Raw genomic sequence first — 132,566 nt, 5'->3', positions numbered from 1 at the left:
GCCTAAACCTTAATTTGAAGGCAGAACTTTACTTATCAGAGAAGAGAAATATTTATTTGTAAAATCGGAGAAACTGCAGACACTTTGCTTGGTGGAGAGTGTCTGCAGAAGACAGGGCACTCATTAGAACCTGACTTATGGTTATGTTATTCACTTTTCATCAGCAGAGGTGTTCTCAATATGAAATCCCGAGACTATAGATCTCCGATTATGTATGGGCGAAACAATCTGATTTACAGTCGGAGGATGATTCCCTCGGTATGGAGACTTGTTGCCTCTCTGCTGCATGCAGCAGTCTCAAAATTATTTTTCAGACTTTTTGCACACAATTATGCACACAAAGAATGTGATTCATAGTTCAGGTCACCCCGTCCTCATCTCAGTCTTAATAAAATAGCGCTAAACATGCCGGATGGTTATCTGCTGAAATGAGAAACCACGATATGATTCTTGCACTTTTACTTTCCACGCATCACAAAGCATTGCTTAGGTGCACACATTTCAGGTCATTTTATGAAAAGAAGAAGTCTGTGTTGCAAAAATGGAACTATAATCCACGTTTACAAACTTTCCAACAAAATAGTGACGCTTTTTAAAAACACCCGTTTTTTTTGGTTAAAATAACTGTCCAAAATAATCCCATATTGTTCTTCACTGATGTATCATAAAAGGTTGTGATTATATAAATTCAGTTCATAAATGTAACATAAGATTGTCTTAAGCAAAGTGAAACATGCCTCATTCAAAGAGAGTTTATTTTACAATTCAAGCATAAGTAATGTTTTATTATTACGCACTAAACGGCGCTGTTACAGTTTGATGCATAAAAACAAGTTTGGTCTGTTTTATTATTAAGCACGAAACGGCACTGTTACAGTTTGGTGAACTAAGAACTAAGTTTGGTACGTTTTATTATTATCCACCAAACTTAAACTGTGCAGGCTCAATGTCGAACTCTCTGCAACATCACTGCCGTCACGTGGTAATGCATCATTATTAGTTGAGGCAACACTTTGATACTGTTTTCATGTAACCAATTGGAGTGTTTCAAATTACACCAATGCATCTGACAATTGACCATAATTTACTATATCTCCAAAGCTTATTTTTTTCAAACAATGCGTCACCTTCAAAAGCCTCAGGATTAACGGTTGAACGTCCTCTTCAACAGACAGGCCAGAATCTACGCGCGCTGCTGCATGCAGGCCCAAATTAATACTGCGCATGGTTCCCCAAAAGTCGAAACCTGTTTGGAAAATTGAAAATGTGCGTCTTCTCTTTACTTATGAAGAGCAGTCTGCAAACTCCGGTGCCTTCATTTTACTCCACATTGTTTACAGCAACATAGGGCAACGGGACTATAAATCTTCCTCTTGCCCCACCAAGACAGCGTCATTTGTATGCACCGTTTTAACCGACAGCATCCTCTGCCCATTAACATCTCCTCCACAGCTCCCAGCCTCCTCTGATTTGCGCATCTCTTTCCCCTGGACATGCATTAACTGATCCGTGCTATCTATCCCTGAGCTCTAAAAAACAATCATGTTTGAACGGCGTAATGTATACTTTATGGAAGAGGAAAATAAAACCAAAGCGTGTTGTTTTCACCACATTTCCCCAGATACTTCCCCATTCCCTATAGCACCCTCTCTCTTGATTATTTGCGTGAAAAATAAAGGTTTATCGACAATTTCCTCTGCTGTTTGTGTCAGCAGACGAGAGAGCGCAGAAGGTAAGGAGGAATTGTAAAAGGGTTGACACCCAGAGCGACCGGCGCGCTTTTGTGTGAGAAAGAAAAATGATGTATTGCTACAGAGACGGTTCAAACAGAGTTCACGGAGAATTGTGGTGGAGGCGCGTAGGAGCTAAATTATGGTCTTGCTGAGCTAGTATATCATATGTTCTATCTCCGATTCAGAGAGTGTGTTCAAGAGTGTGAGGGAAGGAAAACAAAAATTAATTTAATAACTTTCCCACAATTTCAGCCATTGCCCCCTCAGAGCTTCCATTATTATTCCCAACGACAATGAAAATTAGACGGGGTGCTGTAACTTCACATTTTGCTGAACATATAGCAGAAACATGTAGTCGATCCGTTTAAAAAAATTAAAATAAAAACGTTTACACCACCAATTAAAGTCGTTTAACCAGTATAATAAAAGTCCATTTACTAACCACTTGAAAGAAGACGTGTGTTCCATGAAACAAACTGTGAGGGTTTCAAATGGCTGCATAGATATAAAAGTAATGCATTTAAAGAAAACTGCAGTGACATGACGATGTACCCCCCCCCCCCCAGGGTTCAGGCAAAACCTCGGAGATGGTTTGTAGAGGGGGGCTGAAACGGAAAAGGAACCCTGAGTGCATAATCCATCACCTGTGAGACATCTAAAGAGGGTTTCTAGACAGCTTTGTTGCAGCAAAACACCAAAAGGAACCGATTTCTGAAGCGTATACTGCAACCAAGATTGATACTAGCCCAGAAAATACAAAAATTATTTTGGAAAAAAGTGCACTTACAAAAATAAAAGTTTGAGATTTATTGTTATACTTATTTGCGCATTTTGCATAAATTTATGCTTTCTTGAAATTAAACAACTTTATGAGTTTTTTTTCCTTCCACGGTTTAACTCATTTAGGCCAGAGTTGATGGAGCCCTTTGTAAAATAATTTCTCTCCCCCAAATATTTATTATGGACTTCTTCAAAATTAAGTTGAAAATTCCATGTTTTATTTAAATATATTGCTTTTCCAAAGCAAAGCTGTTTTTTCTCCTCCCAAGTCCCTGGTGGTGTGTTGTGCGCTCAGCATTGGAGCTGCAAACAAGCGCTCCTTTTGTCCATTCAGCCACGCTGCAAGTGAGGTTCGGCCACAAAGAAAATGTCCAAAAGCTGCCAAACGATTCTGTACTGTCTGACTAATGCAGGTCATCCTATAGGAAAAAAATCTGTAATGATTGCCCTCCTTTGTCTTTGTGTAGCAATGACTGTCAAGCCTTTGTTTGACCACTCCCATTGAATCCTAAGCTCCACTTCCCCTACGACGATTCTAACCATATGGTTGGCACTAAAGGAAAGCCCGCCGATTTATTATGATCAAATAAGTTTGCTTTTGAAAATCTCGTTATCTTAAATAAACTCGCAGGTTCCGTTCGGAGAGCTAAAGTACACGTTATTGGAGAGTGAGCATCCAGCAATATGAAAAACGCTACCCAATTTGTTCTCATCCGTGTCCACTAAAAACGGTGCAGGGCGAAATTTGTTTTTAATCACTTTAAAATGTGTTGCAAAATCACGATCCGTGCGCAGTCGGAGGACAGAGACGAATTTGACGCAGATGGAACTCTTGGAGTTGTTTTTGGACGAAGAACCTACCACCAAAGAGTTTAGGGCGCGCGGCTGCAGGCGGTGCGTCTTTCAGTTCTTGTCAAAAGATTAAACAGATTTAACAAGGAATCAGCTTCTCATCACACGTGTGATCTTTGTCTGTCTTGCACCCCCCCTCCCCCCCACGCGCAAACACTGACTACTGGTCCCTTCTCTGTGTCTCCCCCACTCTGGTCACACACTTCTCGGCATCTATTCACATTTCGTTTAATGGTTTCTCTTTAAATCCCCAGACAGAGAAAGGCAGCGTGCTCGTAGAAATGTCTGAAGAAATATGGCAGGAGCTTCTTCTGGCGTCCCAAGTTGCCTGCAACTGCGGAGCTCGGCCATTGGCGGAGGAGCACACGTGACTACGGCACCCTTCTGGTAAATATTATTCAATTGATCCACATGGTTTACTTCAAGTCATCTGTCTTACGTGTCTTTATTCGCTCAGGTTAATTGTGATCTCATATTAGACTGAGAAAAGTGACGTCTTTACTACTGTAGAGGGACTCCTTGTTTTATTTGAGACAGTTTGATTGCTGGGTTCATGGACCCCCAACAGCCTGCTGCCCTCCCGCTGCAGTTGCATGGCAACAGATTTGCAACGAGCTCTGGACAACTGCCAAAACTAAGCGCGGGACCCAGGGAAAGAGGAGGAGGAGGAGGAGGAGGAAGAGGGCAACATTGGGAGCAACAAAAAATGACTTCCCTCGCACCTGTCAGTTCCAGGTTGAACCCACATGGACAGTCTGAGTGCCTGCAGGAGCCTGGGGTTCACTGCCATGCCAAGGGTAAACTGGACAGTAAGAGGGTCCTCGCCATTTGGCACTCAGGGGTCATTTTTCCCTGGATGACCCTTCGGACAACTTACTCCAAAGCATCTGGTAAACCTGAGCTTTATGTTTATTTAAAATACAAATGGAGTGCATGAACTAGGCCTAACTTAGGTTTCTCAACTTGTTGTTTTGGACAAGAACAATGCATTATATGAAAATAAAGCTGGCTGCAGATGATACCTGTTTACTCACAGTCTGTGACCAAGTTTCATTTTTGCTGCACAGTTAAACAAATGTAGCGTCATGCACTGTTTGCTCTACATCTCCAGTAGGCAAAGCCATGTCAAAGCATGGATATTTGCAGCACAAAAGCTGCAAATTTGCATCTGCAGACTTGGTTTGTTTTTGTGAAACATGTTTATTTTTCAAATAATCCCAACTCACAACAAGATCCACAGATATCAACTTCCAAGTATGACAGCTTCATTCTTACAATCACACAAGATTTCAGTCTTGCTGTTCTGACATTATTTTTGGGGAAAAATATAGATGTTATTCTTAATTTACTTTTAACATCAACAATATCCTTTTTATAAAATTCCCAATATCAAAAGATAGTTTTTAAAAGAAAAGACTCTGACTTATTAGGAGATCTGCTTTCTCTCTGAGGTACTCACTATAGACCTTATTAAACGTCAATTAACCCCTCTGTGTCATGTTTTTATCAACAGGGCCCTGATATTGCTCATATACATGTCAAATTGAATCCCTAATGGTGGTTATTTTCAGTGGTGCTCCCCAGGTACCTTTTAAGAAAGCGAGATGGGGATCTGACAGGTCTGCTTCTCTGTGTGGCTCTGATTAATGCGGCCTGTCAGGCAGTCGTAGTGGCGTCAGATGTTTCCCCCAGTCTGCTTCCTTGGGAGGGAACTTTCCCCGAACACATGACACACCAGACAGCCAGTCTTGTATACTGTCTCAAGCCTGACTGAATCAGGGGTGAGGGCTCCACTAAGTCTCAGGTTGATTAGCTGAGAATTAACACAGGCCTCTGTTGGCACCTGAAGGCTTCCTTGTAGAGGTTGTCTGTTGGGTTATTGGAAGTGTGGCACTTCTTTTTAACACTTTCCCTTTATTTGCTTTCCTCCATCATTAGTCAGTGTGGAGCCGAGCAGTTCAGGAGCGGCAGTGAAGAGGGAAAGAACGGCGTTCACCAACTCCCAGCTGCTGGAGTTAGAGAAGGAGTTCCACTTCAGCCCTTACCTTTGTCGACGCCGGAGGCTGGAGATGGCTGCTGGACTGCAGCTCACCGATCAACAGGTGAAGATTTGGTTTCAGAACCGCAGGATGAGACACAAGAACAAGAACAAGGAAAGAAAGAATTTTTCACAAGGCACTTCCTGTAACCTAAACTCTAACTCAGACCCTCATGCATTCGCGTTTACTGTCTCTCCTTTGTTTGGCGACAACAGCGCGGCTGGTTGTATTCACCCTGGAGACATGTCCCATCGAAACTGCATGTTTCCATCTCTTGCAAATGGTTCTCAACTCTCCTCCATGAGTGTAGGTGGTCATCATTATCCCGGCGTTTCCAGCTGGTCCTGAGGCCCAGTAATGATCATCCATTTAAAATACTCATTAAAAGCTCAATCATACATTCACAAACACTTACTTTTTAGGCACCAAAAGATGTTTGATCAGCATTGGAAAGCTTGATTTATTCTTTCATCATCACCAAACAATACGGCTAAATACAATTTTTCATCTTTATTACTTTGGACTAATATGTTTTCATATCTCCAGAAGACTGTTGGTCTCTATACTTGCTGTTCTTATTTTTATAGCATGTGAGACATTTTCTTGAAATGCCTGTGCTGTATTTTTGGGACTTCAATAATATTACATTGCATGAATAAGGATACGAGTAACTTTTTGAGTTCTATCTTGTTGGAAACTTAGTCTGTTTTTTGAATGGCAAATAACTGTTTTGTTTGTGTAGGTGCATTTGTGTAAAATATTTTAACTGTCCCAAGTTGAATTATGTTACAATTCTGTTTGACACTAAATCATCCAGCAAGTTTTTCATATCATTGTTGATTAATTGGGGTGTCATAAATTGTACATACTTAATAAATTCGTTTGGGAAAAGTGTACCTCTGAATTGTTTACCCTCTTCCCTGCTGATAAGAACTGCATTTTTTCCTGTGGCGTTTTATGATTAAAGGTTCCTGGATTTGATCCCAAAAGGAAAAAAAAGAAGGATTCTTTGATCAAATTAAAGCATGTTTTAGATTCTCTGAAAACTTCTGCACCGTTGTGTATTCAGGTTGCACAATCCTGCCTCTCCCTTTCCTCTGCCTCAGAGTTCCCGACCATTAATCACAGAGACAAGGCAGCCTTTCCAGCTCTCCAACCACAAGCTCTGAACCTACTGGGCACCATGACAAAATCTTTTGCCTCCTCCTTCACATGCCTTTTAAAAAACCAAGTTGTAGAGCTGCAAGTCAGGGCTGGCCTTCTACCCAGGGGCATGAGGAGGGGGTATGTTAGTCCTTGGAAGAAGCCCTTCCAGTGTGCAACTTGATGGCAGCTTATTCACTGGTGACAGTAGTTAATCTCAAAGAAAGACATGATGTTGTTTACAGTCATCTGCTGTGCCAGCATGGAGTAGAATTCTCCACCCAAAACAGGGTTTAGAAAATGTCGTGCTTTTCAGAAAGTGTTAAAAACCACAGAGGAAAAGGGAAACATTTGACAGATTTGGGTCAACTAGTGCTGGAATTTAATCATCTGAGAATAACAACTACATAAAATGAATGATTGAACCTTCTTTTAAGCTTGATATTTTTAGTCTTGGTATCAATATTCCAATCAGCATTATACATATGGTTTGAGAACGCTGACAGATTTTTATTGACCTTTCTGCAAATGAGCTGTACCGAAAAGCCACAAAACAATGTATAGCAGCTATATGAGAGTCTTGCATGTGCTTTCTGATTTATGATTCTGGAGATGCTTAGGGTTAGAAGGACCTTTACCTCAAATTCTTCAACAGGTTTTCCATCCAGACACTAAGAGCCATGGGACTCCACACACTGGAGTGTGGTAATTCTGTGGATGGGGTCAAGGGGGATCTCCAGAGGTCAAGGGAAGCCTCCTCTCAAGGGCCCCTCCGCACTCTATGTCCATCCCAACATTAAGTTAGACAGCTGTTCTCACATTCCCAGCTATCAACTAAAGTCATTATGTCCAATTTAGTCACTTGACTCCCTGGACTTCTTGATTTGACAAGTGTCAGACAAGACTAAAGATCTGCAATAGCAAAAAAAAAATTAACACAACAACATTGCCAGAAAATGTTTCATAAAATGCCTGCTTTGATCACGGATAACCAATAATTTAAGACCATACTGATCTTTTCTATTTGTTCTTCAATTTTTTTGACCCTTTGATATTTGAATTTATTTTCAGCTACGGAGAAAAAAAGCATTCACTTATTTTTTATGGAGTCCTATACTGTTCATAATTAAATGAAATATATTGAATAATATAATGGATAATTTAAAATCTGTGTGCAGGTTTTTCACAATTTAATGATCTTTTTATATATTTATGAGAGATTTAATGGTTTATTGTGTATTTGCATGAGTTCATATTTATTTATTGAATTAAATATTTATTTATTTAATTATGAACAGTATAGGACTCCATAATGTTTGGGCATTTAGTTTTAATTCCGAAATATACAAAAGAAACTTTGCGGAATAAAAAAAACCCTCAGTTGGCTAAAAATTGAAAATTTGTGTGATCACAACAGAGAAGGAAGTTCAAAAACAACCCGAAAAAACCTAACAAACTTAATGTGACTGAAACAACCTAAAGAAACAAGAAAACCACTGCTGGTTAGATAAAACCCCATGACACTTACACTTTTTTATTGAATTAGTTCACTGAAGGACAAAGGTTCTTGAAAAGAGCATCTTTTATTTATCAAGCCATCTTGTGGACAAAAGTATCAAACAGGTCAAGCAGTTACCTTTGGTAATTGTGACTTAAACCAACCTAAATCTACTTTCACAATGTCATTGAAAACCCGTTGCTTCTGAAAAAAAAACCTCCCACAATGCATGGGACTTCCATTTATTTCATTTCACAGAGCTGCATCCTCGACAAACATCAGAGAACTGCAAGACTCCCTTTAGTGCAAATTGCACAGACAGATGTTTAGTTTTTAGGCAGTTGTGAAACAGATGTCTTGCCAAAAAAGAAAAATACACAAAGCACCAAAACTGCTGCAAAGATGGCTGGAAACATCAGTTAAAGTTTGCTGCAAAATCTGTTCTGCACTGGCTGATCACATTACAAGGTTTAGTAGAGATCCATGTGGGGAAATAAATATGTATCACACCAGGCAAATTGGCTGAAACAAAGCTTTTATATACAGGATGATGTCCAAAAACCACTGCTCCTTTTCACTAGAGGCTTTAAACTTATTTACTAATCAACACCAAAGAACCATCCACAGTAAAGCTTAGCTGCGATACACTGCTATCGTTGAAAGACTAGTCAAATTGTGGCCCCTGTTTTCTCTACATATTTAACCTTTTTCATTAAGGTGTTGTTTTAAGTAAACAAGTCTGTATCGTAGGACATGAGGAGGTGTATCTTCCTCATTAATGAGTGATTAGGAATCCACCTACAGAGGAAATAACAACACAAGTTTTGCGTTTGTATTCCCCAAAGTTTGTTTTCAAAGTTGTTGTTATTTTTAATTAAAGTTGAATATTTTACATAAGGATTTTATCCATGAAAATTGATAGAAAAAAAACAAGCAGGTTAAGTTTGTTTGTGTGTTTATTTTAATGAACTCAAGTGTAAAACAGGGGGATGGACTGGTGATCTTTCCTGGGTTGCTTGACAGTAGCTGAGGATCCCTATGACCCCGAAAACGAATAAGCGAGTATAGTAAATGGACATATGGATGGATGAAGGTGTAAAACAGAGGACGGAAAAAAAAAAAACATCTAACTACTCCCCAGTGGTTAGAGTTTGTAACAAAATATGTCACAATGCAATTTTAAGAGGATGTTGCAGAAACTATTCCTGACTGTTTTGTTCATGTGTTTGTCCACTTTGTGTGTGTGTGTTTTTTTTACAGTTTTTATCATACTGTGATCTTGGGAGTCAACAATTATCTCTCTCTCTATGTATAGATATGGTCCAATATAATATACATTTAACATCTATAGTCATACAATTATTAAGAACATGTTTTGTGTCATTGTCTGTGATCCACAACATGTTCATTGTGGGTTAACTGCGGGAACAAATGCTCATACAAAAACAAAATGACAACTGGCACACAATATTAAAGGACAGGCAAAATTCAACTCTACTTTTGAACAGAAACATCTTTTTAAGTGTCACTAATTATAGAATACCTCATTCATTTACATGTTCAGAAGCATTAAATGCAGGAGCATTCCCGAATTGCAGGACATTTGGGCTTCAATTTTCATAAAAAAGTAAACCCGCACTTTTCTGATTTTCTGCTACAATAATAAGTATTAAACTGTCAAATGTTTGATCAGCTCAGTTAATGTACAATTACATTATAAATTTGATGATTACAATTTTGTAGGTAACAGCATTGAAAATCTGTAGTAAACAGATTTCCCTCAGGAGTAAAGCTAGTTGTTTAGATTGCTGCCACTGATGACCAAGAGGACAAACTTACTTATGTAAATACATTTAAAAAAAAGCAATTTTAAAATAATAACAGGTCTTATTCTGATTATATGTGTAACAGGGTTGCATGGAGTAGAGTGAGAAATTCAATCTTGGCTAACTTTGCTATAAAAATATAAAAAATAAAGGATACTCTATCAATTATTTTAGAAAACTGTTTGATGATGTCAAGTTCCACATATCTTGTGATTCTCTGCCAGATTACTATTCTATCGTGCCAAAAAGGTTATGCTAACTGAGTTGCGTAAATTTTGGCTTGCAAGACACAAGTTCCATTGATGATAATTATTAATAGAAAAATCTTGTTTATCAGAACAAATGTTTCTACAGTTACAAGAGACACCAATGAAACAAACAATGCAACAAAACAAAGATATTTAATTCTAATTGTAACTGTTTTATTTAAGATTTATTTGGACATTGGGAAACTTTCATTTTAAGGGGTACTCCAAACTTATTTGGTATTTAAAAACTTTTTTCAAGTCATTTTTTCCTAACATGCTTAATAGGTCAATTGGCAACTCTAAATTGTCCCTAGGTGTGAGTGTGAGAGTGAATGGGTGTGCGATTGTGGCCCTGCGACAGACTGGCGAACAGTCCAGGGTGTCCCCTGCCTTCGCCCACAAGTGGCCGGGATAGGCTCCGGCAGCCCCGAAAGGGACAAAACGGTAGAAAATAAATGAAAAAAAGGATGAACGAATTTTTTTCTCTTAGTTTTTATAGAATTGGTCTCAGGACAGGTACATTTGAAAGTTTTGAGTATTTTGTAAGTGGAACATTTAAAATGTGATGGTTGAGACATAAAATGTCCTCCAATTGTGGAATGACCCTTCAATTCAGTTGAATATGACTATTATGTGTGGATCACAACATTCTATTTTGACCCTGTTGTAAATAAATGACAAAGCTCTTACACGGTGCATTCACCACAAATTAAAATGATGGATTTTCATGTTTCATCAATAAACTCATAATAGTACAGGCAAAACAGGAATTTCAAAAATGGTTTTATGAAGTTTTATGTAAAATGTATTTTTATTGCACGTGTGGTAAATACTTATACATTATCTACCTTCCACTGACGGCAACCTCAACTACCAGGAACAATGTTAAAGTGCCCAAGGACACTTTAACTTATGGATGGACAAGGCAGGATCCAGGTCTACAATCCTCTGATCAGAGGTCATCTGCTCTACCTCTGCACCATGGCCCCCCCAGCTTGGTTATTTAAATTAATGTGCATTTTTGATGTGCAAATGAGAAAATGTAAAAACTGAAATACTGAGATTCAATAGTAATGTGTGTTCACACTTTTTCATTGTGTTGAGTTTCTGTAAATATGAGGACATGTTTGAAGTCGAGGTAACAGAAAAAGACAAGTGTGTCAAACTATCTGAGAAGAACAGCTGCGACTACTATACAGTGAAGTGTAGGCTAATTTATAGCCCAAAATTAAAGAAACAATAATATTTTACCAAAAAAACCCCATAGAAAAATGCTGTGATTAAAATATCCTATTTCCTTTTAAAACATTTAAATTATAGAAATTTTGACAGCTAAAGCTTCCCGGAAATGACAAAACTTTAGTATCTATAAAGTAAAAGACGGAAGTTTTATAACAGGCCTTCACACTCAAAAAACGTTCACTTTGAATGAACATAAAAAAATTATGGAAAGGATTTCCACATGATTAGATTGCGTTACTTGAACAAAAATGAATCATGTTGGTCCTACTTAATTTATTTAGGTTGGCTCAACTTAATGAATTTAGGTTCAAACTAATACATTTAAGTTGATTCAATTTAAATAGAGCAGTTGCACCCAACTTTAAATTGATATTGTTGCTCACTCTAAAAAGAAAAAAAGTTGATCCAATTTAATTGAATCACTTCAATTGGTCACCTAAGTAAATTAAGTTTATTTAACTTGAATAACTATTTATTTCTTTAATTTTATTTATTCATCTGTAATTGATATGTTGTTCCAAAGTTACAACCAATGGGTCTTTTAATTTTCACATCAAAGACATGAATTACCCAGCAAAGTCTCACATACAAGACAGGAGCTCAATTACCGCGAACTCTGTGTTAAGTATTGGAACATTAACAGTTTGCCACACAAGGGGGTTGGTCATCATCCTCTACCAAACTTTAACTCATGGTGCAAAAAAAAAAATAAACATAACAGTTTAAATCACTAGTTAAAACAGAGTAAAACAGCTAGACAATAAAACCCATGGACAAAAACTCACACTTAGACACCAATCTGCCCAGATAGACAAAGAAAATGGTATCCCACAATTCCTTGCGATTACTAATGCATCCAATTTAATGGTATCATGTTGGATCAACGTGATTGAAATTAGTAACTTTTAAATGGATTATTTTTATGTACAATCGACATGATTCATTCACGTAAGATTTACAAACATAAAATTTTCTGGTTGAAATGACAAGTTACTTTTTCGTTAACTTAATTGGCTGCTAATTTCCTTTTTTTGAGTGCAGGAGGCTTTGTTCTTTCAATGACCCAACAACCTTCTCATCCTTTCCTCCCTCTGCAGTAACTGCTGCCCTGCAGTTTCTGCCGGTGCTTGTTGCTCAAGATGATTGTTAAGTATCAATTTCCTATGTCACCTTTATGGGTTTTATTTATTTGTCTGGTCCTTCGTGCGGAACAGAGCTCGAGCATCACTCAGATAGATGGATTATAACTCAACTGCTACGACTCATCAGTCTTGAAAATTTGACTTCCTGAATCTCACACAACTGTTACTGTCATATTATGGCGCAGCATTATCAAGATCAATGACATTTTAAATGCTTCCCAGTTAAGAATGATCAGTGACAATAAAAAGGTAAGTTGGTGATGAAAATGTCTTGGCTGTGGTGAGCCGAGCCAAGCTCAGCGAAGGAGTTACCTGAAGCGGCTGGCTTCCCCTCTCTGAACAGCTCTGGTCAAATGAATGAACTTGTAAACACAACAGTCAGCCAGCGAAATGTCACATGTTGACTGGTATCGAACGCTCACGAGTTATACTCCCAATGACTTCATCACATGAGATACGATCAATATACACTTTTTCCTGAAAAAGGAAAACATTTTAACAAAATGTAATACAAATGGTATTCACATATACTTTTTTCAAACAGTCATTAAAGGGTTTTTTATAGCTATGAGATGTTCAAACTAAAAGTTTCCACAGAGATTGTTTGGATACTCACTGTTTTCTTTATACCTCAAAAAATAATTTCCTCCCTAACTGAAGGTTGAAGTTTTTTTCCGTAGCTTCTTAAGTAGAAGATATTGCTTTATTACACCTTAATAAGAGTGAACATCCCCACTTTTTTTTCCAACAAAAGGTTTAGTTTGCACTGTGCTGCAAGTATATTAGGATTTAGATGGAGCTGGCACTGAAAAAAGCTTGTGAAATTGTTTTGTTTTTCCTTTATGCTCCTAAAGTTAATTTGTCTTTTGGGCTTTATTAAGGAAAATACAATGAAAATTCAAATTATAAAACATCAAGGAAAGCTGTGAAAAAACTGAAAAAGTTTAGTTAAACATTGCTCTGCAGCATTTTAAGCAAAGCAAGCCCTCATCAAGGTAGGATTAATGGTGCTGTTTTATTAGAGTGCATTACTTTGGTCTTTTAAATCAAATAAACGGAGTAAATAAGATTACATAGCATATAAAACATGAAATGTTTACTTTTTCAGTTGCAGTAATTTGGCTTTGTGTGGTCCTGCAAATATGTTATCGCTTTCATCAACAACATCAACTTGGTTTGAAGCACTGGGGAGATTAATCAAGCAATTTCCACATGCTGAATTTAATTTTACATGTATTTAGGGGTAAATAAAATGATAACGTATGTCTATTTTTAAGTTAAAAAAATGGTTTCATGAACACAGGAAATCCCAAAGGCAGTTAAAAAAAGACAAAAACTGATGTTTGTTTTACTGCCTTCACTGAATGTCTGGGTTAAAACCAAAAAATGTAAAAGATGAAATTCTAAGAATTTCCCACCTTTTCCTCTTAAAAGTTTGATCACATACTTCAACTGTAATAAAGAAAACAGTTTTTTAAATAACCAAATATAATTCTTTTGAATTTATTTCAAATGCCACTCAACATAAAATGCTCAAAAATGCTACAAACAATATGTTTTAGTTTCAATTGTTTTTCTTGTAAACATTTAGCTTTCAGTGTCTCAAGCTGACACAGACAAAGAATTAGTGTCAAAGAAAGACTCAAAGCAATTTCAACTGCTTTAAAATGACTCAATGGTATCCTTGAAAAAGTAAGAGGCTAAACCAATATGTTCATATTATGAATTCAATTTTTTTTCCTAATTCCGGGTGGAATCCTTCTTAACCTTTAGCATAAGATTAATGGCCTATTAATAGGGTTTCATTTGTCTATCAAGCATTTATTATTAACAGTGATTAGTATGCATAGCAAACTGCTGATCTGCGTTGTGAACAAGCAGGGGATATTTGAGCAAGAAAAAAAATATATTATAAACCGCTTCTTCTCTTTCCCTGCAGCTAAAACAGAGCTGCATAAGGGAGAATATTACAGAGTGAGCTGCAGTTGTGATGAGCATTTCCTCCTGTTTCATGTTTAACCTCGCTCATTTCCCACAGTAAGAACTCCGGAAACACACAAGTGTGCGTAGCAGCTTGGGGGAAAGATGAATGATGACTTGTCATGATGTTTGGGATTCTGCCGACTCGAAGCCTCTCGGCTCACTGGAGCTGTGAAGCTGCTCACATACTATAGGCTATTGTTGAAGAGTCCTGGTATTAGCGAGATATTGCTTCATTGTCACACTGTTGAGCCTGTGCAAAGTGCAGCTATCTGTATTGTCCTTGGCTATTTGCACAGTTGTTGTATTGGAATAATGATGATGATCTATGAACTGTGACAGGTTTAATATTATTCAGAAAGGATGCAAAGGCAATTATTAGCATTCCATGTTGCAAATAGATATTTTTCTGTTTAATTATTTTGCTTTGTTCTTTTTTTACTTTTAAATATTGGTTTGGTATACATTATTCTGTTTGGTTATGTTTGTTTTGGTGCTGCAGTGGTATTCCCTAGACTGTGGGTGGGATAAGTGCACACAAAGGTAAACCTCACATCTGACATCACAATTTTTCAAAAATGTCAATATTTTGAAAAAAAGTAGACATAGCTCATTAATCACAAAGGTAGCTATCATTCAGCTGCTCATTGTGTTTTATTGGTCGCCACTTCCTCTCCGACTCTTTCTTCTCACTACGTATTTTTCTTCACACTGTGTTTCTTTGTCCATCTGCCATATTACAGCTCCAGCACAATGTCTGATGAGGCTTCACACCATAAACCAGGCATCGATGGCCTTCATCTTGTTCTGGAACTGCATTATCTGCAGTGACCTGTCTGGCTGGTGAAAGTCGTCTGTCAGTGCTGGGTAGTTCCTAGTCTTGTGAGACTCAAGTTCTGATCCATAATGAGGCCTGACAGTGCTGCGGGGCTAGACAAGGGTCCAGTGTCAACAGCAGAGGCAGTATCCTGTCAAATGAGGGCTCAGGGTCCTGAGTTCAGCCAAACTGATCACAGAGACTTGATATTGACACACATGACAGCATCCAAAACAAATTAGTGCAGTCAATATCCTCCTGTTCTCATCTTGCTGCCTATGGCAACAGAAGAACTGCCATGTTTTTCCACATCTGGGTATTAAGAGGAAAAGGTGAGGACATGATATTCTCCAATACAATTTGCAGTTAAGGGATACAAGCTGTTGAGGGGATGTTTTCCCAGGCTAAATATCTCTTTCCTGTTTGCATTAAATTTGTAACTGTGGCACTGGGCAGTGATGTGGAACAGCATCTCATATGCTAATCACACATATGGTGCTTTCAGGAACCACAACACAGATGACTGCTCTTCTTCTTTTAAACAAAGAGTTTGAATCTGATTTATTTATAAATTTGTGTATTTAAAATAAAAATAGAAATTCTAAGCAAAGACTGGATGACATTGCTCACACCTGTTTTTATTTTCCCCTCTCTGCAGCCCCCACACGCACCCTCCTCCCGGAGCTGAAAGCCATTACAGAAATACAATTTCTAATACCTCCGCACGGATCTTCGATCGACTGCAAACAAATTTATATTCAGGCGGTAAACAGAAAGCTGCAGAGATTTATTTATTGAGTGTGGAGGAGAGAAACAAGCTAGCGCGTGAACCCTGAGTAACCTCCGAGCTGACATGAAGATGGATCAGTGCACCATGCAAATGCATGGGGAGAAGGGATTTATTGCACTCAGTCATTCAGCACATTGCTGCCTTTAGAATCCTATTAACTCCCACAGCTGGGACCATACTTGTGCGTTGTAAGAATGAGGTTAGAAGTTGTTCATTACGCTGAATTATTTTGTAATTACAACAAACTTAAAAGACATATAAACAATATAAAAATATATTGACATATAAAGAATAGGAATAGTTTCCGGATTTTTTAAGGAATTAATATAAACTGAACTTTGGTGAGCTCTTAAAATGAATATTTGCATATTTGATCATTGTGTTACTAAAATTGTGTTTTTTTCAACTTTTTCAGTTAACTTTATTTTTTGCTATTAATATTTTGCCAATGTAGAGAGTGAAGGGAAAATAAACAGCTATAACCCTATTTTAATTAAATTATAGTGAAAAAAGAGAAAACATTAAAAGAAAATCTAAGAGGAAAACTGAGTGCAAAATATGTTTTGATTGGTCATGATGTAAAAAACTGAAACGACATTTAAAAGTATTAAGACATTTTTTGTGAATTTCCAGTTTTTTGTCAGAAGTAATGATATTATGGACATCGTGCCTCCTGTTATTTTCAATATGATTTGTGTAATACATTCACGTTTGTGTTTCTGGACTGCAAAATGTAAGTCTCTCCCACTATTTCTGCAAATTACTTACTCTGCATTTTTTTTTCTCAGCATTTGGCTATCCTTGGGGACAACATTTACAAAAAGAAAACATAGATATATTCATTTTAGATTGCAAGTTTTTATATCATGGATAGTTTCTTTTTTCCTTTTATTTAATTTTTTAATATTATTATAATAATTTTAGTGGAAATTATTTATTTGTTTCAATATAATACGTCACAACTTTAAAACGCATTTAACTGGCATTTAGGGTAAATGATAATAATATCTTTTTTTTTTCTTTGAGAGAAAACGTTTTGAAATATCCTAGTTTTACTAACTAGTTTTAATGTGCAAATGTGCGTGTTGCTATTACATTTTTCCTCACGATCTCATAGTTTCGGCTGAAACTATGTTGATGGTTCCATAAGGACTAGTGTTTTGTTTATTTATTTAATTTATTTTTAACATGGCCTCCTTGTTGTTCTTGGACGACATTAAACTATTGACCTAAAGTGAGTTTCACAACTTGCTCGAGCGGTTTAATCGGTCTTGTCCTCCCTGATGACAGAGAAGTCCAGTTATTGGTCGAGACCAAGAGGGCACGTCATCTCCATCAATCAGGGATCTCCTCTGAGGAATGCCCCATGCGCTCTCGTCCAGCCGCCTGACCACGCGTTGCTGGATGCATGAGAGGCCGGGCATGAAGAGCAATCCCGCCCAATGATTATGCAGGGGGAAAGGTGATAATGACATCCTATCAAGAGTTAACGGCCAAAAGCAAGTGCAGCCCGCCGTTAAAAGAGGTCATAAACCTGGACCCGGGCGGCAGGTCTCATCCTGAAGTCTGCAGTCTCCATGATAGTTGGAGGCAGGAGGTGGAAGATGGATTTTATTCTCCGTATTTTAGTATGTGCACCCTTTCGGACAGTCCTCCTCCGCGGCGGGAGTGTGAGGGCTTGCTGACATCGGCCTCCCTCCACTCATCCGGAGTCCCCTGGCGGCGCAGGGCGCAGACGCAGAGCTCTGCAGGACGCGGATATTCAAAGAGCAACGAGGCACGACACTGGTGTTTTGGCCCACATGCAGAGCCACTTGAAAAGCCACTGTGAGATCCCCACAGTGGGATTCTAGGCCAGAACGGACAACTTTGGTCTTTCAGAGAGGAAGAAAACTTTTGAGCAGATGGCAGGAACATGTGCATCAAGGAGTAAACAGCTGAGGGGTACGTTATTTGTTTCTCCGTCGATACTGACCAGTTCAGAAATTGAACTAATAACTAAAGTGGCGCAACTTTTCTGTAAACTTTTTATAACTCACGAGGAAAGAAGTTTATGCAAACTTTTTTTCTCAAAAAAAACAAAAACAAAAAAAAGAACGAGTGGGTGACGCGCTTTGTGCGTCACGCGGAGCACTTTTCGCTTTCACCACTGAAACAAATGCCAGATCAGAATACATACAAATCCGATCAAAACGTTTGAATGGCAGCAGTAACTGTTTCCAACATGGCATATTTGGATATGCACATGAGGGGTCGGTTAGTATTTCCTTAACGGTTCCATGTTGTTCGGCAGTTTCGCTCCACCTCCTGCTGAACTGTACAGAGAGGGAGGGAGAAGTACAGCCAGATGCCTGCATCCAACCCAGAAGGCGATCAATTATTTACCCTTGCCCTTACTAACCAGTACATTTTGAATAATGCAACAGACCAGTGCCTGTCGACGCTCACAGGAAGTTGAGTAAAACTTACTCTTGTGAGCTGGAGTGCTCCCCGACTATTGATTAGTTGTCTGTTTGTAATGAAAGCCCCAAGTGCATTGATTTCAGTTTGCAGCACCTTTACATGTGTCCACCTTTTTAACATAATTGCTGTCACAGATCATCATTCCACTGACGGATGAGTTCTGGGAAGAGAGCCCACAGAAGAACTCATATCCCAGCCTTAAAAATACCTACTGGGAGAAATTCCTACCAATCCTAAATTTTGTGTGATTTCTGGGAGCTTTTATAGATCTTTCTTTTGATTAATGATGTCAATTCACTGACTGGTCACTGTGCATAGATTGGTTTTCATGAATTTGAAGTATGAATTACAAAGTCTTGATGCTTATCCAAAATATGTTTTATTTGACTTCTTTTCACTCTTCCCTGGGATGAAATACTCAAAAATATTAAATCTAAATCTCCAAATGAGTAATCAAAACTAAATGAAAATCTAATTGTTTGATGCATTTACTCACAACTTCGTGAAAAAAGGAAAAAACAAAAACAAACTCAAAACACATTCGAGCTTTTTAAAGTTAAAATGTAGCAAATAATTGTATTTTGGGGATAATCCCTGACTGTTTTATGGTCAGGAAGTTGAAAATGGCAAACGCAGTTGAGGCTGCACTCAGAATTTAACATGCAAGCTGCTCATTTGATCCACATCCATGCACTTGAAAAGGGCATTGACTCCCACCCAACCATGCCGAAATCTACTTCTTCACAGTTTTGTTATGAGATCATCTGCAGAAGTAACTAATCAGTGCTAGCATGTAGCATTTAAAAGAATCATTAGTGAAAGTGGTCTTTCCTCCCCAGATTGGATTGTTTTTGGCACAGAAAAAGCTCTTGCACAGCCTATTCCTCCATGCTGAAAGACCTCCACAGACCTCCTGTAACGTGATCTCCTGGCTGAGTGTACACGCTCCCTGTGCGTCATTCTTCAATTATGCTTTGACAGCACCTGAATTACTGTGGGCTGGATGCCCAGATGACTGCAGCAATGTGTATTGATCTATCCCTTTTCTTCTTCGCTCTCCTTGGCTTGGAAGGCCTTTCCATTGCCTTTGCTGGCTGGCTATTTTTAAGCGTGCAAGTCATTCCTCAAATATTTAGTTTGATTCCTTTATGCCTGCTGGCCAGCATCAATTCTATTATCTTTGCACTCATTAATCAGAACGTGAATGTGATTTGCACTCCTGAAAGTCGGCCCTCTTAATTGCAATGTGTATTGCTCCCTCATATTTGCTGCTTTCTAATTCTCAGGCTTAGTTACCTTCTCATTCGTTTTCTTAAAACACAGATGTTGACATTTATCCTATAACTGACCTTTCCATCTGACGTGCTTTCCCAACTGGCTGGAGGCCCGTTAACCTTCCTCTCAATGAATTGTGGTGGGAAGCAGTGCTCTACACCTGGCTCCATTACCCAACAGCAGCAGCAGGAGCACATTTTCTCAGAGGCAAAGAAACACTGACAACAGCCCACAAAGTCAGAAATAAAAAATAAAGATATAGCTGCGATTCCTGTCATTCATTGCACATAAGTAGCTTGGATGATTCTTTAATGTGTAACCCAGAAACCTCAGAGGACAAAAATGGGGACGTTTGTCATTATGCACTGTTTGAAAAGATTTGTAAACCGTTAAAGTGTCATTGAGACAGAGAGGCCCACAGGCAAATAATTAATGATTCTGATGAATACAGTTAATGGACTGTAAATGCTACAAAGTTGCCAAACATTTTGATGGCTACTTTCAATGTGCAGCACTGTTTGAGTTACAAAAAACAGAGTTAAGATGAACATAAATGTAAGATTGTAAGTTAGATGTATTTTAAGGTGCGGCCAATTTTTTAAAAGTTATTTGTAATGCGTTAAACTTTGCTTTTTTTTTAACTTACATTTTTTTTAACTATTCTAAATAATTCTTTAGTGTGAGAATATGCTAAACTATTTTTTAAAAGACGACGGTAAGTTTGAGTAAAAACAAACTGACTGGGCCAGTACCTCACAATATGCTTCAATTAAGGCCTGTTTAAAAAATTTTTTTTAAAACAATTAAAAAGAAAGTTTGTTATTCTGTGTAATTTCTAGTACATCAAATTGTCAGAAAAGTAACAAAAGCTCAAAATGTTTAGTTTTTTTCTTTTTTAAATTTCACATGTTTTTTCCCGTTTTTTTCCTTTTTTTTTCTTTTTCTTATTTTGCAAATTGAAGTTTTATCTGAGCAATAAATGAACGTCCTTTCCAGTGAGTCATTTAAAGCTCTTGCGCCTCCTTTGTTAACAGCTTCATTTATCTCTATGTCCTCGTTTCTGTTCCCAGCTAAGACAGACGCGGCCGTGGGTTCAGTGATGCTGGTCAGTGCAGACGAGGGGTTGCATCTCTGCGCAGACGGTCACTGCAACGTGAACGTGGCCCCAAGATCCTGCAAGCAGCGGACGGCGCGAGAAAAGAGTCCAACAAGTACTTGAGGGCCAGGCGCATGGAGACCAGCGCCCTCCGACCCACCCAGACGCAGGTGAAAATTTGGTTTCAGAACACATGCATGAAACTGAAGAAGCTGCAGTGGGACGGCTGCGCTTCGGCCGACGGGCCGTGGCTGCGCGCACACGAGGATCCACTGGACAGCTGCCCCTCTGCCGGAGCGACCTCGCCAGTGCACCTGCCCTCCAACTCCTACACGTTAGACAGCAAGGGCGCCAGACTGCAGATGTTTTGATTCGCCTTTGCATCACTCTCACTCAGGCTTTACTTTATTTGTTTACCTCCATGGACGCTGCTCGCGAGAAGCGCAATGGCAGTTTTCTCCATGCAAGAACGGGCGATATCCATTTGTCATCGTCCCCAGCTTCAGGCTGGCGCTCTGATTTGAATATTAAAATCCAAGTCATTCCATTGCGCTCCTATCTACACAATGTAAACGAAGATACAAACTAATTTAATTGACCGTATAAGCTGAAGAAAGCTATCTGTTTATTTTACATGTTTTTCTTTGCTATTTTTTATTAACTGCCTTTGCTTGAATATTTATTCGAAGAAGCACCTCCATTTGCTTAAAAATCTAAAAGTTATTGTTAATTCAGATTTATTTATTATTGCACCACAAACTTATTTGACTATTTTTTAATTATCCTTCATAAGCAGATGCAAATTGCTGCAAGTTCTGATTTCAAGTTTAATTACCCCTCCATCAGCTTAAAAGAAAAAAGATTAAAATATTGTAATTGACTGATAGATTTATTGACAACGTATTGGGAGCAGGATTGATCCGTTGTGGTCCATCTATTTGAGGCACAATCCTGGGAGCTTTTGTCATGATATGTAAGTGCGCGTTAATGGCACGCAAAAACGTCACAATCGGGAATTGCTGCGTCCTTTATTACACGCACAAGAAAATGATTATTTGGCTTGAACACCCATGCGGGAGAAAAGAAAATGAAAGGATGTCTGAGCCGTTTTGCAGATCAACCAATAAAGAATGTGGCCCCAGCAGCTCCAGCAGCTAAACACTGCTCCCCGGTTCACATTTCATATAAAGTAAATGATTGTGAACACGCTCCTTAAACACTTTTCTGTAACTGTGTGTTTCTATCATGTTAATGTCTATTATAACGCCAGGCATATGGCCCATCAGCCACATTAATTCTCTGCAAGGGAACATTTGTGTTTGGCTTTCAATTAGCATATTTTCCATGCATATGATTGTTTCTTTAAAATCATAAAAAGTGGAATGAATAAAGCTGAAAAAAATAGTTTGTTTATTGCTATATATGAACTTTAGGCAAAAATCTGAAATGTTTCTGATGTATCTGCATAGGACAAAAGAGTGGGCTGGAGGGCTGCAAGGCCAAACTAATATATGCAGTTACACCAGAGTTCAACTCTCACCTCCTGACCCTTGTCTTGCCTCGGGACAGCAATGACCCGGTCAGTGGCTCACACAGAGTAAGATATACCATTAATTTGGGTGACCTCCAAGTCTGAACTTTTTCTTTCATTCCTTTTTTTTTTCTGTCGAAGAAAGCGCTCCCATGGCTTTTGTGTGAATCACTGTGTCTAAACAACAATATTTCACCAAGCTGAATAGTAAAGCAACAGGCAATATAAGGCAATATAATCTTTCATATTATAATTTCCAACCATAATGCTCTTCTTTTAAAAAATGTTTTCTAAACTTGTAGCTCTCTTGTGTGTGCTCCTATTTTAATAAGGCAAATATTCCACTTTATAAGCTGGATGAAAAAAATCTTCTCACCAAATGTGTTTTTTAATATGAACAAGAAGGACATTTTTAATCATAACGTTAAAAAAATTAAAATAGCTTGAGCATTAAATGTGATCGCTGTAACAATATTTGCAGCAGCCATTCATTAGTCTGCCCTCAAATTTCACACATATTTTGCTTGATAATTTTTGAAACATGCATTAATTCTGTTCAAGAAAAACGCTTGGTGTTTTTTTTTCTCATTAATATTTTTAAAAGTCTGAGGCGTGAACATTTAGAAGTGAAAGAGAGCAGCCGGCAGCTTACGATTTTTAATGCTTTTTTAAATAAGCGATTAGAGACATTTTACACGAAAGCACGATCGGAGAAGTGCCACACTCAATTTATTCTTTGCATTTACATTTAAGCAAAACACACAGTCAGGCCTGCATTTCTCTAAGCAAAATAGCACAAAGTGAAATGTTTAACAAAACAGACAAATGTGTGTCTCTTTAATGCAAAGTGTCGTGTCAACGAACAGGGAGGAGAACGCAGAAGGCAATGATTTTGAAACACAATGATTGTAAAACCTTCGATTTTAAATCGTTCCTACTGAGAAGTGTGTTAGGTTGACCTTATTAGAAACTCTTTTATCATCTTAAATATGTTCCCTTTGCCACAGGGCTTCAGGTTATAATTCATTTCCGGCTGCCGGCAGTGTTAAAGTATTTACAGTACGCGCTGGCTTCTTTATTCTCTCACCTACATCATCATACAGTTAATACCTAAACTTAAAGAGCAAACATATAATAAGAGAATAAGTAACTGTATAGCATAAAGCTGCGTTTAAGGACAGAAAAACAGCTTCATTCATTTAGGCTGAGCTGTCACTCTAATTTCATTCTGTGACAGCTTCAGCATTTCCTTCTCAATTGATGAAAGCAAAACCGCATTGTTTGTTCAGACCTGACATTTACTTTGAAAGCATTTAAGTGTGAACCCTTGTCTGACACATTCCAGCTCTTCTCTATTTCCTCCCAGTGACACACAGTTTGTTAATGAGACTGAAAGCTGTACGTACACTTCCTCAGACAACGTTCTGGAAAAACTTGGAGGAAGCTAAGTAAAAACCAAAATAACTCATGTTAGAATACAAAGCCATCACAGAAAAAAGGCGGTGTTGACAGTGACCGAGTAACCATTTCCGCTTTTTTATTTTTTATTTAACTCCTCCCTTTCTTTAAAAAAACGATTTCTCATGATAAAATCCTGGAAATCTATTCATTCGACTCATCCATTTTCATCAGCAAGAAACACTTGAATAATTAAATGGTAATCACTGTTTATAGACAGAAGCTTCCTGTTACACTTTGTTTTGATAGAATACCCCTGAACCCACAACTGAGACATCAAACTATATCCAGTGATGCATTGGTGCATGATGAATGAACCTATTGACAGTCTCTATTTTCTTCTGTGATTTTTTTTGCAAGTTAACTAATGTGGGTAGCTGTTGTAATTCTTCAGAAGAGTACCAGAGGCAGGGAAAATAAGGGAACATATGTAAGATACACAATACCTCAGATTAGATGAGGAAATATACATTTGTGAGTATGTTCTGATTCATTGCTAAATTGTTGTTTGTGAAATACTCCAACCAGAGAACACAGATCGTTTGATTGCAACTACATTTACCGGTCTAGCCTTGGCTTTGATTGCAATCAGGTTATTTGACTGCTCTTCTCCTCTGAACTTTTTCACTCATCTGATTTTACTGTCTTTCTTCATTTGCAAAGACTTTCATGCACGATTTGTCTTTTTGATCGGTCTCCTTCACATATTTGACTACCAAACAATTTCTCCATCAAGAAAGATGAAATGAAGTGCACCTGTCTGTGACTTTGTACTCAGATGCCCTGTGTACAATTACACAAATATGTGTTTTGTTTCCTAGGTGCTACTAATAAAGAAAACACAAGGATACAAAGCCCTTATTTGAATAATTGTCCCTTTGCACGTGCGTGCACTCCCATACAAATCCACGTATGAAGCATTCTGACGGAGCCCCGCTCGACAACATGCACGCACGTCCAGCCCTTGCCTCTCCTCTCATGCTCCACTCCAGGGAGCAGATGTTTGGGGACAGCTTACAGCCTCAGCGAATTTCTTTGTACACAGCAAACAGCAGCACTCAGCACTTCTGGCTGCAGTGGGAAATTTGCTCTCGGCGGTGATGGGGTTGAGGTGGGGGGATTTGAGTTAGTGGAAGGTATCAGGAAGAGTGAAAAGGAGGGTGCACACAGAGGTGAAACACTCACAAGGTTGTGTGCTGCACTGGAGAAAAACCTCCAGAGAATGTGTGTTGGAATGCTGCAGGAGAGATGTTCAGGTACAGGATGTCTCTGCCACATCATGCAGCTTGAGAAAACTCAAGGTGGCTTTGCAGCATATCTATGTCATTTGTGACCTCTCTTAAGTGCCTCTGCCTTCTGAATGCTTTAGAATGCCCTTTCAAAAGTTGCAGACAAGCACAAATTAAAAGAAAAAAAATGCAGAAACACAAATTAAATAAGCCCTCAGAGAAATTGCTGATATAGCATCTGAGACACCAGCTGTAATAAGGTCCATTGCTAATGATTGTACGGTGTAAATAATAGTGGAATGAAGTGAAATGTTGCCTCCTTCTACTTTAACTAGCATAAGGTTTAACAAATTAAGTGTCGAATAAAATGCCATTTTGTTTTTCTGTAGTGTTTACCATGCATCTTTAGCATAAATATTTGGCCAAACGTTGCAAAAACGTCTTACATAAATAGGCTCAATATTGTATAGGAAGGAGAAGTCATTCCCACCCCTTGTCAGCGGATTAAAATCCCTAAACAAACCGTCATAAATGAGCCCTGCAATGTCTATTTGTCTGAACGAAAGCAACACCCTACTTCTCTGCCCCCAGGGTTGGGTTGCCATGGTGACAATTTTGTAGACATATGGAGAGAGAGGAGAAGAAGAGTCAGGTTAAAAGAGTGGAGGGAGTACAGAGGAAAGGGGAAAGGCGTTCTGGTATAACGCACACAATCTTTATTTTTTGTGTTTCACAGATTTCCTTTTCACCTGTCAGTCAGCGATGTGTGACACTCCATCATCACTGAGGGACCGTCAATGAACTTTATTCAGTCAGACATATATTTATATATAGATTTTTTTTTTCCCGGTTCCGGGTTACAGCACGGACGCGTGTGGCTCACGGCGGCTACACAACTATCTTCAAGTGACTTAAAAGTTGATTTTCTCCACAAAAAAAAGATCACCATGGATTGATATTCCAGGATTCTTAATTCTGTCTGATACAGTTATGAACCGCATAATGATAAATCATGTAATAAAATGGTTACGGTAGAACAGTGGTGGGATTACATATGCTCGCTTCCTTCCACTCCCTTTCAAGCAATATTTATTAATATGTCTAATTATCCTAAGTTTGATTCATCAAATGTATGAATGTATAACTGATGATTGTATTGTTTTTGTGTATTATTGCTATTTGATTGCTTGAAAGAAACCATTTTAAATCCAATCAAATATAGCACATTCATGCTCAAGAGAAAGAGGCCACATTTTTTTGTCTCTATTGTAAAGCCAAAAACAACATAGATTGTTTAATATTTACACATTTTTTAGTTTCTGCATTCTTGAGCTGTTTTTTTTACACTAAAATGCCATGATACTCATGAGAACAATTACATGGTTGTTTTTGTTCCTTGCCAAACAGGTTCAAAAAATGTGATCAACTTTGTAGCAGACCTGATGTCAGCTTGGCACAGCACAAGGGGGAAAAAGGAAAGATCAGGGGTGAAAAAAAAAGTTAAGGTTTAAATATTTAAACAAATCCAGGTGCTTAAGAAAATTTCTTACCAAAGCCATTTAAATTAAAAGCAAAGATTGGTTGCTTCACATAACCTTGTTCCCACTGTTGTATTTAATCTTTTCTGTGCTTCTCTGCACGGAGGGTCTGTCTGCCTTCCCTCCACCCTTGCACTATCCTTTTCTTCTGCTCCACTCTCTGTGGGTCATTCGTCTTCTCTGCCTCTGCTGCCTGCTCTCCAACTGATATGAGAGGGTGACCCCTTGGGCCCTCAGAGGTCAAGTGATACAAGGTCATTGGCAGGTCATCTCTGCTGACTGGCTGACCTCTAAAAGGATGTCTGGAAGTGGCCAATCAGATCCTTCGCCCTTCCCCTTAAGGCGGATCCTCCTCTCCAACTCATCAGCAGCCTGTGCCACATGACCAGGGTGAGGCGTCAGAGAGAGGATGATTAATGATGCTTTTAGTACCTGTTTAGAATGAAGCTGTCCACACCACACTGTAATTACCCACTCCCAGGCGGCAGCTGCCCAACGTAATTGCTTTTTGTTTGTTGACCTGGTTTATTGAGGAAAGAAATGGCTTTGGCTGACTAAGATGGTGCTTCATACAGTATACAGAGGTGAAGATATATGTGTGTCAAAAATTTTGGTGGCAGGGCACGGGGGAGATTTATGGAAGCCACAAAAGAGATTTACACCTCAGCTATGTATGCACACGGAGGAGATATAAATGACAGAGAACACAACTGTGCTTTAAGCTTTACGTTACAAAGTAAAATCAAAGTAGGCTTATGGCCGTGCGCACAAAATGTCAGCACAACGCTCCAGAAAAGGTCAAAGACAGCTGCAGACCTCTCATGCAAGGCTATTGCATAATCCTAAACACACAACATGCACAGGCTGTCAGGAGTAATTTATGACAACGTCAGGAAAACACAAGCTCTGTGTTATCATGAAAATTTAAAAAGAAGTTCAGAGGGCTACTGCACCCAGAGATTCCACCTCCCCTTTCTTGTTTGACTGCACGCCTAAGGCAAACATGAAAATTTCAGTACCTGCAGCACAGCGCCACGAGAGCAATGACAATGAAACTCAGATAAACAGTCCCTCATTTGACCTGTGAAGAACATAAATTTGCCGCTCATAAATTCCTGAGCATTTGGCACGTTTGCAGTGCCTTATACCCAGACAGAGAGAAGCAAGTGTCGGATATCAATGCTTCTGTATGAGCAGCTTTCATCTTGCTGCTGGTTCTCACATAACTCAGTGTTGCAACCTTTATCACCAGCTCATAAATAACTACGCTATCGCCTGATAATGTCCACTTAATGCTTAGTCAATAAAGCTCACAGTAAGAGGGCCCTTTTTAGCCCCTCTCCTGTACATAAATATAAACAGTGCAGTAGATTGATGTGATGGGCAGGCTCCATCCTCACTGGAATAAAAGGAAGCAACGTGTGGGCTCAGGATCTGAAGGTGGGTTGTGGGTTGCAGGTGTTTAGAGGAGATAGTGGGCTGTAATGAGGGGGCTGTGAAAGAAAGGCTGAGTGGATAGCCTTGACTGATCACCTGTGAAAGGCACATGCACACATATACACGCAAATGACAGCACGCAGACACAAACGCACACTGGCACATTTGCACGCAGGTGCCGTCATTCACACACCAACACACACACTAATGCCATCATTAGTTAACTCATTGGTGGAGATGCCTGATGCACAAAAGCTCATCCTCCCCATTTGAAGGGCATAAAGCCACTTGATAAAGAGAGGATGAACTACTTTTGGATCTTGTTAGCATCTTTTCTTTATCTTGTCACGTGCCATTACAACAAAATTACATACGGAGTTGTAAGTTTTTACTGACTTGTGCACGTTGCTTAGACAGCTATTGGCCATTTGTGCTGGCCATCAGATTGTCTCATTTCAGTGAGGAGCCAGGGGCAGCTGTAGCCTGTGTGATGACTGGAATGGGATCAGCTTAAGCCTGGGAAGAGAGGAGAGAATGACAAGGATGTTCTTGTGTGGAACGAGGGGGTTGATTGTGATCCATGAGTTTGTCGCTGTAGCAGCACCTGGACTTGAAGATGCAGCTGGGGGAGATGGGCAGGAACACCAAGGGTGCTGAAACGAAGAGGGATGATATAATCTGGTCTAGCTGACACACTTTTTGTGCTACTGTTGATGGTTTGGTTGAAATCTATGTTAAATCTTTTCAGTCTGAAGGAGAATCTTCAGAGATGCAACAAGCTGTAAATTTGCCTTGTACTTTCACAATTTTTGTGAACTAGTTTTCTCCAATGTTTTTAAATGTTCTTTGTTTCCATAAACAAATTAAAACCCTTCCATACATGGTAGTTAAAGTAGAAAAACCCTCATTGATATAGCAAGAGCCATAGAATCACCTTAAAAAATATTCAGTCTCCATTCATGATCACAACACTGGTAACTCAAGATGACAGAAGTAATGTCAGCATCAACTGACGTGGGAAATTACTTTATTTAAAATATTGAACTCTCTATTTGTCTATGTTTAAAAATATAGTGTTAAAGACCAACTCCAATGAAAATGTTCTCGTAGCATTTTTTATGATGGAGGACAAACCGTACATTAAGGACATGTGGATTTGAAAAAATATGATTTTACTACTGTTGTTGCCGTTGTTCTGTGCTCATGTAAAAGGAACTGATCGTTTAAGAATAATTTTTCTGCTCTCTGCTCCACTCCATTCTGATGTATCCACTTGCAGATAAATAGATCCATGTCTTCCGAGCTGGTATCTGGCTCAAAACTGTACAGCTAGATAGCTCCCATATTGCTTGGCATTTTTTTTGCACCGGTAATGTTAGGTTGGAGATGTGGGGGGTTGTCTATGTCCCATAGAATGACACAGCTTTTTAGATTGTTCCTAAAAACGGCATAATCATAATTTATAGCAGCGCCAAGCCAGACATTTTCTTCATGCTGCAGTTCTTCGTTGTTTTACAGGGTTCTACTGGGAGAACTGGGTGGGTGGAGGGAGGAATCTGGTGAGGGAGGGGTCCCATCTGTGTGTGATTGTCCTGTGTTTTCTGTTTTAAATAATTTTCGTATTTTATGACTATTTTATCTGCTTTTATGTTAAGCGCTGTGTATTTTTAACCAAAATGAAAGGCGCTATACAAATCAATAAAGTTTGAAGTTTGAAGTTTGAAAAGACCACTAGGAATGCTCTTACAATAGATCAAAAGATGATCAGACTGGGATTTTAATGAGTAAACAGTTTTTGTTTTGTCTTTTTTCTGATTTTCATGAATTGTAAGTGGTTTAATTAAATGCAGAAAATTTAATTTCCTTGTTTCTGACTGAGTAATTAGTGGTGTGGTGGGGTTGGTTGCAGTTTAAAAAGGACACCTCAAACTGCAAGAACGCTGTCTTGTGTTTGTGGTTAGCCCACCATTCTGTTGATAATAACGCATAACTTCTGAAGAACCAAATGTAATGTTTATTAACCACTCCATTATTTGGAGTTAAGAGAGGCAAGGATGATTAAATAACAGTTATTACTTTTCAAACTATTAACTCTGAATATAGTATGTTTTTGTATAATCAGCTGTTTTGGTTCACTTGCACCTTCTCCCCAGAATTGTATTCACAACACAACCCCATATTCAAACACACAGGTATATTTCTGTGTGCGAACATAAAATATTTAAACTTTTATTTATATTTTCTACATCTTCATTTATGATTACTAAGAAAAAACAAAATTGAGTTTGTTCAAAAACATTGTCTTCACAAAATATGAAAAATTTTGTGGACCTGTTTAAGCTTTGACATTAATAATAATGTGGTGTCAGCATGTCTGCAGCAGTTTACTAAGGGACCAGATGTTGTGACACTTCAAGTGGACTGCATTCCAATTTTACTGGTTATTTTTTCTAAAAACTTTATATACCCTACACACAAAAACCTGCCATGGGAAATTATATGATAAAAACAAAACCTATTTGAAACAGCGCCCCTTAAAGTGCATAGACTGATTAGTGACATTCAAAACAAATGTTAAAAAAATTCACTTTTTAATCCTTGTAAAGGCTGGTTTGTTTACTGATTTATATATTTTTTAAAAGTAAGACACTATCATGACATTTCATCTCATTAAAACTTACAAGGTATAGTAAAAGAGTATTTTAGATGAGTGGCTACATAGAAAACGTTCCACATTACCACGCAGATTCAGTTCCTATTGTAGAAGGGCCCATGAAGGTATGCGCATGAGAAAACAAGGGGAAAAAAATAAATGCTTATCTTCAGATTTGTTTAATGTTAATCAGACAAAGGCGAAAATGTCAACAGTGAGAGTGAATTTTAAGCAACTGATGTTGTTATTTATAAATAAAATATATAACGTATTAAAACATACTGAAATACAAGTACATTATTAAACCACATGCCAAAAAATAACAATTAAACAATCTTTTATTTTATATACAATGTCCAAGGTGGTGCATTTGAAATTATGACAGACCATCCCACCTTGATGTCGCGGGAAAGATCATTTCCTCAGTATGGAGATGCTGGATGCTCTTAGTGTAGCTCCCCTCTTAATATGCTCTGCAGTTATCGCCAGTGCAGCAGCTATTTTTCAACAGAATGCAAGAAGAAGGGATTATTATAGATGAGTTTCCCTGACTCCGGGTAAGTAATACAATAAACTTATTTGATAAAATGTTGGCTGTACTTAAATGCATTACACTTAGTGTGTCTGCAAAAGCATCACTGTCATCTTCTCCTCATACTGGGCCTCATTTATCAATATTTGCTGTGCTGCACAGTGCTGAAAATTCTAGTAAATAGCGGCGTAAAACAATGAATGTGATGTATACCATTTCTGGCTTTAAAAAAGTCGATTTTGGTTTTGTTTTTCAGGACAAAATGTATGCTAAAATTTAGGAAAAAATCTTAAAGGTGGTAGGTGTTGAAGCAGAAATCTAATTACCTATTCATCTAAACATTTTAATTTGTTGTGTGGTGTCCTGAGGAAAGCCCCAAAACTGGTCAAAGTATTGCTCCAAACACTGCCGTAAATTGTTCTCTCGGGTAATGCAGACAGACCTATTGCAAAATCAGGAGAGACATTAACTGGGGTATCAATAAATAAACTTCTAATTAGGAAAAAAGATCTGGAGCGAAGCAGCAGCAGGAGCACAGGGGGAGCATATCAATGGCATGCTCACATCTGTATGCAGTCACAGCTCTCTGCTGAGGGACTGTGCCTCAAAGGGTCTTTAACGATGGCACTGCTCACCCACCCACCCCTGACTCACCCTGGTGGAGAGTGTGCCCGCTCCTTGACTGTGCAGTGAACCCATCCCACCCTCCCCTCCCTTCAAGCCTCCGTCTAAACAGCTCTAGGTTTTCCACCTTCTCTTTTCTATCCAGCTTATCCTCGCAGTGCCCTGAGTGTTCCTCTGTGCACTGTGACTTCACCATGATTGATTGCAGTGGGGGTCCTGCACTCCCTCGGTGAGACAGAAAATGGAGTAGGGAAAACAAGGGAGGGTAAGGGAATAATAGGCAATGCAGAGAAGCCTGTAATTCTGTGATTGGTAAAACGTAACATGTCTTGCATGTGGATTCACTCGTTCTTCATTTAAGATTTGCTCCACGTTCATGAAATGCGCTCGTGTGAAAGACAATGAAGATTTTTTACATCAAAATGCAGGTAAGTAAGCAGGCGTGTTGGATAAAAGCTAATTTGGCTGGCAGAAAGCTTTGACTTAGGTGCTGCAGGCAGCTGAGGGCTGAGGGTTGCATGGCACTGACCGCTCCCTGTCTTTCCCCCTCTGTTCCCTGGAGGGTAATAAAGACTGATGACACTGATGCTGTGCCATCCGGCTCCACAGTCTCCACTGCACAACCATTTGCGCCATCATTTATTCCCCCCACTCCCTCTTCTCGCTCTAATTCTGCTTTAATAACCACCAGCTCCATTCATCAGTGTATTGACGGGCATGACAGGCGGTGCGGCACACACTAACTCCCTGCCCTTTACTCGCTCACGGCTGGGGTCAGCATGAGGTCACACAGTCAATAATCACAACACTGCTCACTGTCACCTTGGAGCGACTGCATGCCCTGCATATCTATCGTCACACATGCAGAAGCTCCTCATTTGCAGCTTCGTGAACATTTGCTGTTGTATTAGATGGGCAGTATCAGGGTGCCAAACATTCATGGCCCAAGGATTGTTGCTCCGCATTTGTTCTGAGCATGTGACTGGTGCACAATCAAGAAGATTTACCAGATTATCCCCAAGTTATGAACAAAAGTCTAAAATCATAGAACATCCCAGTTTACTTCTGTATTTCAGAGGATGGGCTTGTTTGGGAGGATCTTTGAATGGGCAGGCATTTTTGTCCAGGTGCAGAGCCTTCTCCTCCTTTAGCATTCACATCTTCATATTCAAAACATGTCCTGTCCTCCTCCAACTCTAGCACAGTTTGCTGCTGTGGCACATTTTTTCTTCATTTCAGCTTGACAGTGACATTTATGTTCATTTGCTCCGTGCAATTGTGAAGCATCTGGAGAGGCCGTTTGCCTTCTCCTCCCTCACCTCTTTCCCTTTTTTTCTCATCCTGTAATGACAAAAATATCAATTCACATTTGCATGCCACAGTGACTAAGCTTTTCACAAAGAAAGGAATTTTTAAAAACACAAATGGGGGGAAAAAAAACACCCCTGCAATTAAACAGAAGTGGAAGATGTGGGAAATTAGATCTACTGATTACAGCACACATGCTAACGAAGGACATGTGCAAAATCATAGGCAGGTTTACTGGAAATGATATTTAGAAACAGTCTGTGATTCTTCTGACTCTTGTAAATGTGCTTTATGGGATGGACTTACACAAAAAAACTCAATGCGGGTATTCCAAGCTTGTGTGGTACCATGATTTATTCCAGTGCTTTGGCACAATTTATAGTCTTATTCAATGGCTCTTTTTACTCACACATACCACCAAAGACAAACACTATAGAAGAAACAAAAGAAACCCGATGAGGCACACTCACAAAGATAAAAAGAACAACCTACATCAGAAAATGGTTATATTCAACTTGCAACACATACATATCTCCACTTGTGGCCCTTGGCGGGCTGAGGCGGCAAGTCAGGGGTGTGGGTGCTCTGTGCTCTAATCTGCAGTGCAGGTCCCATTGGCAAGGATCATTGAGCTAATTAATAATGTGGCACAGAGAGGAATGGCAGTCATTATGGAGCCACGGTTGTGTGTTCTAAGATGCTGTGGGTTTTTGTGTGGCTGTGTGTGAGATTGTGCATGGACTTGTGTGTTACGACGGCATGCACAATAACAGAATCTGCCACACAATCATTTAATTCCTAACTTGTTTCACTGAGAGGGTTAGCAAACATGAAAACATATCAGAGGCACACACTCAAATGCATAGGTGCATGAACACAGAGCACACACACACACAGGATTTTCTGAAGCGATCCTTCAGGTAGACAGGAATTTCTCTCTGTGTCAGCCAAGGTGCAGCAGGATTTCCTTTTCCCCCCACAGCCAAGCCAACTCGAGCAAATAACTATGTGACTTGTAACACTATAACAACACTAAAGTAGACACAGCCGAAGCAGAACATTGCACTGTGGGGCTCTGTATAAAACAGTACTGCACCAGCAGAGCCTATCATTTCCAGTCTGCTGCCATATGTTAGGAGGCACTGTACACATTGCCAATATTTACTATAAGCAAGGGGACCAGAAGGCTAAGAGCACTTAGTTGAGTGAGGCAACCCAATAGCTCAGGCTGGGCTAATGAAAGGAAACAACAGGAGCAATTAGCAATGTAAACAAACAGCTCGCTGAGGCCCCGGTCTCTGGCTTCCCCCCTGACAGCAAAGGGACTGGCAGCCTGGAGTAAGAGATAATTGGGGGAGCTAGGAGCCAAGACAAAATCAATGGCAACGCATGCACGAACCCATGTGATTACTCACCACCGCACATCTGAACTCGTGGGACACTATCATGACGTATCACAGCAGGTCTGATCCTGAAAAGTTCTTTATGAGACTAGAATTTCTGCTTGACCAGCCAGCTGAACTTACAAGTGCAATGGTTAAAACAGGCAGAGTCAAAGAAACACATGGGCACATGCTGACAGCTGATACAACACAGCATATAAGCATTGCACTTTGACCACCAGCCATCCAAGGGCCTAACGACCTTTCTCTCAGTCTAATTGATTTCATCTTGGTGCCATTTATGTGTCTGCCTGTACACTAATGTCTCCTGCCCACTCACTCATTGGGAAGCATCAGCGTCTACAGTGCGACCGTGTGGCTGCAGCCAGCAGACACTCGCACAAAAGCAGCAGGCTTCTATGTCTCCTCCTTTTTCCCGAGTGGAGCCACTGGGCATAGGAGCATCACTAATGCAGTTGGCTGACTGCAACTTGTACTCTGCAGGGCAAATTCTGTTGCAGGCATGAGGCTTCTGGTGTCTAAGTGCTGGCCAAGACCTCAATCAGCACGGTAGACTTTCCTGCAGAGTGTTACAAAAGTCTGCCACACATCCATGACAGGATAAAAATACAAGTTTTGTCATCTGCTTGCACTTTTGTAAAGTTTGAAAATACACTGGCAAAAACAGCAATGTGAGCAGGATGTATAATTAGTTTGCAGACTTCTCTGAGTACGCCACTAAGAAAACAAAGTATATGTCAATGTTCATTTAGCTTTTAGTTTGCATTGTCATGACTGTGGAAATTGTAGGTTATTTAAAGTAACAAGACACAATTATCAATCCATTCAGTGGTTTATAAAAAAGTATGTTTCTCTATCAGGTGATTTTTGGCCTGTAAGCACACTACTGCATCTTTTACTTTATGAAAAACAACTGAGACAAACACTGCTCACCTGCATTATGGGAACTACGGTGGCCCTGAAGTGTAAATCACATCAACAAATCATTCGACACAAAAACATTTTGAAGATCACAATGACAAACAAAATAGCTAAAAAAATATTTGACATCTTCTAAATTTGCTTTTTAGAAAAGAAAACCAAATTCCAGAAACCAAAGCATAGAAAAAAACAAAAAAGATTTCAGGGAACAAAGGTAATTTCCAGAAAACAAATTGAAACGTTAAAAAATGAAACACAATGTCAGAATTCCCACCCTAAGGTCTAACTACTAAAAAACTATATAGTGTGGGACTATCCAGTGCCCTGGATTTTAAAAGCAATACAGACACCATGCACCACTGGCACTTTTATTTAATGACGTCATCGATTTCACAAAATTTAAATCCAATTGAGATGAGCATTTTGCGATGACCATTTATGAAGATAAATGTCTTCTGAAGATAAAAAATTTGTCCAGACGCAATGCATTGTGGTCTATATTTGCCAATCTAGTGAGGATCGATGCACACTGGTTTTTTGCAGAGACTTCTGGATATTTCTAGTGCACTCGATTTTGGAATTGTAGATTTGGACAGCACTACAAAATGGCGAACGCTCTATATAGTGCACTATGTAGTAAGTAGTGAAGGAATTCGGACATAGAGAAATGAGAAACCAGAAAAGTTGGGTATTATGAGACACTGCTGATTGGATTATGAGATCTGGTATGGCTACATGCCAAATAACTTTCAGTTGAAATGTTGCACAAACGTCATCATCCAAAAAACATGTATTTGGGAGACGAAGCAAGAGAAAACCCATGTAGACAAAGGTACAGCAAACTCTAAACAGAAGGAACAAAGCTAGGATGTGCGCCTTAATGCTGTAAGATGAGAATGATAGCCACTACTCCACCATAAAGCCCAATTTCCATTTTGGTCCAAATTTATTCAAATGAGACCACTATGTCATATGTTTTATTAATGATATAACAATTTAAATCCACCTAGTGTCTGTAGAATCCCCTGAACTGATTGTGCCTTTGAACAACTATGAAGAGAGAACCCCCTTCACCTTCAGAACAAGACTTAGTATAGGGGTGTAACGATTCATTTTAACAATGATTCGATTCATATAATAAATTCTGGTCACTGATACGATTCATAGTTGATATTAGTTCAATTTGAACGATCCGTTTCACTGACCTAAAATCCATCCTGGACATCTTTAGCCTAGAATTCAATCAGAGATACCCGAGTACTGAACAGTGCAGGGGAAGTTTTCCAGATTCCTTGTATTTCTTACAAGATAATCTAGTGTTAATTAAACATGTGTACAAACAAACACGTAAACAAGAATGAATGCCATATCCATTCACATTTTAGATTCCTAACGTTCAGCCCACTGGTGTTTTTCCACATAGAAATAATCCAAAGGGAACATTGTTAGAATATCTTACCACACTGCATGGTCACATGTCTTTGTAAAATTCAGTGTTTCCACACATTGGATTGTAATGATGGACTGATCATTTTTTGATGCCATCACATGTGTGTTGTCCACTGTGATGGCTCTTTGTCATTTCTACGTTACAGTAAAATTAATCTACCACGCCTACTAATCTACCACGTCTAAATTGTATTTTCCAGAAGTGATATAATCAAGTTCTTTCATTTTGAAACGATTTTATAATGGTATAGGACAATTTCATTCAATTAACAACTTGCCTCAGACAGACTGATCTGGTTGTACAGTTACAGTCCTACTCGGTAAGGATGTCACTGGGTCAATTCTAGAGAAAGATAGTTAGGAACTGGAGAAATTATATGTATGAAAGTAAAATTAGACTCCACAAAACATAATAATGTAAATGGTAAAGAAGGATATGCCTTCTAGAACAGTAGTTTGACTGAACTTGTGCTTTGGACAATCTTGATCACCCTAAACTAGGCAAGGCAAGGCAAGTTTATTTGTATAGCACAATTCATACACAAAGTAATTCAAGGTGCTTCACAAAACAGAAAAATGCATTAAAATCACAATACATCATAGAAATAATCAACATAAAATTTACTTTAAAAGAAAAGAAAAATAAATAAATTGAAAACTGATTTAAAAATAAAGGAAGGAAAGGAAAGAAAAGTGCAGATAGGACCTTTCAGTCATATACACGGCTAAACAGAAATGTTTTAAGTCTAGATTTGAACATGAACACAGAAGAGGCCTGTCTTACGACTTCAGGGAGGCTGTTCCAGATTTTAGCTGCAGAATATTGAAACGCTGATTCCCCTTGTTTAGTTCTGACTCTGGGAATCAACAGGAGGCCGGCCCCTGAGGTCCTCAGAGTACGAGATGGTTCATATGGCACTAACATGTCAGAGATGTACTTTGGTGCTCGGCCATGGAGAGACTTGTACACAAGCAGAGCTGCTTTGAAGTCTATTCTTTGAGGTACAGGGAGCCAGTGCAGAGACCTGAGCACAGGACTAATGTGATCATACTTCCTGGTTCTGGTCAGGACTCGAGCAGCAGCATTCTGGATGTACTGAAGCTGTTTTACGGCTCGTTTTGAGAGGCCGGTGAGCAGGGCGTTACAGTAGTCTAACCTGCTGGAGACAAATGCATTATTAATGAACTATGTTTGATTAACAGGGTATCAGGGTTGTGCTTTTACATGCATTGCAATTAAAGACACAAGCATAATGCGACAAACTTAAATAATCTTTTCTCTATCTGTGCACTATAAATGTTTTATTCAATTAGTTTAGTAAAATTCTAGTTGCAGTAAAGTTTATTAAAATCAACATCAGGGCCAGTGAATTGTTTTTCCTAATATCTCCAAACCCCCTCTATGTCACAATATGAGCATGTGTTTCATCCTATAATTAAAATCTAAAAATCTCCTATATTAGCAAAACTCAAACACTAAAGGCAGTAACTCAAAAAAAGATTTTACACTGTCATTATTGTTGAGCTCATGCGGAAGCTTAATCTGGATCCAAGAGACTTATTTAATCTTTTATGACTCTGAAAATTGGAGGGAAACATTACATCCATCACTTTCATCAGCTGCATTTTTGATTTAGTGGTCAAATGGATTGATATTGGCTCTATTAGTCCTCATTATTTCTGTAAATTCGGCAGTACCGCCAAGTTGGCTTGGTAGGGATTATGGACCATTATTATTTGAGTGGAGGCAGGAAAGAAGAATGTGTTCAGACTCCAGATAATGTTAATACAGGAGACAGAGCCATGACTGGTGTGCAAAACACTCCCATTCAGTTATACTTAACAACATCCTGTATAAGAGCATCCGTTGGATTGGACAGCCAAATGTCTGGATGCAAGATGATACACACACACAAAAGCAAAACGCATCCCTCCTAAATACCAGTGCATTACTGCCATGGCGCTCATTGACAGAGCTGCCACTCACCACAAAGATAGATGCTCCTTCTGGGACCATTCCAAACCTTGTTCATTATCCCATTTGTATTGCTGATCTAACTACCTTTGAAATCAACTCTGAGGTAGCTACTCTCTAAAAAAGGCAACCATCAGAAACATATTCATATTTTTCCTTTAGCTTATGACCACAGGTTTTTCTCATATTAACATTGGCCAAAACACCATCACTAACCCTGAATCGAAACAACTCCGATTGTTTTTTTTTTCCTACCACGTATCTGCATTATATTTAATCCCCCTACCCCCATCGTTGACATGCCACAAAGATAATTCTTGTTGCTCATTTATGCATATTTCCTTGATTAAAAACATGTAAATGACTGATTTTATACCCCACTTTCTCCCAGCTTTATATTTATCTAAAATAGAATTTCCAATTTGCATTTTCATTTGATTTAAAAAAAAAAAAAACTACAATTTTTCAGCACCCAGACTGTGTGCAACTTTGCATGGCTATAAAAACCCCTCATTCGACTTTGTTTCCACCACAGACAAAACGCACTTCACAGACTCGGCTGCATTTATCACACACTCGCAGCCACGTCGATAGTCGCCTGGCTGAGCAGGCTCATAATGAATTTGAACAGTTGCGCGCCTATAGCAAGATCATTTACTTTATCGGCCCAATAAAAGGAAGTGATAAGATAGTGGATTGCCACTGTAAGAGTATCATCCTGTTATTTATCTCAGCCAGATCTGCAAATGGCAAAGTTCATTCTTCAGCCACAACAGCTTTTATCTAATATCAAAAACAAACATGGCTTATTATCTCATAGGTTTGTGACTCTATGAAGGCCACCGTATTTATATCATGATCATCAACCTGTGCATCTTATTTTTGTGCTAAAAGGTTGGCCTGGCCTCTCTGCATGTTTTCTGCTTCAGGTTCAGGAACGGCTCAGAGAATCCAGGTGCTAATATGATTTAGGCCTGTTCCTCTTATGAAGTTGACCCCTTGTAATTGACACAGACACACTGGCAATTTGATTAGCTCTTCCTATTGCTTGAGGGCATTTGACCGTGGCGTCTTCATTGTCTGATTCATGCATGTAGCTCCACCTATTGGTGATGTCAGGGAATAACGTATAATACAACCTTTTTCCATCTTATACTTTGTGATTTTTAATACTGGAAAAAAATCAAACAGGTAAAATAGCAGACACCCATCTCAGAATGTTTGTAGCATAAAATCATCTATATTGTCAGACACTCTCCTAACATGTATATGAAATCATACATATAATTATATTTTTGTTTCATCATTAAGACTTTATTTTAAAGTCATTGTCTATGTGCTCATAATTTTCAAAGCATATCCACATTTGCAAGCAAGAGCCTCCAGTGAGACTGTGTGTGTGTGTGTGTGTTTGTGTCTGCAACTATCGTCTGTGTTAGCAAGGTCACGTGTCCGATAGAGGAGATCTCCTAATTATTACAAAGAAAACTGATAAGAACCTCTTGAAGCACTTGAAAAAGTTTGCTGGCTTCAAGTACGCTGACATTGGCATCAAACAGGCAGAGATAAGAAATGCAAGCCAAGATGAATGAGAAAACCACACACATATTCACTTGCTGGCAATTCAATGGAACATTCATTCACAACACTGAGTAAGTACAAGCTCAATAGTAAAACAGAGTGTCACATGAAGTGAAAATTACTGTAGATCAATTCATCAAGAGGCGCCATTAAAGCTGCCAAACATCAAAAGCTCTCTGATCACAGCTCATTCTTGAGAGCGACACCAATAGCCTCGTTTATCATATTTGTTTGAGCAAGGAGAGGTGGAGTAAAGGAGAGAGAAAGAGACCAGAGAAAGCACAGAGAGTCAAAGAACGGAAAGTTAACATGAGGGAAACTGAAAAGTGATAAGAGTGTGTGCAGGAAAACCTAATGCAAAAAGTTTTTGAATATATGAAAATTGTTTGGAAAAAAGAAGCAACAGAGATTCTAACACCTCTGTTTTGTGATGGGACACCACCTGGACTGATTCCTGGCCCCAAAGGGCCTGCAAACCAAGCATGCTGGCTCAGAGCTTCACACCTGCACACCAAAAAATGTGCAGAAAGTGCAGTCTCCTCCTCCATCATACTTTTTTCATTACTCCATATCTTACCCTCACCTTTACATGACCTCAAGAGATGTCATTCAGTTCAGTGCAGATTTACTATCGTTTCTCATTTTATTAACATGGGAAATATTTTGGGGGTAGATTTGATTGCTAATTTCTATCCAAATACTCCTTGTAAGAAGACATCTTTAAAGTTTATTCAGCTCGTGATCAAATGGTTTTTATATATCCCCAGGCTCTTGTATTCTCCAAATTGCTTCAATAAATAACTTGTAAGTCTAATTATGCAGCAATTAATTGCAACCAACACGTAATGGCCATCAATCTTGGATCGTGAAAAAAGTATTTTCCAGCACAAGCTGGCAGCCCAAATAAGAAATTTGATTAAATTTTTCAAGCACGTATGGAATTGAGTATGTGCGCCAGTTTGTCATTACTCTGTGCATGCCAGTGTGACTGTGGACATGTGCAAGTGTGCATTTGCCAGTGGAGGTTACAGCCAGATCACAGAAGAGACAGCTCCATCCCAACGACTTGGCTCAGTCTGCTCTCTCCGTCGTCTTGTCCAGTTGCTATGGCAGCAGCAGTGAAGGCTGTATCCATGGCCAAAGGAGGAAGCTGGCATCTCCCAATAACAGACCTCCTGTCCCCTCTCCCCCCGCCAGGCTCATGACCTGCTGGTGAACCTGCCTGGAGGTCGGAGGTCAATGGCTTAGAGCTGCAGAGTGACAGTGAGGGATGATGAGGGAAAGAATGAGAAAGAAACGAGTTACACCACACAGATGGAGAGGAGAGATGAGAAAATGAAAAGATGAGACCAAATTTGATTATTATCAAGAGGTGGGGGTGTGGGTGATTTTGCATTTCAGAAAATGGCTGCTGTTTTGCTCAGTGCATGTAAAATGGAGATGGATTTTCCGGCGTCTCTTCCTCCGTGTGTGTTTTCTGTTGACTGTGCGGGTGTGGGCTGAGGTGAAGGGTGCAAGGGTCTAAGACAAGACGACAGCAAGAAACATGAAGGGGTGAAGGGGCAAGGTAAGATAAACTCACCCACTCTCACTTTTTGTTTATTCTTTCAGTGAATGTGTTTATCTCTGTGTTACACCTGTCCTAGCAAAGTGAAGGTAAAGAGTCTTCAATGTAGAGTTAAAGAAGCTAATATAAATTGGGAAGAGGGCAAGTGAGTTGACCCTTTCCTTCTTCACCTATAAGAGCTCAGACAGTAACAGGTTTGCACGAAGGACAACTTCCTCACCTTTGTGAGTGTGGTTCCTTTTTTCTAGCTGTTAATACGATCTGATGAAGATATTTGTCCAGTCATAAACATGTTCTATCTATTTCAGGTTCACTTACTTTTTTGGGGGGGTCTCTTAATGGAATGATTAATACCATTATTAATAAACATTTTATGCTCATTAAAAAATTAACAAAAATTAACAAAAAAGGCAGCAATACCTTTTATTCAGAGATTGAAGTGTGCTGTATAATCAATCAGATATTTTTTGAAACATTGTTTTTGCTTCAACTTGCTTCAACTATCTTTTCTTAATTTTTGTGTTTGTGTATTTTTTGATTTTGAAACACTTTCTTATATTATTATAAAAAATACTGAAAAGATTTAAAAGAAAAAACATGTGAACTACTGGGTCTTTAGACATTTCGTCATTTGAGTATTTTCATGCAAATGTTGGTTTTAAAAATGTTTTGTGGTTTTCTTTACCTAAATGTGTCTTTTTTGTTTTTTTTTGTTCAATTTTTACATTTGCCTCTGTATTTATATTTTACTCTGCTCCTTTTTTTAAATGTTGCATTTTTATTATATAGTTAGATTTTATATGTGCCATTTCTGATTAGCATGAATTTTCCTTTTTTTTTGGCTTATTTTTTGCTTGTTTTTTGTTAATTTTTGTCTTATTCTTTTTTTTCACCCTGTGTGTTGTGTGTGCATCCCAATGAAAAATGTTTTTTTTTTTCAAACAAGCACCAGCAAGATTCACCCAGTGCTGTGGCTGTGGAACATTATCATCAACCCTGCAGCCATATGGAGCTGGAAGTCACCACTGCTGTCTGACATTGAGGTAAGCCCTGCAGTTTCATTCACTAACACAGTGGCTCCTTTTAATTCTGTGAGAGTAACATTACCCCCCAGTGGCTGATACCAGGTACTGCTCAGAGCTGGGATGCATTACATCAGCCAGGTGCTTTATCAATCTCCATTTTCAACACTTTGAGGCAAAAAAAAAGGTATCAATAATTCCGGTAATTACTTTTGAAGCACAAAAATGTCAATGCAATCGGACACAAGTGTGTAATTTTCATAAGCAAATTTCAAGACCCAGTGGGTTTTGACTGTCTGCCAAGAACCTGCACAGTAGCCGAGGGCAGGGCAAAGGGTGCATGTTTGCTTTCCGCACACTCACTTTAGGCTCTGTGCAGACACTTTACGCAGTCCAGCTCTCTGCTGCATTCTTTTTCTCATGCGTGTACTCCAGATGTTGTGTCCTCTTTGTCACCCCGTTCCTTCGCTTCGCTCTGCTCGGTTCTCCGCCTGGAGACTTGTCATAGTCCCTAACCGCATCAGTAGCACTGCTAGATTGGATATACATGATCTGTTCATCCATCAATGGGGAGAAGGAGGGAAAGAGTAAAAGCAGTCTATTTGTGAAGAGTGAGATAGAGACAGAAGGAATGGTAAGCAAAGAGGCCAAAAAAAAGAAAAGAAAGACAAACTCAAATGATGAAAACAGTCTAACTTATTTTATGTCCGTATCTTTGACGTGGAATAAAACCGCAACATCCTGTTTGTTCTCTATATTGTTATATGACTGGTCACTATTTTAGTCTGTGCAGAACTGAATAGCACACAGTTACACATCTGTGTTGAAAAATTGGCAAAAGTCCTCCTAAAGAGTGCATCTTAGTCTTGAGCAACCTTGCATTTGTTAAAAATTTGGACGATGATGCTGAATCACCCTTCCCTGCACCAATTTTTTTGTTTTTGTGCAAATTATCTATGAATATATCCTCAGGGAGCTTAGCAAACATCTGTGTCCGCACTTTTGTATCTGCAGGTGTTTTAGCATGATTCCAAGTTGAAGATCTTGTTCATCATAGAACGATAAGCCGGTTTGTGAAATACAAGTTATGTTGTCATGGCATCCAGAACTCTTTACACTACATGCTGTGATTTCCTTAGATATTTTTGATTATGAATGAACAGACTGAGGTATTGTTATTTAAAAGTGTAGTCTGAGAGTAAAGATTTTTTTCTATAATTATTTTGAAACAAATGATTAAAGACAAAACAAAATTAAATCAGAGGAGCTCCTGTCATTTCCAGTTGGGATGTTTCCTCCGCTGCTTCAGAAAAAGTATTGCCATGATTTACTTGATAATAAATATTGTGCATAAGGAGGGTTCAGTCTGAGGTTGCCTCTCCATCCCTCTGTAATATTCGCTCCATATCTCTGCAACCCGGTTCTAAATTTCCAGATCTCCCTCTTTACCTTTCTACCTGTATCCCTTTCTCTCCTTACTCTATACTCATTCCCTCTCCTTTCGTGTTTTTCCCAATACCTTTACTTCTGTCTTTTCTTATCTTTCTTTCCATTTTCATCACCCCCTCCACACAGACAAGCACACATACACACATAATCCTGCATCCTTCCATACCTTTCTCTCTGTCCCCACTCCTTTCTTTCTCTCCCTGTGTTCTGATGAATTACCTTCCCCTCCCGGTGAACTCAACCGATAATCCTGGGGAAGCAGTAAAAGACCATCGATCAGCCCTGCAGACAGGCCCACAAGCCACAGCACAGGAACAACACGCTAACAACAAGCCTCTGCACTTGGCTTCCAGTTCACATGTGCTTGTATGTTATAGCATGGTTTTGCATGAATTCAAGACTCTTCATACATATATGAAAATTCCTTCTATAGAATAACTGTCCTGTATTTATTATAATCAAAGAGGCAACTGTCATAATATTCTCCTTGTCTCTTCACACATCTCACTCATTTGTAGCAAAGAGCTAAAGAAAAATCTCTATCATTGCTTATTGTATTTGGCGTGCTAAGTTTAGCCCGATGTGTCATTACCATAATCACCACACAACGGAAGACTTTCTTGTGTGCATCCTCACGTGATCCTTCTGTGATTCATCCTTCATGGAATGTGTGCGGGTGTGCTGCATGCAAGATTGTGTGTGTCTGTGTGTGTGTGTGTGTGTGGCTCCATCAATTTCTGTGTGTTTGCCCTCCAAGCGCTCATGTTTGTCAGCATGTGTGTATAGTCTTTATATATGTATGCAGCATACACAGAGGCCATAAATCATTTGGTATTCTCCAGGCTCATCTTGAAGGGGAAGGCAGAGAATGCACATGATCCTGAGCAAAGCCTGATAGCTTTGAAATTGACCAATTGACTGACTGAAACAATTAATTTTGCAGCATGCATTTATGGCTCGGAAGTCAAGCAATCATTTGTATGCACCAAGCAAGTGAAGACAGCTGGATTGTTTTATAATTTCCACTAATACATGTGGAGCAGAGAGCCAGCTCCTGCTCCAGATTTAGGATAATGCCAAGCTATTGCCCTAACTTAAGATGATATAAAACTCCGGACTGCACAAAGTCACGTATGAAGTTCATTCATCTTCATCCTCCATTTTGCACCGAAAAATAAGCCAACCTGAGTGATTCAGGCCCAATGAAGTCAATGGTCATTATTCTATCTGCTTAAACATGAAAAATGGAGGACTGCTTCAAGTGAATCCCATTCTTTACATGCCATATTACAACACTCTGCTGTTTGCCAGTATGGAGGAACTTGATCATAAAAAGGCAGTTGCTTGGGAAATAAATCTCCCACTTTGACACCCCCCGAACTGCTTTTTACTGAGGAGATCTGCCATTCATATTTTATCTCCCCTTTTGTTTTGGAACTGTTTGCAAACTCTCCTTCACTGCCTTTCTCTTTGCTGCTTTTGTTCCTAATGTACTGGCAAGACTGACTTCATTAAGCCCTGTATGCGGCAAACACATTTATGTACTATATATTCATTTTTTCCTATTTCGTTTTGCTGTGATACACCACAGCACTGCCACCACAGCGGAAAATAGAGCCCCTGCCAAGCTGAAAGCCTTGAGCTCTTTATGGATAAAGTGACACCTTGTGGTAAGAGCTCAGAGCTGCAGTAGCAAAGGAAAAGAACACAAATGCAAAACAAAGGCAGCTGACACGCAGTGCAAGCAGCTGGTTCCCGCCAAAGAACTAGCCTGCAGTTATCAGCAGTTCTGAACTAACAAAAAGAGCTGAATGCAGATGAAAAACAGGGCACGCACAGACACCTACAGCAGTTATCTGAAGCATTTCACAAGCACCAGAAGGCGGTTCTTCCCCTGATTCTCATGATACTTTTGAAATGACTTAATGTGAGGGTGTGTGTGAAAGAGCGGGTGTCCTTGCATGTTTTCCTCAGAGAAACGCCACCACAGACGTTGACAGATCACAGGGGAATGTTCAATTGCAGGTTGTTTCGTCCTGCTGTCATTGGGCTCATCTGTCACAGGGCAGACCTCGCTGGGAGGCAGGGGGAGGCAGTGAAGGGCGTCACTCTACCCAGAGATGATGATCACACCAGAGCGCCTGCCAAGCAGGCTTCTGGCCCTGTCTTGCTCCTGTGGTCCCTTGGAATTTTTTTCCCTCACAGTTGGTTGCAGAGCAATAATATAACAGCTCTAACTGAAAACAGTGTGGACAGCAGGACTGGCGCTAAGAGGGATTTTCCCACTTGAATGCAGTACATTTCTGTGACTCTATTTGTCTAACTTTGCCCATAGTGAAGTGTTGACTGCTCCCAAACTTTGTTGAGATACATTTGGCAACTTGGAGTGTTGTTTTGGCTCAAAGTTGGGAACTCTCCAGCTACAAATGCCACACACAGATGCTGTTCTTCTGAGTCAGCACAGGGCCCTGCAGCAACACAACTGATCAGACTTGCAGCGGAAAGTCAGAGGCAGAACACACTCCAGTAACCTCTGGTGTGTCTCTCCTCTATAAACATTATTGTCCCATTCCTCACTTCTTTCTTGTGTTGAAAAAATGAAAAAGAAAACTCTTAAGTCATTCTTCATTCACTGTTCACACGTGCACCCTCTACAGTCAATGCCAGAAAGTGACTTTGTTGTTACACGAGAAAAGATACACAAACAGGATGGCCAATTACAGCCTAACAGTCATCTATCTGTCAAGCAATTGACAGGAACATAGCAAAGCCAAATATATGACTCCCTCATAAATCAAAGCATCTCACTCTAACTAGCCTGTCTTGTGTGAGTAATTAGCAGTATCATGAAGAAGCATTTTGGCATCCCAAAATCCCATTAGACCATTTTACTTTTGATTTTCCATCACTTTCCTACAAAATCCACACACTCAAATAGCCAAATGTTCCTGAATATTTTAAGCATAAAACTGATTTAGGAGGCACTCACAGAATCGATCATGAAACAGAATCGTTTAATGTTCAAGGAAGGGCCGTGTGATTTGTGGATGTTGAAACAGAGTTCATATTCTACATTTAGAGATTAAAAATAAGGCCCTGTATTTTCATAGTGAGCCCTAACAACCGTGTTCCCCTTGCAGCAGTCCCTTGCAGAGAACTCCATTGCTATTGCAGATGCTTTATGACGGGCAATTTAGCTTCAGCTGCTATCTGAGCCATCTCAGGAACAGCTCAGAATCAAGTGTAATAAAGCAGAGAGGAGAAGTGAGAAAAGAAACTGGGGGTGGGAAGAGAGACACAAGACAATCTTGTCTGCACATCCCCTCTGGTCAAAAGCTTTGGAGGCAGGGTTGTCTTTGGTCACACACAAACACCAGTTCCCCTGCTACTTGGCTTGTGGACTAGGTGTCAATTCCACTATGTTTTCACAGGAGTTCCCAAACAAAGCATAGCGTGGAGGAGAATGCTAATTCAGTATTCTTCAAATGGTCCCGGGTTTCTGTATCTGAAGAACAATTTGAGATTGCAACCTCAAGTGAGCTTTTTGCGAGATAGGCTGCTTTGAGAGTTCAGGTTGAGCATTAGAGCTCAGATTAGGATTGCAGAGCAAGAACATTGTGATAAACACACATTGCGTGCGTGCGTGCTTGCGTGTGTGCGCGCGCAACATTTGGTCCGCCATATTGGTCTGCCTTTGTTGAGTTTGCTGAGCCCCAGGAAATCTCCTGAGACGGGGAGACAGATTTACGCCCTTTTCCCCAAGAGGGCTTTAAAGTCTGGGACATTGGAGCAATGGAAGGGCCAAGAGCACCAAGAGAAGAACAGCTTGATGAGACAGACAGGGAGAGGAGAGGAAAGAAGGGAAGGATGAAACGAAAGAGGACAGATGAAATATGGCGGAGACCGGGGTTGTGATATCGATGGAATGCAACATGGCTGCTATTTTCCTTGCTGCCCTTCACCTTTACTCGCATACCCTCTCTGTCTTGTACCTTATGTCTCTTGCTCTCAACTCATCCCGGCTGCATAGAGGCACACATTTAAGCAGAGGCCATAAATCTGCCAAAGACTGCTGCTGGGATAGAGACACCTAAGACAGGGCCTATGCTGTGTTTGGAGAGAACGCAGATGTACCTGCCTCCAGCGCATCATCTTCGTCCCTCGCCTTAATTTTCTTCCACTCTGTCATTTTATCCTTTCAATCTCTCTTCAGAGTTTTCTGTCTCGTGCTCTTAACCCCTTTCAACCTTAACTCAGGTCACATCTGATCCACTTTGTTTCTAGCCACCCTTTTCTTTGCTCTCCCTTTAAGAATAGGTGTTCCCCAACTTAGGAGGAACAAATCAAATTCCAAGGCTTTGTGAAGCGAGTCAAAGGACTGACAATACTGCAAAAAATGAAGGGGAACACAGCTTTCTCTGTAAAAAAAAGAAGTGCCTTGTGGGGAAATAAAGGAAACATATACAGGGTCTGTGCAACCTGTTAGCAGCAGTTCCTCTGTCTGAAAGCCACCATCCATCATCCTGTGACAGGTCTAACTATGTGCAGAATGACAGTGATAGCTGTATTCACAGTCATTCACCTATACGTTATACGTCTGGCATAAAGACAAACAGGGACATCAGAAAAGAGACAGGAAAAGCTTTGAATACTTTTCATGGTGGCTCATAATGTAAAATGGTGACAGCAGGTGGACGTATTGAGGGGATCCATAAAAGGCATGTTTGTTAGTCCGACAGCATAATGCTGCTGTTTAATTCCGTCTGTACCAGACGTGACAGCCTCCAAACAAACTGCGACTGCAAACACATGCAGCACAAAGCATTAACACTTTTTCCATGACATTATCACAACCAAGACTCTCACAGTCTCTGAGCAAAAAATAACAGGCCATGAACAGGCACACATGCATAAACAGACACTGCCCAAACAGATGTGGCCAGTATGACCTGATTTACAACGAAGTAAACAGTTTTAGTCTCCCATCTCACTCCAACACCTAAACACCTGACAGGGCTCTCATAAATAAGGCTGGCCAGAGACTCCCTGATAATTTACACCGTTTTTATCTGCTAAGCTAACATGTAACAGGTCTCAACTCTATATTTCATCACCTACAGCTTTGCACTAAAAGGAAAAGCTAGACGTGCAAAAGTCTGTCTGTGGGAAGGGGTGAGGGAACTTCAAAAGCTTAAGAGAAAGAATTCGATTTTGAGATGTGGTGTGGATCTGGAGTAATGGGTGCGCATATTGGGTGTGTTTACATGAATGACCCTGGCCCAGGGCAAATCCTAGACTAGCTTAACCACGACCCAGCTTAGATAAAGTCTCATAGACAGGAGTTTGACTTTGGCGTCCATCATCAATCGTCCTTCTGTTGTCTGTTCTCTCTTTCTCTGGCTGAAACTTATCCTTTTCCATTAAGACTGATGGATCAGCAGCTCTCAGATCTCTAAAGCCTCTAAGGTTATAGGTCTTTGCAAACCTTGTACTTTTCTGAAGATAGGAACAAATAGAGAATTTTACACTCATATCTTCCAAGATTTTCCCTAAGCAGGTTGGTCAGGATTGTGGAAATACGTGTATTTGTAATAGATCCGAGTGGAGAAACATTTAAAGTTCAGTTGTTTCGTCAAAATAACAGTTTATTATTTTAAAAAATTTTTTAACTGCTATTCAGTTTTTTCCTACGTTCTATGTAACAGATTGTGTGCTCCCTCTGGTGGATCATTGCTGCAATGACCACTTAATACATTTACCAACTTAACCGTCATTAGAAATTGTATATAAATTGTATACAAATATTTATATTAAGAATGCCCCAATTCTTGGTTTAAAACTGAACCAAATCCTAGGGACAGTCAATCGTTGCATTCCTACTGCACATCAGTGTACCTTTAAAGTTTCAAACCTGTATTTTGCTAAATTCAAGGAGGATTTACTGTTTTATTACATGGCACCAGGCTTTGTATAAAGCAAATGAAAGGTTTTCTTCACTGTTACTTGCTTATTAGAAAATGTAATATATATATACTTAAATATATATATCTTCATTTTTGTTTTTTGTTTTACAATACACAAATCATAAATTGAACCAAAATAAAATCATGACCCAGGTTTAAACCGATTCCTGGGTAAAGTTAACCGTTGCATTCCAAATTCTCCTTTATATATTTATAAATCTAAAAAAGACAACAGTTTATAAAGAGGTGATGTTGTTTTTAACCCAGCTCTGAGGTTAAAAAGGGACACATTTTTCTGTGGTTTTATTTTAACTCAGGAAAAAAGAAAAAATTGGATAAAATTAAACCATTGTAACCCATAAAATTGATATTGCCCAAGAAAGTAACCCAAAAACGTATTTATGTTTTCTTCGAAGCACAAGGTAGTTGCTTTTGCGTGAGATCTTCCAAACATGTCACAACAGCAACATGCCTTCATCAGCTGCATGTGCAGAGGTTCTACGAGTGGGTCCAATGCTTTTAACAGCTGTGTTGCAATAACGCCCATTTTCTGTGATTTTGCATTTTGGTTGTTGAAGCAAAGGTTCATGAGAATACTTAAGGTTTTGATACAAAAATAAAATATAATAATGTCAAAGCCAATTATTTAAATTACCTATCTGCTTTTAATGTATAAAAGCAAAAAAAAGGTAATTAAAACAGTCGAAATCAATTTTAAATACTTACATTGGCAACGTACAGCACATACGAAATAAATGCATCACAAAATACATAAAAAATATTAAATACATTTCCGCTCTATGATACAGCAGCTGTGAGACAGGTGAGTGACGTTGCCTCCTGGTGGAGAAAGTACAACACTGCGGCAGAAACACCACACTTCAAAATCCCTTCTTTGACCTGGTTTCTTGTTGAGCACAGTATTTGTACTAAAAAATATTGCGTTTTATTTCACTAATTTAATGCGTAAAATCTGTGTGTCAAGTCTGTGTGTAGCGCACGTGTTGTTTTTGAAGGAAAGGCGGCTTTTTACTTTGGAATGTCAGTCTAATGCGCATGCGCGTGCCTTTACCGGACAGCGGAGTCACATAAAGCCTGGTAAATTGCACTAGGGCTGTAAAACGGCAATAAAATGACAACAACAGTGCATTAATCCATCACCAGGGAGCGCTGGAGGTACTGTAAAGCGCTCTGGTTGGACTCAGAAATGATTTCTTGGTTTATCAGATCAGGAGTGCAGTCCTGTTCAGTTTGCCAGGGGGCAGTGAGGAGCAGCAAAGCTGCTTCCCTGTGGATCAGCCTCAAATTAATAACTGGTAAGTAGAAAAAAAGCAATAAAATGATGCAGCAATTTTATATTGAATGGTTCATTTCTTTTAATTAAAATTCTGAAATAATGAAGTTGTGCTTTGAGCCATCAGGGGGCAGATAGACACTCCCACCTCTCTGCCCATCTCAAGCCGCTCTCAGCAGCATTTTTCTGTCATGGGCCCTCACGCAGAAGGCAGGCTGCTGGGTTTTGGTGCAGCTCTTTCAGCATACAGCCTCCCCTTTGATTCCCTGTGGTTTGTGCGAAAAAAGAGCTTTATTTAGGAGCACCTGATTTATGTGGGGGAACCAGAAACAGCAGGTGATGAAAATTGCTGGCGCAGTAGGTTGGCTGTGGCCAGGGGGTTCTGGCATGGTTGTAAGTGGGCCCAGTGGGTCACACAGTCATTTCCTGTTTCTTTCCCTCTTAGCTGTCTTTTACCATCTTTCTATCCCAGCCTGCCTTCATCTGCTGCTGCCTTCCTGCCAGCATCACTTCCTCCAATAGGAAACAGATGAGGAGATCAGAGTCGGAGGTGGCCGTGATTTGCCCTTACCATTATCAAGGCAACACATCTGACATACATTTTCACATAGTCTGGGATAAAGTATGCCTTTAAAATGTCATTTTAGACCAGAGCAGTCCTTGTAAAAAAAAAAAAAAAAAAAAAAAAAGACAGGTACTTATTTGACCAGGAAATATTCATTCAGACTTCCCTGTTATGCAGCCAGTGTGCAGGTAATGTTCTGGAGTCTCACGCACAGGTTACTTGTCTGTTATTTTATACATCAGCATTACTTTAGTATTTTATTACTGACATGACAATGCAGTTAAATGATAAGATATCCGTTTTTTTTAAACATGTGTAAAGAAATTCCTTGAACTTCCACTTCCAGATAAAACCGCAAGCCAGCAGCTTTTCCACAAACAACATTCTAAACTGAACCAGGTGTGTGCATACCAGAGGAGAAAGGTCTAAAGTGGAAACACATGACTGGCTCTTTCATTTTCCTCCAACTCTTCTTCTTTAGTTAACCTATGCTTGTTAAAATAATGCATATTGTTGTTAAAAATTCTTTACAAAGTAGTAAAACGAATGTAGGTTGATGCCTGGTGAACACATTTCTACCCAGGCTGCATTTGTGTGGTGTGATCCCAGCGTAAGGGAGGGATGGTAGGGTGGAGTGCACGAGTGATGGAAAGAAAGAGAAACTTGGGGAGTTGGTGGCGGACAGGCTGAAGAGGACAGAGGGGGTTACACTTAGGAGGTGTCTGTGTTGCTGAAAGACGTCTGTTTGGTCTGCTCTGCTTCCCACATCCCACCACCCCCTCCTCCGCCCGCTGAATCACACCGCCTTGCCTGGATTTATTTCTGACCTGCAGTTGAAATGAAGGACTCCGTGTTTAGATGTGAACTGTTTTGACGAATGGGGCTGCACATGTCCTGTAAGTAAAGGCTTGTGTCACTGCTCCTTCAGAAGGCAGACATCTAAGAGCCTTTGTACTTCATCAAGATCCAGTTATGAATCAGCGTGCTGATTCATAACTGCCTCTATCTGCCTCTATTTCACTAAGTTTTATGACAAAAGTGTTTACTGCTAATCAGTGTAATGGACTAGACTAATAGCACTTGAATATGTGTTTAACTTATATATTTCGTGAACCTTTGGAGATGACAGGACCCTTGCAAGCATGGTGGTTGTAATATTGAATTATTAAACCCATTCAAGAACCTGTCAGGAGCCCCTTTATCCTGGTTGGAGTAGCAAATGCGCCTTCCTTTATGTGTTGGATTTGTTATGCAGTGTGGCTTTATTAAGTATTTATCAAGGCTTTATAAGATACTAAAATCCTAATCAGTTCACGCCACCTTCAGTCACTCAGCAGCCCACACTGTAAGCCTGTTTTATTCTGAAGTCTGAGTAAGTCCTGGAATATTGTAGATCCTGGCAAAATGATTCCTTACGGATTTGTTTATGCTGATCTTCCCATCTGCTTTTGAAAGACATTCCATTAGAGAGGATCTGAGGGATTTCTTGGCCTCTATGAACCCTAATCCTTGGAAAAAAAACAGAAGACCTAATTTCCTTTTGCATTCTAAAATGTACATTTTCACAAGTGTTGAGTTTTGCAGATGTGTATTTTTCCTCTCCTCAGTAGAAAATGAGTCGGCCACAGCTGGACCATTACTCCTAACTTGGATTTAAACCCTTTATAGTGTACCTCAAGCGTCTAAAACTGCATTAATATACAGGGTAACATTAGATAGTTTATGTCTCTGCATTATGTCAAGGCTGGCTGTGGCTGGGAGCACAGGCAGGAGAATGTCGTGGTCAGTGGTGGGTCAAAAAGACCATCAGAGCTCAGTCTGGCAGGAAGCCAGCCTCTGTACGTGTCTGCTTTGAATGTAAATGGATTAACTCTCAATGCACATACAGCCAGACTCGGGAAACTCAAGACGACTTTTAACGTGAAAGGCCGCCAATAAGTCGCCATCGTAAATTCAGGGACCCATGCTGTCTGTACTTGCAAGACTCAGTGGCAAGTCTCCCCTGTGAGGGTGGTGCTAAGCGACTGTGATGGGGGAGCAGGTGGGCTCTGCATTGGCTGAGCTCGTCTCTCAAACCCCACAAGATCTTAACGAAGAAGGCTGGAAACTTTGACCTTGCTAATCAACACCTGAAGTATCGTGTAGTGCAGGTAGATTAATGCAGTTTTTCACCCCAAAGCATACTTTGTGGTCTCCCTAAATATGTCTGTTTGCTGTTTTTAAAGTCTCACTCTGATCCATCCAAAAAGCATTTCCAGTGGTCTTTTAAATAGGATTAGGCCCACCCTGATTTCCCATCCTCCCTTTATTTGCACTCTCTCCCATCATCTTACAGCCCCACACAACCCCAGGTTACATTATCAGTGCAACAAAAATGGCGAGCAACATTGGAGCTATTCAGCTATACAGTTTTGAGCCAGATTCCGGCTCAGATGAGGAAAATGAAGACGTACATGGATTTATTTGTCTGTGAGTGGATGTATCTGAATAGAATGGAGCAAATTGTTAACACCTATGAAACAGCTACAGAACACACTTTGTCAAACAGCATTTTTTAATCTACTTCTGATTCACCATGATTTGAATAAAGAAATACTTAGAAACGTTATTTACATTTTTTTTTAATAATTTTCTTTATATACGTCCTTCATCATGGGGAAACGCCACAAGACCATGTTAAAAACACTAAAAACACCATTTTCATTGGAGTAGATTTTTAAACGCAGAATGGGTTGATTTAGAACTTTCCGTCACAAGGGAGGCCCATGTGGTAACATCCATTTTCTGTAAATTGCTTTTAAGTGAGCAACTTAGGCTTGTCTAATGCAAATTCTCTCGTGGCAAAGAGCTGTAGAGTGGTGCTCAAACAGCGTGCATCGAAAGTCTCAATCACAAAGCGTCATTTAACAGCAGGGGACAACAAACTAATCTTGCAGGAGATCTTATACTACCAATTTAAAATCAATAAAGACACATTACGTTTTTTAGAACCAATACTAGAGCTTTGCTGTAAATAAGGGCTCGGTTTTGAAGCACACACAGTTGTCGCCTGCCTGCCTCTGTGGGGGATCATTTCAAAACCACTGATGGATTTGGAGCCAATTCCATTGCTACATTTCACCAAACATTTTGACACTAATATACACAATTTTTTCAAATTATTTTGTTGTTGGGCTGCAAGCAGTTGGGTATAATTATGCCAATGGGTAATTTTTAGTCATGTATTGATGAAGCGACATAAAAGATCATTAGCTGCATGGTTTTAAATAGTTCAAAGGAAGTTAAGTGGCATCTTTTTAAGAAAAAAGGTCATTTGTAATCCTGTTATCCTCTCCTGCTAAATGAAACGCTGTGTTGTGGTATTCTATGATTTTCTGTCTCTGATCATTGCAGACTCAGTTAATGCCTTCGGTTGTATTTTTTTAAACTCTCCCTCGCTCTGCAAATTAATTTATGGTCTAATTACAAGACAAGCCTCCACATATGAAAGAACACAAATCATTGGTCCTCACTAAATGGCAGAAACATGGTGCAGGATAATTGAAAATGTAGAGGTGGATCAATATTTAGATGCCCAAGGTTACGTGAAGTGTGACACCAAAATTAACATGGAAATATGATGCATTACATCTGTGGGCAAATTGGTTTATGTGAGGGTGAATGAGTAGGGACTTTGAAAACGAGCAGCTCTGATTTCTGGCCACACCCACGCAGTCCAAATGTTGCAGACGTGTACTGCTGCAGTTGCACGTGCTCTCTCTCATGCACTATGTTTCACTGTTAGTGGAGTGTTGTGTCGGTCCTGAAGTCTCTTTTTATGACACGGTGTACCAGGAAAACTCAAATCCCGACTGTGTCCCGGTGCATCAGTGGCCCAACCCCTCACCTTTCTAGCATTTACATCTGGCCTGTTAAAAAATGAAATCAGCTTGTGGAGGGCAAGCATTTGCATTTGCATTTTATTGGAAGAACAGAGATTTAGAGCAGAGGATATATCAGCTCTGAGCAGACAGAATTAGTTAACAATGCATTACCTGCCTTTTATGGCAGCTATAACTCTTCCCCCCCTGGTGGGGAGAGGAGATGAAGGAAGGAGTGTGGAGGTGGTGGGGGGTATCGAAGGGGAAACACAGCCAGCAGAAGGTTGGTGGTGGGAGCTGCAGCACATAAGTAGGGGGGGGGGGGGGGTATTGGAACCCAGAAGGTTTGTCTGTGGAGCTTTACTGCTCATTTAGTGTGATAGCTGCACAAATTAGAGCTTCACGCTGCAATCACCTTCACACAGATCAGTGCTCTGTGCTGGGAGATGACAGGCCGAACGTCACTGCAGACATTTTTATCCGATTGCAACAAGAAAAAAGAGAGATGCAGCTGTCGGGCAGCTGTGCTCACATGATCACAGCAAAGAATGCAACACCAGATTCCACCTCACTGTGATACTCAAGACTTCCAAAAAGACTCTGAACAAAATTAACGGGTGTAAGAGTTTGCATAACCCGTTGCACATATTTGTTGTTTTTGTGGTATCCTTGAACAAGCTATATTTTTTAGTAGACCCTCTGCGGCAGTCCCTTTCTCACCCAAGCTGCACAGTGGCTCCCCCAACGCTCATTAGGTGTAATGTGCAGCATAAAGACCCACCTCTGCTGTGCGTAATACCCCAAGGAACTAATTTGTACAAGAAGGTACAGGTAAAGGGGAATTTTCTTTTCTGACTTTTGATTGTTGCAAATAACTAAATACATTTACAGCAACACATAATCACCACTGAGACAACTATTTCCAACACAAGTGTCTAAGAAAATAACCAGTGAAACCGCAATGCAATGAATCGACTCTGTTCTGAAAAGCCAACACCTCCCAGGTAAACGTGCCACCAACTGCTCCCAGTTGATTCTTCCCAGGTACAGCACATTCCTCTCTATCTGCACAAACCACATTTTCTTCAGAGCTTTAACCCCAGTGATGCTTCGCTCTGTATTCCCACAGATAACATACCAGGAATGAGTCTACATCTGTGCTTGCCACACATGGCTTTGGCTGAGCTCCAATGAGCACCGCAGTGGTTTCCCATCCAAACCCACTGGCCTGCGTTTGTCAGTGGAGAGCTCCAGGCTGGATACAACAGCTCGCTGCTCCCCTCCTTTCACCCAGCTTAATGGTCCCAGGGGCTGGATATTTACTACTGACCTTTGCATTCCATTTGCAGAGTAAAAGCTCTTTTGTGAGGAAAATTCCATCATTTTCAACGTAACCCAGCAGCACTTTGCAGATGTGTGTGTGTATGTGTGTCAAGCAGAGGGTCTAAAAGGCACCACCAAAGCGAAAAAAATCAAAGACAAAAAAAGACTCAAAACATATTATTTTAAGAGCATTTTTATTATTATTTTAAACATGACTGGAATTCACTTTACGGGGAAGTTAGTCATTAAGGATTGCCATTTTCTAATTTTAAAAATCTAAAGTGGATTTTGTACTATTTCTATAATGTGCATTAAATCAATGGCAAAACCTTAGCTGTCCAATTTGACATGTTTCCTCACTGATTCCTTTGCCGCCTTAGAAGAAAGGCTGCCTTTCAGTGTTAAGTTGTACATGTTTTACAGGGTGTGCGCCGTGTTTGCATGCAACATGTGAATGTCAGAACACAAAATGTGCCCATAAAAAGTTTCACAGAAAAATTGTACACATTTTGCACACAATGATTCTACTGGAACCTGAAGAAAAAAAAAAACACTTTTGCGTTGGAATTGGTTAATACTGCCCTCTGCTGACAAACGGCAGTAAATAGGTTTTTGATGTGTGATTCTAAAATTGCATTAAATCTATAAAGTATATATATATATTTTTGTCAGTTTGCAGGGTAATGTTATGAAAAATGTAATTTATACTGTAAAACGAAGTGAACACATGAAGACCTTGAAACACTCAAAATGTTTATTAAAGGATGCTACTATACATGTATACTTGGAACATTTCTCTCACACAATAAACTACTGACTTTAAAAAATGTATATTGTCAAAAGGTAAATAAAACCCATATTTACATTAAAAAATGTGCTGGCAAGGAAATGTATGGGTAGTATCAAAAGGAAGATGACAGCATTTCTTATCAGTTAAAAACAAGCAGTCTGTGAATCTGCAGACATTTGGTCCAATGCTTCTCTGCAGGCTGCAAAACCAGTTTCAATCTTCAACAACAAACCATGTATTTATCAGGGTTAGTCACCTTAAAATTCAAACTAATGAACAGGTGATAAGGAGCTATTCAAACAATATTTTTTGTAATTCATTAAAACTACTGAAGCTTTTTAGCAGGGGGAGCATGGAAAAAGAAATGCAAATAAATAAATCTAGTCTTTATTGTTGACCACAGTATTAATTTCAGTTATCAAAGTGGCAGCTAAGTTTCTCCTTTGAATGCTAGCTGAATTTTATTTTGAAAGGGCGCAAGATCACACAATTCATGCAAATTAAAAGTAAAAAAAAAAAAAATCATTCAAACAATGATTGGGATATGATTAAAAGTACAGAATGGAGAAAAAAATGTCTTTATTGTATTTTTTCTTCTTCTGGCAACACTGTCAAAAAAAACAGAAAGAAAAAAACCGCAAAACAATCATTTGACGAAACAGCACAAATTAAAACCAATATACATCACTACACAGACGTGCACCTACATGACTAAACAGGTGCACCAGTCTTCTCAACTGCAGGCCAATCCAGCTGCCATGTCATTAATTCAGCTTTCACAATTATCATAGTTTTTACATTTAAATTTCATGAAGGTGATCATGTCCCTTTTGAAGCATGTTATGGTGATGGATGTCAAAACATGAAACAGATGAATGCTTCAGGAAGATGAATGATCAATGGAATCCTGAACATCAGATCAACATCTACTCATTGGGACAAATATTTAGGATTTTTTTCTTACCTTAATCTGAAACAAAAATATTAAACTACAACAAAGAGAATTGATGGCAGAGTAGACGTCATGATCAAATGATCGCACATGTTTGAGCGTTTGGTGAGAGTGGCCCTGTTAAAAATTACCGGTTACAAATATTAAAAAAAAAAAAAAAAATAGAAACAGTGGGGAAAACGATTATTAAACACGTTTAAAAATGAATCAGGTGTGATATCTGCTGCCTAAAGGGGTAAAAAAAGAAAGATAAGTGAATAGCTTCAACATTTTCCTGTCAAAGAAAAGATGTGCACTGTTTACAACACAATGATGGGGATCGGGAATTCCCCCCTAAACCGTCAAATCTGGTACTTGGGTCTGGATTTGCAACTTTAACAGATGGCCACCAGTAATAGTTTCTCCAGATTTCTTCCTAGTAACATTTTTATGCAAGCACTTTAAAAAACAGGGAAAAGATAAAGACAAAAATGTTAAGATATTACAAAAAAAAAAAAAATCAATACAAAAACAGTAGAAACATTGCCCAGTAGCATATCACCCAGGTCCACTAACAAACAGCTTTCTATTTGATGGATCCTTTACAGAGTCTGGGCCCTTGTGCTCAATGAGGCATGAGTGGAGAAAACAACAAAAGGGATGCACTGTTTTTGTTTCACTGTTGGACAAAGTGAGGGATGGAAGTTTGGGAGAAGGAAAACAAAAAGTCCAACAGAATGTTTTCCCTGCAGTGGAGGTTTCCTCCAGAGGTGTTGCACTCAAGCACTGACAGCATCCTTCTCCTTCTTGTCACCGTCTTCGTGCCAGGTGAGGCGCTCCTCGTAGAAGGCTATGACGATTTGTGGACACTTATGATTGGCCTCCTTGGCAAGAACAAGATCCGCCTCGTCTGAATCTTTCCTAAAAGAGGGTAAAGCTTGAAATATTTTTGCACCACACTTCACTAACTTAAGTCCAAATAAGGCATTGTGGGATTTCATAAACAAGCTGTAGGCGGTTGCACTCTATCCTAGTCTCTGTGAAATGGCATTTCACTGTTATATTTCTAAGAGGTTCATTTACACTGCAATTTAACCATGTATTGAGACAGCATCAAGTGTTCTATCATAAAACCAAATAAAATGGGTAAGTTGGCAAGACAAACTTTTCATCTGGTGCAACAAAGGTATAGTCAGACTTCATCACAGGTGTTTTTATTTGTTCTTTCGCTCTAGGATTAAAACTGATCACAGAGAATTTTCTATAAATCATAGCAAATGAGAACAATTCTAAATTCATGATTATTTTTATGGATTTGTAAATTTATTCAAAGTAAAAGTATCAAGTCTGCAACTCAAATATGAGTCCAGAACCAGGCATGAGTGATGGTGCACTGCGTATATCCATCTAGGTAATAAGAGATAACATTAATTTTATGGTTTGGCTTCCTGTTCATCTATGGACAGACAGCCCGGTTACTGAAGTTTCTAATGGGTGATTTGCCCAGTTAACCGACACAGTCAAAAGCCTTTTTTTTTTAAGAGTCATTCCCTTCCATGTTGCAGTCAACAGTAAAACAGTCTGTGGTGATTGCACCTAGCGGAGCAGCAATTTCACACCAGATCATCATAATCATCATCATCCCAACAACAAAACTTACCATTTCATGAGGAACATTAAGTCTCCGCATGAATCAGTGGCTCCAATGATTTTCTCTGGCTCAAGTCCTCTTTCAAAGCCACGGGCTACTAGAATTTCCTCCTGTAAGAAACAAAGAAAAAAAGTTCAAACCTGAGGAAATGTTTAAAACTGTTTGTTTTTGTCTTTTGATTCTGTGCTTTAACCTCATATTTACACTTTACTGCTCTACTGGACAAATGCCGTCAGATATTTTATTGAAATTCCTTCTGTGTATAAACAGATTAATACTTTGCTTGTTTTTGCGGTAATCATTTTCAATATGTCTTATTGGTTTATGTATTATAAACAATTTTTTAATCCATGTCTAATTGATTTTAGTTTCTTTTAGCCCCCCAAATATTACTTTTATTGGATTGTATGTAGAATTGTGCTGAAAAGGCTGATTATTTGTACAAGGTGCAAAATGACAGAAGTAAAGCACTGAACACATACAGACAGATTGAGCATGTTGACATGCACATCAACTAGTTGATCGCCTGACTTATTGACCTTTTGTAATTTTCAGGACGCCACAAAAACAGGATGCGAGATCAAGACATGTGGATTTCTCAATGGTGAAGTGTACTGGCACATATCAACAATTGTATCTTCTAAAAATAAATAATTATATGTCTAAAACGTGTGTTTCAAACTTAAAGGCCACGGGCCGCATGCAGCCCGGCATGCAATTATATTCGGTTAGCATGATCGTTTTATATTATTGGTAATTACGGCATGGCGATATGAAGCGCTGGTAAAATTCAACTACAGATCCCACAATGCAGCGCTTCAGCTGCCTTGCCGAACACTTCCCACGTCAATGAAGTCTAGTTTATGATGCTGCAAGTGATAGTGAAGCTGGCCCTCTGTCGGTGCAAAAGTGAAAAGTTAATCCTGGAAATGGGCTTTTCAAACTGATGGGAGGCAGAATATGTTTACTGACATTGTTGATAAATTTATGCGTCTCATTTGTGGAGCTAATGTGGCTGTATTCAAGGAATTTAATCTTTAGACAGCACTATGAGGCAAAACATCAAATCCGTACTTTGCTGATAAACTGAGCGCATCAAGTTCGACCGGCCCTTTGGTGATTATGAATAACAAAAATGAATTTTTGAGTTGCTTCACAAACCATTTGCCGTCTATGTTGAAACTGCCCCTGTACAGATTCAGATGGAGCAGAGTGAGCTGCAGAGTGAAAGCACACTGAAGGCAAAGTACGACACTGCAGGACCTGCACAGGTTATGAACGCCATTCCTGCAGAAAAGCAGTTTCACCCTTGTGCGTGTTTGGTAGCACCTTTCTGTGTGAGAAGCTCTTCTCAGTGATGAAGACTAATAAAACAGCACGCAGATGATGTCTCACAGATGAGCAAAATGTAAGTTTTTTATAAAGTCATTCAATAGTAAAGAAAACTGAATGTTTTTTTTTCTTTTAACATTTACTGTTAAAAGAAATATATTTGTCATATTTATGTTGAAAAGAAGTTTTAAAAGTTTATAAAGTACAGTGTTATTGTCAGCGACCTAAAGTGGGTTTTGGATTTTTGCCCATCCTGTGCCATCAAGTTTGACATCCCTGGTCTAAAAGAAACTAGGGAAACGAAAGATAAAGAATTGACATGTACTGTTGTAAATATCTCTCCCTTGCTTATTAACATTTCGTTATTTAAATGTAGATCTGGAAAAAATAAAATAGATAAATTCTAAGAACCTTGCATAAAGTACAGTAACATCCTAACAAACAAACTAAACTTTATTATAAAGGGGAAAAACAACAAAAACTCATTTTTCCTCATTTATCTTGACAGCCTAGAAAACAGTGAATCCAAACATTGCATATACATAAATCTCACCTCTTTCTTCTTTTTAGGTTTACTTCCACCCTCTTCGTCTTCCTCCTCCTCATCATCTGAACCTTTTTTCTTTAAGCTCCCGGATTCTTTGGAGCGACCCGATGATCCTGTGTTGACTTTGCTGGAACCAGTGCTAGGTGTGGCACTCCCACTGCCTGGTTTTTTGTAGGTTTTCATGAATTCTGCAATAAGCTCAGGGCAATCCAAGTTCTTCTCCGGCTCCCAGGTGTTGTGCTTCCTGTAAAGGAAAACCATCCAAGTAACTCAAGACAGTTGCATAATCACAATAGTAACAAACAAAGAGAAAACACACCCAAAATAAAAACATTAAAACCGCGGTGCACACAGCTACATAACCCTTAACATTACATTGCACGTCTTTATGCGGTTTAAGTAATATTGTATTATTGCAATTACAATAGAATTGCTAACAGATTGGCGTTTTTTGTTTTTTACTTACTCTGAGTATCCTTTCCACTTTAGGAAGAATTCAACTCTGCCTTTCACGACTCTCCTGTCCAGCACCTTTTCCACGACATATTCTTCTTCGTCAGACGATGAGGATTTCTCTTCGCGAGACTTCTTGCCCATTGCAAAGTTTGGTATTTATAGCACGCTGTCACACACACAGGCCGTTAGCACTTCCTTGATCCAAAAGAAGAGAAGCCAAAGTTTAAATAACAACCGATCATCTTGGCACAGTATTTCCAGATGCGTTAATACGCACAGATCAGACGTAAATAGATAATTAAAAAAAGGATATACTTTGAATCAGAAAAGAAGATATGATAATATACGCGTTAGCATTTGATCGACGCTAACACAGAAATTGTCGTGCATAACACACTCGAGCATAACAGCAACTAAATTATTATACGAATAAAAATCACATCTGCAAGTATTTCACATAACACTTGTTCTTTTAACGAAGATAGCCCTAAGATTACAACAGGTAAGAAAACAAAACAAGCATGGGGCACGACGAACTGAGCTCTGCTAACGGTACTAGAAGCTAGACAAGATAGCATGTAAGCGAACCCCAAGCTAACTTGCCACTTTTACAGTTCAAATCACGAATCGTTATTTAAAGTAAAAACACAATATCGATAAATTAACAGTGCGATTACTTTAGGATGATCGGGCCGTCAGTTTTAGTGCGTTTTTTGCAGCGTTATCTTGCGTCTTTTGTGCAGCAGCTATCAGTCTACCAGTCTACCGGAGCTACGTTAGCATGTAGCTTAAATCACATAAAGGTGCTGAGCGGAAAAAGCGCGCGTTAAAAGCACACAATGAATGAACCCGCCTCCCGGTCAGCTGATAACCAAGAAACCAGGCAGGTTAGCAGCAAGGGTCTCAATCCATGGTATTTACTTACTGTAATAGTAATGTGTAAAATTATATGTTTTGTTATTAGACGTTTAATGTACGCTGACAAAGAAACATAATGCCTTACATATAAACAAAGCTCCAAACTATTAATTAAATAGCTAAAAATGTAATAACAAAAGTGTGTGTTGTGTCCTTTAAAATTTGTGTAATTCTTTCTTTATACTTTTTATTTTGTTTAGATAAAAAAAGTAGCTGTACGACCATTCAAAACTAATCTAGTTTAATGTTATGATGGTGATCCAAATTGATGCGGTTTATTGGCCCCAATCTATCATTTCATTTTTATTCAGATAAAATGTCACTATGTCTGCGAAAGCATCCTGTTTTCTCCCATTCCTCCTCCGTTTTTACACACTGCATTATCCTGCTCGGGGATTGGATTAATTGAATGATTGATAGGACGTAAGCCAATCAAAACTCACCTTTCTCTGAGGAAATACTACAGCGGGAACAACTGACCAATGACTGTGTAAAAAGGGGGCGTTCCTTTCCCCATTTTATCCTAGCGTTTGACTGCTGCCTGATCTTGTCTGGCGCAGATCGCTGCGTGGTTGTTGTGTCACTAGGAGTTTCCGACAAAATACAGCAAGATGTCGAAAGATGTAAGTCTTTGTATTCTGAACGATTCAAATTATTTAGCTGGTCCAGTTTCGTCAAATGGCTTCAATGGTTTAGATTTGGGCACGTTGTCTCGGTCGAAACAGCCCGTCTTCGCTGCAGAAGCTTTCTTTTCCTTATGCCGCCATTTTGTAACAACTGGGCCTCGTGGCCTATTGTTGGTTACAGGTAAACGAAATGAATCGAATGATATTAATATGAGTCACTGGTTATCGTTATTTCGATTAACCGCAATATTAACAACCTTAGGCGAACATATTTTTGCAAAAAGTCGAACAATCTGCAATCGTTGATCGCTAATGGCGGCGATGTCTGCACCACCCAACCCTCCTGCTGTTGTTGTTTTTGACGCTGGATATGTTCTGGAAATAGAGACGAAAGTCAATGAGTGGACTTTCGTTTTCAAAAATGTGTTTTTAACTCATAGTGTTTGAACTTGCGGCAACCTCTTGTTGACGTCTTCATCTATTGTTTAGGTCCCACGTGAGCCAGAGCAGCTTCGCAAGCTCTTCATTGGAGGCCTGAGCTTTGAGACAACAGACGAGAGCCTCAGAGCTCACTTTGAGCAATGGGGTACCCTGACAGACTGTGTTGTGAGTCATTTTCACAAGATGTGATTGCTATCATCCAAATTGAATTGGCTTTAAAGTATTTCATTTTTAGGTGATGAGGGATCCAAACAGCAAGAGATCCCGGGGTTTTGGCTTTGTGACCTACTCCTCTGTCCAAGAAGTTGATGCAGCCATGTCCGCCCGTCCACACAAGGTTGACGGACGGGTGGTGGAACCCAAACGAGCAGTTTCTAGAGAGGTATATTATATGACTAGACGTAAATCTGATTTCTTGTTCAAAGTATAACAAATGTTTTGGTGTGCAGGATTCAAATCGTCCAGGCGCTCATATTACAGTGAAAAAGATCTTTGTTGGAGGGATCAAAGAAGACACAGAAGAGTCCCACCTGAGGGATTACTTCCAACAGTTTGGCAAAATTGAAGTCATTGATATCATGACTGATCGGAACACTGGAAAGAAGAGGGGCTTTGCCTTTGTCACCTTCGACGATCACGATTCTGTTGACAGGATTGTCAGTGAGTACTAGTGGTATCTGATCTAGAATGGGAAAGCCCTGTAAGATTTTCATAAAAATTGAAACATGCCTTTTTATTCATAGTCCAGAAATACCACACAATCAATTCCCACAACTGTGAGGTGAGGAAAGCCCTGACCAAACAGGAAATGCAGACTGCTGGAATGGGAATGAGAGGTGGCCGCAGCAGTGGGAGTGGAAGACCCTATGACTACGACAGAGGCTTTAACCAAGGTAATGTGGGTTGTAGTATTTTTTTTTTAAATCATTGGGTCTGTAAGACAGCCATAACAAGTTTTGGGTTTTCTTCTTATTTTAAGGTGGACGGGGCAGATATGGAGATGGTCCTTACAACGGCAACGGAGGCGATGGCGGTAAGTGCAGCATACTAGATAAATTGTTTTTTTATTTTTAATTTACGAACATCTGAAGACTTAAGGTTGTTTGATGCAGGTTATGGAGGTGGGCCCGGTGGTCCTGGGGGCTATAACAGTGGCAACCGTGGGTACAACCAGGGCTACAACCAAGGTGGTGGAGGATATGGTGGAAATGGTTATGATAGCAATGGTTATGGTGAGCAACAACAACCCCGTCCCTCCACCCCCCCCTTTTTTAGGATGAGGTTGTCACTAATCATTTTTATCTACCATTTTCAAGGAAACTGTGGCAGTGGCAATAACTACAACAACATGGGTCACTATGACCCGCAGGCTTCCAACTTTGGTCCAATGAAGAACAACTTTGGTGGTGGTGGTGGAGGAGGAGGCAGAAACTTCGGTGGGTATTTGGATTTGGTGAAAACACACCAACACAGAAGTATTTTAACCCTCACCTTGTGTGTTGATTGTTTTTCTGTCTTCCAGGTGGATATGGCGGTGGATCAAACAATGGCGGTGGCTATGGCCGTCCTGGACGATTTTAAGTTTCTAAGGGGTAAGCTTCTGTAGACATAAACTTGCTGTTACATGTCGTAAAACCAGAGTTTATCATTTTAGGGAATGATTAAGTGTAGCTAACTTTAAACGAATTCACTCTGGATGTCAGGACTTATGAAGACAGTGCACAGTTAACAATGTTGTTCCATATTGTTCAACAGGACTGAGTACTTAGGAGAGGAGAGCAAGGAGAGGAGAGCAAGCGAAGTGACAGGGCAGCTGCAGGTTTACCTCCTAAATCTGCTCAGCCAAACAGTTGTGGCAGGTTACAGCTGCTACAAGAAGAGATGTACAGTAGATAAATCATGGAGGGCCTTCATTTAAAATTTGTCTTCTGTTTTTCTTTCATCATATGTGTTTTTTTTGGAAAGCAAGCATTCCAATGAGGGTTTTATGTTTATCTTTAAGTCTGGTTTTTATTTGTAACTGCATCAACTCAATCTGAAATAAACCACCTTTCAGTTTTTTATAAAGTCTCGTTAGCCTCTTTAGTGGTCTGGGTGAAGGGAGGGTTGACACTTAAACGGGGAAAAGGGCCACTTTTTGTCAAGCTCTGGAAAAGGCAATTTCCCAGTGGTGCGCAAATGTTATCTTCAAAAAGGCCGTGACTTGGCTCAGACAACTTCGAATTCTGCAAAGATCATCTCGAGGAGGCTAGCTTACATGCAAAGTCTATGAGGCTAGCCATGGAAGCAAGCTAAGGGAGAGAAGTAGCAAAGCCATCGCCAGGATCATTGAAGCAGGGGAGAGTGAGAGCAGAAGCCTGAGGCTAGCAGGCAGCAGCTACCAAAAGGCTTAAATGCTGTCTGTAGGTAAGACCAGACTTTCAACTACTGATGGTGTTTTCTCTTTTTGCCTTTTAAGCTGGTAGTGAGTTTTGTAGCCCAGTAATGACATGGCTAAAAAAAATACCACTTGATCAAAAATTGATCTCTTGCAGTGCAAAGAGGTCCACTGTAATTTGCATGCAGTCAATACAGGTTACCTTTGAGCAATGCCTTATACTTTTATTTTGTTTTGCATTTCAGGTGATTTCCAGCGGTATCCAGCACTACAAAAACATCATTTCTGTGAGAATGGCCCAGGTACAAGAAAGTGAATCTGCTGGTTGGTTTGTGGCAATATTTATTGAACAAAGATTATTTTCTTCCACAGGTTAGCTGAACTGTCGTGCTAACGCTGAAGTATTCTTTTTAAATTTTTTTTTACAGTGCTTAAAACTGCTGTGCAGTTTGATTTTTACTTTTTTATTCTTTTTTTAAATAAAATATTTTATCAACACTTTGTGTGTTTTTTATTATAAACATTGGTCTTGTGTGTCACCGTAAACTTAGTTTAACCACAAACTGAGATTGGCACGAAAAGTAAAAACACTTCCAAAGCACAGACGAGTCCTTATATTCAGCACTGATCTCTTGCTTCCATCGTATGAGGTACCAAATAAATTTTCCCATCGGGTGTTTGCTGGAGAGAATACTCATCTATTGAGTAAGGTTGTCCATCTTCGTCTCGCAAGTGAGAAAACACTTCTGCATAAAGGTCTCTCAGACGGCACTTGACAAAGCCCAGGCTGCGCTGGAACTCTAGCCTTTCCTGTGTGAGGTGTTCTCTTTGCACCTGCAGCTGGTTCAGTTCTCTTTCCAGATGAATGATGCTCTCCAGCTTCCTCTTCCTGCAGTTCTGAGCTGCCACCTTGTTCTTTCCCCTCCGTCTGATGTCTCTGACCAGTGCAAGTTGAGTGTCGGTCAGAGTATACTGAGTCAGCAGCTCGTTGAAATCATCCACTTGTAGATTGATAATTTTATCCAAAGGGAAGGGAATTTTCAAAGCCATGGCCCTCCGCTCATCCCTGCTAAGTGGAGCAGAACTGGAAAGGCCCGTGTGTGGCTTTGAGTACTTATGCTGAGAGCTCCCCCTGCTGGTTAATTCATTATACCGTTCACATGAAGCAACTGTGTTGTGCTGCTGTCTCGCTGAATGAGTTGTGGCACATGGCTGGGAGTGAGAGGAATTTTGAGAAGAAAAATACGGATTTACACCTGAGTCAAAATATGAGTGATTTGGACCTTGGTAGTCCATTGAATAACTGATATGTGCTCTCCTGGTATGATCATTAATGTTGCCTGAGTTAACATCACTGTAAGGCACATTTATTTCTACATTATGGTAACCTTGTGCAGCACCCACTGGATTTAGTGGAGATGTCAAAGGTGGACTTGATCCCAAAGAAAGACCAGCCTCTGACTCCAGACCATCAGCCATGCGGCCATGCATGTTTTGGCCATGTGCTGTCCAAAGCATGTGTCGACTTGAACCCGGAGAAAGACGGGCATTAGTTCTCCTGTGTCCATGACTTGTCCCCAACATGTTTCCAGGAGACGGCAGAGTTTGAGCGGGCATGGAGATCATTCGCTGACTAGTCTGAGAGTTTTCATATGTTGCCCTGCCGCCCAGAGGATGGCAGTGAGACACTTCTTCAGAGTAACATCCAGCATACGTCCTGGCAGTGCTCAGCTCACAAGTTGCAGGAGGGGGTTCAGAGTGAGACTGAGCCATGCCATATTCTCCTGTGGGGTCAGTAGTCTGGTACTGAGTTGCTTCATAGGAGGCATCAGTTGGTACTTCGAACTCCTGCAACAAACACATCCAGGTAAGAATAATGGAGAAAAACCACAGTGCGGACAATTAAAATAGCTATTGATTTTATTGATATATGTTAAAAGCAGAAGATATTATATTCTCTCCCCACACGTCATTTGGTTTATCACTAAGCAGAATTTGCCCTTCTTTTAGTCTGCCACCCACAGCTTACAGAGGTTTTCCAAAGACGTGATCTGGTTTCACTTTTTAACAGATGGCTATTGTGCAGCGCAGGGGGCCAGAAGCAACTTCCAGTATGTCCCTTCTCACATTTTCTTCATCCTGCCATCACTCAAATACACTATTGTGACTTGCTTTACTCTAGTGTAGCTTAGAAGAAGCCATTAAAATAGACAGAGTACAACAACGTAAAAACAAGGCAGTTTTTATTTGCTACCATAAATATTTGAGTGTCAATTTCTCTTTCAACCAACGCGTCTTTTCATTTTTTGCCTCAGCTCTGCGGTTTGTGCTCATTGACACATGTTTTGCCTCATATTAACAAGGGAACATCTAGTTTTGTGCTAAATCAGCAGTTTGTAACCATCTCTGAAGTGGAATACAACTTAATCACTAAAAAGATTCCATAAGCAATTCACTGTTCAAAGTTCTCTGTCTTGTTTTATTATCCCTTCAGAAGTTTTTTATGTCATCAATTTTATCGTAAACACACAAAAAAGGATTGAAACAAAAAGTACAGCCTTGCCTTTACAGCTCTAAATATGTGAACAGAATTATGCATCTTTTCAATAGGATTTAACTTGTGACTTTTTGTTGTTGCATGTGATCTGAACAACATAGAAATCCTTTTAAAATCTTATGCAGTCTAATGTTTTATGATGAAAAATTAAATAGTTTTACATTTTATCAAAACAGAGGTCTCCCAGTCTATCTATCATTGTTACCTGCAGCTCTGTTATTGCCATCAACTCCTGCCAAGCAACATCCATTTCGGCGTCCTGCGGCTGTCCATTGGGCCTATCTCCAGGGAAATTAGCTGAAATGGACAACCCCCCACATAGCCTGCCAGAAGTAGCCACTACCTGTGTGAATGTAAAAATAGAAAACAACTGTTATTATATTTTTTGACTGGATTCTGTTGAGCATCTTTTTTTTCCGTTTTCAAAGCAGACTCACGTCACAGTTTCTCCTCAGAGGGAGAATATAATTGACCGTTGAACACATTCAGAGAAGTCTGCAGCAAACAATCAACCTGGAGAAACAGAACAACTTGTAACTATAACTCACTATTCTGCATAAAGTACACAAATCTAACAAACAATTTCAATGTCTGTCAGTCTGTAACTCACAGCTTTTCTCCACATATACAAATCTCTTTCATAGCTCTTGATTTTCCGGTGCTACATTAGTGACTTTTTGGGTGTTTGGGAGTTCTTTTGGAACTCATAAAAGGATCAGTTCAGTTAAGATGACTCCTCCCATCAGCTGTTCCAGGCTGCAGTTATGCCAAGCCCTGATAAGACAATCTGGGGGAAAACAGAGTCCTCTGAAAGAACAGAGTGGGGACTTATGACCGCTTTGGGAAATTTTGGTTCATTAGTTGTCCGTAAGTTTTAGGTTCTTTGGAAAAAGTCAGACACAAAACGTTAAATTGTGCACTTCTTGTTGAAATTTTATTTTATTTTTGAGTCTCAAAACCCATTTATCGGCAAATAATGTAATTATGTGTGAGTGTGCACTCACACTAGTATACTGACTATTATGCATGCCGTCTGCTGCCTATTTATAACCTTGGCAATATAAAAGATGTTTGTTTCAAAACTAAATTAAAGTGCCATGCAAGGCTGCAGTTGTGCATCAGAACACGCATACACCTGCTTCACTGACCCTGAATACATTTTTTTTAATATTTGTAGACAATTAAATATTTTTTCAAAAAACCTCAAATTTTGTATGCTCTAGAATTGCTTAAGGCAATTTTTAAAACTTTCTGTTAAACATATGTTTAAAAAAGAATTGTTTAATCAGCACAATTTGCAATAAAATTGTGTTGAAATTAATTGTTAAAACTATTAAAAAAGATTTTTTGTACAGGCAAAACGAAGTACATACTTTTACAAAATACTTGAAATGTACTTTGAAGAGTACGCCTTTTAAACTGGGTGAGTATGTTGTTATAAGTTATATTTATTTCATATCAAATGTATTCAAAACCATGCTTTTTTATGTATTTATTCATGTGTTATTAGGGTTTAATTCTAGCTTAACATTTCTGAAACTCTGTGTGTTTTTTGTGCTGGAACTTATTAAAAGCATCATCAGTCACCAGTCTTCCGAAGAAGTATGCAATGTCAACACAAAAGTACTAATAGAGAAGAACGTACCTGAGCAAGAATCTCCGCATCTTCAACAGTTGATAGGTAAAAATTAAAAATAAAATCAGGTGTTCAGCAGGATCCTTTTGGTTTGAAAAAATACAAGGTAAAAATGTTAGAGCCGTTCAAACATAGTACAGGAGGGTACAAGGCTCAGGGCCTCTTGCTCTGAGTCCTATTCAACTCTGTCTCTCCCTGTTAGGCTTCTCTGCAGCCACCAGCATAAATGGGATGGCTCTGTGCAGACAAACGCAACCTTCCTGTAAAGCACCCACACCATCTTTTTTTCTTTTTTTTTTTTACACTATTGTATCCTTAAGCTTGCACTCCAACCTCCAAATTTCCCCTTTGCCCACATTACAAACCACAAACCAACAGTCTGGCACACACCACAAAAAATGTCTTTCCTCTGAGAAAAAGGTAGCTGCTTACAAATTCCCCCAAAACACTGTAAATTATTTGGATTCCAGTTTTCTAAAAACAAAACAGGTAAAAAAGAGATTTAACGCTGAAACGTAAAGAACGTAAAGAGAAGCGAGCCAAATGGTTGTCTTAGAACCGGCCAGAACAATGTCCTTCCAAAAGAGTGTGATGTGGAGCACCTGGAGTCAGAGCAAGCATGGCAGTGAGGGCCCTGCTCAAGCAGAAGTGGCTTTGAGGCAGGATTGAGTCTTGGTTTAGCAGGGATGGAATGTACACCCTCCGACAGGTAAGAAAGACCACATTGTTCTTCTATTTGGCAGAGCAACTGCAAGGGAAGAGAAGGAAGGGGGAGAATGAAGGGGAGCGTGTCTTACATAGCAAGTGATCATTAAGATCCATCACCAGGAAAAAAGAAAAAATTTGATTTGTCCAGATCTGGAACTCCAAACAGGGAATCTGCATGTGTTCAAATGTTTTAGTAAATGTATTTAATAAAATATTTATTCATTATTTTCAGCACAATAGCATCACAAATAACAGTTGCAACTTTCAACAGGGATAAATTAAGACCACAATGGATTAGATGAGATTTTCTAAGTGTCTTGCTAGTCAACCAGTTGGTACCCGATTTAAACGGTTTACTAATAAAGTACAGTCAATTTTTTGTAATAAATTAATTTTAAGTTTCTATTCTTTTTAACCATCTGTTTATTGAATATTTCTAAAAAAATAAAGCTTATTTAAAGTATATTTTACTAAAAGAGTTTTAAATGTACTCAAATAGGCACGGAACCAAACCGAATTTTTCACAACCTCTTCTTCCTCTTGTTAATTTACATGTCAAAAATTTGATTTTGACATGAATGCAAACCAATGTCTTCTATAAGGGATTCTGTTTAACTCGATGTTTTGTATATCCTTATATCATCATATATTTACACAGGTGCAAACGTCTGTTCTTTTTTTTAAATTTGGTAAAGTCATAACTATTTCCGGAAACATGACAACGTGATAACGTCTTATTTATCCAAATGTTTTCTCTGGCATTTTCTACACATGGAAAAGTAGCTGACAAAGTCAAGAAAGGTGAACGTCTAACAGGAATAAGAAGAAGGGACTTCCCAAACCAAGTTCCTAGCACCCAGCCCCTGACTCAACCCCTGCCACAGCGAGCCAAAGACACCCTGTTATTACTGCAACCACAGTGGTTTTAACTCTGGACACAGTTCCCAGATCAACGCCCACATTCCCACCATGTGTTCGCTTGCTTCAATTAGTCTTTGACATCTCTGCTTTATGGCTTCTCTGAATCTCCCCGGTCTGTCATAGTTCAAATCTTAAGCACCTCAGCCACTTAACCAACTTTACTTTAGAAGCAGAGGTTAGTCACTGCCCTGCAACAGCCGACAGCTGAGTCCCGTAGGCTTAATGACCCCAGCTCACATAAGACCATGTCATAATACAAGCTGACCTGCATTGTTGAAAACGTGGTTACTTTTTCTTGATTTTTGCCACACATATGAGCGATGACATATGTCCCCAGCTGCTGATGTGTCTACTCAGGAGTTTTGGCCTGTTTGTTTTTTCTTCAGAAAGCTTTTTTTCTCAATATAGGAGGAAATACCCACTCCCTGCCACACTAAACCAGTGTTTTCAGTGAGCTGTGGTATTAGAAAGGGAATGTTTTGAAGTTTGCTTCTGGGAAGTGAAAAAATACTGGATTCCAAATGCTGGTTAACTGACCTTTTGTCATATAGTGAGTTTTGGAGTGGAGATATTAACCTGGAAGATATCTCATTTGTTATTTTAATCATTCTGGAGTGCTAATTTTTATCTAGACAACACATGTTATGAGGGTAAAGAAAACCTACTGATTATGTTGTTTTTGTTTCTGTATTATTGTTAAGAAAAATTATTTCTCTGGAACACGGACCTCGCCAAAAGATCAGATCCAGAAGCAGACAGAAATGAGGCCTTTGCTCTGTCGACTGTTTTTCGTGATGGTAACTCATTAAAATGCAACCACAACCTGGAGACAAAATGAGGAACCTGAAGATGCAGCATCATTCTTCAGAGTGTCCCAATAAGGCCCGCTCTTATCTTGAGATGTTCAGATTATGAAGATGTCTTGCAACACCAGTGTTACATGTCTGGGTTACTTTCAGATAACTTAAACTGTGGTCTACTTTTTTTTTGACATTGACATCAACCTTTACTTAGTATTCCTACCAATGGTGTAGCAGGAAAAACTGTTTAAAAAGTTGTAATAGCAATATGAAATGTTTGGAGTATATCCACACTGAAATGTGTTAAGTGTGTGACAGTAATTATGGGTGTGAAGAATGTTCATTGCACTAAAAGTGAAGGTGGCTTAGTGGTTCAGACAGAAAAGGAAGGCATGGAAAGGAGGATGTTTGGTTGGCGGAAGCTCTGCTGAATGCTGATAAAAGAAGTACTTGATTCTTAGGAAGGGAACTGCTAACTGCTGTGGTTGCTGGCATAAGCTGGGAAGAGGGTAGCAGCCCATGCTTTCAAAATATTGAACATACATATTAAAATGATATTTTCATCTTTTTATGACATGTCCTATTGTAGGGAGGATTTCTCATCCTTTTCATTCCCATATCGACTTTGAATTCACTCACTGAGTCTTAAATTAACGCATCTGCAATTATTTTGCAGGAGTTATAAGGGATAGGTAGGTTATTATTAATATTATTATTTTGGAAAAACTTAAATATATTTTGCCACAGAGCAAAGTTTTTGGAGTTTTGTATTTTGCATTAGTTTAATTTTTTTTTAGCAAATCTGTTGTCAACATTGTCACTCTACTCTCTTTCAAAAACATGCTAGAGAAAAGCATAAAGCCATGTACAATTTTGTGTGATTCCTTATATCAAATGTCTTGATAATGGTGCCGAAAAGTGTTTTAATATTTAGATATGAGTGAGTTCACAGCAGCATATAGTTTCCTCTGAGCTTAAAACAATTTCAAAATCTTGGTGGCTGAATTGTGCAAACATAGTGTGCTATTGCAACATTTCATGGCTTCCCACAGTCCTAGAATGGGTGTGCTTCAAACAAATGTGTGTTTCTATACTCAACGTTTGCTGCAGAAGGCAAATAACAAACGCTGCAAACCCTTTTTCCCAGCTTCACTTGAAACTCAAAACTAAAAATATAAAACACTTACGCCAAGTGATGTCATTTATGGAATACGATAGAGGGAAATCCCCATCAGCCATGGATTTTAAAACACTTCCCAGAAGAATGAACTAAGATAATTGGAGTTGGTTAAATGTGGGAGGATCCTGGAAGAAATAGAAAAAGAATAGATGCTGATGGTGTTGACTATAAACTAATTTAAACTACAACAAAAATAGAATTCTAATCTCGGCACAGTGTTCTATGGAGAGGTGGTAATATTTACTCTGATACATTTTTTGAGTACTTTAAAAAAATACACATCTTAAAATGATTTAACTGGATTGTGGGTTTTACTTTTACTTGAGTAAATGTCCATCCATCAGTCCACTTTATAAACTGGCTAAATTCATTTCAGGGTTTAAGAGCTGCTGTGTATATATATATATAAAAAAAAACAATGCCCCTCTCACCCTATGCGGGTGGTTTCTCCTCCAAGCTCGGGTCCTCTACCAGAGGCCTGGGAGCTTGAGGGTCCTGCGCAGTATCTTAGCTGTTCCTAGCTCTGCGCTTTTCTGGACTGAGAGGTCTGAGGTCTTTCCAGGTATCTGTTGTAGCCACTCCTCCAGCTTGGGGGTTACTGCCCCGAGTGCTCCAATTACCACAGGCACCACTGTCACCTTCACTTTCCAGGCTTTCTCCAATTCTTCCCTGAGTCCCTGGTATTTCTCTAGTTTCTCATGGTCTTTCTTCCTGATGTTCCCATCGCTTGGCACTGCCACATCCATCACAACGGCTTTCCTCTGTTCTTTATCCACCACTACAATGTCTGGTTGGTTTGCCATTATCATCCTGTCAGTCTGTATCTGGAAGTCCCACAGGATCTTTGTTCTCTCATTCTCTACCCCTTTCAGAGGTGTTTCCTATTTTGACTTTGGGGTTTCCAGGTTATATTTTGCACACGAGTTTCTGTATATTCTTCCAGCCACTTGATTGTGGCGCTCCATGTATGCTTTCCCTGCCAGCATCTTACACCCTGCAGTTATGTGCTGGGTTGTTTCAGGCTTCTCTTTGAACAGCCTACACCTTGGGTCTTGTCTGGTGTGGTAGATCGGAGCCTCTATGGCTCTGGTGCTCAGTGCTTGTTCCTGAGCTGCCAGGATGAGTGCTTCAGTGCTGTCCTGTAGGCCAGCCCTTTCTAGCCATTGGTAGGACTTCTTCATATCAGCCACTTCAGTTATGGTCTGGTGGTACATCCCATGCAGGGGCTTGTCCTCCCATGAGGATCTGTCCTCCAGCACTGTATCCTCTGCTCTCCATTGCCTGAGACATTCACTGAGCACACTGTCATTTGGGGCCTTGAGCTTGATGTACTCATGCATCTTGGATGTTTCATCCTGGATAGTGGCTTCTACGCTCACTAGTCCTCGGCCTCCTTCCTTGCGGTTAGCATACAGTCTCCGGGTGCTGGATTTGGGATGGAACCCTCCACGCATGGTGAGAAGCTTTCGTGTTTTCACACCCTTGGTCTGTATTATTATTCCTGCAGGGCATCTGATAACTGGCAGTGCGTAGTTGTTTGTTGCCCAGGTCTTGTTCTTGCCATTGAGCTGGCTTCTCAGGACTTGCCTTACTCGTTGGAGGTATTTAGCTGTTGCAGCTTTCCTTGTTGCCTGCACCAGGTTGCCATTTGCCTGCGGAATTCCAAGGTACTTGTAGCTGTCCTCAATGTCTGCCATTGTTCCTTCTGGGAGTGAGACCCCTATGTGTGGACTACCTTGCCTCTCTTTGTCACCATCCGGCTGCATTTTTTCAAGCCCGAATGACATCCCAATGTCAGTACTGTACATCCTGGTGGTGTAGATCAGGGAGTCAATGTCACACTCACTCTTAGTATATGGCTTTAAGTCATCCATGAGGAGGTGACTGATGTTGGCCCCATTTCTGAGTCAGTATCCATAGCCAGTCTTGTTGATTATTTGGCTGAGGGGTTCAGCCAAATAATCAACGTCTATCTCTATCTACTCTCTCGAAATGGACTAGATATATATGGACAAGCAGTAGTGGTGCATAGGGGTAAAGATAAACAACATTTATGAGAGAACAAACTATTTTATACTTTAAAATACAATAAAACTAGTATAATATCTTTGTAATGGCAAGGTACATTTTTAATATCAGTTATCATGATAGCCCGACCCAATAGGAAAATAACAGCATACACATAATGCATGCTTTTTTAAAAGAAATTCTAGACACTATTTGAGGTCTTGTGTTGCTAGAAAAAAAAATCAAGCAAGGTAAACTGTCCCCTTCATTTTTTTTTAACTTAAATGTTTCAAGATCTGAAAATTCCAGAATTAGCATATTAGGTATTATACCCCCCCCCATTCCATAAATCTAAAAGTCAATGTAAATAATGAATGAATGAATGAATGCTATTACTACTTTAGTACAGTGCTTTTAGGCTTTTTGTCTAGAGTTCAATTTACTTTTATAAATTGCCAACCAATGGCTTTCTAGTCTCATAAAAGTGTGTTAAAAAAGGAGAAGAAAAAAACGAAAGGCAACCCCCCCCCCCCCCCCAAAAAAAAAATAAGCTTTAGGAAATAGTTTGAAAGATTTTGACATCATTAGTTGCTCATCTTTTATTTGCCATTTGAAAGTGGCTATTTTCTTTGCTAATATAGATTTAAATTTAAGGTTTGCTGGATAATGGTAAACAAATCACTCGGATAACAAAACAAAAAACATTGTGGTTCAGATGTGATCGAACCTGTGCTATTAATTTTATGTACTTAAAATAACAAATCATAATTGATCAATTGCTGGCTTAAGGAAAATGCAAAGTCAATGTTGTAAATAATTTCTGTAAAGACCCCGAGTGGAATTGAACTTTGCGTTTGCGCGTGACGTAAAATTCCTCAACTCTACGTATTACGTAAGTTAGAGCTGTGCTAGCCTGCTGTTAGCTGGTGAAGATGGATTCTCCCATACTGGTACGACTGTGTTTAAGTTTCCTCTTCAAATATAGTGTCGTTTAAAAAAATGAAAGACTATTATCCACAGAGAACTATTTATTGAAAGGCGGGTAAGGGTGTGGTTTACTGTACAGCGTTATCCGGTCGTCTAACTACCGTAAGAGTTGGCTAACGAGCTAGCTAGACCCTGCAAAGTTAGCCTTATGTGCCACTTTCTTTTCTGATGATGTGGAAGTGTCCCGTCTTCCTGGTCACACTGGCTAAAAATGAAGCACTACTTCGAATATTGTTTTCCACTATTTTGTGATCGTTACAGTTAGTCCCATTTGTCACAATGTTTGTTCTGCCATTCTGTTAGACATTTTTCGTCGTTCGCGTCCCGATTCGATTGTAGCATATGTTAACTTAATGTTTATATAAATTGAATGAACATAAAACGTAGGTGATTCTTGTTGTCATTCCAGGAACCATCCTTGTATACAGTCAAAGCGGTTCTCATTCTGGATAATGACGGAGAAAGACTTTATGCCAAGGTGTGTGTTTATTTATTTATCTGTTAAATAAAAGATTATGTCATATAATACATGACATAAAAACAAAGATAGTTTGTGTTTGTAGGTCAGTTATCCAAATGCTAGATCAATGAAAAACAAGAGATGAAGTGTGGGTAGTTGGAAACATGATGCTGGAAACACTGAATAAACCTTAGACCACCTGAAGAGGCATCTTAATTAGTCAGAATTCACTCAAATGTCCTTTATTATGTGAGGTATTTATATTAAAAGTTGTTTTTCCTTGAAAAAATATGTTTCATTGTCAATTTTAATAAACCGTGTAATTGTCAATTAGTAACATTCAAAGTGCATTTCCTATAAAGTTGTCTTCAAATAATCAGGAAAACATATGCCTTCCTAAATACTAAATATATTTAAGCTGTACTATAAGTTGTTTAATGCATTTGCAAGTTCAAGTCAATCCAAATTGCTAAATTAGTAGCTTAGCTTAGTGGGGAAACGGCATTTTCTGATCAGGTTTTACCATTGCCCACGTCTTTTAATTATTTTACTTATATATGTAGAAATTTATTGATTACTATCTAGTCATTAATATGGTTTGATCGGATACAATAAATTGTGTATTTATTAAAAACCTACATTTTGTTTACTGATGTAGAGATAGTTTTTTTTCAGAATCTTTTGTAATGCGATTGTATTTTCAGTATTACGATGACACGTATCCAACGGTGAAGGAACAGAAAGCGTTTGAGAAAAACATATTCAACAAGACGCACAGGACGGACAGTACGTGATGTTTTACAATCAGTAAATAAAGACTTAGCATGATGCTGTTTAAACACAAAAAGTTTATTTTGTTTTTCTTTTCTGTCCACTCAGGTGAAATAGCTTTGCTGGAGGGCCTGACTGTTGTGTACAAGAGCAATATAGACCTCTTCTTTTATGTGATCGGGAGTTCACATGAAAATGAGGTAATTGTTTTAGTTGACATTAAAACATAAAATTGACATTTAATGATTTTTAAATATTATAATAATACAGCTTCATATTCAAATACGTTTTAAGAAACCAACCTAAGTGTGAATACATATTTCATTTACACTGGTAAATGTGTTTTCTACTGTGATCAATACTGCTGATTTTTTGTTATTTCAAGCTTTTGTTTTTAAAATATTATTTTGGGTAGATTTTAATATGACACATTTTTAGAACGTGGATTTCTGCCGTTTCTTAAGCTCGTCTACTTGGAACTAAACTAGTTCTCCAAATTCACAAGTTCAAACTTAGTTTATGTTTTTAATGTTTACTTTTCATACGTTGTCTTTGTTTCAGCTTTTTATCTTGAACGTTTTAAATATGTCTTTGTGTTTCATTTCAACAGCTGATGCTTATGGCTGTTTTAAATTGCCTCTTCGATTCCTTGAGTCAGATGTTGAGGTATGCATTTGTCTGCAAATATTTATAGCACCTTAAATGGTTTAAAAACGTTTCTAATATTCAAAGAGTTTCAGCTCTAAGTTTATTTCTTCATAACTTTTTAGGAAAAATGTTGAAAAGAGAGCCTTGCTGGAGAATATGGAAGGACTCTTCTTGGCTGTGGATGAGATCGTAGACGGAGGGTAAGAAATGAGAAGCATAAAGCGTCTTGAAATGTGTTCTTTAGGGGAAAAAAAAATCATACGTTACTGTGTCTTCATTTTGTTTCGTAATCGTTACTATGACTCCTCACTTTCAGAGTAATCTTGGAGAGTGACCCACAGCAGGTTGTGCATCGTGTAGCCCTCAGAGTAAGCTCCGCTCCGCTCCTCTTCTCTAAAATATCTCCATTTGATTGGACAGTAAATGTGCGAGCTGTAAATACAATGCATTTGTTCTTGCAGGGAGATGATGTACCTTTGACAGAGCAGACAGTCACCCAGGTGAGGACAACATCCCTACTTTACCCCTCACTCTGCTGTGGAGTTTAAAGATCTATTGAGTGTTTAAAGTCATTACTTTGAAGTTTGAATATACAAGGGTACTGTTATTGTCATTTTCTTTTTCTGTATGATTACTTGCCTCCAGGCTGACATATTTTGTATCGTCACATATGCATAAGTGTGCAAATGATCACTGATTATTCAGTGGTAAGGTGGTAGCTAGCCAATAATGGCTTCTGCCATTTAGTGTCTAGATGAGTCTGTGTGTGTGTGGGTGTGTGTGTGTGTGTGTGTGTGCGCGCATATGTATATACATATATGTGTGTGTGTGTGTGTGTGTCAGGGCTCCACTTGATTAATGTTGTCATTTAAAAGGTCTGGTACTAGCTTCTACCATTCCTCCTCTGGCTATGATTAATGTCTGTGTCCAGCCATCATACTTTATGGTTATGATTTGGCCTTCATTCAAGAAATTAAGATGATTAATTAGACCGTGCGTATTTCAAACACCCTTTTTTTCGGTTCAGTATTTAAGCAGCAATTTTCAACTTTCTTATGTTTTAAATCTTATCTTATTTCACTTTATATCTATTTATTTTGTTTTTGGCCTTGGGATCATATCATCTGATTTCCTTTAATCTGGTGACATCTTAATGTATTGATGCTATTTTTAGATGTTCATAAAAACATTCAAATGACAATTGTAATTCTAAATGTAGAAAATGGTGATGCATTTGACTTTAGACCAACTGTCAAATAGAAAATGCTGTAAATATCACCTAGTTCGGAGTTTTCTGCTTCTCTTTTCTACGACATCAGTTATTTGCATTTTCTTTGAATTGAGGATATTGAAAAAAGAGAATTCTTCTAAAAGTGATTGAGGTGCAGCAGAGGCCATATTATTATCTTTACTCTGCTCCTTTACCTGCTCTCTGACCCATAATGGGAGGTTCAAATTGAAGGATTGTACTTTGTAGGTAAAGATTAACTTTTTGATGGCATAATTTAACCTCATCCGAAAAAGTTTTTGCCCTAATGAATATCACTTGTTTTTAATTTTTTACAATTTATTTAATGTCCACAGTGTGGACAACTCTGAACTGTTTGTTCGGGTTTGTACTGGAAATAATATCGTATGTCAGTGTAAAGCTGTGCAAACGACAATAAATGAAATGAAATGATTTTTGATAATTGAATGATTCTCATTAAGCAAACTGAAACTGTTGCCTTTTTATATTGTTATTTTTTTTACGTTCAGAATTTGATCTCGTATTCTTTTTCTAAAGAAGGTTACAATAAAAAGTCCTTTTCTTTCACAGGTACTGCAGTCTGCCAAAGAACAGATCAAATGGTCGCTCCTTCGATAGTCCTGTCCAGCAGTGAGCCGCTGTTCAGCACAGACCACACGGCACTGATCATCATACTCCCTTTTTTTTAAAACTTCCTCTTATCTTTATGAAGTTGTGAGGAGTATCGCTGGCTGATCATTCTGGACTTCGGTTTGAAAATGTAATTTCTGTGATTTTTTTATGTTCTGCCTTTCTCAGTATAATCAAAGTGAAATGTATGCATTCCAGTATGGACAGGCTGGTGTTGGTTTACTGTATCATTTATGAAACCTTTAATTGAAGCAGAATTTCCACCCGTGGAAGTGAAATACTGAAGAACATCATTGTCCAGCTTGTGACCACATTCCTTGTGTCCCATGTTCTCAGATCTGTTTGAAACGGTATTGTTTTGTTTCTTTCTGATTAGTGTGCAAAGAATAGAGTCCTTTTAAGTTCAAATGGATGTTAAAGAAAACGTCTTCAACCACTATCACTGTCATTCTGTGATCTACACAAATATGTTCAACCTTTTTTTTTTTCTTAAATAAATTTTTGTCTGGACTTGTTTTGTCATCGACATAATTTAATACATGTTGGCTACAGTATGGAACCAGCAGTGGCATGTTGCACAGTGAAACATTTGTGTTTATTTCAGCATTCTGTATAGAAAGTATGCTTCACCTGCAGTAGTCCTTGCACTTTTCATTCTGTAATGAGTATTTTTTTTTAACCAGAATATGTTGCTTTCTTTTAAGAAAGAGTAGTTTCTCACCTTAAATCTAACCTCCCTTTGTGACTACAAAAATGGATGTGTAGGTACAAGGGCTCCACCTTGTGGTGGTGTCAAATAACTGCAAGGTTAATTTACATCATAATTCTGGAAGAGGAAAAATAAACCACTCGTTTAATTATAATCTGAACCAGACATTTTAATGAGTTCTCTGAAGTGAAAATGAAGGTATGCTTTTCTGTAGATGAACAATAAATGCACAGTAAATTCATGCAGGAGAAATAAGGATAAAGGAGAAACTGCAAATAAGGATACAAATACCACTATAACAAGCTGGTTTCTGCTATGGTACTGCTTGTAAAATCGAAAAAAAGTAAATTTATGTAGCTATTTATGCTTTTAAATATATGGCAATACCATTATTAGTAATATATATATATATATATATATATATATATATATATATATATATATATATATATATATATATATATATATATATATATAATTTTGAATAAAAATAAAATAATGTTTTAGGTCTATGGAGCCCTTTTCCTAAATAGCCATTAAAATCAGAATGATCTTATAGGAGTAGAGTTACCAAATATGCGCGTTTTGGATAAGTTTTGATTTACATAGTTAAAGATAATTTGAAAAATAATCAATTTGTTGAATATCACAGTATGACTGTTCAAAGTTTTGTTTTTGATTTATGTTGCTGCTCTTACACCTCTTAATAGATTTTTAAGCAACAGTTCATATTACTATTTGCCAAATTGTTTTTCTTCCTATTTAATTAAAACTATGACATCAAAGTGAAGAAAAGTAAACCACATAAATGTACAGGTGGCTGTGGCCTAAGGAGGTTTGCTCTAAGGAACAACTGTCATACATACTAATGTTGGAATGCAACAAACCAATCAAAAATGTCTTTCATCCTCTTTTTGGAAACAATGATATATTTTGAGAAAATCTTTATTAGTGCACTGAAACAAGTTTCTAAGAAAGCACCCAGTATAGAAAAAGAAGACTTTAATTCATACTTAAGCATTTATCTATCAGAAAACAAAACTACTTTTATTGTTTTGAATGATCTTTTTCTTCCCTTTAATCTGTGATCTACTCGTACCATAAATGACAGCTACGATCCCAAGTATTTCACCAGATGAAAAGCAATATAAAAAGTAATTATTATAAAGCGACTTCATTATCGCACGAGTGTACTGTCATCACACCAACTTTCAGATATAATGAGGAGGCTTATCTCTGTGTGTTTTGTCAGTGACGGAAGCAGGGGGGGATGAAGGTTAAAGAGGACGAGCCTCGTAGAAGCAGGCAGCAGTAAATGTAATTAAATGAAATCCCAACGAGATGCACAGCAGGAGAAAAGAGAGGGCTGCACCAGATCCCACACAAGACGCCTGTCCAGACACTCACTTTTCATCTAAATAACCCCGCAGCACCATCGGCAGCTCAGTGGCTTGCTTTCATCCTCTAATTACAGTTGCACCGTCATAAAAACCAGCCAGGTAATTTATATTAATTATACAGGAATGAGTCTAACGGTTAAAAACTCCATGGCTTGACATACTGCACATAACATGCAGTAAAATTGTCAGATGTCTGGGTTAGAGCCTTGTAATTGATCGATGCATATATTGAAAGAGTTGCTCTCCTTCCTGTGTGTGTGTGTGTAGACTTTGTAAATTAGAGTCAATAAATTATTATCATCTGTAAGCTTACAGAGTCTTTATGTCATAGTCGATGGGCCCCCGCCCGTATCCAATGGCTTGTCCAGCTAAACAGATGCAATCCTGGATAACAATAACAGCGTGCTGGATCCAGAATGGTTGAGATCTTTATTGAAAGACGAGCTATTATACTGTCTGATTAGAGCAAGACCCACATGATTTTTAATCAACCACTCTATTAAAATGAATAAAATAGCTACGCCTGCTATCAACTATTTCCCCGGAATATTATAGGATTCATTCTAAAACAATTCATATGGCTGAAATAAAATAGGAAATAAAATGTAGAACTATAAATAACAAGCACATATGTTCCACATAGTTTAATTTTTAATTAATAAAAAAACAAACAAATCATAAATTACAAAGTTTTTTAAAATAATGCTACCCTCCTGGCAGTACCCTGGTTTTGAGTCTATTCCAGGTAATGATGACATTCTATCTAAAGTCGCATGAAAATACAGGTCATAAACATACTCACTGATGGTTTGTGGGTATATGTGCTGTAGCTTGCAATATTTCACCTTTCACCCACTATTCTGTTTTGTATTTAGAAACAGACGATGTTTATGTGCAGGAAGACTCTGATTTCCATCAGAGGACTGAATCTGTCACACAGCATTGCCAGAATAAAGTCTAGATTAGGATCTTGAAAATAAGATTTACGATAGCCCGTGCACCTTTGACAATTCCAAAACTAAAACTAAAAAACAAATTAAACCAGGCAAGTACTTGGTAGATATTTAAATACAAAGGAATAGGTATTGCAGTGCTACTCTAAGTGAAAGTTGTTGTGCTTGTGTGCATGCAGTGACAAGAAGAAATGCACCCAGGCCTGCTCCCCTTGCTGCAGCAGCAGCAGCATTGTGGCAGCCTGACGTGGTTTATGACCATAGTTGCCCCTCTGGGTCTGTTTATGGATTCCCATAGAAAAGAGAATCATGGCCACTCCAAGGAAAGCCAGCCAAAAACAACACCTCCACCGTTGCACTCTTGCCTGCTTTTGCCATAACTCAACCAGCTATTTATGTTTCTGAAGATGGGAGGGAAAGAGAGTACATTTTCATAGTAATGACATAAGATGACTGTAAATTCTGATGATAATGTTTAATTTTTTTTTTTGTTGATGAAAAATAAAAATGTCACTGCAAACGTGTTTAGTTTATTGGATGTCGTTACAAGTTGGTGAAAAAAATCGGCGAGATTTGTTTAGGGACGGACTTGATTTTTTCTGTGTAGCCTTCAAAAAGGCCTTTTTTCATGAAGCCTGGAAGATTTATTGTATGAAAACGATAAACTTTGATAGGATAATGAAAGCACACCGCCATGGGAATTGTGAGCTAAAGAAATATTCCACCTGATACATTTTTTCCTCTGCTGTTTTCCCTACAGATCTTGCGTAACTCTTCATTTGAAAGCTTGCTTTATAGGAGAAGCCGTGGAAGCTAACCAGCGGTGCTCGAGCATAGATGTTTTGGGTTAGCGTTATTTCAGGAGCTGATACATCATCTTCCTCTAAACATCTGGACAGTAAATGGGCTTGGCTGGATTCTGGTCTTTCCCATCTCTGGACCCTTACAGACAGGCTATAAAGGTATGCTACTGATAGTTTGAGGTTATGAGAACTAGGAGTGACATTGGTTATCAAACAGTCAGTATGAAGTTTTTGTGTAATAATAATAATCCAAAAGACAGTCAATTAGGAAATCCAAGAAAATTTTATGAGAGTATTTACTATTTTTTGGTAGCTTTCACTGCAATAGAAGAAAAACACTTTTTAAAAAGAAAATAAGTCTCCAAACATGTTTGATTTTTTTTTAATTTACTTTATTTTGAACAAAAATTTCATACAAAAGTGAACTTCTAAAACACAAACAAAAGCTTTCAGAGTTTCAAAAGGGGTTTTTGGATGCGTTTTAGGAATCTGTGGAAGAGTATTTTCTTGTGGCATACCTCCACACTCATGTTTTCTAATCTACTTTCCCACTTTCTCTGCTCCCTCCCCTTGGGTTCCCCAGCCACACCACAACACCCTTAACAGAGCAGCCCTGGCAGATTTACGGCCCTCGTCTTTCCATTGGCCGCTAGCGTGACAGCCAAGATTTAATGGCGCCTTCTTATTGGCCAACACTTGACAAGTTAATGTATGGCTGCAGTGTGATTTGATGCCTCTCGCCTTTGAAGTGAGTTACTGCTCTGTCACTTATAGGACACAGAAACGGTGTCAGGTTGCAATCGTAAAATCTTATCCCTGAAGGGAAATGGCACTGGAGTATAATAGTCCTTACATCATGAGAGCTTCTCACAAGCACAGATGTAGAGCTGTGAGATAGCTAACTACTGGTTGTCATCTGAAAATGCTTTGAAGAAAACGTTATATACTCACTCCAGGAAATAATACTGCTTCAAACTAGTAGAATACTCATCTGCATCCATCCCAACCCATCCTAGCACATTCCTGGTCCTGTCATAAATGTTTTCTCCACAATCCCCATCTTTCATGATCAGCAGGTTTTCTGTATGACTCTGGGGTCAGAGGATCCTTGATGACTTTGTAAATCACATGATCGCAAGCCTGATCTGCAGCAGCAAACTGCCAGGACCACTTTCTACCTCACTAATACATCTGCTCACAGCCCCAGTGTTCAAGGAGTCTTATCATCTATCTGCTGCCTATCTCTTCATCAGCCAAACAGTCTTCTCTGACAAGCTCAAGAGTAGGCTAAGTGTGGCCTTGTAACAGCCTCGACCTACAGAAACATCCAGGGCGAAATAGCATGGGTGCCCCTGCCCTGTCCATCAACCTCTTGTGAATTCACACCCTGTGTCCCTTCCCTATCCAGTCCCTCCTTCCACAAGCACTTTAAATTTTAGGTTATCTGCTACACAAGAAAAATTGCCGTAAAAATTGCGAGGCTGAGGAAAGCCCCGGATCTGGCTTTTCAAGTGAGATTGTATGATTTCAAGAAAATACCCTCACCTGAACTTGATAAGTCGGGGTTACACAGCCTGCCCCGTGACAGAGCGCTATGCAAAAGAAAGAAAACAGGTTTTACTTTGAAACAGAAATGATCCCTCTGAACTCTAACGGTTGATGGATAGTGTGGCGGCACGTTTAAAGGAGCCAAGACAAATATACATGTTAAGGGGTTAACTGTTGCAACGCTGCAATGAAGTCTTTCTTGTAGAATCATGCTTCGTTTAAACCTTTGACCTTGTTGTTCTGCTGTTGTGACCAACCAGATTGTTTGCACATCAGATTTTCTGTTACTTCTATGGGACAGGGTAAAAATGTTGAGGAAGAGCGTTGTATATTTATTTCTTTGGTTAAATTATTAAGTTTGTTTGCTTCATAGGTTTATGGTTTGTAGAAGGTGACAATGATTGCTCTGGGAGAATTCTGAGATGTTCTGTAAACTACTGAGAACTTCCAACACAACTCTTACAGTGTTTTTACCCAAAAACAGTTTGTTTTTTGTAAGTAGCTTCTGCTCCTCTTTGGTAATTTCTCACAGACAAAACAAAGATGACACCAAGCCAAAGGCTGCTATATCTGCAGGTTATGAACTCTGAGCCCCCTCTCTGCCTCTTTACTTACACACAGGACGCTGACGTGCAACAAAGACCAAACCGTCCTGCCTTGAAGTTGCGTGTGAGAGAAGGGCTACAATGTCAAGGGATCAGAGCAGTTGTTATAACTCATGATGAGGTCCATGTGAACATCTTTACCAAATGTCATGCAGGTTTTAGCTGTTGGAACAATTCATTCGCTGTTCAAAATGTTTTCATTGTACGATTGTAAGAGAAAATGTCTCTGGGACCACCAATCTCAGAGGAACATGATGGGTTGGAAAAGTGGGTATGAGGAACGTCATTCAGAAAAAGTTGAGAAATGGCTTAAAAATTAGACAAAAACATAGCTCTATCAACCAGAAAGATCACCACTACAATCATCGAAACCTCATTTCACTACCACAACAACAAAAAAAGACCTGTTCAGTTCAAAATATATCATTCTGCTGGAAAGGTTAATATTCCCATTTTGCTGAACATTTCAGAGGCACTGCAAAGAAGGTAGCCGAAAACTAAGGAAAGAACACTAATTTTAAGAAGAAAATCACTTGAAAGTGTTACATTTAAAAGTAAAAGCAAGTATTTTTACTAATCGAGAAATCTTACAATAACACCAAAATCTAAGAACAAGGAATTCCAAAAAAAAAAGCATTCAATAAGAGAAAAATTCTAACTTAAATAGAATAGCTTCAAATTGAATGTTATAAAGCCCAATAATTAGTATTTTGTTGCTAGTTCTAAAGAAAGGGTTGGGATTTTTAAAAAGTGTTGTCCTTTAATTGTTGTTCATTTTGTCTACATTGACAAACAAATTGGTGTAATAAACTGAAATGACTCATTTTAGAACAAAATGTGAACAAAAATGATCATAAAGTCCTCATAAAATCTAAAACTAGTACTAATCTTAGAATATAAATCAAAATTTTTGTTTTCAAAATGATGACCATGAACGCCAGTCTGACTTGTGAACATTTATTGAACATTAAAAATTGTCTAGTAAAATATCCTATTTCTAAAAACAAGGTTTTACATTTTTTCAAGGGTAAAATAGTTTGCAGTTTGATTGTTTTTTTGAAATGTTTTTTATATTTTTTCTATGTTTTTTTAAACAAAAGATCCCACTTTAGGAAGGATTATGGACACAGGGGGTAAAAAGGTGTAGGTTATTCAAATCTTTACTTTTATGTACTATTATTTAGCATGTGTTCAAATACTTTTTTTAAATCATTTGGTAGGGAAAGTGTGTCTGAGCGTGAAGAGACACGACAAACTCGGAGGACTTTCCACTCAATGAATGGGTTCCATCATTATTTTGGTAAAGGTTTGTGAAATCATTTGAATTTTAAACGAGTGGTAGATTTGTTTTAAGTGCTGTTTAAGTTTATCAAACCAAATGAAACACAAATATTGCAATCTTGTGCCGATCGAAAGATGGAACTTTTCTCTTGCTATCACTCACAAGGGTGATAACTTTTGCATTCCATGTCCTCTGTGTCAGCTCACTGGTCCTGGGTGTGCTGTGGCGATGCTAATTCATCTTCCTGAGTTACACTAATTGGAAAAGTGGTGACAGACATTTCAATGTGGGACACTCAGAGGCATGGAATGACAGATTGTTCCCATCAGAAACATTATGGGAGGCAGCTAGTTGGTAGGCGTCCCACTTGTATTTCACCTGATCGTTTTCTTGATTTTGGGGAAAGTAATATTGTGGCACCCAGTGGACGCTAAACTGAATGTGTACCAACTCAAAGCCTTTTTAGCAGATTTCACGTTGGTGCCAAATGCTTGACTTTCCCTATATTGCTCTTCATCTGACCTAGCTATTCTTTCATTTTATTCTTTCAAAATCCTCATTTTGGTGTTTTACACCTTTTGGGTGTAAATGGACAAGAATTCAGCTCCTTTAAAAATTTATCTCTTAGTAATAGCCCCCAGGTGTAAGAGAATATTGCAATATTTGGTAATCATTAATAAGTAATTCAGTCACATTTTCTCTGCTCGTTGTTTGATGAGAACTTTGGATTTATGGCAAATTATTCCATGTCATTTCTCATAATTACTGAGCGAGTGTGATAAGTCAAATTGATGTTTTTACTTTCCTGCTGACAAAGTGGATTTGAATGCATGAAAAAGACAGATCACCAACACGGTTGACAATTCCTTTAATTCAAATTTTTCACCGAAGAAATTCTTAATCCTTTTGGTCTGTGCTTCTCAAGTAGATCTTCTGTGAGGTTTTGAGGGGAATGGGGGGTAACCTAGACAGGAAAATTGAAATTTTAATGATCAGCGACACAGCCACCACGCTGACAGCCATGGAACACCTCCGACAGCTTAAATATCACTGCTAATTAACACGGAGAGGTGGGCTGTCACAGGCGTGATGGATGCTCAGAACGGGCAGATCGTTGCTTTCAACCAACCAGCGATTCCTTTATTAATCAAAGCTGAGATGAAAAGGCTCTCCAACACCTCAGGGAGAGGGAGATAGCAGGAGCTATTGTTGGGAGGGTTTCAATCATTCGCAGAGAGGCTGGGATGTGTTTGATCTTTGCATGGCCAAACATTTGTTGCAGACTGAGCATTGATGCTGCAGAGCACTTGTTTTTGTAAACCTCTGAACCACGCATGTGTTTGAGGAGCCACTATGTGCACAGGCAGCTAAGATTTACTGGTTGTTGGAGGAATTTGTTTGGCGGACATCTTCCTCCCTCATCTATCAATAAAGGTGAGCACGAAGAAGAAGCTTCTTCCTGATAGTGAGAGTCATGCCCTCCCACTCTCTCATTCTGGACCCACTCTACGATCCGTCTCGCTCAGATGATTTTGACCCTGGATGATTTCAGCACTTTGTGCTCGAAGATGGAGTGTTATCTCCCCACTCTGATCTCCTCCCCATCTTCCTCACTTAAGAAGTTCCATTGTAAAGAGCTGGGGGCCTTTGGGTGCTGTAAATCAGGCTGTGGAGGGGAGGGCAAGTCTCTCAAGGGAGTGGACGCACACTCCCAGAAACCTTCAGGTTGAGCTCATCCCACCTATTCTAATGTTGGAATTAAAGCCAGAGTCAGTGTCAAAGAAGGAGGCTCCAAAGGCCACGATCTCCCAATACTACCATGTCATCAGTGTGGCAGCACCTCCACAGGCAGGATTACAGAGAGACTTTTTTGAACCTCTGCAGAATGCAGCTTTCAGCCTCACACATCCGTGCATCTGTCACTGTCCACTTCCATTAGATTAATGAAAATATTGTATTTGTGCAAAATTATCAACTCAATGATCACACAACTACAGCCAGATCCAACCCCCCTACCACCTAAAACTGTCCCTTAAGAGAAAATGATGCTGTCCAAAGTAAGATTAAGAAAGCTTTTACTTTTAATTTTTTGCTGAAAGTGCGAGAATAAACAGGATCTATTTTAATTTACATATTATTTAACTGCACCACCCCTTTAAATTGATTTTTTAAAATGTAGTTTTTTTAGTTTTTGTGCACATCCTTGACCTAAAGAAGAACTTAATGTTTATCTAAAACTTAAGTTAAAATACTTGTACTCGCACTTAAAATGAAACAATGACTGCATTTCTCACTAATTCAAGTCACTTACAACTAACATTTCAGATGATTTACTTTAATGTTCACACTCACAATCTCCAGTGGAATAAAATGCTTTGTCTATTCTATAGACTGATTTCTAAGGTCATGACTGCCATCTGCTGGCATAACTGATGTATTACCAGTCTGTGAAGCATCTGCACAAATATGCTAAAAGACAAAAAACAAAAACTGAAATCTGCATTGACACAAAATAATTTATGTTCAATTTGTTGTAGATTACATGAACAGCATGGTCACAGGTGACAGAAAATAGAATAAAATAACACGACCCTTAAAATGCCACTCAGCACTAAATTTCTAGTCAGAATTGACTTCACTTCAGTCCTGAACAGAAAAACTGGTCGATGCTTTCATAAAAAAATCAAAGCAAAAAAAAAAATCTACAAGGATCATTTAAGAAATGCATGCAAATGATAAAAATACAAATAAAAATAGAAACAACTAATCATAGATAAAACACTAAAAGATACAAGTCGCAGTTTTTGTTTTGTTTCTTTCCAAAGTTGATGTCCATTTTTTTTTTTAAGCTGTTGGGAAGAAAAGAAGATTTTAAGATTCTAATGATGTCAAGACTGGTTTACTTTCAGAGGTCTGGCAAACTATTTCAACAATTGGAAAACATTTTTTGAAAAACATCAAAAACTAAAAGGGCAGGTCCCAAACTCCCTACAAACAACCGAAAAGCCTGATAGCAACAGTGCTACTTGTCTATGATTTATTAAAAAAAAGAAAATGGGGTCTAAAAAGGAAAAAGTATAAACGAAAATAAAACACATTTAAACTTTACAACCGATCTGAGTGAATTCATTGTTTACAGTCTGATTTAACTGCATGCAGGCCTGCACTTTGTCTCTACAAACAGAAGTCATCCATATTTACTGAAAGCAGTTGAGTTAAATGAGACATGAAATGAGGTGGCACTGCAGTCTGATCATGTTCAGTCATGGATAGGTCAGCGCTCCAAACGTATGGATAAAATCTATGTTGGCTTTTTTTTTTTTAAATGAATAGGATTTATTGGAGCCACTGTCACAGTCTCGGGATTAAAACATAAAGAGGTGGGAAATGTTAAATATGACAATTGATTTCTACATTTCTCAGATTTAAGAGAGCGTGCATTCGGAGTATTTCAAGTCTGAATACTATGCTCATCCGTTCCCCAAGTACTTCACAAAGGAAAAGGAAAAATAAATCTAATCAAATATTAACTGTTAAGAAAAAAAACGAGCATACAGTGGTTTAAAGGAAAAGTTACAGCAAAAATGGCTTTTATGATGGTATTCATTTTACAGAAGCATGTCAGGGAAACACCTCATTCTACAGGTGATTCCTACATCCACTGACTAAAAAAAAGGTCACTATCCACCGACTTTATAAAATCTGGGCTTCTATTAAACCTGTCCATCTTTACATTAATACAACTAACGGTTTTTGCTAATAAAAATCAGGACTAAATATCTTTAAAACAAAGTAGATTTCTGAGTATGTGCGCAAACAGGAGCTACACAACTAAGTAAATGCTGGATTAGTTGAAACCTTTAGTGTTTTTTTGTTTTTTGTTTTTACTATTTACATATTATTGATGACTGTTTCTCCAGTGATTAAAAGGTAGGAGGTTAAATTCATCGCTGAAGTTTTTTTTACAGATGAAAAAAAAAGAAAGTAATATCTATTCAAAATGAGACACTATCTGAAATCTTTCTCTATGACAACAACTTGGAACTGTAGATCTGTATACATTCATGTAACCTTAACGGGCGGGGTACTTTTTTCTTAAAGGTAGAACGTACCAGGAACCACCTACAAGCTTATTGCCTTCCAGCAGAAGAACAGAGGTGACAACCAGGACTTCACGCTAAAATGTTGGATGTTACAGTGGGTGCATCCAGATTAGAAAAAATACAAAAAGGGGGCAAAAATGGGGTTGAACTGGGATTAAATACATATTACGTGCAGCTAAAATCTTTTTTGGGTAGCAACTCCAAACAGATGCATTTGCAAACTTTCAAAACACATGTCAGTCCAGTCATTTCAGTTTTTGCTGTTGTAACCTGCTGTCCAAATTATTCCATCCCCTCCTGTTTGAGACATGAATTAAGTAAACAAAAAAAGAAAGAAAAAAAAGTACAAAGATCCAATATGAAGCTCCACAACTGAGCAGGTGAAAGCAAATTAAAGTTTGGTCGCCCTTGGATTAGGCTTTCTCTTTAGGTTGGGTGACTGTGTTGAGATGCAGACTGCTGTCAGGAAGCAATCAGACAGTCAGACGGTTGCTGGAGGGGTGTAAGGGACTCCAGGAAGCTGTATGGGTAGGAGCATCCTGGGAGTACTGGTTTTCCTCTTTGCTGACCCCAACTGTGCACAACCGTCGGTGTCTCAGCAGGCGGTCTGTCCGCGAGAAGTTCTTCAGTGAAGCAAAAAATAAAGTGTGATTCAGTTAGTGCTGTATTTTATAAATGGAGATTGTGCTAAATACAAACAATCCAAAAAAAAAAAAGTAGACTGACCTGATGGCAGCGATCACACTGGTACGGCTTCTCTCCGCTGTGCACCCTCTTGTGTCTGTCTAAGTGGTAGCGCTGAATAAACCGCATTTCACACGCATCGCAAGCAAAGGGCTTTTCCCCTGTAAGCAACCACATGTGTGGACCAGCTTTTCAGTTTTCGCTCAGATTTTAGTTTAATCTCATGACACATAGGAGCAGTGACAAAAAAACTAGATATGTTTTAAATCCCATGTACACAAAGCCATTGTTGGAGGAAATTATAAAGGTGACACTAATCTGTAGTTTTGCAACTTAAGCCTTAGTCACATGCACCCGTATGGGAAGGGGGGGCACCCGTACGGGTGCTGCAGGTTTTTGGGTTGAGAGAGGTGCGGTTGTATCTTAAAGGGAGAACAGGTGTGTCTTGCAGTTCCATTGTGGCTTGTGTGACCACCTTAAGGGACATTCATAAAAATGGATCATAAGGCGTTTGTAAAAAAACATAATAAACGCACTTATGATGTCCAAGCCCCAGATTGACCAAGGGCAAATGCTTTATACATGGGTGATACGCAAGTGACTGTAGGATCTCCCCACAAACTAAACTATCTTATTTCCTCATTTCTAACAGGTTTCCAGGCTGCACAAAGGGTGCAGCCTGGAAACCCTTGAAAAGCATTAGCGGGCTTCCTGCGCAGTGCGCAGCACTCGGGGGGAAAAAAGGAAAAATCCGTAAGACACATCTGCGTCTCCCCTACATCTCTCTTTTTACCCTTACATGTTGCTTAAGTTTTCACTACAACCTGCCTGTAGACAAAAAATGTCCACAAACAGTTTGGCCTCATGGGCTCACCGGGTTGTCTACAATCTTACATTTTTCTACGTCCAGGTTTGCCCATTTTTCACCCACAGACAGCCCGTATCCACCCCCAAAGACAGTTGGGACTAAGGCTTTAGCCTCACTGAATATGTGGAAGTGTTTAACCTTCAGCCACACTCATGTGAATCAATGTTCCTCAAGTGTTCACCTGTATGCGTGAGAATATGTCGCTTCAGGTGGTAGCTGCTCCGGAAAGCTCCATAACAGTGATCGCAGATGAAATTCTTCTGGACTTTCAGGGAGTTGTCATCATCCATTACAATCGGCGGCAGGATATGCTGCAAACATGAACACAACAAAGTTAAAGAAGGAAAAAAATCAAAATCACCTGATCTTGAGTCCTGGATTTGGAAAAATACTCACCTCCACTTTCTCTTTCACCTTGTTGGAGGACCCAGATTTTTTGTGCTTCTTCTTGGGTTGCATATTCTGGTTTGTCTGCATATCTTTACTCTCAATTATCCTTGATGAGTGATAATCTCCGTCTTTTCGGATTAGCTTTTGGGAAAAAAAAAACAGAACGTTAACTATTGGTACATAGACGGCTGAGAGAACTTGTTAGAAGAAGTTGATTTGTTGAAATAGCATCCAAAGTGTAATCACAACTACCAACAATCCATAACATTTGTTTTCTTTGCCATAGCCTCTCCTGATCAACTGATTAAGATCATGTATAATTGATAAAGTCTAGCGTTTTAACTGAAAAAAATGAGCTGATGGAGCCATGCTTCTCACCAGAGGTGGGCAGCTCCCGCCCGACTGGTTTCCCATGTGGCTGTGGTGGCCTTGTCCGTGGTGAACCTGGTGGCCGTGGTGGTTGTGGCCGTGCTGCGAGTGGTGGCTCTCAGGACTGGACCTGTGGCCCTGACCCAAGGATGACATCACCTTCTTCTGGCCTGGGATGTTGTTGGCCTGCATCAAGGCCATACTGGACAGCACCGCCTCGCAGCCCAGCAACCCAGCCTGGCAGCACAAACAACGCGTTAGAGCAAATAGAAAGGGGTGGAGGGGACAGGACTCCTACCAGAAACAAAGGGGGGGGACTTGGAGGTGAGGCTGAGCAATGCGAGTGACAGATTAATGCAACCATGATGGTGATTCTGGAGATGAAAAGACTTCCACTGACCCATTTCATATGGTCTCGAACTGAATTGTTGGAATGGTGTGTCATCGCCGAGGTTTGAATGCGTGTGTGTTTGAGGGGACAGGGGGGGCTTCGCTCAGGATGAGGGGAGACAAAAGAGATGAGACCACCCCCAAATCATCAGGGGCCAAAGCCTGAAAATAGAGGCATATGGAAATATATAACCAGATGTTGAAGACCTGAATTAATTTCTTCTGTCAGGTCAGAGAAAAAGATTGGCGCATGTCTCCTGTTGGTGTGTCTGACAAACACACAAAAAATGAATCAATTTGATGAAGAGTAAAGAAACCAAACAAAACCTAACATGAGAGCAGCAATGCTATACAATTTAAAAAGCTTTTTTTTATTACACATGAAAAAAAAACAGACTTAATTTGTGCCAGAAAATTATCATATCATCAACCCTAACCCCAGATATAATTATATATAAAGGTAAAAACCATATTTTGCTCTAACAAACTATATGGGGAAATGCGGAAACTGACTTTCACTGATTAAAAAAGTCTAACAAAGCTATCAGATTTAAACTAGAAAAACTGAAGGTCACTTTCCTCAACCCATCACCAGAAACTGCAACAGATGCTCAGCAATTCAGCTCTGATCAAAGAATAATACAAATTTACCACATAAAAACGGTCGACATTCAAAATCCTATCGCTGGGGGACTCCATGTCTAACAGAACATTCCAATAGCAAGGAATGAAGACCCTTAATATTTAAAAGGACCATGAAACTGCAGAATCTGACGGGTGTTTTATTTTTAAAGGCATATGGTCAAAGATACAATACCATAACATCAAAACTGATCTGCAAGAATTGATAGCTTGCAAAACGTTTGTCGTGTGAAAGTTAAACTTTGGTCTTGGAAATCTCACACACGTTTGGTGCTCCAACAAGTCCTGGAGAAGCTGTTAAAGTTTATGAAAGAAAAGAAAACTCTGTAGCCGAATGTTTTTCTGTCTGCCCAAGTATGTGCCTAACTAAAGTCACACATTTGTAAAACGTTAGATGTGCTGATAACAACATGAAGGCAATCTTGTGCAATGATGAAGAATTGTTTGTAAGGCAGTTAACATGACGAAATGCTTCGTCACAAGGTGCACAAACAAGGATGAAAAAACAATTTAATCATCAGAAATTGCTTTTACATTTGATATTTGGAAAAAAATACCAAGTCATTTAAAAAACGTCAACAACAAAACAAACAAAAAACAAGAACAACCAAAAAACAATCTGTTACTAGGGGAGAACTAAATTGCAAACTAACAAAAAATGAATATGATCAGTTTAAAGAAAATGTTTAAAATCAGACATAAAAAAAAGATGTGAGTGAGGCTACTAAAGAGACACATCCTGCTGAAGATGTTTACCACCTGAGTACTGAAAATATAGCAAAACACCGAGATATGATTGTAAGATGTTACACTTAACAATATAGAAGCTACACTAGTATTCAGATCTGATCCCAGAGCTGACAGCAAAACAAAGAATATAAATGATCTGAAAGTTTATTTTACGTATCTCAGAATTTAGGCTTAAAACAATGCTAATAACTACGAACTCTACTACATTTGATTAAACATTACGTGTGATTTCACGTGCAGCTTTTTCATAATTAATTAATATGGGGGTCGTTCGGTTTATGATTTTGAATTAGCAAGCACGATCAAACGGCGAGCTTAGCTTAAGCCTAGCAAGGAACAAATCTTCGGCGTTTTTGGCCGAAGAGAATAAATTTAAACACCTCAGGCTTTCGCGAGCACCTTCGGAAAACCACTTTACCAAGCCGACTGGACCCGAGCGGATCTGGATAGTTTTAGAGTCAGAACACAGACAGCAGCTAGCTAGCTAGTAGAGGTCTTGGGACAACTCTTGCATGGGAGAGCTGCACCCCCACCCCCACGCCAGACAACACAACAACAGCCAGCCAGGGCGTGCGAGCTCAACACCGACCTCATTATTAAGCCTCTCCGAGGAGGCAAAACCGTGACGAACGGAGGATTCAAAAACCTCTAGAAAACAGAAGGTCAAATGCGCTGCAATGTTGCCCGTTTACCTTTCGATTCCAAGTCCACCCAAAATACTATTTCTTGTCGCACTTCCAATTTTTTTTCAGTTTACAAACAGTGACAGGAAACACTAGCACCGGAAGTGCTCCCCAAGAAGAGTCCTAATTGGTCACGAATCCAGACACGTGACTAATGCAGACTCACCCCCATTTGCCAGGAAGGCACAGAAATAAATCGCATATTTCAAAAAGAAAGATTTACTTATTGTCTACAGTGCACTAAATTTGAAGACAATATACTAAACAAAATTAAGCGTTACAAAATAATTAACAATAATTAAAAACGAGTTTGTGTCCCTTTATGTAATGTTTTATTCATATTTTCAGGCAAATATAATAACAATAAAATCTTTACACGAAAAAATGCTACTCATTTACATAACAAGGCGAATCATTTATGGTATTTAAAGAGCAGCCTTTTAGAATAAAAAAAACACTTTTTCTGTCTTTCTGACTGTTGAAGAATTCGGATTGTTGTCAATATTGTATACTGTACATATCTTTGAGCCCTTGTAGTGTTCATTTAATCAGTAAAAAAGAAACTTTAACGAACATTCATGGAGCTCATAATATGAAACTTATTTGTAATTACCCTTTCTTCTTTTTCTTTGCCCTACACTTGATTAGTAATTTAAATATTCACTTATTCGCTCAAAGACCTTAATTAGTCAATATAATTAGCTATTTTAAGGAAAAAGCCATATTATCTTTCTAAAATGAAATTATTGACCTATGCTTAATTTCTGTTTTTCAGGTGTTTAACTAACACGTATCAACATATCTATAATTGTAATTTGATTCAAGTGCATAAATAGAAAAGGTGAAAATTAGCTATTTTTTGCGAACTACTCCCTTCCATTTTAGTCTAATTTGCAAAGGAATTTTGAAATAACTGAAATTATTTTGATAAAAACCACAATTTTAAAAGAAAAGGTTTGCGATTTTCTAATAGAATAGTTTTGTGCAATTTTTATTATTCTACATTTAATTCCATGGAATAATAACACAGTTATGAATGCATACATTGGATTTTCTTAAATCTAATTCTTAATTTCATTACTAACGATGTGAGAATGGTCATGAATATAACACTTTTCTACCTTGATTAAGACCCAAAGTGCTTTACAGTCACAGTTCCAGTCTCTCACTCACACACACATTCCCACACTGATAATGATCACAAACATTTTCCAAGTCGTTCTATTTCATCAAGGAAGAAGTCCATGTCTTTATGGCAAATATGAGGAGAGAACACAGTCACACGGAAAAAGTTCCCTAAGTCTCCGAGAGGTTGGTAGCCCACCATCATTGTTCCCTCTTTCATCATGCGTTCCTTAATGACTGGAGCAACCTTAGCAAAAACAAACAAAAAAAATGGATGAAAATTTTTTTTTACACAAAAGAGAAACTCTGAAAAACGTTACATTTAGTGTGTTTCAACATAAATGCAAAAACTTTAAAGTAGGTGATAATTAGAAATATTGCAAATGGACACCACTTATTTTGCTTGTGGGTTTTGGATACTTACTTTTGCCAATTTATCCTGGTAATCAGCATTTCCCTCCTTCCCTCTCAGACTTGGTGGTATGAACCAGAAGCACACATTTACAAACTCTGGCTGCTGTGAATACAACACACAACCATGGGGTTTCAGCATCTAACTAGAGAAAAAATACACTGTATACACCAAACATTGACTTACAGTGCTCACAAGCTGGAATCCATCTCTTTTCTTCATCTGTTCCAATAAATACCTGCATAAACAGGATTTACTTTTCCAGAGGAAAATTATGTGTTGAACTTACCTAAATTAACAATCTTTTTAATAACTCAGACTTAAAGAAATGTTTGAGCTGTATTTTGCAACAGACAGTCGTTGCTCAGTACAGTTTCTGGGTGATGTTTAAAATTGCTTGTTAGAAAGTTGAGAACTTCATATTTGTTAGCAATGTAAATACTCTCAACTCTTGTCATTGGTCATTTTTTTTACTGTGATAACTAATAAACAAAGATAACAAAGATAATAAACCAACATACATTTTAAAAGACAGAAATTCTTTACTTACCTCACATGAAGAAAAGCTTTATCCACACGATGCTCTAAGCCAGTGGAGCCGACAGCTTTCCACATCAACCACAGTTTCAGACAATCCACCTTGCGGCTGCACTGCACAGACTTATCCCCTATGTCTAGGTTTACATCGTAGAATTTGTCCTGCTGGAAGAGGTATGATGCGTTGGCACAGTTGCATCGTTTCAGGAGATTCTGGTAAACACAGAACGATCAAAAATTACAAATCTGTTTAATGAAAAACATGAAGGTTTATTTGCTTTACGGTGCAAAAACAAACCGTGGTATCCTGCAGCAGAAAGGCAGAACACTGGAGGCCGGCCAGCAGCATCTTATGAGGATTCCATGATACAGACTTTGCTCTTAAGCACACATAGATATACATACACAAAATGATCACATCTGCTGATCCCTGTAGATCTATTCTTGTAAAGTACACAGATTATATTGTTTTGGCCCACATTACCTCTCAACTCCTTTCATTAGGTGTCTATGCTGCTTGGAAAAGAGCACGCTTCCTCCCCACGCAGCCTAAAACAAGAGACGACAACAACAGAAATACACAGCAGGATTCTATATAACACATCAAAATGTGTATTTTTCCAATGGAAGACTTACATCAACGTGCATCCAGAGCTGGTGTTTGTCACAAACGTCAGCTATGCAATCCAGGGGGTCAAAGGATCCCAGCACTGTGGTGCCTGATGTGCAGCTCACTAGTAGTGGTACGAAACCCTTTGACAGCAGAAAATCACAAGAACACTTAAATTCTCAGATTTATAGTGCATTTAGTCCACTTCAACACCTGACATTCTTGAATTACCTGAGATTTAGCCAGCTCTATCTTTGCATCAAGATCCTCTGGAATCATGCGACCACTAAGAAAAGGGGGAAAATTGTTAAATTCACACAACAAAAGGGTTGAGTTTAATTTACTGAGTTTGATTTTGATCATTTAGAGCAAAGATAAACAATGTTTTTGTGTTCTTTAAGATCTCATGGTTATTTTTCCAACAAAGCCCTTTGCTTTTATAGTATTCTTATAGGATTTCCAAAACTATAATGGGAGTTGTAGCTGGTCTATATTGTGTAATTGGGTATTTTCTTCACACTTGGAAAGGAAACACTTAAGTCATTGTGAGTTAACACCATTTAAGTAAATGGAACTGAGGTTTTTAGCATGCTCCATGTATTTACTAAAATAATAACAACAATAAATTTGATGCAAGTTTTAGTTGACTTAATAAATCATGAATTGAAAAGACAATAACAATAATAATAAGTTAGAATAGTCTAAGAGCAGAAAAGGTAATCTAAGCCTCTGTGCTCTTAGCTTTCAAAAAAGATGTCTCTTACCCATCATCCACTTTTACTAAGATGACACTGTCTGTTCCAAAACCCAGATATGAAGCCCCTTTCTGTACAGAGTAATGGCTCTGTAAAACACAAGGAAACATTTGCTGGCATAAATCTTACAAAAATACAAAAACCTGTTCATAACATTTCTACAGATCTAACAGAACATGCAGGACTCCATGACTGCTCTGACCCCTGGGGATGAAAAGATGGCCAGTCGAGGAAGAGCCCACAGCCCCTTGGTCTTGACCTCTGGAAATAGTTTGTAGCGAGCAAGGTTCATGGCATACATGTTGGAGGTGGACCCTCCTGGGCAAAAAATGCCATCACCATCCGTCCATCCCACCAGCTGACGCAATGCTTTGAGAACCTCAGTCTCCATCAGCACAAAGACAGGTGCCACTTCGTAGGTGAAGCTGTCGGTCACAACAACATGTGAAAAATTACTCAGGATTTCAGTACTAGTGTTTTGGTAGATTTAACTTCATTCAAATTGGATTTCAAACAATCCCATAGGGGATTATGACTTTTTCTTTATAGTTTTTTTTCACACGAGACAATGCATTATAACAACCTATACCTACCTGAAGCAGTTACAGCATATTTTCTCTGAGATGGTTTAGATCCCACATAGTTTTACTTGAGACAGGTTTTATATACGGCTTTGTTTTGAGAATTTCAGTTTCCGATTCTAAGTCAGTCTTTGAATAAATCATGTCTTTGGGGCAAAAACAAACACACACTTGCAGTGGAATATCAGATACATAGATTTGCTGTTAGTTTTACTGATAAACTAAAATGAAAAATTCTGTTGGAACTGAAGAATAAGGACAAAACCTGCCCTGGGAAAATAAACTTTTTAAAAGTTGGAAGCTATATTTTTATCAGTCTTATGAATAACAATGCAGGACTGATACTGAAAACTGCGGGTATTGCATTTTACAGATTTAGTTAAAGCATTTGGTTTGTTATCTTGATCAGTGAAGTGATGTAAAGGACGAACACCTGTGGGATGACTCTGCTGAACGAATACTGTTATATAAGGACCTGTTAAGACACTTGAACTTTGTGTTTCTGCCTTGCTAAGGAATTCCCATCAGAGCTGCAGTGGTAGTGTACAGTTCAAGGCTTACCACTCAGATCTCCTATACACTAAAGCCACATAGAGTCTTCAATTTTTGGGGTTTATAAACCATTTTGTTTGGATTCTGATTATGCTGGGAAAATGTAAAGCTTTACTTTCTTTTCGTAAACGTTTCCATCGTTAGAGCTTGCAAGAGTGAAGGTTGTGTTCGCTCTGCAATAACCGGATTAGAAACAATCAAGTCTGGCATCAAAAAACAAAAACACTTTAAAAATGTATCATTTAAAACTGGCTTTTATTCAAAGGTTTCGACTATCAGTTACTGACATTATCAGAAATTTTGAAGCCCTCCATAATTTTAATGACTATTTACTGATATTTCTTACAGGTTAGTGTTGAGGGCCTCAGTAAGGAAGCGTCCAGCCAGAGAATGATAATCCACCCCACCAAACTGCTGATTGAAGAAGTGTGGGTGACCTGAAATATACAATAAAACAGAGTCATCAATCGAAAAAGAAGAAGAAATAGAGCTGACTTTATTTTGCAGTTACTGTGATTCTTACTCGTCTTAATGCTGTACTTTGCAACATCTCTGACTCTCTGCAGGAGCCTGTCTTGTGACTCTCCCGTGTCTCTCAGCTGCAGATCCAGCAGCAGAGCCAGACTCTCAGGCTCTCTCCACTCACACACCTGCATAAGCAGTTCATGGATTACCAGCTTTGCTCCCAACGGCAACTGTAACACGATCCGTAAGACACTTAAAAGCTTCAAAGGGCACCTTTTCTTCAGCATCTGTTCCCTTGCGGAGCACCTCTTCCACTATAATTTTGAAGGCCTCATTCAAGAAGAGCTGGCCTTCTGCGTGATCAATAAGAGGCTGAGTTAAATCCCGGAGGGCTGGTTCCAAAGTCCCTCCATCTGCTGTTGATGCAATAGTTTAAACAGAAACACTTAAGATTAAGGGGCTGCTGTCCAACATAAACAGGCAGATGTTACACACTGTACTTACAGGAGAACGGAGATGTTTTTGCCATCGGTATGCTCTAAAATGAGTCCAAAATCTCTGCTGCCGTTTGATACCAGCCACACAGATGGTGGAAAATGGCTGCAACAGAAGAGTGAGGAGTAGGCTGGACTCAACCTTTGTCCTGCACCAGAAGTTAATTAATGTTGTCTGACACGATTGTAGAGTGTGGGAAAACCAAACAAGAATGCTGTGATTCATTTTGAAAGGGCATTAAAAAAAACAAAAAAACTTATTTTAGCTAACTAAGTGAAGCTTTCACTTTCATGAAGAACCAAGAGCATCTTAGGAGCCGACACATTAAATTTCAGAGATGAAAATGAGTAATTACTGTGACTACATTACAAATACTTTTGAATTGTACAGTTGGAGTGAAAGTACTAGTGCTTAAGACTTCCTCATATCCTGATAAGGACCAAGATGAAGACACATTTTTCAGGGCAAAAGCAAATATGAATCTGTACAGGTTGGGATGTAAAATAAACATTAAAAAAATATAAAGAAAGTAGAAGTGATCAAATCATGACTGACTTATTAAAAACCCTAAAAAATATTAAATCTATTGCAAATAAAAACCAGCCTGAAAATTAAAGAAAGTTGTAGTAACTGATAAAGGATGTCCCACAGTTTGGATTAGTCATTGGCTTGAAAGTTGCGATTAAAAACAATATATTATCAAACTATCATTGATATCTTGTTCTTTTGAACCCTTTTTTTATTGAAAAGTGAAAGATTTAGTTTGGTGTACAATTTACTTTCATTGTCTATATTTCCTCTTTCCTAATCTAAATTTTTTTAAAAGTTATTTTGATTTGAAAAGCAGGACTTTTTTCTGATCACACACATCTTGCAATGCTAAATAGAAACTTTTCAATAGTGTATAAAACAGTTATATGAAACTCACACACTTGCAAAAATAAAACACAATTTATTCCTCTAATTAAGCAGTGATATCAAAAGGAAAACTTTAAATGTAGAAAATTGCCTGTAAAATAAAGTTTTATCATACAATCTTTAATTTTGTACCCAAAACAATACGTAGAGAGAAATTACGACTTTCATGCATTTTCAATGCATGTATACAAGTCGAGAAAAATGTCATAATAAATTGTATTCTAGCAAATGTCAAGTAAGTAGTCTGGTGAACTTCTGATGTGAAGATAAACATGATTTCTCTAAACATGTTCTTCGTCTGTCTCCAGTAGAAAGGCGATATTTTCAGGAGCGAGATCGAAGTTCTTCTGACTGAGGAGGGAGTGCAGGCGAGCAGCGGTGGCCTCCTCTCTTTGACTGTGGCGCCAGTAGCGCAGCATGTGGAAGACTCGCTCCGAATGCTGAGAATGGTCCTCCTCTATTTGCTCCAGCTTCACAGATGGGACGCCCAGAGCCAGTCGTCCAATCTCCCTCCAAGACCTGCCGATGGCTTGAGCGACCATCATCAGCTGCTTCTCCTTCACTAAGGCACAGCCTGTTAGAGGGACAGCAACGGAGATTGTTGGTGATGGTTTTAGCATCAAAGAATAACCTGATGAAAGCATATCTCACCATTGCTGCAAATCTTTTTAGGTGGATCTTGTGATTCAGGAGCTCCTTTTCGCCTTTTTGATACGTTGTTTTCGACTTCTAAATCAAAGATTTATTCTTTTAGGACGAAATATGTATATTTTTTTGAAAAGTGGCTGGTAAAAATAGGTAGATCTATATTTGTTGGTACCTGGAGACACTGAGTTGGCCTGCAGCTCCTGAACAGAGGCGAGCAGTGGGAAGGTCTCCTGGAGAGCCTGATCCTTCAGCAGCTCCAGCAGACCTTGTGCTGCCGTGGGACCTCTCTGGATGATCTGATCCAGAAGTTCTGTCACCTTTTCACTGGGAACACGGCAGGATTTCACCAGCTGGTATCCGTGAGGAGACAGCAGACTGCGAGCGTCTGCATGCTGCAGAACAAAATCTGCATCTGCGCTGAGAATTTCGATCAGCTTCACTTTAAGGCGTCTGATCACTTGGACTAGTGTTAGGGGTTCTTCACTCATGGCTCAATGTTTCGGTGTTTTAACACCCGATAAGAAACGTTAGATTAACAAATACCTGTATATATATATATTTGTCAAGAGGAAATATCGTCAGCAGAAACTCTTAGCGAATGTCAACATAAAGGATGCAGAGTTTTGCCACTTCTTCGGGTAAGGGGATTTCACTTTACTTTGCTATGAAAATAAGCATCGTTAAAAAAATAAAAATAGAACTAAGTTACTGCTGTATGAATATCCACGTTCACTGCATCATTTCACACATTTATCTAAAATTGGTCGAATTACATGTTTTCAGCTCCACAATATCATCATCATGATCCTCATTCTTCAGGAGCGGTGCGAAACAAAACACGTAATCGTGTTATCGTCCACCTCCATAAACATTTGGTCTCCTGGAATAAGGACGGGGGTTCTTTCTAAGCGAAATTAGCTTTCAAAATAAAATCTTACTTCGCTAAAACATCATCACTTTCGTGTTTCTTTCTCCCTGTTTTTCCGCATACAGCGTCCTTTCTTTTTCTTCTTCGCGCTCCGCCACACGTCCCAATTGTGTGCTTCCACCTAGTGGACAGATGGATTCACGGCATCAAACCTTGGCGTTTTAGTGACATCTGGTGGGGAAACCGATAAACTGCAGGTTGGAAATCTTTAAAATTTTATTTAACATTTTAGACCACATGAAAAATATGTCATGATGACATAATATTACAATTTTATTAAAGGTTTTTGTTAAGTTTTTTTTACAACTAGCATCTTTGTGGAGCATTTTTATTTCCTTCAGTGGAAACAATGGTTTGAATGTCACAATAAATGTTTGACACTTTTACTCTTTTCGACTGAGAAAAAGAAGAGTCACTGCTTGAATACCAAATATATATTTCTTGTCATCTTCCTGTGTGTGCAAAATGTCAGATTTACCATATATCCAAGTTTAGGTTCTTTGACTCTAACCGTGTAATACTATCAGAAATCCGTGGTCACGTCTGCTAAACCTTTTTACTCAGGTTCAGCAGTGGGAAATGACAAATCAATACCTTTTTCAAGGACAGGTATTTGCTCTGAGTGAGAGGAAAGCCTCTGGAGCCCATTTTATCCACACACAGTATATACTGTGACTCACTGTGTGTATTAGCTCTATGAATAAATCCAGCTTCCTCTCTGCCCACAGTGGGAGGAGAAAACAACGATTCATTTATTCTTGTTATTTATTTTCCCCACCCGGGCAGGAGTGCTGTACAAGAGAGGAATGCACACTTCATCTGCCTTTATGACCTTTATGCACTTCTACTGACTTTATCACAAGATAAATTTGAATCCCACTCAGTCTTTATGTAGAAAATGCACAGGGCTGAAGAGAAAAGGCAAAAATGCGGCAGTCTACTTCCATAGGAAAATGTTTTCAACTCCACATGCTACACTGAACACTCAGCAGGCATCATATTATTGCAGCCCAAGTGGGGCATGTTCTGCACAGAACATTACATTGAACTTAGTTAGCAGCTGATCAAGCAGAATCCTACTCGCAGCCTTGCTTCCATCCAGGTTTCTTTTTTTTAATCTCCCCTCGTACTTGTGAATGGCACAATAGCTCACTCTCTCAGCATGTGGTGATAGAGAATGATGCATTTTCTGGGTGAGCTGCTCAAACTCCATTTTCCACAGAATCTGCACCTGGAAAATTAGGATTTTTGTTTCCTTACACAGATGGGTGTGTGCACATGTGTGCCCAACAAAGCATGTGTACAAGTCAAGAGCAAGCCAGTGTAGCATGAAAAATAGTGTCTTTTTTGTTGCTGTCTTTGGTTTGAACAAATAGAAATTGGTATTATTTTGTGAATCAATTGCAAAAACACACAACAAGAATTTGGGTAATAAAAAATAAATAAATAAATAAATAAGAAACCTGCATTAAAATGTGCCTATCTGAAATAAAAGATTCATACTTTTACCATAACATAAATTTTGCATATATATTTTATTAATTTTTCTCAGATATGACTCAACATTTGCAGGAGTTCTGAAAGTCCCACTCTGATAATCTTTTTGATCTATTTTAAAACCATTACCAGTGGCCTCTTTATTATTATAATTATGATTACATAGTTTTTAGATAAAAAAACCCCAAAAAGTCGTTTTTTAGGACATAGTTTCTGCAGAGTAGTTCATTAGAAATGTGCCTCTGAGTTGCTGTGAAGTAACCCAGAATCAGAATCAGAATCAGAATCAGAATCAGAAATAGAATCCTTTATTGTCATTGTACATGGTGACACAATGAAATTGTAGCAGCCTTGGAGTGGTGAAGATAAGATAAATAAAACAAAACAAAACAAAATAAAATAAAATAAAGTAAAATAAAATAAAATAAAATAAAATAAAATAAAATAAAATAAAATAAAATAAAATAAAATAAAATAAAATAAAATAAAATAAAATAAAATACTGTAATTCACATCTCTAATCAAAAAATGTACAATATGTAAAGAAAGAATTAAATATTAAATACGTATGAACAAAATAGAATGGAATGAGTTGAGTTGCAGTGAGCGCATTGTAATAAATATTGTGTGTTACTGCACAGAGACCCAGTTATTGCACAGAAGTCAGTTATTGCACACATGCGTAGTAGTCAGTAATTTAGTGTTTGTAAAAAGTGTGTGTATTCCGTATAGTGATTGACTGTGGAAAAAAGCTGTTCCGTAGTCTGTTTGTCCTGGTTCTGATGAACCTCTACCTCCTGCCAGAGGGCAGCACTTCAAACAGGGGGAAAGCAGGATGGGTGGAGTCAGTGGTGATGCTAGTTACTCTGCTGAGGCAGCGTGACTGGTAGATATCCTTCAGTGAGGGGAGAGGGCAGCCGATGATCCTCTGCGCTGTCTTTTCCACTCTCTGGAGTTCTACCATTCTGCTTCAGTGCAGTGGGAGAACCACACTGTGATGCATTAGGACTGGATGCTCTTGATGGTTGAGCGGTAGAAGGTTACCAGCAGATCCTGGCTCACATTGTTCTTCCTGAGCCTTCTCAGGAAGGACAAGCGCTGCTGTGCCTTCCTGATGACAGCCATGGTGTTGATAGACCATGTGAGGTCAGCAGAGATGGTGGTGCCCAGGAGGGTGAAGCTGTGGACCCTCTCCACACAGTTTCCGTTGATGTAGAGTGGAGGTGGATCTGCTCTGTTCTTCCTGAAGTCCAGGATGATCTCCTCGGTCTTGGTGGTGTTCAGGATGAGGTTATTAGCCTGACACCACCTGGACAGTTTCAGGACTTCATCTCTGTGGCCCGTCTCATCATCCCCTGAGATCAACCCCACCACAGTAGTATCGTCTGCAAACTTCACTATAATGTTGCTGACGTGGGCTGGTCTGCAGTCTGTTGTGTACAGTGTGTACAGCAGAGGACTCACTACACATCCCTGGAGGGAGCCTGTGCTCAGCATCCGGGTGGAGGAGAAGTAGGGTCCGAGTTTGACTGTCTGTGGTCTGTTTGTAAGGAAGTCCTTGATCCAGGAACAGGTGAGTGGGTGGAGTCCTAGGTCAGACAGTTTGCTGACAAGAATGTCAGGAATGATTGTGTTAAAGGCTGAGCTATAGTCCACAAAGAGCACCCTGGCGTAGGTGTCTCTGTGTTCCAGGTGGCTCAGCGCAGTGTGGAGGGTGATGGATATTGTCCATTTGCTTTGTAAGAAAACTGGTGGGGGTCGACGGCTGGAGGAAGGCAGTCTTTGATGTGTCCTAGGAGCAGCCGCTCCAGACACTTGGTGATGACAGGTGTGAGTGCAACTGGACGGTAGTCCATGAGGCAGGCTGTGGATGACTTTTTCAGTATTGGAATGATGATGGATGACTTCAGGCAAGCAGGGATGAAAGCCTGTGCTAGCGAGAGGTTAAAGGTTTTTGTGAAGACCTGGGAGAGCTGGTCGGCACAGGCCCGCAGAACCTTCCCAGGAACTCCATCGGGTCCAGCCGCTTTCCTGGGGTTTACCCTGCTGAACATCCGTGCCACGTCCTGTGTCTGCACAGTCAGTGGTTTGGAGCTGGAAGCGGAGTGAGGATGAGGTGTGCAGTGGTGTGGTCTCGAACCCAACTTCCCATCATCCATCTGTCTACACATTCTCCTGCTAGCGCACAGCCCCTCACACCCCCAACCTAACATTACTGATGCAACAGAAATGGTGAGCGAAATTGCAGCCATCCAGCTCTTCAGATTTTTGAGCCAGATGCCAGCTCAGATGAGGAAAACAAAGACGTACATGGATCTATTTGCCTGCAAGTACAGTAGATGCATCAGAATAGAGCGGCGCAGAGAGTTGTAGCATGCCGTAGCTTCTACGGGGTTGTTCGAATGACCTTTCTTGGTCTGTTCATGATTCACAACTATTTTTACAAAGAAATACTCAGAAAGAAATTTCCTTCAATATGTGCTCCATCATCAGAAAAATGACACAAGAACATGTTAAAAACACCAAAAACAACATTTCCATCGGAGAGGGTCTTGTAACAAAACTTGCCTCTTCACTCGTGTGACTTCGTCACCCGGGAGATCCAACTCAGATCATAGTGTGACATTGAACCTTTTCTCCCCTTCATGAACAGTTTGTATGCGACACAGCTGAGTGGGACTCGACCGGGCTGCACAGGAACACCTCAGAGACGTGCCCCCCCCTAAATCTGCAGCGTGGGGACAGCATGCATCTGAGTAGTCCGACCAGTCTGTTTGTTTAGCATCCATTATATATGAAAGACCAGAGTGAGGGTGGATAAAGCGTCCCAGCAGGGCAGTGGAACAGAGGGGGAGGCAGACAAAGAAAAGGACACTGGGGGAGATTGAGAGAGGAGGGGGCAAATTCACAGCAGAGCCAAAAGCAGTCTGTTGGAGGAAAGTGTCAACACTAAGGTGCTAGATGAAGCATTTTCTAAGGCTAAGATGTTATTTTACTTATTTTTATGGATAAGAAGATTGCATTAACGTGTCATTCAAAGTTTTATTATACGGCTCAAAAATAAATACGACTTTTATTCCTTGTGGGTGAAGGACTGCAGAGGAGGATAATGTAATTGATGGATCCATTAATGCTAATAGAAGAGTAAATTATTTAGGTGCGTGTCCCATAGCAGCTTAACAGAGAGAAAGATGGCAAATGAGAAAGGCGTTTTCCTCCCTTTAACACGCTGAAACATATCAAAGGCTGTGTGTCTGCGTGACAGAAGAGGTACATTTATCAGGTTCCATTAGGGCTACAAATGAGCTGCTGGAGGAATTGGTTGAGTGCAGTGGGCAGTGTGTGTGTGTTTGTAGCTGTAACACAATTGTAAGATGGACAGGAGGAAAGTTTAAGGACGGAGGTCAAAGAGGGGATTGGGGAAAAGGTGAAAAGCACAGCATAAAAAGCGGCAAAATTGAGTTAGTTTGCAGAACGATGCTCCAACTTTATGAGATCATTACAAGTGAAATCACCTGCAGAAGCAGGTGTCAGCTGGTGTCAGAGTTTAATACGTGCTATAATTCAATGAAGCCACTGCTCTGTGTGCTCTGAGGGGATTGGCTTGAGGTTATGAGGTACCAAGTTGATGCGCATGTTGCCCGCTAGAGGGAGCTCTTATCGTTTTAAAACGCCTTTCTCTTATCAGCTTTTCACTCAAGAAAATATTTTTTTTATGTGAATAAAGAAGATAAAGATAAGACTCTCTAAACTAGCAGAATGTCTGTTTTGCCCATAAGATGATGCAGAGACAGTCTCAATAAAAGAAGACTGATATGCTGAAAAAAATGATTTTATTATCTGAAATATATCACAGAGAGTTTATTGTTATTATCTGGTGGAAAAGAACAATTACAACCGATATCTTTAGGATTGTCGTGGTTTTATTAGAGCATAAAGAAAAAAAAAAAGAAATCACTCAAAGATAAACCACCTAAATCTATCTGTCCAGAGCATCGTCGTGTTGTTTTTAAGTTATCCTTTTTCTAAAATGGCTTAGATTCATTCAGATTTTCAAAACATTTGAGGTTTAATGTCAGCATTTTGGAAATCCTGTTTAGTGCAGCAAAACAGAATGTTGCACTTCTTTCCAACAATAGTTATCTTTAAAAATATATACAGTTATACTGCATAACATAGCAGGTAGCAATTCATAGCAAACAGAGAGCCCTCAGCCATATTATAACAACCCGGAAAAACAGCAAATGTTTTTTTGTAATGAAGTCCAGTGAAAATGCTTTTCCAGGATGTGGAATTTGAAAACAGGATGACTGGTATCTAAGACAGATTTACGGTGTCTCTATGTATGTATGCTGTTAACAAACAAGTTCTTTAAGTGCATCTAATTTCTGTCAATTGAACAGTTTTTTCAGTCATTAAAAGCTTGTAACATTAGAAGTCTCTTTAAAATATAATACAAGCTAAACATCACCTCAAAAGCTTTTTTTTAGGAAAAAAATGTATTTGGAAAACTACATAAAAGTCCTGGGTGCTGTAATGTGGAATCAATCATGTTGGTTTTCATGCCCCAAAATATTTATTTCAGTGCAGACATGCTACTATATTGAAAGTTTTTATTGTCAATACTTACCAAAGTATTTTAAATTAAACATGAATGGAAAAGAGATGCTTTCTTACTGTATTTCTTTGAAAAGTGTGGACATTTTTTAGGTCAGACTAGATGTCAGACAAGTTTATTCTCGATCATATGGACCTGCAGTATGTCCAGAAAATGAAATAAATGTATTTTAATGAGCACAACCTCCTTTTTTTAGCTGTACATGGATAAAGACAAACTTTAAGTCATGAATGATGACTTAATACGAAAAAAAACAATTCCTTTGTGAAAGAAAATCTAGTTTGGGAAGGGTTATTTTTGCAAAACAGTGACTGAACAAGTGACTGATTTTATAAAAATTGTTTTATAGGTTTTTTTAACATCTTGTTGTGGCATTTTTCTCGTGATGGAAGAAATATATAAAGAAAATTAAGCTTAAAACTACATTTCTGAGTGCATTCCCTGTATTTCTTTATATAAATTGTTGTGAGTCAGGAATTGACAAAAATTCAGTTGGAATAAGAGATGTGACATGAAAGCTACAATAAGCAGGCCACAAACCTCACCTTCACTCCTTACTGCTGCATCCACTTTTAGACAAACAGAACCATGTACGCCTATGTCTTATCTTGGCTGGTTTCGGCTCGAAAATGTATGACTGAATTGCTTCAATTTTGCTCCAAATTTTTGTTGCACCGTTAATGTTAGGTTGAGGTTTTGAAGGGCTGTAAGCTAGCGAAGGGGAGTTTAAACAAAGGCATGATGGTAAGTGGGGGCAGGCTTACTGCTCCTTGCCAACATTCCCACCCACAACTCAGAGGCAAATTTCTAAAGAACTACTGCCGCTCTCCAGAAACTATGTCCTAGAAAACGACCCAGGGTTTTTGATTTTGATTAAAAGGACATAATGTTAGTTAAAAGAACAGTGGAATAGCATTTAAAATAATTCAAAAGATAATTGGAGTGGGACGTTAAGAGACCTGATGTTCTCTTGAATACCCAAAAATGTAAATCTACTTATATAATTTTGAGCTTTCTTGTGATGGTTCTTCTCATGTAAAAATATTTTGTTCAGCAGACAGCTGTAAAAAAAACTCATTGAAGTAAATTTTTTAATTTTTTGTGGGTTTTGATAAATTCATCGAAATCAATCAACTCACTACTTAAAATTTATTGAGTTGCAACTTACGTTTTTTGAGGATTTTACTATAAGAACCATTTTTAATGCCATATCAAGAAAGTCCTAACCAGCAGAACTTGATATTTCTTGCTACAAAAACTTCAAAATAAATGTCAAAGTCGAGGCATTTCTAAATATGGAGATTGCATTTTTTCCCCCCAAAAGCGATTCTTTTTGCTTTTTCGTCTGGTATTTACTCTGGTTTCTGGAAACACATTGATGAAATAGATTAAACTGCAATAACTGTGAGTTCTCTTTCCTTTTCCCTCTACCCTAATGCAGGAAGTTGTTGTTTTCAGCCTGTTGCACATGTAACTAGATTTTAAAAAGATTACCTGACAGGAGGTTCTGTTATCTTTCCAAGGCAACAGCAATTATTCAGTGCTTATCACACAGGATGAAGACTAGGCTGTAATAATTTGGAAAAATATGCAGATAGAGTCAGATGTCTCTGTTTAAACATGTTCCTGTACTGTGTGGGCTTAATAATAGAAGGAAGGCAGTGCACGTGCTGTTCAAATAGAAAATCTGCCATAGTTCTTGTGTCTGTATTTGTCTAGAATGGCTGCATCCTTTAGACTCCTCTTTCCTATGATGTCACATTCTTATTAATAAAATGCTTAGGTTCAGGCTCCATGGACCACCAAGGCTAGACAGTCATTTTGTGCCGACTGCAGCCAGCACGCCCACAGCATGAAGTACTCCTTTCTGCAACAATGTGCCTGCTTTAGTCCATTAAAATGCCCTCAGTCAGCAGAACTGGCACAGCTGCGTGTGCTGATTGGCCTGGCCCTGTGGTTAGTAGCGGGATGATAACTGCACGCTAATTAAAAAGCCATTCATTGGAGTGAAAGGACAATTAAAGGCCTAATATTTGATAATACTCTCCGTTCACTCAGCAGCAAGCCCACCTGGGAAGTATTTATTAAATGTTAATGGAGACTGTAATTAATATCCAGAGCGGATTAACATGCTACTGAACAGGAGTCTCTTGCATCCAAAGACTGAGAAAGAGCCAGTGAGGAGGACAGGCAGAGCGCTCACGAGGTGGAGGCAGACGTGTGACCCGGTGTTGAGATCCAGAGCAGCAGGTTGACAAGAATGCGGTTCAGCCCTCATCTGTCCCCAATGCAGAGCTTGCCACGTGACAGAACAATTCCTGTTTTCGAACAATTCAAATGCCTTTTCACAGTTCTCGTCTCTAAATATAGATACTGGTACTTGTTAGATCATGATAATTGGGAACTTGTGTCAGTGTGAACTGATATCCACCGTGATGTGACCTGCTAGTATTTTTAGAGTTGGTACTTTCCAATCATCTTTTTATGTGCTATTATCTGAAAGTATGATGCACATTTCCAGGGTGAAGCACATTCATCACGAGCTGCAACATAAATAGGAACATGTAAAGATACATAAAGATATTCATATAAACGGATGGTTATGCATGTCTTGCTTGCCCCATTCACTCCGTTTTAAAGACTCACTCATTAAATAGAGGGGGGGAGTGTTAAAGTGTCACGGGGGAATAGGGGACGTACCCAGGCGCAGAGAGGAGAGGAGGCAGGAGGATGCAGGGAATAGGGTTTAATAACATAAACTCGAAACTACAAAAACAAAACCACTGCAACAGGCAGGCAAAACTCGAAACACTAGAAACGCTCGAAACAGGGGAAGACCAGAATACAATATGGACCAGCACAGGAGGAAGGGAAAGACAGGACTTAAATACATACAAGGCAACAAGACACAGGTGGAAACACTCAGGACTGATGGGGCAAGGTAAAACTCAAAACAACAACAAAACAGGAAATACTACAAAATAAAACAGGAAACCCAGGAACAAAACACAAAGGAACTGAAACCGTTACACAAAGGGGTGATGGGTAATGAGGTAAGGCCCACTCCACGCCAAAAGTCCCAGCCGCAATTTCTGATGAACTCTCTGCAGAAACTATGTTCTAATAAATGACTTGAGTTTTTTTTTAATTTTGCCTAAAAACAGCATAATCATGATTAAAAGACCACTGGGAACACTTTAAAAATAGATCAAAAGATGATCGGAGTGGGGTGTAAAGGCCAAATCCTAATTCCTCCTCTACCCTTACAGCTTCTCCCCACCCCCATATTTAGCCCTCCAAATGGAGAGTTATGGAAAAATATTGTCTTTGAATTCGGACATTACTCCCACTTGATGATGTCATCAATAGTTGCGGATCAGCTACGTTAGCGTAGAGCTGCTAGCACTTGGAAATACATAAAAACATCAGTTTTATAGCTTTGAAAAAACACTAAAACAAACAGTCATTACTTACCTTCAAATGTAAACTTCTCTGCATCAGAGCACACCCACTTGAGGAAAGCGCTCTTCCTCCGCGGCACAGTACGATGAGGAACACCCTCGAGGCGGAGGGATGCCGAGCCCTTTTTAAGGGTCAGCCCTTAGAAAAACTATTTCGGCACAGCGCTACCCCTCCAAATGCCCTCACATTTGGAGGGGTAGGGAGAAGCTGTGGGGGTAGGGAAGAATTTGGATTCGGCCAAAGTCTTCTGCTTGCTGTCTTTAAGGGAGAGCATCCCCAAATTCTTGCCTTTCCAGATACAATGGGGGATAGATGAGAAAACAATCCTGACAGTTTGAAAATGCTTAATACGACTCTGTAACCATCTGGACATATTAAGACTAAATGTGAAATAAAAGATGATGTACATAAAACAATTGCCATACATTTATAATCTATCCAAAATTTTCTGAAACCAGACTCTCACTATGTTAAATTCTTCAGCAGAATTTTAAAATTTGATAAATTGGGACCTGCTTTTATATGACCTTGTTATGGTCAACTATTTCTTTAACAATATCTTTTAATATTTTCAAAGGAGCTTCATTGTGGAAGCCAAAAGACTTGCCTCTTCACTGTAAGTGAAGTCTGAGCGCCAGATCCTGAACCTTTTTTTTAGCTCCTTGCCCTTCTTTTCGGTCTTGTTGTATTTCCATCCACCGATTGTTCACCTTTGTCCTGCACGATTAAGTCTCAGCCAAATAAATTTCCAGTTTGAGTTATCTTAACTGCAAGTTCCAGCAGTTTTTTTTTTTTAAGTCTCGTCCTTGATTTTTCTTCTCTTCTTGTCCTCTTCTCAGACAAATCCTGACTGTTACACATTACAGAAGAACTTTTGTTTTCAAACTGTACCTCAGTTCTTCTGGACTACAGAGTCTTCGAAGCTTCCTAAACTCTGTTCCGCCACTCTTTAGAAACACAGGGACGTCTGCTAGCAGCTGCCAGCTTTACTCTTGTCATCTGAGTTTGATGTCAACCACATCTCAACCATGGGAGAGGCGTACCTTTAGCTGCTGCTGTGTGCTCTTGTTCATCTCTTTTGAGTTTTTAATAAAAATTTCGAATCTCATATCCCTGAGTCTGTCTTGCTGGATTAGCCATTCTACACACTTCCCATCAATGCTAATGCTATTTCTCTGTATGAGGTTGCTTTCAGTCATCAGATGCTATGATCACAGATTTCTGTATGTAACCACACAGTATTTAGTCTGTCTTTGGTCTGTGCTAACATCTAAAACAAAATCTGCCTCTGAAGATTCTCATTTATCCGGGTTGATCCTGCCTGGAAGAACCAAAATGAAGCTAGAACACATGTGTGATCTGCTGGGCAGAACAACACCTACTTCCAGATTTTAGGGAAATTCTGCAGCCACACACACAACTGATGTCATGGGATTACTAGTGCCCCCCTCATAGTGGCCAATCTTTATATAGTAGAAGTAGAAACATTGGTTCACATGCGTGGATGATATATGGACTAAAATCAAAACCAGGAATTGATGACACTGATGACATTTGAGAAAAGAGATGCATCAAGTTCACTAGGAAAAATGCAAAAGTCAGTTTCCTACTCTTCTTGGACTGCTCTGTTCAGATCAAAGAAGGAGAGAATCGGAACATTCAGGTGTAAAAGAGATGCGCTCACATGGACCGGTAGTTTGACTCCTAGCGCTCACTTGATGAGGGAGGAGAAATCAGATTGTTACTGCACCAGGCAGAAACCATACGTACAAACTAGCAATTCAGTTTCTTCACAATGCAGTTTAAATCTTCATTTTTGCTTTGATTCAATATATGATTTGTGTTACAAAACAACAAAAAACAGAAAATTCGGAAAAATCGTGTTTTTAATTTGCTAGTACACTGAAGAAAAACCTTTCAGTTGGTTTATGCCAAGCCTGGAGTAATGTAACATGACACATGTTAGACACTTTCTATGTAAACACATGCAAGCAAATGCTGCAGTGAATGTAAAAAATTAATTTCCCCGCAATTCTGTTAAATGGCGTAACATACCTTATGGTTTTCAGACTAATAACTGTGGCAACCCCAGTACAAACTGACTGTTACTGGAGAACTTACAGGACTGAGCCCAGGAAAGAGTGATGGAGAAAAAACTTTGTCCTTCCTTTTTCAAGTGTGTCTTAGCCACAACATCAGGCCAGGACTCAGCACCTGAAGGACAGTGAAGACTCTTTGGAAAACAGTAAAATTACACGCTGGACAGACAGAAATAATGCTTTGACAGAAGAGTCATGGAAGTCATGTCTGTCAAAATGGAGAAACATTCTCTTAACAGAGGTGGGGTATGAGATGTTTCCTGTGTCTTGTATAGGATCCTATTTTGACATGTTTGCCCTGGAGACTATAGAGACCCATTTACACCTGAAAAATAACGACTAATGAGGGCCCCCACCTCTGAGCCACACCTGGACCTCCACCAAGTAACAAGAGCTGACCATTCTGGTGATCACTGGATTGTGGATTTTTGATTTTGCTCACATGACATCTAGTTATTTAACTTTCTTGAATTCAGCCTAAAAATAACCTGGTTTCTCCATCAGCAGAAGTGGAGAAGCTTTTCAGAGCAACATATAAACCTTTTCAAGATTAACCTTTAAAACGAAGTCGCTTTAAAAAAAAGAGTCCTGTCACCACTGTTAAAGAGAACAATTGTTCGGTGAGGCATCATTTTAATACTACATTATGGCTGTTAGGTAAAAGCCAAACAAAAAAGCCCACAAGAAACCCTCCACAATAATTTATCTGCTTAACTAGTCAGGTTTTATTTCAGAATTAAATTTAAAATTCAAACTGTAGATTTACCTGGTTACTCCTTTATTAATAAATATCACATATCAGCAATTGTTGATCAGAGGGTTTATGTTTGGGAACATTTGAAAGAAATTAATCAATATACAACTTATAATAGAAGATTCTCTGTCTGGCAAGGAAAGGAATCAGAGAAAATAATTTTTTTGTGTTCAAACAGAAACTTTATTGTTATCTATTTTCTTCCTAAATCATTTAGACAACATTTTATTTTATGGAATAACAGATGCAAAATAATCTCTATGTGCATTTATTTCAGCATTTTTGGTAGCGTAAAGATCGGTAAATGCAGCTAAAGTCTGTCGCATTCTTTAGTCTGCATGGGTTAAAAACCACCAGACAAAGAAGATGCTCAAGATCCCTTGTCGTTCTTTGCTGCTTGGTTGTGTTGTCATGTTTTGTGAGAGTGGCTGTCCTTGTTTTTTGTCCCTGAGAAGCTGACATCCACTGTATTTATAAAATATTTTTTTTAAACTGTCCTCCAGGTCCTTATGATGGACACATGTGTTGGGGAAGAGGAAAAAAAAAAGCACACAAGTCCAGCTGAACTGTTGTTGACTGAATAATTTCCCTACAGATCTCATTCCTTATTATAAATACCTGCTTGTTACTGTCATTGTATTGTCCGGCCACAGTAGTGGTTTTCTATCAACTTGTGGTGAACGATTTTGGTGTGCTCTTGACCTCCTTTACATCTTTTGACACAAAGGAGTGTGTCTTTGTCTGGCAGCAGCACTCAAATACTAAAGCTAATAGTTGGCCGGATTGAGGTTAAAGCTAAAGGTTGAGGTTAGATCCAGTGAAACTAATAGAGCAGAGTGTTTATGGCCACTGTGAGCTGTTGACCACTAGGGAAAAGGGGCTAAGCTGATGATATAGCACACAAAGGGGGAGCGATGTTTCCTAATCCCCATGTTAATCTATGTCCAGCTGTTTGGATTTTAACATGACTCACATGTGTGCAATTATGAATGTGACATTAATACTGTGAAAAGCGTGCGTGCCAAATACGGTGCAGTTAAAAGGTCTCATCACGATGTATATGACACTGATCTGGATTCTTTGCTCCAGAGCGTTATCTTTGCTCGCTCATGTCTACTTGTGCTACATACTGAATGGTGTGCATGATGGCAAATTAATCAGATTAGGCTCAATTTGATGTTGCTTAATTGAAACATATTCAAACACATTTATATGAGTTGAAATGTACCGCTGTTTCTTGTGAGCTGTGGAACGGTGTTACACGCTTCAGAGTGAGAGAACTGCTCAGTAAGTGCTTATAGTTTCAATAATAGATGTGCGCAAGCGACTACGCAGTGTGCAAACAGCGGAGAATGTGTATGCAGTTATGACACGTCGGTAAAACACGCAGGTGTGCACTTGAGTGTAAATTTAATGTTTCAGTGCTTAATAATTCCATCTGTGTGTGACAGCACAGGGAATAGAATTACATCTAAATCAGTCAGACGAAGCCAACAAAGCGTCGTCCTGTAAAAAGTCACTTTGGAAAATGCTCCACAACGGATGGGCTGGTGAGGAGGATATGATTAAAGGATGCTTTGAAGGGAGTGAGGAATTAGCTAAAAAAGCTGTAAATCAATGCTAATAACCACACACAGAAAATGAAGAGATTGAAGCCAACTCAAAAATGGATGCACCTAAAGGACAAAGATGGAAAAATGTTTCAGATGAGTCTGTTTTGCAAACAGTGGGCCTCTTTTTCCTCCCTCATTCTCTCCTTTCATTGTTTAATTAGAGGGCAGCGTGGCCAGATGGCTGTGATAGAAGAGTCATTTTATCTCTGGGTGGAATTGTGCCTCCCTTTCTCAGCTCCCACTGTCTTCAATGAGCTCAGAGTCAGATTTGGAAGACTGCAGAAGTGTGTGTGTCCATGTGAGTGAGCTTATGAGTCTTTGAAAGCTCTGCAATTTTTGGAGAATTAGATTTTGTTCTGAAAGCATCTCTCAATAAAAGGCAGGGGAATGCGTTTGCCCTAATGGCCTGCCATTTTATATTTCTTTAATGAAGTTACAGAAGAGAAGAAAACGCTCGACCCTGCCATGCCTTGACTTAAGCCGTGTCTGTCTGCAGGAGAGAAACGGAAGCGGCTTCTTGTCTATCTCCTCATGCTTCGGCACACAGAGAAAGTCCGTCTCCGTCTACTTTTCTTTTTGGGTGCGTGACTTTTTCATATGAACTTACCTTGCTGAATCAAATCATAATGAGGTGACGCATGCTTTTTTCCCATTTCACCCAATCTTTACAGTTTAGACTTCACACCTTGCTCAAACTCAAATGCATTCATGCTTCGCCAAGTGGAAACCTTCCCAAGAGAGTTGGTGTTTGTGTGGGAGAGAAAAAGAGTGGGGCAGAAAATAAAAGTATCTGATGTCAAATGGGAAAGATGCCCAAATGACCCAACATTTGGAACTTTAAATCTGAAATCTGAAAACAACAGTTTTCATTAATGTTTCTTCTAGGTTGCACTGATGTTTGAAGAACCAACTTTGTGTTGGAAACAATCTGATCTGTGCAGACCTGATGGTTCCCAGATGGCAGCCAACACATTGTTTGCTGCTGCACACACGGAGCCAGATTTCAGGACAGTTTTCATAAACTGGTCATTATGGTGGGAGTCAAGAGCAGATGGTCCCCTAAAAACACTGTCTGGATTTTGCTTCCAGCAACACCCAACATGACACATTGGCCAAGTAATGTTTCATTCACTTCTTTATTCAGTAATAACCCCTGGGTATGGCAAAGCGTTGATATTAAACTTTACTTAAAAAGCAATATGTTGCAATAAGCTCAAGTGGTGTTTGTTAATCCAGAAATAATCCCTGTGAATGATAAAGACAAACTGTTCTGAAAAAAGGAACCTTTTAAATAAACCTTAAAAAATACAACAAAAAAACAACAAAAATTTGTATTTTTTTTGTCTTTCATCTAGCTTTTTGTTGTTGATTAATAATTCACCATGCTCCCAGTATTAGAAGCAATATGGTGCCTAATACTAGGAATATTTGCAAAATAAATGTTATCAAAGAAATATCAAACAAAACTTTAAATTTCAATGGTTGTTTTTTTTTTTTTAATTATTATTTCTGTTTCTTCAATCAGTTGTTACAAGCTGATACGACAACACTATTAACAAGAGCAACTACCTGCTAAGCTACACAATGCAGAAAACAATAGCCAAGCTTCACATTAACATTCATTACACATTAGAACAACTGTTAAGTAGGCACCATCATTCTCTATCAGATTACACAGATGACCTTTTAGGCAGTAATAAATCTGAATAAAAAAATAAATGAAAGATCTAACAGTCTGGAAGGTTTTTTTTTAATATCAGGTTGGAATGTCTCAGTTACCTCAGTTAACACAGTTACATGCAGTTAGAGTAATGGCTTTGAAAGACTAGAACCTGTTGGATTTTAATTGGAGATCCTTTTAGTCTGAGTTTAATGGCTTTACAGTAGTCTCTTTGTTCAATGGTTGTGGTCATGAAGACTCCAAATTACAAACAGACAGAGAGGGAGAAAAACTAACTGCATGAATTAAGCTGCCAACAACGAAAGAAAAAAATGAAAACATGACAGGTAGGTTTTAAGTTTTGGATTTATTAAAAACATAGCAAAAATACTTTATTAGAAACTTTTCATTTAGTTAATTTTAACAAAACTTGGAAAATCTGTGGACAAGATTTTGTTTCAAAGTTGCTGCACACAGGTAATGAGAAACATCTTAAAGCCATGGCTTTGAGAGCATCAATTTGTTTTGGGCAACTAAAAAAATTGTACTTTCACCCTTGAAGATGTCTTAATTTTAAGATTGTAAAGCTTTTTGCGCAAACAGATTGTTGAAGGCGCATTGCCTGACATGCATTGACAAGAAATTGTTTAGGCATAGACCCATCAGTCTGCACCTGTGAAATTTAACAGTTTTACGCTTCATGCTATCAATTTTGCACGTTTTCTCAAACTCATGACGAGTACTGGCAAAAAACCCAGGATGTTACTTTATTTTTACAAAAATGTCTTCACTTAAGATCAGGAGTAAACAGATGAAATGATGGTAAAAAAGGATGTAATTACTTTGACACATTTTAAAAATGCTTCTGATTTAGATATAGTTTCGGACTCCATGAATAAAAATGAATGTTTCAGAGAAAAAATATGTCAGGCTGTTGTGTTTGCCTGGTAAAACATGTCATGTCAAAGTCAATACTGAATGATACCCTTTGTGTCACTCGAAGAATGCTGGACATGTGTACTCATGTATTCTATTAATTTTGAGTATAATAACAGTGCATGCACTCATTTTGTTATTACTAACACTAGAGCTGATTACTGTTTTTAAGTCATTGGAGGGTAAATCAACAATTTCTATTTTCACGATGCTCCGATATTCAAATGGCAATCTTTCTGTTTGGCTGGGTCCGTTTTGTCTGTTGAAGTTTAGTTTATTTTGAAGACATGCTCCAGTTTATTTATCAACCTAAATTCTGGTAGACTTGTTTCTTGTTTAAAACTGTGCATTTTGTTTTTGTCATAGAGTCATGACAGGTTTGAACAAAGCCACAAGAGGTTCTTGGTCTGCATTGGTTTGTTTTCTGTGATGAGACTAGTAGTGGTGGTTTCTCGTAGCACAAAATATTTGCAGTTGAGGAAGCAAGATATTTATTCTTCAAAGGTATGGCTTTTAAAGTGGGCCAAAATCAGTCTCAGTATTCTTGATTTGTCTTGCTTGCACATCTAGTACATCTTTTTGGGCTTTTGTTGTCAGCAATTCTGGGATGCATCTTTACAATAATATCTTGGTAATTAATTTTATGTATTTATTAAATTTAAGTACTACCTTTCCAAATAACTAAAAGGATGCATGGGAATTAGTGGTAACTCATTTGGCATTATATCAGTAGAATCATATTTTTTTAATGAAAAACAAAATCTATTTTATAGGTCTGTTTTATAGGTCATTTCATTATCCAGTTTTTTTCTTTTTTTTTCTTTTCTTTAGTTAACAGTCATTGATGATACAATGACTGCTGAAATAAAGGGGACACAAGTGACCCTGGTTAGAAAGAAGTGGGTACAGAAGATGAGTGAGTGGGTTTGTTTGTTTGTTAGGGTCCCTCTCTGGAAGGCAACCTTTTTTAAACGGTAAGGCTTAGCTGTTAATTTGAAAAAAAACAGAAGTAAGAAATTGGCATTAACAAAATATAAAAGGCTTCAAAATTTTGCTGATCACAAAATAAAACAAATTTATCTCAGAGTAACAAACTAAATACAGGCATGCAATGATGTTTGACTAACCCTCACAGAGCTTAGGCACCCAACAGACTCTGCTGTTACGTCTATTTCTGTCATTGCAGAGAGAACGTATTAAACCAACACACAACAAATGACAAGAACACATCAGGTATTATAAAAAAAAACAATTAATTCAATCTGGTGAGATTCTAAACATGACTGCTATCTTAAACATCAGGTGTATCAACTCAAGATTTTTTTAATTTTTTCAAAATAAATAATTTTGCAATAAAAAGATCAGTGTTTTTAATTCACTTTGTTTAATAAATGACGTTTAAACCAAATTCAAACTGGCTGATTGAGGCCAGCGTGTGTGTGTGTACGCAAGTGTGTTCATATGCTCCTTCTTACTTATGTGAAGTGGGTGTGGACCAGGCAACTAATAGTGACTTATTAACATCATAATTCAGCCAGGCAGGACAACTAATCACTGAGATCTCAGATAGACCAGCCATGAGGCATGATGGATGAAGCCTCTGTGTGCGTGTGTTTGTGTGTGCACATGTCTGTAAACGTGTGCATCTGAGTGAGTGCCCAGTGTGTTAGTGATAGATGGCTTGTGTGGGGGTCCTTTCACACTGAGATGTCTCCTAATCAGTCTTAATGATTAGGCTCTATTGATGAGTTGCATTGATGAGAATGAGGTTGTGGGTGCAGGGCATTACGGCAAACTCTGAAATAGGAAATACACCCAACTGAAATCTTGGATTTACTCCTGAATTTGAAGCAGTTTTAAGACTGAACAAATCACTACGCCTCTGCTTGTTTGCGTGAGTGTGTCTGCATGCATGCTGCTGATTAGTTACTTTATGTCTGCATTCTTGAATGTTGGGTTTCTGTAGCTCCCAGACAGCTGGACTGAGGTCGTTTGTCTCATAAAGCTCTATAGACAAGAGTGTTTGTGGGTTCCTTCTTCTGTCTTCATCTCTATCCATCTCTGGGCTTCCTCCCTCTGTGTTGCCACTCATTCGTCTCTGGACTAGTCAGGGCTGTTCATACTCATTTAACTCCAACTGTGGTGCAGCAGGGTGGGTTTGAGGTATTTATAGGCGAAGAAAGAATAGGAGGAAAAACAGGATGCAGCTGAATAAAATGAGACCAACTGCTTCTGACTGGCAAGGAGATTACTATCGTGGCTTCTGCTCTCTTTAGCTTGCTGTTGTTCTAACTAATGTCAGCAATGAAATTACTTGGCTGAGATAATTTAGTACATGTCTGATAGGAGTTATTCATAATGTGGACATTTCCCCACCCTCCCTCTTTCTCTCGCTCCATCTCTTTGCATGCAGCGAGGGCCAGCGGAAGAAAGGAAGAGACAAACTGAATTAGTGTTCTTTTTATCATCCGTGACCAGCAAGCCGTCTGATAACCCTGATCTCATTATGGACACTAATTGTTAAGTTCCCTCTTCTCTCATCCTCGTTCACCATACACACACACACACACAGGACCAAAGGCTCGTCTTGGAGGCTGCTTCTTTTTCAGCCTCTTTGCATCTGAGTATTTACTTCCTGCTCACTGATGGTTACAGCTTCAGTTCCAATATCAACTTCTCGCATAATCATTCTGAGCAGCGTCATTAGACATTTATGATCTGCTGAATGCGGTATGGCATACACTCTAGCTTTCAAATTGCCACCTTTTCCCTGTTTGTTTTTCCCAACAACTTGCATTCTGCTCTCATTTACTTTCATTTACACTCGTTCTTATAATCTGCCTGTGTTTGTAAATGACTGCATGTGTGGTTGTACATGGTATTCCTTTGTTCTTATCTCAGGTTTTAAATTCTTTTCTGAAACTTTTCAAAGGAAATCTATCACTTAGACTTTCTTTTTTAAGCAAATCATACCCTAAATATGAGACAAGGAAGCTTCAACCATGTTTTGATTATTGGCCTGCTATATGCTGTGGCTGTGAGTAATGACCGTGACCTTTAATGGGGGTCTTACCAGTGTCCTGCTATTAATTAAAGCTTGATTAGAAGAATAAATTAATTTAGCTGTGGTCTGCTGGATCAATAGCCCAGACGAGGGCTCCAATAAGCACTGAGAGCTGAGCACTCTCTATGTGACATGTGCACTGAAAGTGTTAGGAGAGTCAAATGGCTCCTTGCAGACTGCAGTTGATTTTCACCCCTATTAATCAAAATATGCTCATCAAGTCATAGGAGGTGTGTGCGTCTTCTCTCCTCTTACTGTTTGTGAGTGGCATGCTTCAGTGTCTTAGAATTTCTTTTTTTGACAGAGCAATGAATTGATTTTTGAGTTTTTCAACGAGATCATGAACAGAAAACATTCTGCATCAAAACTAACTGTAACATGTTTGAAACTTCTGCTCTCATTGCCTGAAAGGTTGGGTGGGCTCCCACAAGTTCAAAAAAAGATTTAAAAAAAAACAACATGCAAAAGATTTAAAAATTAAAGTACAAATGAACTGAAGTCATGTAGTTTGGATTGTGGAAAAAAGGCAACTACTTTCAGGTGCACAAATACTTCTTAACATTTGGTGATGATTGGTGTCCAGCCAAGTTATTTGCATGTTCTCTTCTGGGGGCTTGATACATTAAGACATTAAAACACTGCCTTTCCTGCTTTAATCTCAGTACTGTATTAAAGTTCCACTCCAGTCATCTTTTGATTTATTGTAAAAGCATTCCCAGTTGTCTTTTAATTATGCTTGTGCCGTTTTTAGCCCAAATCGGAAAACCTGTGTTGTTTTCTAAGACATAGTTTCTGCAGAGCAGCAATAGATCATCAGAAATATGTCTCGAAGTTGTGGGTGGAACCGTTGGTGTGGAGTAAGGCTGCCCCCATTTCCCAACATCCCTTTGTTTGCACTCTTTCCCCCTAGCTTACAGCCCCTCACAACTTCAAACTGACATTAGCAGTGCAAATAAAATGGTGAGCAATATTGGATCTATCCAACCATACAGTTTTACGCCAGATGCCAGTTCAGATGAGGAAAACGAGGATGATAATGAAGCTATTGCTCTGCAAGTGGATGTATTAGAATGGAGCTCAGCAGGGAGCTTGTGGCCTAAAGACTGTAAATTTGTAGGTAACAACTACAAGCTTTTTCAAATGACATTTTTTCATCTGCTCCCGATTCACCCCAAAAAATAAATATTCAATCATGCATTTTAATATTAATTTTCTTTGTCCTCTCTCATGAGAAAAATGCTACAAGAACATGTAAGAAAAAACCCCACAATTGTCATCATTGTTTTTTTTTTTTAATTCATTTGCCATATCATAGTTCTGATGTTTGCTCTCCACTGGACTGAATTTGACCAATATATATATTTGTATATAAATTCAAGCTCATCTTTTATCAACTGACAAAGTATTTTAATTTACAGCCAAACATTCTGCCCTAACTTTGACCCAGTCTTTGTAGATGTGCGCTTGTACACCACATTGGTCTGTGTGGATTTCTATTTATTGTGTGGCTCTCTTACAGCTAATGGAAAACCCTGCTCGGTTTCCTTTACTTCACTATTTAATAGACCAGATAAGAAATAGATTTATGATTCTGATTAATAACATTAGCCAGAGTTCATTGTTTCCACCAGTCAGCCGAACAACTTCATATCAGTCCAGCTAATGCATTTGAAACACCAGTGCTGTGTGTTTAATAATATTGCTGTTAGAAAATCCATTTGTTCTCATTTGAGCTGCAAGTCTCATTTGGTTGGATGGAGTAGCTCTCCACCTCACCAATCCTGTTGACACTTTTGGGAATACAAGGCAAATGAAGGGTAGAAATAGAAATATTTCTGCTCTTGCACTGTGCGAGGCTCAACGAATTTGAGTTGTAATGTGAGAATAAAATGTACTGGGAGTGTATTAAAGACTGGTGGATACACTGCTCCCTGTGTGCACTAAAGATTATGCTGTCCAATAAAGGAAAAAACAAACAAACTGTTCTCTTTTCTGTTCTTCTCTGTTCTATCTTAAACAGACATATATGTACTTTTAAAACTTTGGTGGCAAAAAGTCAAAAATTCTTCCCCAATTTTGTATAAAAGTATCTTTGAAACCATACACTTTTGCAAATCGCATTTAAAATGATAAAAGACATATTCTTGCCTATCTATGGTTTTAGCTTTGAAGCTAATCACATTTGAGAATTTCAGTGGCTTTTTGCAATGTTTGCTTCCACAGTCTTTAAATGCACAACTAATGACAGTTGTGCACCACAAAACACCCAGTTCACTCTGAAACAGAAATGCCCAATCATTCATCAATTATCATGTTCAAATCTAACCTTAAAACATTTCTGTTTAGCCGTGTATATGACTGAAAGGTCCTATCTGCACTTTCCTTTCCTTTCCTTCCTTTATTTTTAAATCACTTTTCAAAATTTTTTTTTCTTTTCTTTTAAAGTAAATTTTACGTTGATTATTTCTATGATGTATTGTGATTTTAATGCATTTTTCTGTTTTGTGAAGCACCTTGAATTACTTTGTGTACGAATTGTGCTATACAAATAAACTTGCCTTGCCTTGCCTTGCCTTCTCTCCCAGGGTTAAAGAGGTTGCTATAATCTATTCCCGCTGTCTTCAAGCAAAGGCAAGTTACTCCTTGTCTATCACAAGGTAACATACATAAAGAGACAAGTAAATACAGTATCTTTCATTTTTAATGAACAATTTAGAAATCTCAATAATTAATTAAATATAGGTTAACAAAATTGGTTAACAAAGATGCTTTTGGACTGTGGGAGGAAACCCTTCTCGAGGAAACCCATGGATGCACAGGGAAATCAATCAGAAAAAGGCCCATTCAGTATTTGAACCATGTCCTGCTATGAGGCAATGCAGCTAACCTACACCTCACTGTGCAAGTCTAACAGTAGATCAACTTTTATCAACCAATAATAACCTCCCATACTAATATGACGCATTTTCTCTTTTAAAGTCTACTGTCTTTTAGTCCAGAGGTCAACTAGAGGTCAACACGTGGGGACATTTTATTCAGTCAGGATATCTAGACCTTACTCTTTCCTGCCATCTCATAGTTATCCTCCCAGGTTCCCTTGGAGGATATCTATGGATTGCTGGGCCTGCCATGAGATTCTTTTCAGCATACTCTGGATATGCTACTGGACCTAGCCTCAGTCCATGGCCATAATGCTTGAAATCATTGCATTCTTCCCAGATGAACAACCTTAATCGGCTTCATCTGCTGTGGAGGAGTACTGATTTGTACTTCAAGTTTGCTGAGTTACACACTACATCTCTAAGGGTAACCAAAGCCACCTGTAAAAATACATTTTCTGTTTTTTAAACATTAAACATTAAATCTAATGACAATAGCCATGTCAACCACTGAGCTGTAGCTAAAAGTGCCACAAAGTCATCTGTACACATGGGTTTTCTTAAGTTCAAATATATTGTTGTTTATGAACAAACTGAAACAAGCACTGAAGTCAGAGACCAAAACTAAGCTTGGGTTTACATCCATTTGTCAAAACTTCCCTGTTATTGCCTGTACGACCAATGAACACACCCAGCAGAACAAGAGAGACCCCTCCAAAAACTTTAAGAAGGTTGGATACTATGAACTTAAATTGGCTGCTCAGGCGCAAATGAGAGTTGGGGAAAGCTCTAATGCCCTGGAACAGAGTCCCACATCTAATGAGAAGACTGATTCCAGTCAACCTGTGTCAGTTTGTCTTAGGAAACATCAATGGGGCAAATACCCAGAAAACACAACAGCTGGGATCATTTGAGCACAAGAATGGCTCCACCTTGATAGGGTGGAGACTCAGGCAGTTTTATTAAAACACAGATTTTTTTAATAAATTCACTTCATTGACCTTAAGGGAGGCTGTCCCCAAGGCAAGTGAAATCAAAGACTTAGCATGGGATTTGAAGCCTTATTACTTGACAAACAGAATCAAGATTTGGATTAGGGCTAATCTTTCAACCAGAGAGGTTATGACTGCAGCTCCCACTTTCTCAAGGGATTGTTAAGATAAATTTTGAAGCCCACTCATTATGAACTCATTATGCAGCAGTGTACTGTAGTATTTTGTCATCATGAGAAACAGTGCTGTTTTTCAGCATCATCTGGAGTATCAGTCCTTTACATCTTTTGAAAGAAACTCTTGGTAAGAGAAAAGAAAAATAGGCAAATAGTCACGAGTAAATTTGATGTATTGACCAAAAACATCCCAGCTGACATGTCAGTCATGTTAAATGCACAAAACAAAATGTTTATAGAGGACTCTAGAATGTGGTAAAAAATAAAAATAAAAGCGGAGCTTCGGATTGAACCAAGACAATGATTAGTGCAAATCTTTTAACAACACAGGTCACATGTTTGTGAAGAATGTGGGCCTCATCCCATGTTTAAACAGGGGCGCGGTCTAACAATAAATGAATGTGGCAGTGAAGGAGCTAATCGACCAAACAGTGCAAGTCACAACGGGATGCCAGCAAACCCTAATCATCAGGCCAGCACAAATTAATTACCACAATCGTCTACCTACAGAAAATTAATTATCGCAATCAATCACCACAAATTGTACCAAGCCTTAAAAATAGCCTGAGGGTCAACTGACAACTGACAACTGACACCTCTGGCCTGACAGGGCAGGAGGGAATGCTTGGAGGCAAGTGCAGTGTTTAAAGAACTAGTCCAATGAAATTGGTGGTTTTGGTGTTTTTAACGTGTTATTGTAGCATTTTTCTCATGATGGAGGACATATATATATAAAAGTAATTTAAGATTAAAAGTACATCTCTGAGTTTTTTATTTGAATCGTGGTGAACCAGGAGCAGATAAAAAAAATGCTTTTAAAAAACAATTGTCTTATATGACGCAGCAAGTGAAATGAGCAGTCCAAAGACCCACTGTTCTGCTCCATTCTGATGCATCCACTAGAAGAAAAATAGATCCATTTATGTCTTTGTTTTCCTTGTCTTAGCTGGCATCTGCCCCAAAACTGTACAGCTGGATGGCTCCTATATTGCTTGTCATTTTTGTTCCACCATTAATGTTAGGTTGGGGTTTTTTATAGGGCTGTAAGCCAGCGGGAGAGAATTTAAACAAAGGGGTGATGAGATATCAGAAGAGGTTTACTTTTGTGCCAACAGTCCCTCTCACAGCTCAGAGGTGAATTCCTGATGAACTTCTGCTTCTTTGCAGAAACTATTTCCTAGAAAACTACACAAGTATTTGATGGGCTACAAACAGTATAATCATAATTTAAAGACCACTGGGAACACCTTTAAAATAGATCAAAATATGATTGGAGTGGGACTTTATCGTTGCTACAAAAAATGCATCTGTGCTTTTTTAAAACCAACGGGTTCATTTACCATAAGAAAAGAGGGAAACTCCATGTATTCTCATTGAGAATGTTAGACCAACAAGAAAATGTTGCACTAGGCAACTTTTAGAAGTTTTATTCAAAGCTATAAGATTCTAATAATCATGAAAACCTTTTTATCCAAATACCTTTTTTCCAACAAAACAATGAAAGTTAAGTTGTATTTATGGGGTAGTGCTTTCGAGGAATTACAACAGATTTTGTGCTTGTTTTAAAATGTGCTCCCTTTTATACTAAAGCTTTTAAACCCCTGAGAAAAACATTGGAAACACCAGGGATTTTCATTCAATTGTTTTATTTTGCACTGCCTGATAGGGAAATCTGAGCTGTTCCTCAGCTCATCTCAGGTGAAAGCAGAAGAGTGAGCCTAAGTACTGTCTCTGTTCAAAACCTCAGGGGCCTCATTTATAAACGTTGCGTACACACAAAAGAAGGCGTACGCCACTCTCTACGCAATAGTTGAGATTTATAAAAGGCAAACTTGACGGGAAAATGTGCGGCCCTTCACGCAAGCTCTGACCCAGGCGTACGCACAAAAACGGGTGAAATGAGAAACGGCGACACCGTCGGCAGATGGAATAAACACGTGAAAGTGAAAGTGAAAGTGAAAATGACAATACTGCCTCTCAGAAATAACATGAAGACTTCACAAAGCAAGTCTTACAATTAACAGCTACACAAACACCCGTTTGATCGATCAGCAGTGAAACAAACAAAAAAATCAAACGAAAATTACAACAGAAATTCAAATGAACACTTATTTGCAGAAAGAAAAGTGAAATATGTTCTGCAATATTGGCATGTTATGCAATTCATCCTCATAAATAATATAGTTAACAGAACGAAATAATGTACAAAACTGATATTCTCCTCAGTGTGTCCGTCTGGCGGAGCAGATAGGTGCGGGCGTGCGGACGGACGGATAGACATATTAATTGTCCACTGGGGAAAGTTGTTTTCATATTAAAACATTTCTTCATAAGCTATGGAATTATGGTATTCATACATATGCCTTTAGTTTGTTTTATTTT

The 132,566-nt window shown here is 38.9% G+C and overlaps 7 protein-coding genes and 2 long non-coding RNA genes across 18 annotated transcripts; 4 read left to right on the top strand and 5 right to left on the bottom strand.

Annotated features, from left to right (window-relative positions):
• Window positions 1-17,474: 17,474 nt before the first annotated feature.
• Window positions 17,475-22,328, top strand: LOC105354373 (uncharacterized). The gene is made up of 2 exons (XR_909011.4): window positions 17,475-18,034; window positions 20,899-22,328. It is a non-coding gene; the product is annotated as an uncharacterized LOC105354373 (long non-coding RNA).
• Window positions 22,329-41,991: 19,663 nt separating this feature from the next.
• On the top strand, window positions 41,992-57,578 carry LOC144994106 (uncharacterized). Its single transcript, XR_013657509.1, has 3 exons — window positions 41,992-42,130; window positions 43,077-43,173; window positions 57,413-57,578. It is a non-coding gene; the product is annotated as an uncharacterized LOC144994106 (long non-coding RNA).
• A 768-nt stretch (window positions 57,579-58,346) lies between these two features.
• Window positions 58,347-64,557, bottom strand: cbx5 (chromobox homolog 5 (HP1 alpha homolog, Drosophila)). Its single transcript, XM_004070469.5, has 5 exons — window positions 63,991-64,557; window positions 63,324-63,508; window positions 62,864-63,101; window positions 60,988-61,088; window positions 58,347-60,248 (listed from the first exon to the last, which is right to left on the bottom strand). The coding sequence occupies exons 2-5, from the start codon at window positions 63,452-63,454 to the stop codon at window positions 60,107-60,109; spliced, it is 612 nt and encodes a 203-aa protein (XP_004070517.1). The 5' UTR covers window positions 63,455-63,508; window positions 63,991-64,557; the 3' UTR covers window positions 58,347-60,106.
• A 139-nt stretch (window positions 64,558-64,696) lies between these two features.
• Window positions 64,697-68,173, top strand: hnrnpa1b (heterogeneous nuclear ribonucleoprotein A1b). Of its 3 annotated transcripts, XR_909012.4 has the most exons (11): window positions 64,697-64,854; window positions 65,347-65,463; window positions 65,534-65,680; window positions 65,748-65,958; window positions 66,042-66,191; window positions 66,278-66,331; window positions 66,411-66,530; window positions 66,615-66,734; window positions 66,821-66,890; window positions 67,921-67,977; window positions 68,048-68,173. XR_909012.4 is itself a non-coding variant. In XM_020704675.2 (10 exons), the coding sequence occupies exons 1-9, from the start codon at window positions 64,843-64,845 to the stop codon at window positions 66,877-66,879; spliced, it is 990 nt and encodes a 329-aa protein (XP_020560334.1). In that variant the 5' UTR covers window positions 64,697-64,842; the 3' UTR covers window positions 66,880-66,890; window positions 67,921-68,173. The 3 variants fall into 3 exon arrangements, 2 of the variants coding, with proteins under 2 accessions (XP_020560334.1, XP_004070518.1); XM_020704675.2 differs by having other exon boundaries at window positions 67,921-68,173; XM_004070470.5 differs by lacking the exons at window positions 67,921-67,977; window positions 68,048-68,173 and adding an exon at window positions 67,054-67,365.
• On the bottom strand, window positions 68,001-72,095 carry nfe2 (nuclear factor, erythroid 2). 4 transcript variants are annotated; one of them, XM_011477118.4, is made up of 4 exons: window positions 71,878-72,095; window positions 70,670-70,745; window positions 70,438-70,575; window positions 68,001-69,523 (listed from the first exon to the last, which is right to left on the bottom strand). In XM_011477118.4, exons 2-4 carry the CDS (start codon window positions 70,715-70,717, stop codon window positions 68,294-68,296), a joined length of 1,416 nt encoding a protein of 471 aa, XP_011475420.1. In that variant the 5' UTR covers window positions 70,718-70,745; window positions 71,878-72,095; the 3' UTR covers window positions 68,001-68,293. The 4 variants fall into 4 exon arrangements, with proteins under 4 accessions (XP_011475420.1, XP_078806728.1, XP_004070763.1 ...); XM_078950602.1 differs by having other exon boundaries at window positions 70,438-70,571; window positions 71,878-72,057; XM_004070715.5 differs by lacking the exon at window positions 71,878-72,095 and adding an exon at window positions 70,843-70,946.
• Window positions 72,096-78,180: 6,085 nt separating this feature from the next.
• On the top strand, window positions 78,181-82,739 carry copz1 (COPI coat complex subunit zeta 1). The gene is made up of 9 exons (XM_004070471.5): window positions 78,181-78,434; window positions 78,881-78,949; window positions 79,636-79,717; window positions 79,811-79,902; window positions 80,313-80,368; window positions 80,473-80,550; window positions 80,667-80,718; window positions 80,812-80,850; window positions 82,170-82,739. Exons 1-9 carry the CDS (start codon window positions 78,417-78,419, stop codon window positions 82,215-82,217), a joined length of 534 nt encoding a protein of 177 aa, XP_004070519.1. The 5' UTR covers window positions 78,181-78,416; the 3' UTR covers window positions 82,218-82,739.
• Window positions 82,740-92,027: 9,288 nt separating this feature from the next.
• Window positions 92,028-98,558, bottom strand: znf740b (zinc finger protein 740b). Of its 5 annotated transcripts, none has more exons than XM_020704676.3 (7): window positions 98,418-98,558; window positions 96,344-96,495; window positions 95,953-96,180; window positions 95,581-95,715; window positions 95,366-95,495; window positions 94,359-94,477; window positions 92,028-94,255 (listed from the first exon to the last, which is right to left on the bottom strand). In XM_020704676.3, the coding sequence occupies exons 2-7, from the start codon at window positions 96,386-96,388 to the stop codon at window positions 94,106-94,108; spliced, it is 807 nt and encodes a 268-aa protein (XP_020560335.1). In that variant the 5' UTR covers window positions 96,389-96,495; window positions 98,418-98,558; the 3' UTR covers window positions 92,028-94,105. The 5 variants fall into 5 exon arrangements, with proteins under 5 accessions (XP_020560335.1, XP_078806727.1, XP_020560336.1 ...); XM_078950601.1 differs by lacking the exon at window positions 98,418-98,558 and adding an exon at window positions 98,315-98,335; XM_020704677.3 differs by lacking the exon at window positions 98,418-98,558 and adding an exon at window positions 98,106-98,249.
• Window positions 98,559-98,717: 159 nt separating this feature from the next.
• On the bottom strand, window positions 98,718-104,156 carry csad (cysteine sulfinic acid decarboxylase). Its single transcript, XM_011477121.4, has 14 exons — window positions 103,950-104,156; window positions 103,719-103,861; window positions 103,504-103,630; window positions 103,327-103,417; window positions 102,050-102,272; window positions 101,857-101,936; window positions 101,324-101,378; window positions 101,119-101,235; window positions 100,967-101,031; window positions 100,781-100,862; window positions 100,496-100,695; window positions 100,132-100,183; window positions 99,958-100,050; window positions 98,718-99,780 (listed from the first exon to the last, which is right to left on the bottom strand). The coding sequence occupies exons 1-14, from the start codon at window positions 103,972-103,974 to the stop codon at window positions 99,607-99,609; spliced, it is 1,527 nt and encodes a 508-aa protein (XP_011475423.1). The 5' UTR covers window positions 103,975-104,156; the 3' UTR covers window positions 98,718-99,606.
• Window positions 104,157-104,872: 716 nt separating this feature from the next.
• On the bottom strand, window positions 104,873-106,543 carry zgc:174906 (uncharacterized). The gene is made up of 3 exons (XM_004070473.5): window positions 105,679-106,543; window positions 105,510-105,587; window positions 104,873-105,432 (listed from the first exon to the last, which is right to left on the bottom strand). Exons 1-3 carry the CDS (start codon window positions 105,992-105,994, stop codon window positions 105,140-105,142), a joined length of 687 nt encoding a protein of 228 aa, XP_004070521.1. The 5' UTR covers window positions 105,995-106,543; the 3' UTR covers window positions 104,873-105,139.
• Window positions 106,544-132,566: the final 26,023 nt, after the last annotated feature.

This window comes from Oryzias latipes, chromosome 7, assembly GCF_053564925.1.
Source record: "Oryzias latipes strain Hd-rR chromosome 7, Olatipes_Hd-rR_3.1".
Taxonomy (NCBI): Eukaryota; Metazoa; Chordata; class Actinopteri; order Beloniformes; family Adrianichthyidae; genus Oryzias; species Oryzias latipes.
Note: the sequence above shows the minus strand (reverse complement) of the source record. Positions and strands in the feature narration are given on the sequence as shown.

Coding starts and splice junctions, on each gene's coding strand:
- zgc:174906 (XM_004070473.5), bottom strand. CDS start 105,994: ATGAGTGAAGAACCCCTAACACTAGTCCAAGTGATCAGACGCCTTAAA. Junction 105,588..105,678: donor GGCCAACTCAGTGTCTCCAG/GTACCAACAAAT, acceptor TCTTTGATTTAG/AAGTCGAAAACAACGTATCA. Junction 105,433..105,509: donor TAAAAAGATTTGCAGCAATG/GTGAGATATGCT, acceptor TCCCTCTAACAG/GCTGTGCCTTAGTGAAGGAG.
- hnrnpa1b (XM_020704675.2), top strand. Junction 65,959..66,041: donor TTCTGTTGACAGGATTGTCA/GTGAGTACTAGT, acceptor TTTTATTCATAG/TCCAGAAATACCACACAATC. Junction 66,192..66,277: donor CGACAGAGGCTTTAACCAAG/GTAATGTGGGTT, acceptor TCTTATTTTAAG/GTGGACGGGGCAGATATGGA.
- csad (XM_011477121.4), bottom strand. CDS start 103,974: ATGGCAAAAACATCTCCGTTCTCCT. Junction 101,937..102,049: donor CCATCTTTTCATCCCCAGGG/GTCAGAGCAGTC, acceptor TGTGTTTTACAG/AGCCATTACTCTGTACAGAA. Junction 99,781..99,957: donor ACCAGGATAAATTGGCAAAA/GTAAGTATCCAA, acceptor GTTTTTGCTAAG/GTTGCTCCAGTCATTAAGGA.
- copz1 (XM_004070471.5), top strand. Junction 79,903..80,312: donor GGAGTTCACATGAAAATGAG/GTAATTGTTTTA, acceptor TCATTTCAACAG/CTGATGCTTATGGCTGTTTT. Junction 80,551..80,666: donor GATGAGATCGTAGACGGAGG/GTAAGAAATGAG, acceptor CCTCACTTTCAG/AGTAATCTTGGAGAGTGACC.
- nfe2 (XM_011477118.4), bottom strand. CDS start 70,717: ATGTGTTCAACGGTCAATTATATTCTCCCTCTGAGGAGAAACTGTGAC. Junction 70,576..70,669: donor CTCTGAGGAGAAACTGTGAC/GTGAGTCTGCTT, acceptor ACATTCACACAG/GTAGTGGCTACTTCTGGCAG. Junction 69,524..70,437: donor TGGCAATAACAGAGCTGCAG/GTAACAATGATA, acceptor TGTTTGTTGCAG/GAGTTCGAAGTACCAACTGA.
- cbx5 (XM_004070469.5), bottom strand. CDS start 63,454: ATGGGCAAGAAGTCTCGCGAAGAGAAATCCTCATCGTCTGACGAAGAA. Junction 63,102..63,323: donor AAGTGGAAAGGATACTCAGA/GTAAGTAAAAAA, acceptor TTTCCTTTACAG/GAAGCACAACACCTGGGAGC. Junction 61,089..62,863: donor AACCTAAAAAGAAGAAAGAG/GTGAGATTTATG, acceptor TGTTTCTTACAG/GAGGAAATTCTAGTAGCCCG.
- znf740b (XM_020704676.3), bottom strand. CDS start 96,388: ATGACACACCATTCCAACAATTCAGTTCGAGACCATATGAAATGG. Junction 95,496..95,580: donor AGGTGAAAGAGAAAGTGGAG/GTGAGTATTTTT, acceptor TCATGTTTGCAG/CATATCCTGCCGCCGATTGT. Junction 94,478..95,365: donor ACATATTCTCACGCATACAG/GTGAACACTTGA, acceptor GGTTGCTTACAG/GGGAAAAGCCCTTTGCTTGC.